Genomic DNA, 144,179 nt, shown 5'->3' on the forward strand with positions numbered 1-144,179 from the left:
CACTGGCTCTACCTGTTCTCAGGGCCTAGACTTGCAGGATGACAATTGAGAGGTGTTAGGACAAAACCCTCCTCCTGCCTGTGGCAATGACCTCAAAAGTCACTGTGGGCTTTTCTTAGCTGTGTAGTCCATCTTGGTGGTCCGAAGGCTGTTTCCTAGTTTTCTTTCATCATGATGAGAAGGAGGGTAAGAGCAGTTTTTTTTACTGTGGTTGTTCCAGCAAATTCTGTACTTTGTCCCTCTCAGTACCTGTTTCCACCTGCAGAAGAGTACACTCTGGTATCCACTCTGAGTGCTGGAGGGGGGAGACCCAGAATTGTTCCCAGAATCTCTGGTGGAAGCAGAATGGATCTGCCCAAGGCCTCCCGTGTGGCCAGATTGAATACCAAGAGGTTATTCCTCAGTGAGTAGGAAGTGAGGCCACCCCCAGTTACCACATGCCAGTGGAATATTCAGACACTAGAATATTCAGAGTCAAAGATGAATGATGTCAGCAATTGGTCTGTCAATATGAGTAACAATAATTCAGGTTTTGAAAATCTAGTTAAACAGAGGCTTCCGGTTTTCCTTGAGGCACAAGATAAGTTACTAAGGATCTGCTATGTTTTATTTTTTGAAGGACCTTAGTTGTAAGGAATTGGATAAACTGTAGTCCTTGCCCATCAATCTGTGCATGCCTCACTTTTATTTATTTAGTGTGCCAGATGTCTTCCAAATCTATTCTCCCCCTTCTGTGTCCACCCCAGGAGACTGATGTCAATGGTGTCCCTTGTCCCCTGACTTCCAATAGAATTTGGCCTCTCACAGAGCAGAGAGAAAAAGAAAGCAAAGTCAGAGTATTTATTTTCCTGACTTTATTCCTATGGATTTGCCTCAAATTGATAGTACTTACAAGCAACGGTCACAGTCCTCAAGGTGGCTTTTTGACACAAACTTCTGCCTTGGAATTCTAGGACCCACTCACTCCACAGTCCCTCCCCTCTGCACCACGGGATGTGTAACACGTCTGTCACCAGCCCCAACCTATTGCATTATCCCTTGTGGCTTGCTTTCCCTTTATAAGTCCTCCTTGAGTTATTCTTGTTTGAATATGGTTCCTCTATTTACCCATCTGATTCCTGGAAACCTGGGTGGTATAGCTGGTTATTTACTTAGTAATATTGAGAAAAAGAAAACCTGGTGTTCATATCAGGGAGTCACAAAAAGCTGAAAATGCAGCCAGAAAAATAAAAGCAAATCCCATAGGCTGTCCCTCTGCTCTGTTAGGGGTGGACACAGAGGAGAAGCTGAACGTGAGTAGAAAGGCAAATGTGATCATAGTATAAATATGATTTTATTCATGTCAAAGAAGGATAAGTTCCCAGCCTTCTTTAAAAGAGTGTGGGTTTATAATGAACTGGAACCAAAGAAAACAGACATTGGGTTATAGTTAAAAAACAGAAAAATTAGTTATATTCAACTGCATCCTCATCAGCAATTACCAAGCATTTATTTTATGCCAAATGCTTTTTATAGATTTCACTTAATTCAGGAAAGCCCTCATCTGAGAACAATTCAGATTTGCCAAAGGTCAATCAAAACTATGGTGAAGACATCAGCATTAAATTGAAGAAGAGGAAAGTAGCTCAGTGACTTGATCATCTTTGTCACTCTGTCGAACTATCAGCCTGTAGCAACCTGTAGGCTGCTGTGGTTGCAGAACAGCACATCTGCTGATTAGATGGCAACTGTGTGAAGGTCCCTGTGGGGCAGAGATGAGGAAGACCAGAGTAGTCGAAGATCATGCATCTTTCCAAGGCTCTTCTGAAGGCAGCAGCATGGTTTATGATGGTTTGTTGGCGATTTAGGACAGAGGAATCTTCTGGGTCCTTCAACCTTCAGCCACGCAGCTTCTTCCTGTTCAACAATGCAAGTAAAAGGCAGATGCAGAAGGACTCTGGTTTTCATCATGATTTTAAAGGTCATTGTGCATGAGGAGGCTGATCAGGGAAACTCTCTAGCCCAGGGAGGAGACTGGGATCACCCAGTGACCCAAGTCATTCAAATGCAGAACTTAACTTCTATAGAAGCAGTTTCTCTGAGAAGAAAGATTAGGTTAAACATCATAGACATAGAACTTACTCAAGCACCTGTGCTTGTTAACACACTGACCTGTTTACAGTGGTACATCTGAAAGCTCAGGTCTTTAGCTCTTGGCCTTCGCCCTACCAGGATACCAGGACCCAGGTATGAGAGGAAGTGTGCTAAAGACAGAACTCCTCAGACCAAGAGGAATCTCTCTTAAGCACACTTCTGAGGGTTCTTTAAACTGTCTTTAGTGACTGCTCACAGGAGCTTTCTGTGTGTCCCTCACTCAAGTCCTAGACATGAATTTTGTTTTATTTTAATTTTTATAATTAAACTGATTTATATGTTTTCTAACATTGGTTCATTTTCATACAGTGATTTCTCCCCTTAGGTGTAGTACCTGTATTTCTCCTACCACCAGCAGAGTTCTTTGTGCCCTTCCCTCCCCTGTTTTGATTCCTCTCCTTCTCCCTCCCCAATCTTATGCCTCAGATCCATAGTTACCAAAGATCTACAAAGAGTTTATACAACTCAACAAAAACAAAGCCAACAACCCATTTTAAAAATGAGCAGAAGAGCTAAAAAGACACTTCTCTAAAGAAGAAAAGCATCACCAACTGGTGTATGAGAAAATGTTCAACATCATTTATTATCAGGAAAATACAAATTAAAATGACTTGTTTCAATTGCCTTGTCTTCATGCCAGTGCAGTGACCATCCTCAGCAGCAGTTGTCTGTTCTTAGTTCCCTGGTCATCCTCAGGCACCCAGCCCTGCACTCCTACCACCTCCAGATCCTTAGTATGGAAATTAAGGAAAACTTGATTCCAAACTTTTGTGGTATTTCAAACTCTTATCCCTGAATACATTGGCCTTGTAACCTACAAACCTTCCCCTTGCTTAATTCAAGGGTGTTGAACATATAAAAGGCTACGCAATAGATTGCTTTTCAAATAAGAACATGCACAACAATACTGATACCAGTTAAGCCCATGTCACAATGGTTAACCCTTAGTAACATTAGATAACAGTATCTCACATGTTGCTGAGACTGAGAGATTTTTCTTGCATAATCTCAAAATCTTAGCAGAGGTGGCATTAACAGATCTCAGTTTGAAAAGTCTTTCCCACAGATCTCCAAAAATATTATCTAAGAGGAGGGCATGGGGAAGGCACATTTGAACAAACCAAACTTTAATGGGGATAAAACTGGCTTGAAGAATGCAACCCCAAGAAGACTCCTAGGGGGAGGTAGAGCCAGCTTGGGTTGACCAGGGAGAGTGAGGAGGAGGGAGGCTGTGCTTTCTGGAGGGTGGGTGTGCTTCTTTCTTTTCCGCTACTGTTATCAGCCTGGTGAGCACATCCCTTTAGCTGAATGCCCTGGAGAGGAAGCCCAGAGCTTCCTGTTGTCTTACCAGTGCTGCAAAATTCAAGTTAGAAAAAAGGGGGAAGGGGAAAATGGGAAGCTCCTCTGGCTAGGCCAGGGATACCAGCCTCCAGGGGGAAACCTAGCGCTCTTTTCTTGGGGATTTAGAGTAAAAGGCTGCTTTTCAAATCAACCAGGATCCAGAATATAATCTCTCCATATAAAAAAGACATTTTTGAGAAAACATAATAAGCAATAAAGCTGAAGATCTTAAGAGGAAGAAGAAGAAATATATATAGAAAGTATATATACAATAAAATAGCTCTCTCTCTCTCTCTCTCGATATATATATATATGGGTAGGTATATATAGATATATATATGTGCAGATATATATATATATGGGCAGATATGGGCAGATATATATATATATATATCTAGAGAGAGAGAGAGAGAGGGAAGGAGATACTTAACCTCTCCTTACATTTTGTGGAGCTGTACCCCCAAAATTTGCAAGGTCGGAAAAAGTCATTTTAGTATCAGATTCTGTTTTGTTTCGTTGCAAAAAGCAAGTTCGTTATCTATGAGATACTTCATGAGATTTAGCAGAAATAACATCCTGGCACCTGGGGTCTAGTAAACAGGTGGAATTCATGGGTCACTATATATTTATATGTTAACTTATTTATACCAACATAATCAGTACTTAGCTTTAATTGATTTATATCACCATACAATGTACCATTTAGCAAGATAGCCTATTCATGCCTTGCTTTCCCCGGCAACATTTTGTCTTCTTTATTTTTTTTTAAACAATTATTTATTTATCTATTTATTTATTTTTTAAGGAGAGAAAATACATTGAAATTTATTTATTTATTTATTTATATATGCACTGGGTACAGTCAGAAGCGCGGGAGGGTGGGAGGATTCACCAAAGCCAGAGCGGGGAACAGAACAGGCAGAGACCAAAGTACACTGCTGAGGGGAGCAGCAGGCGGCAGGAGAGGTCTGCGCGCCATGTGGGACCCTCCTCCAGTGGCCGGGGAGCAGCCGGGGATCGAACCGGTGCTGCAGAGGCTGCGGGCAACTTCACAACCCAGCGCTCAACCGCTGCGCCACCGGGGAGGCCCTTGTCTTTTGTTTTTTAAAAGAATAATTTTACCGTTATTTAAATTTAGTTTGGTCATATATCTTTCCTACCTCCCCTCTTAGATAAAGTCTTGGAGATCTTTGGGAAAGACTTTTCAAACTGAGGTCTGCTAATGCCACCTCTGCTAAGATTTTTAGATTATGCAAGACACTTAAACTTTTCAGGCCAACCCTGAATTTCTTGAACTAGATTTCTTTAACAGTATTATCTTCCTCTGTTGCCTGTGTATCACATCATAGAACATCCTTCCTCTGAGAGATAAAAGCAACAAAAATTCCACTTTGATCACAATGGTTGATTAGAAAAGGAAACTCCCTCCGATTTTCTAACTTTTCAAAAATGTCATGCTTTCCCCCTGAAAGATGAGTAAATTTTGCATCCCCAACTCCCCACCTTTTTTCCTACGAGGTAAATACTGATGACCTGAGAAGTGGAGACAAAGCAAAGCCACCAGGCATCTCTGCATCGAGCTTCACCTCACATTCTCTTTGTTACAGCCAGCTTAGTCTCTGATGATATTTTTCTACTTCACTCTTTATGTTTCAATGGTATTTAAATTAGCTTCTGTTTCAATGGTATTTAAATTAGCTTCTGGATTTATTTTTATGAAAAGTTGTCAAATATTCAGTCATGTGTATCAGATCCCCCCCAAAAAAGACTGAGATATCTGCAGAGTAGGCAGCTCAGCTTTCCCAGGGAGTGGGAGAATTATGACATGAATTTAAGGTTTTCTTTATACTGTTGAAAAAAAATCTGTAATTAATTACAAAAATGACTACTAAATCTACAAAGGCATCAATCAGAACAAATACAATATGAGTGCTCACTAAGGAAGTAAGGATTGTAAAACTATAACCCAAGAATTGATAACTTAAATGATCATGATATAAAAAGAGATCTAACATCATGTGGATTGGGCAGAAATGAAAATGCAATGTATATGAGGCATGACAAATTGTTGAGCAAAACCAATATATTTAATGGAACTAGAAAACTAATTACCCAAGATAGACATAAGACTTTACCTAAGTTCCAATGACTAAGTTCACATGAACTTTGTCATTTGGATATGTGTATAAGAATAGATAAAAGAAGAAATTATGCATGAAAAAAAAAGAGGGTTGAAAAATGAAAAAAAAAAAGAAAGAGATATCACCATTTTGTAAATACTGAAGGAATGAAAATTGAGTAGTACACTGGAGATTCAAAATGTTCCAAATTATGAAATTATTCAGTAGAGAGGTCAATAGGGCAAATGAATTGCAGGAAAAATTTAAAAGAGGAAGAAAGTAGAAGTATTTGAATTTGTAAAGACAATTTCATTTAGAAATGAGAGAATTGTTTACATAAAAAATGTGTTCACAAATAAGAAATTGGCATTTATGAAACAAGTTCCTGGAATAAAATCCTGAGTGTATGAGAATAAAAGTTTAAAATCTTTTTAAATGTGTTTACTTACCTATGACTGCTGGTACTTTTACTGAGGTTCTCAAGGTGGTGATGGATTCCTGTAATTAGTCACTTTTCTCTGAGGTTTTGTATTTTGGGGGGAGGGGGTCTGTCCTTCCTGGCACACCTCCCCCAGGGGTGGTATACTTTGCTTGACTTTTTCAGTTTATTCATATCAATGCTAAAATCTTTCAGTAACTGGATTTTTTTTTTCTTGATACTTATTAACTTGAATACACTCCCCTTTTTGGCTTTTGAGATGTTATAAATAGGTACAATTTGTTTCTCAGGCTTCTAAGGGGGGAAATAGTTGATGATTTAATTATTTGAAAATCTCAGCCTCTGGTGGTGGCCACTGAATTCTCTTGGGTCATCTTAAAGAGAGCATCTTTTCCCTTCCCTATTTATTTAATCATGTCCTCTCCCTCCCCAGTTTGCACCCACTCATCCCCCTTTTCCTTCATCCTTAGGTGATTTTCTTGGTGTATTTTTGTGTGTTAATAACAAATTTTAGTTCTTTCTCAAAGTCTGGTTTTCCAGTGTTGATTTCTTTACCCCATAAATGTAAGTCTCTGGACCTTTGAAATGTTGAACTTACTGTTTATTTTTGTATTTTGTTTATATCGCTAATCCCTGAATCATTTGGGCAACTTCATTCCTGTTCATGGGAACCAACATTCTAACTGTCGTGGCTTATTTGTTAAGACAACCGGTACCTGAACTTTCATGTCCTTGAGGTTTCTTCATTTTCAGAGGATAATTTGAGTTGCTAGTTGAAACTACTAGGTTCTCATATTACTGAGTTTCAATCCTTCTTATTTTCCGGTGGTGGATGACAGTGCTCATGACCTCCTACAAGATAGTTGAGTGGGGCAAGGGGTTAAGCATAGCACTGTGAAGTTGCCTGCAGCCTCTGCAGCACAAATTCCATCCCTGGCCGGCCAGGGAGCTACAAGCATGGCTCAGCAGACCTCTTCTGTCCTGCCTGCTGCTCCCCTCAGCGCTGTATTTCGGTCAGTCCACCTGTCCTATTCCCCACTCTGTCTCTGGTGGGTCCTCTTACCCTTGCACTACTGGCCTATACCCCAGTTCTTGTATGCATAAACAAAAAACAAACAAACAAACAAATAAATAAGATAGCTGAGTGTAACCTCTTTGGGGACTTGTATCAAATGAGGAAGGATTGTTGTTTGAATGGTCCTGTTAGGCTGTCTGCTAACAATTTGTCTTTCATGGGACATATTCTTCCAAACCACAAGTCACCCTTTTCTAGATATATGATACTTTTTAAACCAATCATTTGATGGTGTTTTTCCACTGTCAGTTCCTGAGCTTTGATAGGTGGGAAGGTATGTTCTGTCTTAGACCTGACTATGAAACTACTGCGAGGTTATTCAGGTTAGAAGAGCAAGACCAGAGTGACAAGGAGCCTTAGTCTGGGAGTTGCAGGTGAGGTGATGGGCCCAGCGTTGCTTCTCAATCAGTGGTGCCTATAAGCCCAGCACTTCCCTCTTAGACTTTGCCTTCCCCACCAAAAATAAGGGGCTGAGTTAGATGATTTCTACAGTGGCTTGAAAATCTAACATTCTGTGATTCTAAGGACCTTTCTGGTTGACTCTCTAGGTGACGTACACAAATATTATTAATAGTTATAAATAAAGTACCAATTGAAAAATAAAATTAGAGGGCCTCCCTGGTGGCGCAGGTGGTTGAGCGCTGTACTATGAAGCTGTCCGCAGCCTCTGCAGCACAGGTTCAATCCCGGCCAGCAGGCAAGAATCCCACATGGTGCAGCAGACCTCTCCTGTCTTGCCCGCTGCTCTCCTCAGCAGTGTATTTCATCAGTCTGCCTGTTCTGTTCCCCGATCTGTCTCTGGTGAATCCTCTCACCCTCCTGCACATCTGGCCTGTACCCTGGTTCTTGCATAAATAAATAAATCTTTTAAAAATAAAATAAAATAAAATTAGAAAAAGTGTTTGGGTTCAGCTTGGTTAAGCAATGAAGCAACATGAACATGTCTGCTTTACTGATGACCCCAAGATGACAATGAAACAGTCCTTCCTTCTGTTGCCTACTTTTATCTTACTGTGTACAACTGTGAGCTTTCAGATTTGTGAGAACCTTTGGATTGTTCATTTGTTTGCTGTCTATGAGGCTTTTGGCCAACTAGTATCCATTTTTGGTCCAGTAACCTTCCAAGACTGGTGTGTCTCAGCTCTACTCTTTTCATCAGCATCCCAGTGTTCACTGAACCTAAGAGATACTGACCAGAACCTTCCTCTGGGTGTCCCCAAATGGCCTGGAATTCCCCTCTGCTACAAACCAACTGACAGCAACTTAGGAGGACAGGACAAGAGGAAGGTTAGAAGTTACTGAGCATGACAAAGGGTGCTCTGCTGGAGAACTGCCCACAGGTTTCTTGGTATCAGTCAACTAGAGATTAAAAAGGAAACGGCTTCATCACTTCACAGGCACACTGTCAAGTCGGATGTCACCAACAGGGAATTGCAGCTCAGTGTCTTCCCTGTGATCTCAACATCATAGTCCTTTTGGGTTTGTTCATTTGTAAGCATATTAATTCACTTGCTGGGGGTGGGGATGTATTTCAAGTTCAAGTGCACAGAAATATCTTACCTCTTGTTCCATGAAAATCAGTGTTCCATAATGAGGGAAGAAGCACAGACTCCCTAAGATATCCATTTATTCAGCAGACATTCATTGAGGCCCTGCTACATGCCAGGTGCTAATTCACTAGTTTTCGTCTCATTGGCTGTTACTTGTAAATTACTTCTCTTTTTTCCTCAGTTCAACTTTTATTACCCTCATCATGAATATGAGGGGTATGTAGAAAATAAGCCTTTTTTTAATCAGCTAACTTTACAAAAAGATAAACATCAGAAATAATTCATGTGATCCACAATGGACAACGGCAAAAAACTAGCTTCCCCTCAAGAAGAAAAATTTCATATCTATGAAAAGGACAGCAATACTAATTTTTTAAAAATGTATTTGCTGAATGTAGAAGCATTCAGAATGTCAAAAAAACAATTGCAATGTTTTCTTTTTGCAATTACAGAGCGGCATATAGAACTAATTTGTGCTGTGCACCAAGACCCTGCTTTAAATTTCCATGACAATTTATAATGTATAGCCCCCATGCTGTACCAGACAAGGTTAGTGACTACTGAAATACTACAAGGACAGAACTCTCTAAAAAACACACTCAGTAGCGTGTTAAATATATATATATTTATATGTTATATATACTTGTATATTATATATTTATATATAAATATATATTATATTTACATATGTTTTATATATTATATAAAAGACATGCAGTTTAAAAAAATCTTGCATAATCTTATATTTCCTTTTTTTTTTTGCTATATAAAAGTGAGTTGTACACAAGGGGGTTAAATGCTTCATAGGCAAAGGGGAAAAAACTGTGTTAGAACCAACTTACTCATCATCCTTGTCATCTTTTTCCTCTTCCTTATCCTCTTCATCTTCCCCCGTTTCTTTTTCTTGCTTTTATCTGCATTGATAATCTCTTTTTGGGCCAAATCAGGCTTTCCTTTAGCTCCGTAGGCAGCAACATCCCTTTCATATTTCTCCTTGAGCTTAGTATACTTCTTTTCACTGGCTGCTTGTCATCTGCGGCAGTGTTAGTTCACATGTCTCCTTTTCTTTGCAACATCACCAACAGGGAAGCCAGGAAGGTCTCCTCTGATTTTTTGGGTGATACTCAGAATGAAACAAGAAAAAGGCCAGAGGAGGCCTCTTGGTACATTGGGATCCTTGAACTTCTTTTTTGTTTCTCCTGGGGCGGGGGGAGCGGGGAGGATAAACATTTTCATTTCTGTTTGTTAAAGGGTCTTATCCGTCTTTACTATGTCTTCAAACTTTCCTTTCTCTTCAGCTGACACCTTCTTCTATCTTTCTGGGGGCTTCTTAGAAACTCTGAGAAGCTGACTGAAGCATCTGGGTGCTTCAGTTTACACAGAAATTTCCTGTGATGACATTTTGCCTTTCTGCCTTCTAGGATCTATCTCCTTTGCCCATATTCAATTATTTTTCCTCAGGGAGGCGCAGTGCCCATCTGGCTCTCCTTGCCCCAGGGCTGTCTCTATAGCACTTGGATGAACTGCAATGGCTGTTATAGATTACTTTTCCATTTTCCAGACCCTCCACTTTCCTTGACTCCTCAGTGTCCTTAAGGAATGATTGCTGATACTCTGGTTAGCAGAAGGTTGAGGCAATCCTTGCTCGATGGGGGCAGTTACTAGAAGTGTGTGGCACACTGTAATATAAGATCTTTCTAATATATAGTTTTCAGGGTTTTTTTTAATTTAATATGCTCCAAGAGAGGAATCAGCTTCTGTTTCTGCATCAGCCATATACTTGCCACATAATACAAACCTACACAATGACTATCTCTATCCTTAGTTCCAAAGCTAAGTGACATGGAACATCAGTTCATCACGGACCCGGTCATCCATGTGACTCTTTAGTCTAGGCTCTGAGGCTCAGAATCTCAAAAAAACTAGAAAAAAAGTAATAAAGGCTTAAGCCCTGGTGCCAATCAATTGCCTATTTGTTTTCAAATCTATTCTTCACTCTTCCTTGCTTCGCTCTTTATCTGTTCATACTAATAAAAAGAAATGATTGAATAGATAAATAGGTGAGGAAAAAGAGATAGATAGTCCTTACAGAAGATTTCCAAATAATGCGGGTGGATACTCCCTACTCCAGGAGATGAAACTTGGTTTTCACCCTACTCCCCTTTGCTTTGGAGAGTAGACTGATCTTAGTGACTCTCTTCCAAAGAATAGGGTATGCAAAGAGAAATAGTCACTTCACAGTGGCGAGATCAGGCAGATAATATCTTAACCCAATGATCATTTCACATCACTGCGTGTGTCATGTGTGCACATCACCTCTGTGGTACTCTGCAAAAACCCACAACCTCAGTGTAATCATAAGAAAGACATAGACAAACTGAATTTGGGGGACATTCTACAAATATCTATCCTGTACTCCTCAAAACTGAAGTTTATGAAGAAGAAAAGACTAAGGAATAAATCACTAAACATATTACAGCATTCTGGGTTAAATCTTGGAAAAGATATGAATGGAGGGCCTCCCCTGATGGCACAGCGGTTGAGCGCTAGGCTGCGAAGCTGCCCGCAGACTCTGCAGCACCAGTTCGATCCCCTGGCGAGATTCCCACATGGCGCAACAGAATTCTCCTGCCATGCCTGCTGCTCCCTGCTGCTCCACTCAGCAGTGTATTTCATCAGTCTGCCTGTTCTGTTTCCCGCTCTGGCTCTGGTGAATTCTCTCATCTTCCTGCACTTCTGACTGTACCCAGTGCTTGTATAAATAAATAAATCTTAAAATATATATATATATATAAAAGACATGAATGGAAAAAAAAAATCTTGTAAAATATGAATGAACTCTGGAGTTTTATTCCACAGTAATGTGCCAATGTTGTTTTCTTAATTTTGACAAATGTATCAGGGGAAAAACTTGGGATAGGGGAGATGGGAACTTTCTGCACTATATTCACAACTTTTCTGTAAATCCAAGATGATGCCAAAATACAAAGTCTGATTTTTTAAATTCTTAGTAAGACTTATCAAGAGGAAAAATGCCAATTATTAACATCAGGAATGAAAACAAGGATATTACTTCAGAACAACAGTAATAAAATGATATAAATAGCTTTGGGCAATAATGTAATAATTTAGATAAAATTAACAATTCCTTGAAAAATGCAAGCCAATAAAACATATACTTAACATGTATACAGTCAGTTGTACGATGAAGGCACCTCTGAAACCCAATGGGAGAAAAAATGGTCTTGTCAGTTAGCACAACTAGAGTGACTGGATATTCTCACAGGGAAAAACAAACAAACCACTTGATCCTTTTTCTCACACCATAGACAATGTTTCATTTGAAATGGATCATAGACCTAAATATTAAAAATAAAACAATAAAATTTCCACAAGAAAATAAGAGCATATATTTATGATTTTGGAGTAGGCAAAGTTTCTTTTGGCAAGGCACACGGCCATACACAAGAGAAATAAAATCGATGTTTTAAATTAATTAAAATTAAGAATGTTTACCAAAGACACTGTTAGAAAGTGAAAATCAAGACTTGTACTGGGGGGCTCCCTGGTGGCGCAAGGGGTTAAGACACAGCCTATGAAACTATCCGCAGCCACTGAAGCACGAGTTCCATCCCCGGCCAGAGAGGAGACACCCATGGTGCAGCAGACCTCTCCTGTCTCGCCCGCTGCTCCATTCAGCAGTGTATTTCAGTCCATCTGCCTGTTCTGTTCCCCACTCTGTCTCTGGTGAATCCTCTCACCCTCCACAACTCTGGCCTGTACCCCAGTTCTTGTATGCAAAAATAAATAAATCTTAAAAAAAAAAAGAGTTGTACTGGGAGAAGATTTTCACAATATGTATAGCCAAACAAATGACTTGTTATTCAGAGTATATGAAGAATTTCTACAAATCAGTAAGAAAAAGATAACCTAGGTTTTTTAAATAGGAAAAAGGTACAGACAAGATTTCACAAAAGAAGATATACAAGTGGGCAAATAAGCATATAAAAACATGCTGAAATGAAGAAAATGCAAATGAAGTCCACAATAATTTGAGAATATATGTGCACATAATGGCTCAAATTGAAAAAAAACTGACAATACCAACTGTTGATGAGTATATGGAACAACTGGATTCTACCCATTGCTGGGTAGAATATAAACTAGTGTAATGTTGGGGAATTATAGAATAGTATTATTAATCTAACTGTATGCCTTTCCTATAACCCAGCAATCCCATTCCTATTGTACATCCAAGGAAAATGAGTCCATCAAAACACATGTACAAGAATATTTCTAGCGTTTTAGTCATAATAGCCAAATGCTGACAGCAAGCTAGAAGTCTACCTGCAGAGGGCTGGATAACTACACTATGATATATTCATGTAACGGAATACCACACAGCAAAATAAAAGAGTGAATTGCTATTTCATGCCTCACTGGGCTAATCCCATCACCCTATGCTAAACAAAGAAAGTGGGTACCAAAGTGTGCATACAGTTTGATTTTATGTTCAAGAAAATATGGAAAGAACCTATAGTGGTAGAAGTCAGAGTAGTTGTTTGTTTTGGGGGGGCTAGGTATTAATGAGGAAGGGGAATAAGGAAGACTTCTGGGGTGCTACAGACACGTACACTGAACTGTATATTTACAACTAATGCAGTCTGCTACCCTTTGATAAAATACAAAGAACGATGGAGCAACAGTAACCAATATAAACAATGACAATAATGTAGGCAACAGTGATGAAAATCTGGACCAAAGCAATGACCGTGGAGATGGATGCCATGGGAAGCAGGAAGGGGAAGCAGGGTGTTTTAATTTCTGAGGTTGGTTCTTGGGGACTCAGTAAAAATCAACAAACATCTCCTTAGAAGGAAAGAAAAGATATGGAAATATAACCATCCATAATGACTAAATAAAATAACTATGGGGGCAATACTTGATGGGGAAGATCTTACTGTTACTTTAATTAAAAGAATAAATAAATTACAAAAATGACTAAATTTATTTTAAATTTTATCTAATATTTTAAGAGATACTATTACTCCCAAAATTTAATATAAAAGTTTTTCAAAAATGAATTGCTAATGTGTTTCAACCCAGCTTAGGTGAACTAAGGGGGTTACTAATTAGCTAACATGAGCTCTGCTCCCCATGAGAAAAAAAAAGGAGCCACAGAAACAGGTCTGGAAATTACAGAAAGGAGGGAAGAATCGTTTCCTCTAACAAGTGGTAACTGGGTAGAGGAAGAATGTAGGTGACAATTCCTTCCCCCTGTACTTTTCCATCATGGAAGGAAGAGATGCAGATACATGTGCTGACAGATTATGTGTCTATGTATGTAGGATATAAACAAAATATTGTGAACCCACCTAAGGTGACTGGGCTGTTCAGAATTACTATGCCTATTTGGTAGGTAACAGATGAGATCCTAGGTTCCTGAACCACAAACTTAATGCAACAATGGGAACAAGTCTTGGCCCAGATTTGGCCACACAATGTTTGTTATCAGGCCATACAGAAGCAGCCTTCAAACTTGTTCTGTGACTTTGATGAAGCCCCAGGTCTCTGTCCTTGTATGTACTCCATTTTACTGGAAATAAATGAATCATCAGCTTCCAGTGATGATCCAGCAACCAGTGTGTTAAAATAAGACCTTTAACTCAATTAGTGGCTGGATGACAGGACCTTCTAGAAGATGAGACGAGAATGCCAGTCTACAGTGTGTGGGCTACTGGCCTGTGACCCTGGACAATCAACGGCTGAAAATTCAGACATCTTGGGACACTAATTTCAGTAGCCTCGTTCCTAACACCCATTATGCTTGTTAACAAACCTCTTGTGTGACAGAAATCGGAAGCATTAGGTAGCAGGCTTTGCTTACCACCACTTGAGGATGTGCTCTGGCTAAGAGCATGTAGCCATTCTGAGCTTACAGATCAAATCTAATTACATACACATCCATATCACAGTGATTCCGCCTACATCTTTAAAGTAAATTATAGACCACAAAACAAGCTGTCACCGAAATGATTTCTTAAATGAGGGACAGAAAGCCAAGTTTAATGGAAGGGAACGAGGCTATCTCTTGGACAATGGGCATAGGGATGAAAGAAGGATGATGAATGATAAAAATTAGGAATAAATAAGAGAAAATAGAATTTTAAGGGAATGGAATGAAATGGCATGGGGATGAAAGAAGAATGATTAATGACAAAAGTAAGAAATAACTGAGAGAAAAAGAAAAAAAAAGAGAAGCTACAGCCCATTACTTAAAGTTTCCTTAATTTATTGCTTTAAATAAAAGAGGGTTGTAAATATTTTAAAAATGTGGACATCATCGGTATAAACTCAAGTGAGCTCTGAAAAGCCTACCTAGCAGATGGATTACTGAAATTAGTGTCCAGATCATTCACTTGATGCTAGGCTGCCTACTATTTACTCCACGGTGTCTTTGTTTCTTAATCTGTGTAATAGGAACAGTAATCCCTCTGTAAAGGAATTCTCTAAAAGGAAACACAAACTTAGCAGGTTAGGACATCTAACATTGGCACACTTCTGTCCCCTAGTGGTGATTTTTAGAACTCTGTGGGCAGGCTTTTAAGTGAAAAAATAAAATGTGCTATACTCTAAAACAAAACCTGATCTGCCTTCCTTGTAATGCACACTAGCTTTTTAATTGTTAATTCTCTTGCCTCCTCAGTGCTTTCTTCCTCCTACTACTATCACATGCTGCAGGAAATTTTATTTATTCTAGAGGAATTGTGGTATATTTTTCATTTCTACTTTTCCTTCTTCAAATGGCACGGATTTGGGGAGTATAGCAATGTTTTTGTGTCATTAATACAACCTTTTAGGAGCTGTGACCATAGAGCAAACAAAGCTATGGGAGAGCTTCAAAAGTCCAGCTGGAGGTCATTTAAATATCTGTAATTGGGCCTCCCTGGTGGCTCAGGGGTTAAAGTCTCAGTGCAATCAAACTATTGCCAGCCACTGAGCGTGAGTTCAATTTTCAGCCAGGGAGCTAACACACATGGTGCAGCAGACCTCTCCTGTCTTGCCAGCTGCTCCCCTCAGAAGTATATTTCAGTCAATATGCCTGTTCTTCTCCCCACTCTCTCTGGTGAATCCTCTCAGCACCATGCCCCCTACCCCTGCACCTCTGGCCCTCACCCTAGCTCCTAGCTGCATAAATCAATAAAATAAATCTTTAAAAAACAAACAAATATCTGTAATTGCATTGACACCAGCAGGTAGAGAGAATATGAAAATAATTTCAGATTGAATGAAGCAGAAAATAGATTGATTAGATTTAGTTAAGGAGCAAAGCAATTGACTTATAGAACTTCACCCATCCTGATTAGGGTAGGGAAAAGTTCAATGCATTAGAGGGTTTGCTTTTTAAAAAATTAATTTGTTAAATGTATTTTTCCTGAAGTAACTTTGAAGATAAGTTTCTATAGTCTCCCTTGCTACAGTGTTATACTTCTACCTCTGTTACAGTCCCCACCAGAAGTCTAGTTTCCATCCACCTCCACACAATCAACTCCCATTGTGACTTTTAATGGACTCAATGCAATTGGTAGGACAAACTTCTTTTAAAAATATCATATATTTCCCCACTTTTCATGACTGTAAGTGTGAGTGGGAGAGGAAAGCAAAAGGAATAGGGAAAGAGTAAGCAAAATGTTTCAGAAATTGGTGGGTGGTGCACGGAAAGAGGAAGGAGAAAAGCCCATACAATCAACTCTTGCTTGGACCCTTGGTTGACTTGATGCCACCTCCAGGGCCCTTCCCCTAACATGTGACCTTGGCACCCTTGTATTACCTCTTAGTTAACTAGGGTCTCTGTTCTAGACATCCCCTTAGTGGGTCCTGGTCAGGACCTCATCACCACTCTTAACATCTGGATCTTTCTCGGCTACACTTTCTTCTGCTGATGTTATCTCAAGCTTGGGCCTGAATCAGATTATAATGTGGCTGAAAATTCTTTCTAATTCAGGAGCCCTGGAAAGAGAATTAGGAGTTTTCAATTTGGTAATTTACCAAGCCACAACCTTTTGGAGCCTCGGTTTTCTCATCTGTGGACTAGGTATATCTGTCTTCCCTTGATCATAGGAGATTACAAAGATCAAATGTGCTTATAACAGGTAAGACTGGTATCACTGAAAAGCAGGGTCATTAATAGCTAGCATGTCATAAGCTGCCGCCGCCCGCCTTCCCCATAAGGACTATGGTGCTCTCAGGCTCTCTCTCCTTCCTGCCTATCTTTTCCCTTCCCCTGTCTCAGCCTGTTCTTTGTCCATAATTGCTGTTTACACCTTAGTATACTTACACATTTATACAATTAAATCCAAGATAGTTATATCTTGTCCAGAGAATTGAATAAATTAATAAATCTGAAACACTTAGCTAATGCTGGCGCTTGGTAAGCATTAGCTAGTATGCTTCCAATTGTCTAAAAAATCCAAACCATTCATAAATTTAATTTAAAAAATTTAAAATTCTGGGCCTCCCCGGTGGCGCAGCGGTTGAGCGCTGGGTTGCAAAGCTGCCCGCAGCCTCTGCGGTGCCGGTTCGATCCCCGGCTGCTCCCCGGCCACCGGAGGAGGGTCCCACAAGGCACGCAGACCTCTCCTGCCGCCCGCTGCTCCCCTCAGCAGTGTACTTCGGTCCTTCTGCCTGCTCTGCTCCCCGCTCTGGCTCTGGTGAATTCTCTCACCTTCCCGCGCTTCTGACTGTACCCAGTGCTTGGATAAATAAATAAATAAATTTAAAAAAAAATAAAAATAAAAATAAAAAATTTAAAATTCTACTCAAGCCCCCCCTTCCTACTTTAACTTCACCCTCTTCTCCATAAGCGACTGTGACGACCTTTCAAGAGTTTTTACTGTTATCTTTTCTGAATCATGGGATTATAATATACTCACTATTTGGCAACCTGTTTTTTTTCCCCCACTTAAACGTGTACTTAGGAGATATTTCCAGACCACTGCGTACTGTTACTTCCTTGTTCCTATGGTTTCCTAGTATGCCACAGCATGTACCCACTCCACAATTTATTTAACCAGTGTCTTATTGATGGACATTTGGGTTGTTTCCAGTTTTCCACTATTATGTTCACTTTTACACATTCTTTTCATTTTGTAATTCAGAACCATCCAGCTGAAGCCCAAGAGGGCTTCCTCATTTTACCACCACAGCTCATTTCCTATTGAGCAAAGCTTCTTCCTCAGGTCGGCTCTTGACACACCCTGCCGAGGTGGGGGCTTTTTCCACAGAAAGAAGAAGTGGAATTATCTTTCCTGGGCCTTAGTGGTAAACACACTTATTCCCCTGATGGCAATGCCCGCACAGCCTCACTGCCCCTGGGCTCCAGACAGCTTCACCTGATACAACAACATCAACATCACATTGCCCCGGTGGGGTTGGTTGCTTTTCGCAAGTTATAACTGCTCTGACAACAGACAGGATACCTTATGATGACATACTTTACCACCTCATTGAAAAGATGAGTATTCCCAGCTGTGTCTGCTTCCTCAGTGTTGTCCCGGTGTATGCCCTTGTTTTCAGGGGTCACTGGATTATGGTTCTCTTGTCAGGAATGCTTTTTCCTTTCTCTTTTCAGTGGACAAATATCCCTTTGAGGGCAAACTGAAAGCTGACCGCATTTTAGAAATTTTCCTAGTTGCTCCAACCTACACTAATTCCCTTCTGAAGGTCTTCAGCAAGATGCCTTCTAAATGCATAGTTCCCAGTGAGGTGAACCCCTGGACTACACACTAATGGCCACAGAGCCAGGGGCTGCAGGAAGGTTTACAATAAAATGCCACAGTATACCTCTATCTTATAGAAATAATGTCATCATGGCGGCGGGGGAACCTCCTGAGTTGGTGAGAAGGCCTTCATCTCCAATGGCTTTCAATTTTTTATTTTAGTAGCAGAGCCTTTAACAAATATCTCAAATGAAACTCACAAATGGGAATAACTTAAAAACATAAGAACTGAACTGCTGTGGTTAAATTAGGGGTGTCGTTCTACCTCCTGTTCTGTCACTCTGAAACAGTTTCCAGTGCCTGTTCCCAGCCCCCTCTGTCAGGTAGACTGACTGAAATACACTGCTGAGGGGGAGCAGCGGTTAGACAGGAGAGGTCTGCTGCGCTATGTCGGTAGCTCCCTGGCTGGGGATCGAACTCGTGTTGCAGTGGATGCGAACCACTTCATAGGTTGCATCCTAACCCCTTGCCACCAGGGAGGTCCCCCAGTTTTTTTCTTAATGTGAGTGATGGACTTTACATTTCTCTCCATCCTTCATCCTGTTTGTTTTAGTCTAATCATGAAAATATCAAATCCCGAGGCTGTGCGTCCATGGACTATTATTTCCCAGTCTTAGTTACCTTGAGTTACAGTACATGTTACCTTTGTACATCTGAAAACCTGCTAACCTTTATGTGGAGCTTAGGAGAGAAGTGAAGGCAAGAGACCTTTCTAAAATGTCCATGTGCTGAACACTTATTCCTTGCCAGGTACAGTACTATGCACTTTTAAATATGCACTTTTAAATATTAAATAGCATATTTAATCTTTTCACTGGCCCAGGTATTAGGGCCCCATTTTAAAGAAAATTTTTTTAATCTTTTTTTTTTAAAGATTTATTTATTTGTTTTAGACAAACACTGGATACAGTCAGAAGAGCCGGAGGGTGAGAGAATTCACCAGAGCCAGAGCCGGGAGCAGAACAGGCAGAAGGACCGAAGTACACTGCTGAGGGGAGCAGCGGGTGGCAGGAGAGGTCTGCGCGCCATGTGGGACCCTCCTCTGGTGGCCGGGGAGCAGCCGGGGATCAAACTGGCGCTGCAGAGGCTGCGGGCAGCTTCGCAACCCAGCACTCAACCGCTGTGCCACCGAGGATAGGGCCCCATTTTATTTATGAGGAAGCTGAGGGGAAGAGTGAAGATAAGGAAGATATCCTGTCCTCTGAGGGATCTTTCTCAGTCATCACCTCAGTGACAGTGGAGCATGCAGATAATGCAACACACACGGGGCCCCTCAATGATACCCCATCGTCCAGGGTAGGCTTGAACTCCTTGTGGCTCAGAGCAAAGGGAGAGAGAGGAGAAAACTGAGTGACATCTCATCAGCTCTTTGAAGGTCATAGAAATGGAATAAAACAAAAACAAATTAAAAACTGAAAACATCTAGAAAAAATAAAGTTGATTAAAAAAATAAAGCTTCTTGGGTATTTAATGTTATAAAATGTGGGTTGGTCATGCAAAGGCTTTAGTGACATGATCTTGGAATTTGCCTATGTGGACTTTGTCCTTTTTCCTTACCATCCATTGTAGATTCTGCAGGAGAAAATGATGAAGTAGTGAAAGATTAAGCCCATATCATCCTACTTAATTCACTGCCCAGCATATATACTCATATAGCTTCCTTATTTACTTATTTCTCTTCATTGAAATGTGAACTCCATGAAAGCCTGGTCTTATTTGCCTTATTCACCTCTAAACTTCTATTATCTAGAATAGTTCATATCAAAGTTCTTAAAACAAATGAATGTCATATCACACAGAAAACTTAGCATTAAAAAAATTATTTGCAAACAATGTAAAGGCTGAACAAAGTTCACCTAGCACTAGCCCTGGCCGTAAGTGTAAACATAGTGCTTAAGTGCTTAAGTTTTAAGAAACTGTTACATCCTTTCAGTGCCACGCCAGATACGTTTTGATAAATGAAAACAAAAATAAATATTGATCTCTGATGATAGTGTTTTTTTCTTTTTATTTTTAGCAGTTTTTAGTAATTTTAGGTGGAACTATGGCTGTGGGTAATAGCTTTAGGATGCATAATGCACTTGTTATATTTCTCAAGTTAATCCTCCTAGTTTCTACCCTGAACCTCAGTCTTTCAACCAGATTGCTTATTTCTGGAGGAGCATGTGTATGAAATTAAAAAAAAAAATCAAACCCTCTTCTATTTTACTTCTATGTAATTGTTCTTTCCCTCTTTCTAAGTATCTACTCATTAATTCTATCCTTTTATATTTTCTCTTTCAAAGTATTAATGCAGTTGCACAAAACCATCTTATATCTACCCAAAGGACTTCAAGGTTTGGTTGATTTTCTTTTCCCCTTTGTCCTTCATCCATGTGCCCAAGACCTTTGAACACTGGAGCTTTTGCTCCACTGCACACTTTAATTTCATAACACTCTATAACTTTCTTGATTTCCTGGACTTCTTTATCAGTCTTGGCTTAGAAAGTTCAGATGCCTGGATCTCATCACTCCCAGGAATTGCTAAACTTTTGAGATCTCTTACCTCAGCATTTCTCTTCTCTGACCCAATTGCTTTATCTGTTTTCGCCCAAGCTGGCCTGTCACAGCTTGCCAGAGCTTCCCTCTGATATCACCCTTTCTGGTATTTTACACTGCGTAGCCCCTCCCATATGATTCAGCTTCCTTCTGGCTCCAGGCAGGCATTTGGCTCCAGGCAGGCATTCCGTCCAGTCCTAGATTCCAAGGTTCACTGCTTTGTTCTGCTATTGCCAGGTCCCTGAGCTTCCTCAGTCCCTATACTTTGCTCTGTCCACTGCATCAATTTCTTCCCAGAGGTCTCTGGGCCTACCCTTGAGAGAGAGATGGTCCATACTGGGACCACGAAGAGGCCAATGAAGGAGGTTGGTTCCTTTGTTAACAGGATTTTTTTTTTTTCCTTTTTGGTAGCAAAAGCAAAAAACAAAAACAAAAACAAAAAAAAACCAACCCAATTATCCACCTCAATAGACTTTTAAAATGGAAAATTTTATTACTTTATGACACTTCAGTACGGCAGACTCAAGGTGTGCTATGCCAGCACTCTGTCTCCTTCTTTCTGTGATTCTCTTTGTTCTGCTCTCATTAACTATCAGCAACATCCTCAGGCTGGCCATAAAATAACTGTGCTTTTTCCAGATATGACATTCATATATGACCATGTCAGGGAGCTTTTCTTTTCTCCAACAAATAGAAGATCCCTTTTTCACAAGGCCTTATAGATCCCTGTTCACATCTCATTGGCTGGAGTTGGGTAACATGCCTATCTCTCAATCAATCATAGACACAGAATGGGATGACTGAGGTTTATTTAGACCAATCAGGATTTGTCTTTGGACCTGAGACTTCTGTGGGATGGGTTATACCCATGCAATATTGAGTCTCTGCAGGCAGTAAAGAAAGGGTAAAGGATGTTGGGAGGTAAACAACAGCATCTGTATAGTGTAAAATGGAGGTCCACTGAAGTAAGGACTTAGAGGCATAAAAACTAAAGTCTTGGGCCTCCCTGATGGCACAAGGAGTTGAGCACCGCACTATGAAGCAATCCTGCAACCTCTGCAGTACAAGTTCCATCCCCGGCAGGCCAGGGAGCAACCCACATGGTGCAGCAGCCCTCTCCTGACTCGCCCGCTGCTCCCCTCAGCAGTGTATTTCAGTCAATCTGCCTGTTCTGTTCCCCACTCGGTCTCTGGTGAATCCTCTCAACCCCTGCACCTCTGGCCTGTACCCCAGCCCTTGTATGCATAAATACATAAATCTTTGAAAAAAAAAAACTAACCACAGGAAGTTCTTTTGTTAGTTTGTTTTTAGGGGAGCTGAGGAAGGGGGAGCTCCTTCTCACTTCTAACTAATGCTAGATTGGATTTCCGTTTGACACCCACAGTCTCCCTCCTCCACCTGTTTGAACACAGCCAACCTCGCCCTCCCTTCTGAGCAAAGGTCCTTCTGCTCTAACTCTACTCTCATTTTCTAACTCTACTCTCCACCCTAGCTTGTCCTTAGTCTCACTATAATCAGATGGCTCTCACCAGGTCCACTAAGGAGAAAACTGAAACCATAAACCTCGCCCACGCCTGGCATCATAACCAGGCTATATCACTCTTCTCTCTGGTTCTTCCCTTTCCTTTAAGACCACTCCTTTATTGGGGACCATCTCAGAGCAAATATTCAAAAGCGAGTGTTTGTAGACTGAATGCATTTATTCTGTCTCTTCTCAAACCTTTTCCAATCACCACCTCTCTGTGAACTCAAAGGGGTTTGAGCCTTTGATCCTTCTTGTTCATTCTTAAAAAAAAAAATGATATGCAGACATCAATTCTATTCCCTTTCCTATTCTTAAAATCATCTTTGAAATATAATTTATGTACCTCAATATACATAAATGAAAATGTAATAAAATTTAACTGTTTTTAAGGGCACAAATCTATGATTTTTAGCAAATTTATGGAATTGTGCAAACATACAATTCAGTTCAGGAGTATTTCCCTCACCCCTGAAACACACTCTCGTGTTTATTGGAAATCAATTTCTATTCCTCAGTCACAGTGCCAGACAACCACTAATCTAATTTCTGTCTCCCCAGAGTTGCCCTTTCTGACTATTTCGTATAAATGGGTTATATGATATGTAATATTTTCTATCAGCTTCTTTCATTTAGCATGTCTTTTTGCTGAATAGTACGCTATTGTACTAACACTATACATTTTATTTCTTCACTTACCAGCTGATGGATAATTGAGTGTTACCATTTTTAGGCTAGTATGAATAATAATGTGATGAATATTCAAATACAAATCTGTGGGTGGATGTATGTTTTAATTTCTTTACACAGAGTCCTAAGGGTGGAATTGCTGGGGGGTATAGTCAGTTTATATGTAACTTTTTAAGAAACTGCCAACTTGTTTCAAGTGACTATACCATTTTACATTTCCACCGGCATTGTAGGAGGGTTCCAGTTTCTCCATATTCTCACTAACACTTATTATCTGTTTTTTTTTTTTTACAGACATCCGAGTAGGTAGAAAGTAGTATCTCATTATAGTTTTAATTTGCATTTCTTTAATAGCTAATGATGTTGAACAACTTTTCATGTGCTTTTTTAATCATTTGCAGAGCTTCCTTGGTGAAATGTCTATGAAAATCTTTTGCTTTTTTCAAGAATGGGTTCTTTCTTTTTTTTAAACTGAGTTGTAAGTGTTCGTATATGTACTGAAAAAGAGTTTATTTTTTCAGATATGCAATCTGAAGACCATTTCTTTGAGTCAGGAATTTTTTTTTATGTTTTCTGTATTATCATTAGACTATAAAATTTTAAAATCAAATATTTTCTTTTATAGATCATGCTTTTGGTGTCCATTTAAGACCTCTTTGCCTAATCCAAGTGTTGTGGGATGATTGTTTGTTTATGTCCTCTCAAAATTCATATGTCAAAACCTTACTTCTAATGAATCAGGAGGTGGGCCTCTGTGAGCTAATTAGGATTAGATGAAATCATAAGGTAGAGCCCCCATGAATGGGATTCGTACCCTTAAAAGAGTTGCAAGGGAACTTGCTTTCTCTGTTCTCTTCCTCACCATGTGAGAATATTACAAAAAGTCAGTGGTCTGCAACCTGGAAGATGTTTTTCACAACACGCTGGCAACCTGACTCACACTTCCAGTGTCCAGAACTGTCAGGAAAAAAAAAAAAAAAAAAACAACTATTGCTTATAAGCCAGTCAGTTTATTTTGTTATAGCAACCTGAGCTGACCAAGACCATAAAGATTTTCTTCTTTATTTTCTTTCAAAAGTTACATAGTTTTAGCTTTTTGATTTAGGTGTATTATCTTCTGTTTCTTTTTCCATATCCTGGAATTTTTATCCTAGTCACTCCCTTCAAGCTTTATTCTTACTCAATTTCATAGACTGGGTATGCATCTCTAGAACTCAACTAGAGCCAAATATGTTCTAAAGGGGGGGTTGAGGGGTGGGGATTAGATGTATCTAACTAAATGAGCTAAAAAGAGAGAATGAGCCAGGAGAGAATGAAGCTGAAATGAGAAAGGCAGAGAGAACAGAAAATTGATGAAGGAAGGTCAGTGAGGAAGAGCCCAGAGTACCCTGTGGAAGCGAGTCTCTTTGCAGAGTAGGAACTGAGAGTATAAAGCGAGAGGAGAATTTCCTATTTCAACTTCCACACTCTGATAGAGAAAAATGTCAAAGAACTCAAGAGAGGAATTAGCTCTGGACAAGATACATGGAGGAAAAAAAAACCTCCCAACTGCTCAGATGACAAGATTTCTCCCTTTTGCTCTATAATCAGTAATTCCATCTCATATATACTAGTTTTGTTGATTTGGCTAAATTATGCTAATATCTGAAGGCAAAAAATATGGCATGTTGTCTTCCTATAGCTTTTAACTTAGTGAACAGATGAAATGTTCTCAACAAGCATCAGAGAAACATTAATTGGGAAGTCTGCTGCAGAAGCATCAACATAATCAAAAGATAACTATTTTCAACCATATAGGAACCTAGTGTATGACAAAGGATGCATCTCAAATAAATGAGGAAAATATAGATAATTCAATAGATAATTGTTCTGGGAAAAGTGGATGGGCATCTAGAAAAAAGATGTGTTGGATTCATGTCTCACATCTTACACCAAAATTAATTCCTACATAGAATAACATCAGAGGATTAAAAAAAATCTTGGAGTGAATTAAGTCTTGCTATATATGACACAAAATATTGAAGCATAGAGAAAAATACTGACCTAACTTGAGAAAAATCTGCCTGGAAAAAGCTTTATAAACAAAACCACAAACAACCAAATAATAAGGTGGAAATATCTGCAACTACTGTCATAGATAAGGACTTAGCAATGAACTTTAAAAAAAAAAAAAAAGAAAAAAAAATAGTAACCGAATAGAAAAATAAACAAAGCACTTAAGTTATTTTATAAAAAATGGCCCTTAATTCTATGAAGATACTTAGTCCCACTCATAATAAAAGGAATGTAAATTGAAACTATAAGAACCATTTAAAAATTATAAAATTGAGGCCCCGGGTTCTCCCGCTCACAGGTGCCTGCACATCCGGGCTTCGGAGCCCGCCCCGCCCAGCTCCCCGTCTCAGGGGAGCGCGTCTCCAGTCCCGTCCCTGTCACCGCCCCCCACCTCAGGGCCACTCTTCAGCCGAGCTGTACCTTCAATAAAGTTTCCCTAAGGCCACAAAAATAAAATAAAATAAAATAGAAAGTCAAAAGAAAAAAATTTTAAATTGTAGTATTGGCAAAGAATAAAAAGTTTGATTACACTTTAATGATAGTATGTGGGGAAAAGGGGTGTGCTTATGTCTTTGCTGATAAAGGTTTAAGTTGGCATAATCTTCATAGTAAGTACTATGCATTGGTAAAACACATTGCAACCTTAGCTCCTACCAGTTTTTCTCTTGTTCAGTCTGAAATAACCACATTGACCTCCTTGTGCTCTTCCTCAAATATATTAAGCACACTCCAACACCAGGGATCTATGTACTTACCTTTACCTACTACCACGGAAATACATATCAACTTTTTCCTTACCTTCTTCGGCTTTGGCTTAAATGTCGCCTCTTCAGTGAGGTCTTTTATGATCACTCTACAGATAATACTGTCTCCCATCCCCTCCATCTTCTGTTCATTGCCTCTTTTTATTTATTTATTTTTTGTTTGTTTGTTTGTTTTTGTTCATACATGCACTGGGTACAGTCAGAAGCGCGGGAGGATGAGAGGATTCACCAGAGACAGAGCAGGGAGCAGAGCAGGGAGCAGAGCAGGCAGAAGGACCCAAGTACACTGCTGAGGGGAGCAGCGGGCGGCAGGAGAGGTCTGCGCGCCATGTGGGACCCTCCTCCGTTGGCCGGGGAGCAGCCAGGGATCGAACTGGTGCTGCAGTGGCTGCAGGCAGCATCTCAACCCAGCGCTCAACCGCTGCGCCACCGGGGAGGTCCCATTGCCTCTTTTTAAAGCCAAGCACTTGTATGACATTAGTCTATGTATTTGTTTATTGTCTCTCCCCTCCAACTAAACCATAAGCCTTGTAAAACAAGGACTATATTGTGTGTAGTGCTGCCTCCCCAGTCTACAAGCTTCGCATGTAGTATGTACTCATAAAGTATATATATTGAATGAATGAACAAGCCTCTTTCTAGGACAACTTAGCAATATCTATTAAAATTTAGAGCGCAGGCCTCCCTGGTGGCCTAGGAGTTAAGTCTCAGTGCTATCTCTATGACTGCCTGAGTTAGATCTCTGGCTGGGAAGCTGACCCACACATGGTGCAGTAGACCTTTCCTGTCTCACCCACTGCTCCCCTCAGTTAAAATAGGTGATATCACAAATGAGGAGTCCTTTCCAAGAGCAAAAATTTGGGCTAAAGAACTTCAGAGGCAGGGGCCTAAACCTGATGGCACTAGGGGTTAAGTTTCAGTACTACGAAACTATGGGCAGCCACTTCATCATGAGTTTGACCCACAGGCCAGGAAGCTAAGTAACCCACATGGCACAGCAGGCCCCTCCTGTCTTGCCTGCTGCTCCCCTCAGCAGTGTATTTCAGTCAATCTGCCTGTTCTGCTCCCTACTCTGTCTCTGGTGAATCCTCTCAACCCCTGCACATCTGGCCTACACCCCAGCTCTTCTATGCAAAAATAAAAAAAATTAATTAAAAAAATAATTTAGAATATACATACCCAGCAATTCCCCTCTAGGTATTATTCATAGTCATGCATTCATGCAAAATAGAGGATGTACAAGTTTATTTGCAATAGCAGTTTGTAATAGTGAAAGGGGAAAACCACCTAAGGTCAACTTTTAAAATACATCATCTATATCTACATAATAGAACACTTATGTAGAGATGAAGGGATCTCAAATTCTAAAAATTCCTTTGCTACCTTGGCAAATATACATGTGAAACATGAGCATCTTAGTATATGTGCTGCCGAAGCGAGCACGAAACATGAGCATCTTAAATCCCTGGTAATATCACTATAATAATAACCCCTTTAATAGAACTTTTAATTATAAAGAGTAAAGATAGGCAGAAAGTAATTATTTTTGCAGTTTCATTTATTTTTTTTTAAAGATTTATTTATTTGTTTGTTTGTTTGTTTGTTTATTTATACAAGCACTGGGTACAGTCAGAAGCGCAGGAGGGTGAGAGAATTCACCAGAGCCAGAGCGGGGAGCAGAGCAGGCAGAAGGACCGAAGTATACTGCTGAGGGGAGCAGCGGGCGGCAGGAGAGGTCTGCGCGTCATGTGGGACCCTCCTCTGGTGGCCGGGGAGCAGCCGGGGATCGAACCTGAGCCGCAAAGGCCGCGGGCAGCTTCGCAACCCAGCGCTCAACCGCTGCGCCACCGGGGAGGCCCTGCAGTTTCATTTAATCAGTATTTATTTCCTTTTAGAAAACACAGGATTTCTACCAAGTAAATAATATTCTAACAAGACAAAAGAGGCATTTGTACACACACAACTTTTTTCAACAATGACCTTCTCTTTGTAGATCTAAACTCATGAATAGGCCTAAACTGGCAGTAACTATTGTTCATATATTATGGATAGATTTCCGATTTTACAAATCAATTTCTTATATATAGGAAGAGGGTCAGGATTTCAGAATATCTTTAGTATATATTTCCTGATACCAGAAAGACAAATTCCCTTGCTGTCCATCGAATGGCACTCATTTGCAGCTCCAGAACATTCTGCAAGAGTATTCTGCTACTCCAGAATTAAATACATATTAAACAGAGTTAAATACATATAAAGACATAATGCAAATAGGATAATCCCTGGTTACAATCTTGTCAAACTACAATTTGCTTACTGTTCCTTAAATAAAAACTTCTACTTCCTATCTCTTCATTAATTCTCCCCATACCTCCCTTTACCCTTCTTTTTCCTATATTGGGTTTCTATCCAATACAGGCAAAGTCCCACCTCTTTACTAAAGGATTGCTTTCCCTGACTTTTCTACCCTACAGCAATCTAGAGACTGACTCTATTTAGTCTTCATCAGTCACTTGGTCCTCATGTTTTGATGGCCTAATACTGTTAATTAACTTTTCACAAGTTTTTTACTTATCTTTCAGTTAGATTATAACTCTTTAAAGGCAGATCACTATATTCTGTATTTCCTCTATTCCTCATGCACCTACATAGCAGATGCTCTAAATGTGTCATTCAGAAAAGTACCAGTCAATCCAACCATGACCCAATACCTACATATTAGTGTTCTTCATAGATTTTGCTAGAAACAATCTACATTCTTTATATAAACACGGATTTTCTGTAGCCTAATAAATTCTTTTAGGTTTAATATTAGAATTCATCAGCTGACTCTGTGTCCCAGCCACAGGACTGCAGCTGTTCATCCTGTGGAAACTCAACTTCTATGTCATAAACAAAATTTGGGTCATCTTTCTTCTTCTGATTTTTCTCAAAAAGTTCATCCATGATGCTCTTCCGTTTGGCAAGTTCCTTGTCATCTAGTTTGTTCAGGTCTTCCTCAGGATCAATGGTTGTTTCCCGTTTAATCTGTTCCATTGTTTCTGCCAAACTCTGCCCCCACAAGTAACCACGCAAAAAACCAAATAACTTCTCTAGCTGCCGTAGAGATACTTGTTCCAGGTAACTCTTGTGCCTGGGGTTATTCTTTAATTGTTCTGCAGCTCTGTTGCAATCTAGAAAAGAGAAACAAAACTATATATCACATACAACAAACTACTGATACACTACAAGCTACTCAAAGTATTATCTGCTTTTACAGCCAAGTAGATAAATGGCATTTTTGGAATGGTTTATTTTACAGAGCTATTCCTTTATATCAAGCTCTGAGTGTGGCCTAAAAAATCATTTTGAGGAGTCATTAACACTTTCAACTGGAGAAACTCTCTGAAAACAAACAGAGGTATTTATACCTCTTTGATATTATTACTAGTTCTAAAAAATTATCGAGACTACAAGTAAAAATCACACTTGGAGGGAGAGAAGGGAATTAATATTGTTAAATAATACTATTTCATTTAACCCACCCTATCATTCTGAAAGGATGGGATTAGTAATTTCCTCTAAAATTAGCCAATTGAAGCTCACTGAGAGTAAATAATTCAGCCAGAGTCATATGGCCTATAGAGCTATGATTTGAACCGAGGTCTGCTTAACTCTGAAGACCATGCCACTCCAATAAATGAGACTCAAATTATTTTTATTAAGTAGTTTACAGAATATCTAAGATATGAGGCAAGATAAAACATAAAGTACCTGAATACTTTGAAAAATTGCGGACTGGCATGATGCGCTGGCGACTTTTCCCCTTGGTTTCATGCTCATAGATTAAGATAATAGCTGGAGGCTGGAATCTAATTCCACATTTTTTAGCAGTGCACATCATTCTCACATACACTTCAGGGTAAATCAGAGGAAATCTGATGAAAATGTGTTAGTCATATAATGACTTCCTGCTAAAGGGGGAAAAGAATTAAGTGTTGAATAAATCATACTCCTCACTATTCTTCTTTCCCAGCAGATCTGGCTCCAGTCCAGTTCTAGAGATGCAGGCTTAGCCTGTCAAGTTCAACATTTCAAGAGTAACCATGAAAGTTCAGTTTGGCCCTGGGTTATTCTTAACCTGTTGGATCCCTGGTTACTTGAAGGATTTGTTCAAACATGAGCCTGCAAATGCTGTTCAGTTTGGATCTCTTAGTGTACTGTATTCAAAGATTGTATATGAAACCCTGAGTTGGTCCAAGATGTTCTAGAGTGGTTTTAATTTATTAAACAAGTTTATGTATAAGTACTCTGTGTCAAGGTCCAAGAGTCTTTTAACCTTAAACATTATGTTTTGACAGACCTGACCAGTCTCCTTTATACTTTTCCAATCATTTCACTTGAGGTTTTTAATAATTATTTATTTAATCTTTACCTTCCCTTCTGTATGTTCCATGAGGGCAGGGAACACATCCATTATTTACCACAATATCCCAACGCAATACCTGAAACATACCAGGCATTCCATACACACACACTAGTATAATTCAAAGTATTAATACTGTGTTGTCAGAAAAGTCATGATGCATTTTTGTTTGAAAAACAGAAAAAATACGTCATGACTTTTCCAACAACCCACTATTAAGCTATAACCTCTGTACATCCTCTAGGTGCATATAATCTAGAAACCTGATTTTAAAAAAAAGCAGACTGGCTGCAGAATCAGCCTCTACATATAAATGACAATAATGCTTACATGGCCTTGATTTCAACTTATTTGTCTTACTGTATGACATATATATTTTTTCAGTTATAAGAAGCACACTATTTTGCAGGTTAATATTTTCCATTCCCTCTTCCTTGGTTTGACCACAATGCCCAAACACAATGACAGGGACTGCTTTAGATGTGACTACGAACCTGGAGGTAAAGTAACATAGGGGGATAATTTTATAAACTCAGTTTTCTTAGAGTCTCACTATAGTGACATAGTTATTTAATACATGTTCATTGAAGAAAGAAAACTGAGGGGTATAATTAAGGAGGGGGGTGAAGGATATATAAAGCAATCATCCTTGATTCCTTCGAGTCTTCATTCTAGGTATATAGTATGATGAATGCAATTGACACTCAATAATGTAGCTTTCTTTTTCTACTACAGACTCTTTTTAAAATAAAATTTTTATAGCTTATTAAGGTGTGTGTGTTTTATATGCTATGTAAGCATGGGGGAAAGGACATTAGGCATATGCTAAGTTGTTATTACTAGCTATGTGATGGGCAGTGGGTTATGTGGGGAAAGGAAGATAATAGACAATACAATCTGCAATAAGAAACCCCCCCAAAATACAAAATATAAAATAACTATGAGGCTTATAACAAAAACCTGTTATCTTCTCTACAGGTAACCAGTTTCCATTATTTTAAGTGTTTCTTCTAAAACCCCTCATTTCTTTCCAAATTTCCTAATAGCGAGTATATACTAGTATTTTCAGTTTTAGAGAGCATCTTCTGACATCTTTCCTCTTTGAGGTATCTGTCCTGGGTCCCTCTGTTCTGCTGTAGCCAGCACTGAACGCTCTCTAGGCTTACTTATAAATTCAAGTCATGAAGCTAGACAGCACATTTAACTCTTTTTATTAGACACTGATACTTTTCTCCCTAGATAGCAGTGAATGTCATCATCTTGTCACTCATCCTCCACAATACCAAAAAGTGTTCGTATTTTGTCTACAGCAGACAATCCTTCCCTTACTCACACCCCCACTTGTGCAAGGCTGACTTTCTTACCCTTAGAAAAGCACTGAAAGTGCATCTTCTGCAGGCCAACGTCTAAAACTGCTGTGAGGGGGTTGTTTCCATCCAACTGCGATGCACGCAGGAGCACGACATTCGACTCAGAGGCCGGGCGGAGCCTGGCGATGCAGGAAAAGGCGACGGCTACGGCCCGGCAGACGTCACTGCTGGGTGACCTCCCCGGCAGGAGGTCGGAATCCGCAAATACCTGCAAGCGTGGAGGCGGAGGCCCAGAGCAAACAGCCTGCTCGACTCCCTGGACAGCGCGCGGGTCAGATCCTAGCTGGCGGGGGTGGGCGGAGCCTAAGGAGACGTTCCCACAGCAACAGCCCAGGCGCAAGTCACGGCGCTTGCGCGGCTCCGCGCCCCGCCCCGCCCCGAGTGCAGGGGGCGGGGCAGCGAGGGGCGTGACCGGGGGCGTGACCGAGGGGGCGGGCCGGGCCGCGGAACCTGCGCGGCGGGGGCCTGGCGAGCGGGGGAGCTGCGGACGCCCGGCGTGCGCGCACCGCGACTTCCGCCCTGCTGCGGTCCCCCGGAGCCGGGAGAGGCGTGCGCAGGCTTCGCGTCCGCGTGTCGTCCCCGCGCGTCCTCTCGGGCGCCCGCTCCCCGGCGTCCTGGCAGCTCGCGCCGTGACCGCCCAGGCTGGGGCCTGGCTGCTTCTCTGGGCGACGGGTGGGCTGGCCTGCACCCCCGCCTCGGCCTTTACCTCCGCCCGCCCCGACGCTGGTAAAGGAAGCGATGGGGCTGCGGGAGTACGCGCGCGGTTTGAGGACCACGAGGGTGGGGAGCAGTTCTGGGCCTCGGCGAGCGACCCTAGAACTGTAGGGTGAACCGGAGGAGGCCGACAACAAAGGCCGCGTGCACCTTCCATCTCTCTTCTCTCCCCGCTCCGCACCGCCTCCCCAAGCTCATTGCTATGCGGCTGCACCTGGGTGCCTGGAGAGACAAGTTTTGGCGTTTCAAGGCGGGACTGGCGGCACTGTTGCTAAAATAGCACAGTCGTGAAATACCTTGGGATGCTTTGGGATGCGCACGAAGTCTCTGACCACCAAGGGACCAGCAAGGCCTCAGTGCTCTGTGAGGTTTGAGAATCCGAGTTCAGAATAGAGACTGGGGGAGGGGGTGAGGGGCGCGGGTGGAGGGGTGGCTGTGGAAAGGAAAGGGCTGAATTTGTTTTCAGAACATTTTTGAACATTTTTTGGGCTGGGGTTTTAGGACTGACCGGGCAAGCGAATAGATTTATTTCTTTGAACCCAAGTCGGGGCTAGAGTGCTCTCTGGGTGCTGTGATCCACTTGTATAATAGCTTTTGGTAGGGGAAGGAAAGTCAGTACAGATCAAGTGAGTTCTCTGCCTGCCAAATGAGAATATTAGGCTAGTGTCTGTGCACTTATTTCGTGTTTAAGTGTTAAATTTCCAAATGTATTGAAAGAAAGGATAATGGAGCCAAAAATAATTTTTAACAATTGGATTTGGTGATCTCGTAAGAGTCTTCCAGCTGTGGAAGTGTTCGTTTTTCAGAACCAGTTTATGCCACAATCACCTTATAAAGTTACATTTAAGAGAAAAAATCTTGAAGGTGACTTAGGAGCAGCGAATTCATTTTGAAAATGGTACTTTTGCCCTAAAATCATGACCAATCTAGTATTTATGATAATGTTTGTAAATCACTTGTGCTCTTTATTTTAGTGTTCTTTCTGTATACTTCTAGCCTTTATAATGGGATAAAGTTCTGTAGCAAGGTGCCTGACATAGTTGGTGATTATTAGTAACTGAAATTTTAATTTTGTGATGCTGCCATTGAACAATAGTTTTAATTTCTGAATTCTGCATGGAGTCAATATGAGATTTCTGATTATTCTGACTTCTAAAGGAAACCGTTTGAACCTTTAAAAATCCTCCAGTTTTTTGAATCCCACCCAACATCTTCAAAAGCCATCTCTTTTGCAGAATATATCAATATAAATGCCAGTGTATTTCTAAAACATAATTTTAATGAAATGGGATTAGAACTGAGATCTCCTGGATCTTAAGCCATTCTGTTCTTTTTGGTGTCCTGGGATCACATGAATAAAGTGTTAGTAATGTTAGTAATAGAAACAATAGAGAACTTACTATGTGGTAGTCCCTGTTTTAAGAACTTCATCTATTAAGTTTGCATGGCAGCTAGTAGAGAAGTAACCTGTCTTGTCCACAGCCACACAGCTATTGAATATATTAAGTCACACTAGGCCATCTAATTCCAAAATCAGTGTTCTTAACCACTATGCTATGTTTGAAGTATATGTATGTGTAGTTCAAATTGCTTAAGTTTCTAGAGTTTTGTTTTTAGGTTTGTTAGATTTCTTCAGGGCAAGTAAAGCCTATTCATACAATTATTTTCTAATTATTTAAATATTCTTTCATTGAGTGCTTATTTTATAAAAAGAAAAAATATCTTGATTCTTGTAGGCATAAGGTCCACTTGTTCTGAAATTACATTGAGGCAAGATGTTTTGAAAGATGGTTTCCACAGGTAAGTTTCCCATACTTCCATCAAAATACTGTTTCATATAATTTAGAACAAAAAATCAATAATTGAAAAATGTGTGAACTGAAAAATCAGTTGCTTTATCAGTGACGTATTTCTCATGTGGCTCACAGTGTGAAATAGTGGTTAAGATAACTGGTGAAGAGAAGAAAACAATTATTTACCATGCTTACATATTTACATATTACCAGAATCTGTGTATACAATATTAAATTTACAAAGGTTGTGAGATAGATGATACTTTAGTTGTTTTTCAGGTGCAGGAACTAGGGTTCAGAGAATTTGAATAATTTGGTACAGGTTAGGATGGCATAAGAGGTTAAGACAGCACTATGAAGCTACCAGTATCCACTGCAGTACAAGTTAAATTCTGGCCAGGGAGGTGACCCACATGGTGCAGCAGACCTCTCCTGCCTCGCCGGCTGCTACCCTCAGCAGGGTATTTCAGTCAGTCTGCCTGTTCTGATCCCCACTCTGTCTCTGGTGAATCCGCTCACCTACCGCATCTCTTACCTGCACTCCAGTTCTTGTATGCATAAATAAATAATTTTTTTTTTTTTTTTAAAAAAGTCCCTTCAGCTAGAAAGCTCAGGCAATTATAATGAAATTATAATTAATTTCAAATTAATTTTGTGTCTGGTATAAGGTGAAGCCAGAGTTCACTTTTTTCTATATAGCTATCTAGTAGTTTCAGTAGCATTTACTGAAAAGACTTCTTTTTCCCATCATATACTATTGGCACCTTTACTAAAAATATGTATCTGTTTTTGGATTCTGTTCCTTTCCATTGATCTTTCATTATTTTCACACTAATACTATTGCTTATGGCATGTGAATTTATGAAAGATCTAATGGTTGATCCTGACTTCTTATATTTAACTGGACATTATAACCTTTTGAAAAACTAAGTTGAAATAGTTTTTCCATAATTTGAATATAATGTTGTGCTATCTCATCTGATGAGCAAAGAGATTTACTTTAAATATACTTGTCTTACAGAGATCTTGTAATAAAAGTGAAATTTGGAGAAAGTATTGAGGACTTACAGACTTGCCGACTCTTAATTAAACAGCTCATCCCAACAGGACTTTTTGTGGATCCATATGAGTTGGCTTCCTTGCAAGAGAGAAACATAACAGAGGTACCCTATTAGAGGATTTTTTTTTTTAAAGAAATTCTTTTAGGGAGTATTCTTTAAGAAGTGAGTGATACTGGGCCTCCCCGGTGGCGCAGCGGTTGAGCGCTGGGTTGCGAAGCTGCCCACAGCCTCAGCGGTACCGGTTCAATCCCCGGCTGCTCCCCGGCCACCGAAGGAGGGTCCCACATGGCGCGCAGACCTCTCCTGCCGCCCGCTGCTCCCCTCAGCAGTGTACTTCGGTCCTTCTGCCTGTTCTGCTCCCCGCTCTGGCTCTGGTGAATTCTCTCACCCTCCCGCGCTTCTGACTGTACCCAGTGCTTGTATGTATAAATAAATAAATAAAATCTTTAAAAAAAAAAATAAAAAAAAAAAAAAAAAAAAAAAAAAAAAAGAAGTGAGTGATACTTGTCATACTTTTCAGTAATAAGCTAACTGAATTGAACACGTTAAATGCTTTTAGGAAGAATGTGTCATAGTTTAGCAACTAAGAAAATTATATATGTCTTGAGAAGGTTAATGATTAATAATTAATGCGTCAGCAGCAACTTTGTTAAATTTGAGGGACAGCTATCCCAATATCCATGTAATTTGGATATGGGAGTGAAGGAAACTAATATTTATTGGATATCTATATGCCAGAGAGCTTCTTTTTTATTTTAAAGGAAGCAAGATAAAATTAAATTTTGAAGAACTGGCCCATACTCTTTATGTAGATCAATCCTTTTAACAACTCTGGTGATATTATCTACATTTTGTCTGTAAGGAAACAGGTACAAAGAAGCTGAGTAAATTTTTCAGGATTGCATAAACTGTGGAGTCAAGAAATGAAGGGTTGGCTAATTGCAAAGTTGGTGCTCTTTCCAGACATGGAAAGGGTTAAGGGTTTATCTGACTTTGGTTAAAGTTTCCCTAACTTTGATCATTGTCTCCTGGGAACTCTTAATTTAGTACGTTTATATTGGGCACGGATTGCTTCATAGGTTGCGTCTTAACCCCTATGTTGGACCCAAAAGCCTGTTTTTAATGATTCAGATGAGTCCTATTAAGAAATTTGGGCAAGTGTTATCTTAGTTCACAAGATTATAATTTATATATGGATGAAAAAAGGCAAAATAAATAACCTGTAATTAATTATGATGGTAGTTTATTTGTAACTGGTTTAGGCCAATTCTTTCACCTATTTGAATTATTTTAATTACTTTTTAAAGATTTATTTTATTTATACAAGAACTGGGGTACAGGCCAGATGTGTAGGGGTGAGAGGATTCCTCAGAGACAGGGCCGGGAGCAGAACAGGCAGAAGGACTGAAAACACTGCTGAGGGGAGCAGTGGGGAGACAAGTGTTTTGGTAAACATTTAGCCAGACAAATCATAAAAAGAGATTAGAATTAATATCCCAATATTAGAAAAGTATTACACACTTCATTTTCACAAGGTTTTACATTTTTAGATTGTTGTTCAAAGGTATCTTTACTGTCTTAATTGGTGGATTTTTTTTTTTTTTAAGATTTTATTTATTTATTTATACAAGCACCAGGTACAGTCAGAAGCGCGGGAGGGCGAGAGAATTCACCAGAGCCAGAGCAGGGAACAGAATAGGCGTGGCAGGAGAGGTCTGCGCGCCATGTGGGACCCTTGCTGGCAGCCGGGGATTGAACCGGTGCTGCAGAGGCTGCGGGCAGCTTCGCAACCGCTGCGCCACTGGGGAGGCCCTGGTGAATTTTTTTTTTTTGAAGGAGCACTAGTTCATGAAAAAAAGACTTGGTAAATGTTATACATGCAGTACAATTTTATAATAGCTTAATTAATTTTACTTTGCTATGGTTATTTGTAACATGTAGTTGAGTGTTATGAAAAAATGTGGACCCTTAAAAAAAAAAGGGGGGCCCTTGTCTGTTACAGTCCAAGTTTAAGATTAATTTTTGATGCATAATTTAAATTTCTTAATAACATGCTATTATTCTATCTGTGGTGAAGATGAAATAATGAATTATGATTTTTGCAGATCAGCCACCTTACTTGCTGAAATGGGAAGAAGTTAATGCTGTTTTTTTCTCTGAGATATGTCAGGGATTTGCACAGAGAATCTGCATTGCTTGTAGAAAGCATGTTCATACACAAATATTTATATGTGTGTATGTATGTGTTTATATATGTATATATAGATACTTTGTGTGCATCTATGTATTTATACATTAATGTGTATGTCATATATCAATGTGTACAATATACACACACATGTAATTTGGAACTAATTTGTACATTTTTACTTTTGGTGTAGAATACTGCTTTTTAAATGATTTTTAGCATATTTAAAAAAATTTTAACATTTTAAAATTTTTTGCCATTTTTTTCTGTTAACTTTTTGTACCCAACAGAGTGTGCACCTTCGCTCTGACTTCCTGACTGTCTTACTGTCTTACTCACTATGATCTTACTGTCTTACTCACTATGATCTTTCTTACTCCTGAAGGGCAGGGAATTACCAGAGTAAAACTGGCCATTTTAACCCAATCCAGAAATAACTGTTTTTATCATTGTTTTCATTCTTTCTGAATAATGCTACAGAATTTCTCTCAGTACCTGTTTTGTCACTTAATCAAAGACAGATAAGGAAATTACATAGAAATAATTTTTATTGTGGGGAAATTTAGCATCTTGAGTATAATTTCATCAATTTTCTTTTAGTAAATATATTTTCAGTAAATCAGCTCACATCTTGTGTTTTCAACTTAAAATTGAACATGGAAGGGGAATGGATATTATGTATAACAGGTAAATTTTGCATTTCTCTCCATCTGTATAACAATCTTCTGGTTTTATTTTTGTTTTTGAATCTGGATTAATATTTGTTTTCTGACAGGCAGTAATGGTGTCAGAAGACTTTAATATAGAAGCTCCCAACTATTTATCCAAGGAATCTGAAGTTCTCATTTATGCTAGACAAGATTCACAGTGTATTGATTGTTTCCAAGCTTTTTTGCCTGTGCATTACCGCTATCATCGCCCACATAGTAAAGATGGAGAAACTTTTATTGTAGTCAAGAAACCTGATTTATTGATGTATTGTGACCAAGGTGAGTATTGCAAGTCTTTTCTGAGGATTGAAAATAAAAATAATGATATTATGGCAAGTCTGAAGGCAAGGACAGGGATGAGAAAAGAGATCTTTTTCTTTCTTTTTAACTTTTGATTGCAAAATAAAGTACAAATTGAGAAAAACTTCACAAATACATAGTGAGTGAGTTATAAGGCAAATACTACCATCCAAATTGAGAAATAGAACTTTGTCAGTTACCTAAGCCTCAGTTGATCAGTGTATCCTGTCCCAATCATAACCACCTTCTTTCCTGTAGGACTAACACACTGTCCTGACTTTTAATCACTTCCTTAAGTTTTCTTTATACTTATATCACCTACGTAGGCATTCTTAGACACTACAGCTTAAAATGGTATTGCCCATTAAAAAATTTTATTTCCATGAAGTCTCTTAATTTACAAGAATCTCATCTATTTATCTTTTTTAAAAAAAATTTATCTGTTAAGGAATTTGGCTCATTTGACCTGTTTCTCATAGTTGGGGTTTTGATGACTGTGCTCATGGTGCAGTTCATCTGACCTTTTTATTTCCTGGAAATTGGTAGCTGCCCCAGAGGTGTTATGAGATTCAAGGGTCTTTTTTCTTTTTTTGACAAGCGTGTAGATGGTCCTGTGCTCTTTTATGAGTAGTCATATAATTTCTGGTGGTTTTTTTTGCTACCATTGATCCTCATCCCTTTGCTTCTGTCTCTTTCTTCATGCTGATATTGTAGGACTTACACTACATATATTTTGGTGTTTACGCCAACTTAATATATATTACATATATGTAAAGGCTCTGCAGCTTTCCCCCTTCAGATGACACTTTATCACCTAGTTTGTTGTTAAGTGTTGTCCATGAGGTTTTGGTGTTGAGTGTAATTGCTATTTCTGTGCTTGTGTGTTGATTTGAGTAAATTAAAATAACTGATTTCACCATTTTCAGACTACTTAGTAACAAGCCCTTTTTAAATTTAACCCCTTTCTGATTTTGGTTATACTTTTTTCCAAATTTGGACTGATGAGAATGTTTACAGAAGTCAGTACCACTGTTATGAAAGACTGGCATATAGGGAGGTTTAAGTCATATACTTGTTGCTATCATACATTTCATGTTGAGAAAATAAAGTGTTCAGCTACATTAGTTTTGTTCATCTAACCTAATTTTCTGTTTCTGGTGCCTTTTACTTACTCTAAATAATTTCTGAAAAAGTGTCTCTTCCAACAGAAAATTTTGCAGTTTTTTGTTTCAAGTGCTCTTGATATGGGTGTGTTTGTTCTGTGGAGATGTAACGAGTTGTATAATTAGGATCTGTCCACTTTCTGAGTATATGTTATACTTCAAAAAAATTTAAATTTTTTTTTTAAAGATTTATTTATTTATTTATACAAGCATTGGGTACAGTCAGAAGCGGGGGAGGGTGAGAGAATTCACCAGAGCCAGAGCGGGGAGCAGAGCAGGCAGAAGGACCGAAGTACACTGCTGAGGGGAGCAGCGGGCGGCAGGAGAGGTCTGCGCGCCATGTGGGACCCTCCTCCGGTGGCCGGGGAGCAGCCGGGGATTGAACCGATGCTGCAGAGGCTGCGGGCAGCTTCGCAACCCAGCCAGCGCTCAACCGCTGCGCCACCTGGGAGGCCCTATTTTTTTTTTTTTTTTAAATTTAAATTTTAAAAAGAGTAGTCTCAAAATGTAATGGGATTTGTTTTGAATTCATGCTCAACTTCAGCAGTCTTTATTATAACTTTATAGGCCTTCACTAAGCAGGCTGCTAAAGTAAAACATCATGTGACAGATAGGTCCAAATCATATACATTGTATATGAAAATATTTGAATATTAAAATCCCAACAGGAATGACCCCATTTAGCCTCTGCTCTACTCTACAGGTTTTCTGATTGGTGTTCTACCTTTTTTCCTCAGAGTTTCCAATTTTGAAATGCTGGTCTCAGTCAGAGGTGGCAGCTCCTTGTGCTTTGAAGAGTAAGGATATCTGCCAGTGGAACAATATGAAATATAAATCAGTAAGTTAATATTTTATCTTGCTTTTAGATCATGCAGCCAATTTTAAAAATCTGGTATTTTGCTACATCAGGGGTAGCATTTTATGTTCTACTATAGAAAGCTGTGTTTGGTTTTGGTGTTGTTTCTTCACTGTGGATGGCAACAATGGTTGGTTCCTCATTTGTATAGTGTCAGAGAATCATTTTTGGAGCTAGAGATTTGGGGTTAGTCCCAGAGCTTAAGTATAGTTGATGTACTTTATGAAGTATGGAATGGCAAAGAAAAACAGTAGCATATGAATTAAAATTTATTTTAAAATTTTTAATTTTTGGTAAAGTGGATTAGTTGACTTAAATACATTACACAGAACAAATGACAAAAGAAAAACAAAACTCAACATAGTTACTATTTAAACTGTGATTTATAGGTGGTTACATTGTTATTATGTAATCTAAATCCAGGTTGTTTCAGGCCATTTTTATTGTTTTACTTCCAACTTGTTTTTAGTGATTAAATTAGGTAGAGTATCAATATTTCTGTAATACTGACTTTGTCTAAGGATGCTACAGTTTTCTTCTTAACTTCTTCAGTTAGCATAATCTACTTTCTTTTCTTCAGAGTGGTAAGTCTTTGTACAGTACATCTTTCCTCTTATTTTCCTACCCTCTGTTCTTTTATGAGTTGCCTCTTAACTGATGCTTGTATTATCTGTCTTTCTCTTTGTTCCTAATTCTCTCTAAGATCTGCTTTCTTGGTTAAATGGCACAATCTGTGTCATTATTTTACAATTTACTTTTTTTTCTTTTAAAGATTTATTTATTCATTTACCCAAGAACTGGGGTACAGGCTAAATGCACGGGAGGGTGAGAGGATTCACCAGAGACAGACCCTCGCCAGCCGGCCTGGATCGAAGCAGCGCTGCAGAGGCTGCAGACAGCTTCACAGCGAGGCACTCAACTGCTTGTGCCACCAGGGGAGGCCCACAATTTACTTTTTAAAGGGAGTCAAATGAGGGGCCTCCTTGCGGTGCAAAGGGTTAAGTCTCAGCGCAATGAAGCTGTCCACAGCCACTTCAGCACCAGTTCGATCCCCAGGCAGGGAGCTGACCCACATGGCACAGCAGACCTCACCTATCTTGCCCCTTCCCCTGTTCCCCTCAGCAGTGTATTTCAGTCAATCCGCCTGTTCTGCTCCCCACTTCTGAATAAATAAATGAAAATCTAAAAATAAAAAAATAAAAGGAGTCAAATGAATTTATAGCAAAAGTAACTAACTCTAAAATAAACTTAAATTTTAAACCAGTAGGCGGGCCTCCCGGTGGCGCAGCAGTTGAGCACTGGGTTGCGAAGCTGCCCGCAGCCTCTGCAGCGCCGGTTCGATGCCCGGCTGCTTCCGGCCACCGGAGGAGGGTCCCACATGGCGCGCAGAATACTTCGGTCCTTCTGCCTGCTCTGCTCCCAGCTCTGGCTCTGGTGAATTCTCTCACCCTCCCGCGCTTCTGACTGTACCCAGTGCTTATATAAATAAATAAAAATAAATCTTTTAAAAAATAAATAAATAAACCAGTAGGCAACATATTTTTCACTCAGATAAGTATAAAGCATATTTTTTCATAGATTGTGGATATATTTTTTTATTATTTTTTTAATATTTATGCATACAAGCACTGGGGTGTAGGCCAGAGGTGTGGGGGGGTGCGAGAGGATTCACCAGAGACACAGTGGGGAGCAGAACAGGTGGATTGACTGAAATACGCTACTGAGGGGAGCAGTAGGGGAGACAGGCGAGGTCTGCTGCACCATGTGGGTTAGCTCCCTGGCCAGGGATCCAACTGGTGCTGCAGTGGCTGCAGATAGGGCTGAAACTTAACCCCTTGCACCATCAGGGAGGCCCAGAGTAACAAACTTTTAAAAGCTACTTGGGGAGAGAAACAGCAAAACAGGAATGATACCTTTAGTTTAGTTGTTGCTTTAATGTTTTTCCTCTAGGGCTTCAACTGCATTCTAGTAATGTAGAAGAAGAGGTAAATATTTATATAGATTACAGAGGTGACATTGGGATATAATCACTTTTTTTTTTTAAGAACATACTCTGAAAAGTAGAAAAAAATCAGCACCATTAGAATTTAAGATTTGTGGGAATTGAATATGAATCTATTAATAAAATGTTGAATCCAAAAGAATTATTCAATCAGTAATACTATATGTGTTATTGCACTGGCTAAAACATATTTAAGAGAAAAGAATTAAAAATGAAAGAAATGGTGGTCTAACTTTGGGATATTCTTTTTAAATGTCTCTATTCTGCTTTCTTCATAGGTATATAAGAATGTGATTCTACATGTTCCAGTGGGACTAACTATACATACCTCTTTAGTATGTTCTGTAACTCTGCTTGTTACCATCCTGTGTTCCACTTTGATCCTTGTAGCTGTTTTCAAATATGGTCATTTTTCCCTATAAGTTTTATGCTATTAAATGCATTCCATAAACCTATGTAAGATCTAGTCATTTGTGACTAAAGGTGTTTTTCTAGAACTGTGGCATTGTTTGTCATTTGCATTCATTTATGTCTAAAATTATGTTTACCAGAGGAAATTTTGGATCCTTCTCAACTAATTCCAAAGTTCAATTCTTTGTTGGGTAGACTTTTGAAAATCCTCAAGCATCAAGGGCCAGTAGAGGGGGAAAAAAAAGAGAGAGAGTCAGTAGAGGAAATGTAATTCTGTTAACTTAATAATTTACTTTGCAAAAGCAACTTTTTTCATTTGGGTTAGAAAAATAAGTTCTTTATGTAGTAGAGACAAATTATTCTCATTTTGTAGATAGAAACATACCTGTTTAAGCTAAAAATTGAGGAAATCATTATAAATAAGTATAAAATAATTTAAATTAATAAGAGGTTTATTTAAACATTAAATTCATGAGAATATTACATCACTTATCCAGAGTTTCTTTTTTGTGTGTGAAGAAGTAATGGGGTGTAGGCCAGAGGTGTGGGGGGTGAGAAGAGTCACCAGAGACAGTGGGGAGCAAAACAGGCAAATTTTCTGAAGTACGCTGCTAAGGGGAGCCAGTGGGCAAGACAGGAGAGGTCTGCTCTGCCATATGTGGATTAGCTGACTGGGGATTGAACTCAGGCCTTAGGAGTGATAGCTCTGAGATGTAACCCCTAGGTCCTTATCCAGAGTTTCAAAAAAAAAGCCTGAAAGCTACGAAATTATTAATAAAAATTGATTATTCCTTTAAGAATTTCTATCTTTTATGTTTTTTTTTTTTTTAAGATTTATTTATTTATACAAGAACTGGGGTACAGGCCAGAGGCATGGGAAGGTGAGAGAATTCACCCAAGACAGCGAGGAGCAGAACAGGCAGATGGACTGAGGACACTGCTGAGGGGAGCAGCGGGCGAAGCAAGAGAGGTCTGCCATGCCATGTGGGATGCTCCCTGGCAGGCCGGGAATCAAACCCGTGCTGCAGAGGCTGTGGACAGCTTCATAGCGCGGCGCTCAATTCACTGCGCCACTGGGGAGGCCCCTATCTTTTATGTTTTATAATTTCTTTTTACTATCTGAATTGACAAAAGGGCTTGGTGAAGCTAAGTACTAAGATTTAGTTCTGATTTAGTACTGAGTTTGCTAGAAAAAACAAATCACATTGTCACTTTAAAGGATAAATTTTGTTCAGTAGTACATTTGCCAGAAAAATCTTTTTGTATCTCCAGATAATTGTTTTTAAGCAAAAGGTCCTGGTTTAATGTTATACTTCAAAAAAAATAGAAAATAAAGTGTCACAAGCTAATTAAAAAAATAAAAGGGCTAACATGCCCTCTGTTCATTGAGAACAAACATATTCCACAGCAGAAACCAAAAGTCCAGAGTATGTTGGCATTGTTTTCTATAGAGTAATGTGATGTGATATTTATATATGCTATGACTGCTAAATTTCCTAAAACATCATATCCATGGGAATATATCTTTTATAATATGACATGTTTGGCTTGACTAGTCATAACATTTCCTTTTTGGAGGAATTTTTGAGACTTGAATATTGAAAAAGGCAACCCAATGCTATAAAGCAAAATTATTAGAGGTCCTTAAAATGATTAAAATTTCAACCCTGTCTAGTTTCATATATGTGCAGTGCAGTGTTTTCTTATAAGAATTCCATGTTTTAAAAGCATTTCTTTCACTATGGTATTAATAAGATGACATTGAAATACAGTTATTCATAAGTTAACATTGAGTAATTTCAACAGAAAACATTTCGGAATATAGTTAAACAGGTTGGGGGAACATGATGCTATTTAATCTCAAATGTATGTAGGGTATGTGTGCGTGCACTTGTGTTGATCTATATCCTTTTTCACAGCAAAGCCAACTTTCATCTCTATTTAAACAAATTTTCAAGTTAATATTTGAGATTGCTTTGGACTGTGAGTCAACCATTTACTCCTTTTTTATAGCTATCTAGAAGCATAATAAAAATGTGAATGTGAATAAAAATTCTTTGATACTATTCTTGCAGTGGTTGCAGATGATACCACTTTTGATGTAATTTCTGAACTCTGTTATCTTCTTTGGATACTTAGAAAATGAGTAGGCTTTTTATCTTTTTAATCAGTCTTGTAATTCTGTGTATAGTTTTTAAGGCCAGGAAAATGGGGACTGTGTTCTTGGTAATTATGTGCCAATATTTGGTTCCAGTTGTACAGTTTATTTTTCATAAAGTATTGTGTCATATTCTTTAGGATGCAAGTGACTAAGACACAGATTACCTGTTACAATGGTGGTAATGGGGTAGAGGGGTGATGTCTGTGTGCCTGTGTGTCACAACTACTCTACCAGAAACTTATTTAGCTAGATTTCATGATACATAGTTTGGGAACTGGTAAGATCTATTGCAACTCTGCTTGTCTTCCTGGACTGGTAGAAAGGATTATTTTCCACCCAGTTTGCTTCTGTAGGATATATAGCCCTTGGAATTTCTAGTCTTATGCAGGTCACAGTCTCAACTCTTTATTCAGACCCCAAACCTAGTCTTTGGTCATTTGTCTCCTATACAGCAGTAAACCCATAGAGACTTCTGAGATAAGCAAATGCCCTCAACCAACCCTGGGTTCACTGCCCTGCTTACTCCTCTGGTTTACTGTCCCTCTTCGGATTGAGTGTGGAGTTTGGGAGACAATCAGAGTTACTCCCCTTTCTATCTTGAAAGCTTAGTTATGCCTTTGAAAAGATGACCTATTATAGCTAACATTTCTTTGTGTGTTTTAATGGGACTGTTTTGCATGATATTTAATAGTGTGCCATATAGCTCCTTGATTCCTCTGCCTTGTACCCTCCATATTTATTGAGTTTTTTGCTCTACATCTACTAGCTAAGCACCATCTGACTTCCTTTTCCTATTTCCACTAATATCTCCCTAATATCAGTCATGATTATTACCTGCGTAATTCATTTCCCTTCTATTCTTGCATGTCTTTACTCCATTCTTCACATAGAAAACTAGTGACCTGAAAGTGTAAACCAGACAATATCATTTTCTTGCTTAAAGCTCTAATAATTTCTTGGAATTAAATCTAAACTCCTCACTATGACACTCAAGATCCTTCATGACATGCATCTTGTCTATGCTAGTATTTTTTCATATTATGCTACCCTTACAGTAAGCTCCAGCTTCACAGCGTTTGCTTCCTCCTTCTGCCTCTAATGCTTTCCCCTGGGTGCTTCTCCCGGCTTTCTTTAAAAAAAAAAAAAAAAATTATTTATGCATACAAGAATTGTGGTACAGGCCAGAGGTATGGGGAATGAGAGAATTCACCAAAGACAGAGAAGAGAACAGGACAGGCAGATTGACTAAAAAACAGTGTTGAGGGGAGCAGCGGGTGAGACAGGAAAGGTCTGCTGAACCATGTGGGTAGCTCCCTGGCCAAGGATTGAACTTGCAGAAAGCTTCATAGGTTGCATCTTAACCCCTTGCACTACCAGGGAGCCCCTGTCCTGGCTCTTTCTATTCTTAGTTTAAATGTCACTTTTGTGGGTAGGAGCCCAGTGGTGTAACAAGAAGGGATATGGGTATTCTGGGATGGGTAGGCTGTAGTGATGCACTTCTGGGGAGGTGTGAACCTATTCCTCTGAATCATACAGTGTTGTCAGGCAGTATTACCTCTAATAATTAAAAAAATAAACGTTACTTTAAAAACGCATTCTCTGGCTACCCAATCTAAAATAATCGCCCCAGTTTTTCCTTCATACCAGATAACACTGTCTTTAATGTTTGTCTTCATATTTGTAAGCGTCACAAAGGCAAATGATTCGTGTTCACCCTCGCCTAACTGATGCCTAACAGTGCCTCAAATACTTGTAGAATTAGTTAATACGTTGATGAACTCCTCTATAGATAGAACGTGGAGGCACTAATTGGCGAGGTGGGACTTAATTTAGCTGCACAATATAGTTAGACTTTTAGGTGAAAAGCAAACTGGATAATGGATGAATTTCCAGGAGCGAACATCCTGGAGCAAATTCATGTAACAGAATCCTCTGTCGTCATCTTAATGCGGGCATAGCCCTGCCTGGAGACTCAGCAGAATTAAACGAGGGACTGGCGGGCTGGCCCGCCCTACGCCTCTCCGGAAACTACAGCTCCCAGCAGCCCCCGCGCGAGCGCGCCCATTGAGGGGCCGTCCCGTCCCCGCCCCGTGGAACTCGGGGCCGCGAGGGGCGGCGTTGGCCCCACCCCTCGCCGCTCCCCGCCTCCGCCCTCCCCCAGGGTTGTGGCCACGCGCAGCAGCGGCGGTTTTCCGCTTCCCCTCCGGCCCGGGCCGTCGCCATTGCCGAAGGCTCCCAGCCCGCCCCTCCCGGCGCCCTGGGGCTCGGCTGCCGCTCGGCCTAGCGGTAGCTGCCGCTGCGCTCCCGGCGGCCCCGCTTCCCGCCCCGCTTCCGCGTCCTTCCCTCCCTCCCCGCCCCGCGCCGCGCGCTCGCCCGGGGCGGCGCCGGAGCCCGCCGGCCGGGAGCTCGGACCGAGGCGCCTCGCTGGGGCGGGGACCTTCCCTCGCCTGGGGTAAGTGTTCCGGGCGCCGGCCGCGCTCCCTCCTCCGCCGCCGCCGCGGCCTCGCCGGCGCGAGCGGCCGGGGGCAGCCGCCACCTGCGTCCCTGGACCGCGGCTCCTGGGCGGCGGCTCATTGTCTGCGCCCCGGGGCCGTCTTCTCGGTGCTCGGCCCGAACCGGGAAGCCGGGGCCGGCGCGGCGGACTCTTCCTGGACCCAGCCCTGCCCCGAACGCTCGCGCCCGGGCGCTGCCGCTCCGCGCCCGACTCCCTTCTCTTTCGTTTCAGTTTCTTCCTTTCCTGTTACTTCACAGTGAGCCCCAAAGCCTCGGGTTTGACTCCGGGGCTTTTCCTTCTCGCTGAGCCCTCGCCCCTCCTCGCTCCATCTCCCGGTTCACCCCAGCTTTATGGCTCGGGCATATTGTGACGAGTCCCTTTATTCCTCCCGGGCTGCGCCCTGGGGCCTCGTCCATGTTCCGCACTGGTGAGGACGTACCTGGTTTCCAGGCGTCTGCGGGCCGCCGCTTAAGAGCAGAACTTTGAGATCTTGTCGGGATTCTCGTTTGATCTTCAGCCAGGAGGTGAATATTTGCGTCTTTAGGTGATGAACACCTTTTCACCGCTTTTGGCTTGCTTTATGTAAAACACACTCTCAGCGACGTTGCCACACATTCCTCGGTCGACTCAACCTGGTGCTACTTTAAAGTCGACCACGAACCGAGGTGTGAAAAGTACCGGCCATGGTCAGCTGGCGTGGGGTTTGATTGCTGCGGTCCCTGGGTCCTGCCTTACTGGGGCTGCTCTCTAGGGAACGAGAGCGTGATGTGTTTCTCCCCGTGTAAATAATGCCAGTTCTCATTGCTGAACTTAGCTCAGTTCTACTTTACGAGTGATGTATAGTTTCTGTTTTCTTTTTCAACCTCTGTAAAAAGACAATAAAAATGGTCAGGCCTAAAATTAGACTGAGAAGAACTGTGTTTTGGATCAAGGTTGTGCACGTCACTTTTTTTCCCTGGCTCTGTTTGAGTCTTCCGCTCTTATAAGTAGGCAGGATATTGAAATGTACAAGAATTTGCTCTGGGGGTTTTGTTTTTGTAGGGTTATCCAAAAGAATAACATTAAATAAAGTTAGATTGAGATGAAGGCAGTGACTAGTAATTTTTAAAGCAAGTTAGAACTTGTCAACTTTGCCTGAAGCTCTGTGGCATTTGCAAAGCACATTCATACTCATTTCTATATATTTTATATGTATGTGAAAAAAAAATGAATGAAAAGCTTTGTTCAAGTTCTCCTATTAAAGTTATTGATTTAAGGCAACTCTTTCATCCTTGACTTTTAAATCTTTCTAGCTGTTAATTAGTCAAGAACATTGATTTACATCCACCTTATGAAAAATGAAGTTCAAAATGTTTTGGACCATTATATATGTAAATCTTGAACTCACTTCCCGATTTTGGTGAAGAGATACAACTAAATTCATTGAATTTCATGTTTTCACTAAATGGTTCCTTTTCACCTAAATGACTTTAGAACCAAGCTTCAAAATTACTGTCATCATGTGGTGGTATCAGTTTTCTTTAACTTATGGGAGGTCTTATTGTCCTCAGGGTCTATGGTGTAGGACTGTTGTAGTGTGAAAACCTTGGTCTCTTGATGTCATTTTTTCTGCCAATTCTTTCTATAAGCAAATAGTTTTACTAAGGAAGAGTTTCTAGATAGTCCATTCCTTTGGGGCCTTGATTCCTGATTTACCATTATTGAGAAAAAGAGTTACTCTTCTGCACTTTGTGTCATTTAATACTAACAAACCCAAATTCATAAAACAGCAGTAGGTTTATAGTTAGAGTATATCTACTGAACAATTAAATAGAGGTTTCTGTGTTTCTCTCATCTTTATAATTGTCAAGTTTCCTTATAGACTTGGTTAACAATAGTTTATATTTCTTTTCAATTATCCCTTTTTATTTTTTTAAAGATTGATTTATTTATGCATACAAGAACTGGGGTACAGCCCAGAGGTGTTGGGATGTGTGTGTGAGAGGATTCACCAGAGACAGAGTGGGGAGAAGAAGGAGAACAGGCAGATGGATTGAAATACACTGCTGAGGGGAGCAGCGGGCTAGTCAGGAGAGGTCTGCTTCGCTATGTGGGATGCTCCCTGGCCAGCAGGGGATCGAACTTATGCTGCAGTGGCTGTGGATAGCTTCATTGTGCCACCAGGGAGGCGCTCAGTTATCCCTTTTTTTTTTTTTTTTAAGTTTTTTTTTTTTAACATTTTTTTTTTAAAGATTTATTTTTATTTATTTATACAAGCACTGGGTACAGTCAGAAGCGCGGGAGGGTGAGAGAATTCACCAGAGCCAGAGCAGGGAGCAGAGCAGGCAGAAGGACTGAAGTACACTGCTGAGGGGAGCAGCGGGCCGCAGGAGAGGTCTGCGCGCCATGTAGGACCCTCCTCTGGTGGCCGGGAGCAGCCGGGGATGAACCGGCTGCAGAGGCTGTGGGCAGCTTCGCAACCCAGCGCTCAACCGCTGCGCCACCGGGGAGGCCCAGTTATCCCTTTTTAAAGAGAAAACAGAAAAACAGAACTTGTTCAGGTAGCTAAGGATAAACTTTCAGTCATACTTTTTTAAAAAGGAACTTGTCTAGACAACTAAGGATGAAATAAGTAGGGGCTGTTAAATTCTTCCTACCTTTGTCCATACTGATTAGTCTAATATTCTAGTAGAATATTCTTTTCACATACTTAATTTTCTACTTTTGATAAAACCTGAAACGGAGCCATTTTCGAGTCCTTAAGCTTTCAGGGTTCTGATCATTTTGTTTCCAGAAGCTCTTCTAGTTAGAGAACTAATTCCAGACTACGCAGAAGGAGGTGTTATGTTACAGTTCTGAGTTGTTCCTGTTAGCCTCCTTACACCTTGATGGAAGCAGAAATGGAAGGGAATAAATAGCCCTCATTGCTTTTACATAAGATTGATTGTTATCTTCTGATCAGAGTTGGGTTTCACTACTACTTCACTTCAAGATCACTAACTTAAGAGTCTTCCATCTCTAGTGGTGAATTAATATAGTACACACAGATGTTGATTTATTGTATAATGATGCACACCTGAAACTTCTGTAATGTTATAATGCAATGTTACTTAAATAAATTTTTGGTTTTTTAAAGCGTAGTCAGCCTGAACATTCCTTCAGGATTTTAGACTTCCAACCTTTTGCCTCTGAGGTACATTAATACTTATTCCATGTATCTCAAGTGGTTAGGAGGTGGGGACTTGGATTTGAATCCTGGTGTTCACTTCACCCTGGGCAAGATAGTTATTATTTTTAAGATTTTATTTTTTTCACCTGTAAAATGGGAATTACTACCAGCATAATGCTAATTTCAGGAGGCTATTTAGATCGAATGAGATAATGGGTGTAGACTACTTAACATGCATTACCTAAGTGCTTAATTAACATTAGTTAATATTCCATTCTAAATAGGTTTTAATTTCATTGTTTCTACAGCAAATGTGATACCTCTGAACTTAGATTTAACATTAGTTTCTGAAGGAGGTTATAATCACAGAACCAAGTTTCTTAGATTGTAACTTACATTCAAATTTTGGAGGAGGGGGAGAATTTAAAATAGTTTCACCACTGAAATAGAATGTAGGTTTTTGGAAATAAGTCACTTAGATTTAAAAGATATGCATTTTTCTCAAAGTATTTGGAAAGTAGTGAAAATTAACAGAACCAAAATCACTTTGGTGTCAACCCTCAGAGATAACCATCATACCAGACTGCAATAGTGTTTTCCCCTTATTTTAAGGTAAATTCCAAAAACAGTACATGCTTGTTATAAAAGGTTGAAGCAAGCCAATTACTTAGAATAAAAAGTGAAAATTGTTCTTTCCTCGCTTTTTAGCCCTTGCCTTGGAGGTGTACACACTGTTAACAATTTTGCTTTACTTATGCAGTTAGAAACAAGCAATGTGTGTGTATAGTTTTTAACACTGATTTTTTTAATGGAAAAAAATCTGATCATTGCATATTTTCCAATGAATGCGTATAGCTATAGCTCATCTTTTTAAGAGTCATGAGATACTCCATTATATGGTTGTACTTTATTTAACTACTTATGGGCATGTTGTGAGCAAATGAGCAACTCAACAGAGCCTTAATGAACTTCCTTATATCTTTGTGCAGATGCAAGTATTTCCATAAAAAGGATTCTTAAATGTGCATTTCAGTTTTCAGTAGATGCCAAATTGCCTCGTAATAGGCTGTCCAAGTCTGTACTTAATTATCTGTACTTCCTTAGTGAATCATAAAAGCTCTTTATACATAATAGGTATGTATAAAGATTTCAGGGTTCTTTGCCTTCTGTTTATGAAGATTTTTCCCTACATCATCTTGATCAAAAAACGTATTTCTGGTATGTTTAAAAGTTGTTGCATTTTAATCTTAATCCTTCTGGAGTGTGTGTGTGTGTGTGTGTGTGTGTGTGTGTGTGTGTGTGTACGAGAGAGAGTTTTAAAAATATAAAATAGGGCTTCCCCGGTGGCGCAGCGGTTGAGCGCTGGGTTGCCCGCAGCCTCTGCAGTGCTGGTTCGATCCCCGGCTGCTCCCCGGCCACCAGAGGAGGGTCCCACATGGCGCGGAGCTGCTCCCCTCAGCAGTGTACTTCAGTCCTTCTGCCTGCTCTGCTCCCTGCTCTGGCTCTGGTGAATTCTCTCACCCTCCTGCACTTCTGACTGTACCCAGTGTTTGTATAAATAAATAAATAAATAAATCTTTAAAATACGTGTATATATAAAAAATAGTTTTGCTACTGAAATAAAAGTACAGGTCGTAAAAGTATTTTAGGAATTTGAGGGTGATGTGAAAGTCTCAAGAATTCAGAGAGATATATTTTAATGGTTTTATGATAACCATTACATCTAAAAGGAAAAAAAAGAATGCTCCTCTTTGATCTCCACCTCATCATCTACCTATTCATTCTCATCCTTCAAATACCAGCTTTTTAGAGTAGCTTTCTTTGAGAGTTTTCCTGATACCTACTATGATTTAGATATATTTACTGTTCTTTTGTATTTTCTTTACGTGTTTATCCATAACCTTTTTTTTTTGCACTGTGCTGAAAGCATAAACTATTCATCTGGATATGAGAACTGTTTCTCAATTTTTGTCAGTTGAAACTAATCAAAGAGGGAGGTGTAATGGAGAACTTAGTAATGTGGGTTAAAAGTGATACATATTTTTGTAAGGCTACAGAGGTATTCCTTACATCTTTGTAATCTGTCCCATTGGTAATATTTTTTTCATATAAAGGAGAAGATTTATTCTCTATTTTGGCATTTATTTTATGAGAATGAAGTGTAGGGCCTCCTAGTGGCGCAGCAGTTGAGCGCTGGGTTGCGAAGCAGCCTGCAGCCTCTGCAGTGCCAGTTCGATCCCCGGCCACTGGTGAGGGTCCCACATGGGGTGCAGACCTCTCCTGCCGCCCGCTGCTCCCCTCAGCAGTGTACTTCGTCAGTCTGCCTGTTCTGCTCTCCACTCTGGCTCTGGTGAATTTTCTCGCCCTCCCGCGCTTCTGACTGTACCCCAGTGCTTGTATAAATAAATAAATCTTCAAAAAAGAAAAAAAAGAATGAAGTGTATTTTAAGATATAATCTCAGTTTTTGATAAGTTAATTTCTGTTTTAATTTTGAGATCATTTAGTGATTTACAGGCTTATGAATGAATCAAAATTTTATATAATAAATGAGTAGTAATGTTGGGGTAAATCATTTAGAAACTTTTAGACACTGAAGAGCAGATTTTTAAAGATATAAAAATTACTTTGGCGGATAATCTCAGTGGAAATACAGCCAGTTGTCTGATAATATCTTTGCTATAAATTCTTCCTGAGCGTTTTTCACCTAACTGATTAAATATTTGAAAGGGATCAAAAAAATTTTAAATACCCCTATTCCATTAGCTATAGGTAACTATTGTTGATATTTTGGTTTGTCTTCTACCATTTATTACTTTGTATGTTTGTGTACATGGTTTACTTTTACACATTTGGAATCCTATTCTGTACAATTTGCTGTCTTTTTTAACTTACCATTAAATCTTGAAAGGTTGTTAAAAATTCTCTTTAAAAAGCTTTTTTTTAAATGCTTGCCGCACAGTCATTACCTTGTAGACCTGTGCCTTATTTTCACTGTTTTCCTATTGCTGAATCTGTAGCTTATTTCCAGCACTTTACGTAAATAGTGGTGTAGTGAGTATCTTTCTGTTCATCTCTGATTGTTACTTTGGAAATTCCTAGAAATGGAATTGTTGGAACTGGGTGTAAGTATTTAAAATTCTTAAATTACTCTTTTTTTTTTTTTAAATAAATGTTTTTTTTTGTTTTGTTTTGTTTTGTTTTGTTTATACATGCACTGGGTACAGTCAGAAGCGCGGGAGGGTGAGAGAATTCACCAGAGCCAGAGCGGGGAGCAGAGCAGGCAGAAGGACCGAAGTACACTGCTGAGGGGAGCAGCGGGCGGCAGGAGAGGTCTGCGCGCCATGCGGGACCCTCCTCCGGTGGCCGGGGAGCAGCCGGGGATCGAACCGGCGCCGCAGAGGCTGCGAGCAGCTTCGCAACCCAGCGCTCAACCACTGCGCCACCGGGGAGGCCCTCTTAAATTACTCTTCAGAAAGGTTTGATGATATGTACTATCACTAGCAGTTTATTTATTTTTTTTAAAAAAGATTATTTATTTATACAAGAACTGGGTACAGTCAGAAACGCGGGAGAGTGAGAGAATTCACCAGAGCCAGAGTGGGGAGCAGAACAGGCAGACTGACGAAGTACACTGCTGAGGGGAGCAGCTGGCGGCAAGAGAGGTCTGTGCTCCACGTGGGACCCTCACCCAGGGCAGTGCCACAGAGGCTGCGGGCAGCTTCGCAGCCCAGTGCTCAACCTCTGCACCACCAGGGAGGCCCATCACCAGCAGTTTAAATTCCTTTTTATCTAACTTTCCTTATTGAAACAATGATTATTCTTAACGAAATTAATAAAATTTGCTAGTCAGATAAAACAGAAAGACTACAGTTTAATTTGTATTTCTAATTTTAAGTTATTACTCATTTTTTGTTAATTTGATTTATTTCCATTGTATCTGATAAGTACAGAATCTGATGACTAGCTTTTTGTATTCACTAATTATTATCTTACTAGACATCTTGCTAAAATTTTATTAACTTTAGTTTTCCAGGTTTATTGTCTTTTGGGGTTTTTTACAGGTTCATTATTTTATAAATACTAAGTTGTATCCTTTCTAATAGTCACAGTATTTATTTCTATTTTAGGTCTATATTACATTGGTCAAAATCTGCCAGAAACAGTTAAATCAGGGAGGTGATAATTGCCTCAGTATTTCTTTGGCATTTTTACAGTTAAGTATTCTGGCAACTGTTGGTTTTAGAGATTGTTATTTTATTTTGTCCTACTTTACAAAAAATAGAAATGGATTCAGGTATTTATCAGATGTTTTTTGTAACACTTATTTAGGTAATGATAAGCTTTCTATTAATATTGATAAGACTAAAAAATTTTCGAATAATAAAAGGAATCCTGAGACATATTACTAGGCACCCAAAGCTTTATTTATGGTAGTCAAACACACAAGAACTGGGGTGCAGGCCAGAGGTGCGAGGGGTGAGAGGATTCACCAGAGAGAGTGGGAAGCAGAACAGGCAGATCTACTGAAATATACTGCTGAGGAGAGCAAAGGGCAAGACGGGAGAGATCTGCTAGGCCATGTGGGTTAGCTCCCTGGCCGGATATCAAACTCCAGCGTCTGGTGATAGCTTGATAGCACTGTGTCTTTAACCCTGTACTACCTGGGAGGCCCCAAATACACAGAATTTATTAAAACAAAAAAATAGAATAAAATCTCAGAAATTTAGTAAGATTATGGTAGCTTTTATAGTTCTGTGGTCTATTAAGGAATCCTTATTCATGAGTCAGTTTTGAAAATTTATATTTTCCCAGATTAAATGTATATTTAAAGTTTTTCAAATATAGTTTATATAAGATGTAATGTTTTATTACAATTAAAATCTTCTCGTAATTTCATTGTTTTTCTTGATTTGCCAAATGTTTGTCTCTACTAAGTAGTTTTTAATAACCGGCTCTGAAATTTAATCTCTGGTTTTCTGATTCCCTGGTTTCTACTTTTTTCTTTATTTTGCTCATGCTCTTTTTTTTTTTTTTTTTTTTTTTTTGCTATAATTTTTCCTAACTCAAATTCCTAATTCCTCTTTTTTTAAATAGTTTAATGCTCTTACATTGCCTCTGAGTACAGCTTTGGCTATGTTCTGTAATTCACATGAATTATATTCATTATTTTCCACTAAGTTGGTTGTTCCTTGTTTGATTTTTTCTGACTCAGGAGGTATTTAGGACATTTCTATTTACTCTGTTTCCTTTCATTTTTGTCTATGATTATGATGTATTAAAATATCTTTAAAATTTATTGAGGGTTTCTTATGACTTAAAACATAATTTGGTAAATGTTCTGTGGGCACTTAACATTTTTTTTTTAATTAAAGATTTATTTATGCATACAAGAACTAGGGCGTAGGCCAGAGGTGCAGGGAATGAGAGGATTCAACAGAGAGAGTAGGGAGCAGAACAGGCTGATTTACTGAAATGAGACAGGAGAGGTCTGCTGCACCATATGGGTTAACTCCCTGACCAGTGATGGAACTCTTGCTGCAGTGGCTGTGGATAGCTTCATAGTGCTGAGTCTTAACCCCTTGTGCCACCAGGGAGGCTCTGACTTAACATTTTTTATTTGCAGGGCACAGTTTTGTATGTGTATCTGTCAGTTGAATTTTAATTACTCAAGTTACCTAATTTATTAATAGTTCTTATTTATTGTAAGATTTAGTCCTTACTTTACTAATCTGTCAAAGACTAAGCGGTAGCACTGTTATGGGGAAACTTGTTTTCACATCAGGACCTTTGCATTTCTGTTTCTTCCACCTGAATACTATCTTCCCCTCAGTAGTCCCTGTTTTGAAGAGATTTTCCCTGATCAGCCATCCCTCTACCCATCTGCTTGGTATTTAACACCCTTTTGTGTGTTTTTCTTTGTAGCACTTTTATTTGAATATACATTTTTAATTCCCTTGTTTGGGTTTCTTTTGCATTGTTTTATTCAGAACTTAGAACTAAGAAGTAGATAATCAGTATGTGTTGGTTGGGTAAAAATGTGTTGGTTTCTTTTTTTTTTTTTTTTTTTTAATAGAGGCATGCTTTATTTATTTGTTTGCTGGTTTGTTTGTTTTGTTTTTGTTTATACATGCACTGGGTACAGTCAGAAGCGCGGGAGGGTGAGAGAATTCACCAGAGCCAGAGCGGGGAGCAGAGCAGGCAGAAGGACCGAAGTACACTGCTGAGGGGAGCAGCGGGCGGCAGGAGAGGTCCGCGCGCCATGTGGGACCCTCCTCCGGTGGCCGGGGAACAGCCGGGGATCGAACCGGCGTCGCAGAGGCCGCAGGCAGCTTCGCAACCCAGCGCTCAACCGCTGCGCCACCGGGGAGGCCCGGTTTCTTTTATTTCTAATAATTTTTAATTTTTTTAAAGATTTATTTATTTATGCATACAAGAGCTGGGGTACAGGCCAGAGTTGTGGGGGGTGAGAGGATTCACCAGAGACAGAGTGGGGAACAGAACAGGCAGACTGACTGAAATACACTGCTGAGGGGAGCAGCAGGCAAGACAGGAGAGGTCTGCCTCGCCATGTGGGTTGCTCCCTGGCTGACTGGGGATTGAACCCGTGCTACAGAGGCTGTGGATTGCTTCATAGTGCAGTGCTTAACCCCTTGCGCCACCAGGGAGGCCCAATTTTTAAATTTTTTTTTTATTTATTTGTTTGTTTGTTTGTTTTGTTTTGTTTATACATGCACTGGGTACAGTCAGAAGCGCGGGACAGTGAGAGAATTCACCAGAGCCAGAGCGGGGAGCAGAGCAGGCAGAAGGACCGAAGTACACTGCTGAGGGGAGCAGCGGGCGGCAGGAGAGGTCTGCGCGCCATGCGGGACCCTCCTCCAGTGGCCGGGGAGCAGCCAGGGATCGAACCGGGATCGAACCGGCGCCGCAGAGGCTGCGTGCAGCTTCGCAACCCAGCGCTCAACCGCTGCGCCACAGGGGAGGCCCCCAATTTTTAATTTTTAAATAGATTTTATTTTGTACAGCTATTGTAGGTTCTCAGCAAAATTGAGCAAAAAGTACAGAGACTTCTCACATGCCCATACTCCCCCTCTCTTTCCAGCTCCTCCACCATCAGTATCCTGGAGCATCTGGTATTTTGTTAGAATCAGTGAACTAGTACTGATACATTATCAACCAAAAACCATAGTTTACATTGGGGTCACACTTTGCATTGCACATTCAATGAATTTTGACAAATGTAGACTGACATCCACCATTATGGTATGTATCATCCAGAGTAGTTTCCATAATCCTAAAAATCCTTTATCTGCCACCTAATCCCTCTTCTCTAATTTCTGACAACCCCTTAAGCTTTTGTTGCCTCCCCAGTTTGCCTTTTCCAGAATGTCATATGGTTGGAATCATAAAGTGTGTAATCTTTTCAACTTCTTTCACCTATCAATATGCATTTAAGTTTCCTCCTCATCTTTTCATCACTTAATAGCTCATTTTAACACTGAATTATATCCCATTGTCTCGATGGACCACAGTTTGTTTATCCATTCACCTACCAAAGGATATTTTGGTTGATTCTACACTTGGCAGTTATAAATAAAACTGCTCTAAGCATTTTTGTTTAGGTTTTGTGTGGATATAAGTTTTCAGCAGACTTGGATAAATACCAAGGAGCGCAATTGCTGAATTAAATGTTAAGAGTGTATTTAGTTTGGTAAGAAAATGCTAAACTGTCTTTCAAAGTGACTATTTTACTTTTCCATCAACACAGAATGAGAGTTCCTGTTGTTCCACATGCTCATCAGTATTTGATGTCAGTGTTTGGGATTATAACCATTTAGTAAGTGTATAATGTTAACTAAGTGTTTCCTTTTTTTTCTTTAAAGATTTATTTATTTATTTATTTATGCAAGCACTGGGTATAGTCAGAAGCGCGGGAGGGTGAGAGAATTCACCAGAGCCAGAGCAGGGAGCAGAGCAGGCAGAAGAACCGAAGTACACTGCTGAGGGGAGCAGCGGGCCGCAGGAGAGTTCTGCGCACCATGCGGGACCCTCCTCCTGTGGCCCGGGAGCAGCCGGGGATCGAACCGGCACCGCAAGAGGCCGTGGGCAGGAGCAGCGGGCCGCAGGAGAGGTCTGCGCGCCATGTGGGACCCTCCTCTGGTGGCGAGGGAGCAGCCGGGGATGGAACCAGCACGGCATAGGCCGCGGGCAGCTTCGCAAGGCATAGGCCATGGGCAGCTTAGCAACCCAGAGCTCAACCGCTGAGCCACCTGGGAGGCCCCACATTAGTATATTTTTAATGCAAAGTGAGTGCTTAAAACTTTTATTGTCATAATGAATTCTGTTGTGTGTGTCATTTAATGCTTTTTTACTAATTCTTTACCACTGCTTTATGTTGTAAAATATAACATAAAATTGCCATTTTAACCATTTTAAAGCATACAGTTCTTTGACTTGAAGTACATTTATATTGTACAATCATCACCAGTCCATTTCCAGAACTTTTTCATCTTCTTCAAGTGAATCAGTATACTCATTAAACACTAGTTCCTCCCTCCTTCCTCCCTCCTTTGTCCTTAGCAACCTATCACTAATCTGCTTTTATGATTTAGCCCATTTGATGATTCATTTAAGTGAAATCATGTAATATTTGTTCTTTGGTGTGTGACTTATTTCACAAAGTATAATGTTTTCAAGGTCCAAGCATGTTGTAGCATGGATCAGAACTCATTTCTTTCCAAGACTGAATAATTTTGTGTGTGTGTGTGTGTGTGTGTGTGTATACACACCACATTTTACTTATCTAGTTATCTGATGTTTTCTGTTTTTGCTTTGTAAATTATGTTTATTTTGCTTTTATTTCATATATTTGGAGTGAACACACCCGGTTATAAAGTTCACTAATTTTTTCTATTAATTTATGCATACAAGAGCTGGGGGGTGTAGACCAGAGATGTGGTTGGGTGAGAGAATTCACCAGAGGCAGAGTGGGGAGCAGAACAAATGGATTGAATGAAATACACTGCTGAGGGAAGCAGTGGGTGAGACGGGAGAGGTTTGCTGCACCATATGAGTAGTTCTCTGGCCAGGGATTGAATTTGTGCTACAGTGGCTGCAGATAGCTTCATAGTGCTGAGACTTACCCCTTGCACCACCAGGGAGGCCCTAATTTTTTTTCTTAATTACACTCTAACTTTATCTCCTTTTCCTTCCTGGTGAGTTTGGCCTCAGGCTAGTGTTAGTATATTTTTTGTATGTTTTAATTTCATCTTTCAAGACTTTTATGTTGGCAATTACATTTTATATTAACACAGATTATTTAAACTTATTTAAATGGGTTCAGTGGTCATTGCCACTTTTCTCCATCTTACATTTAAATTGATTTATTATGTATATGTATGTCAGCTAGCATAGTTTTAGCTAATATATTTAGTAAGGATAACTGGAAAGCATATTTAATAGTTACTAGATTTTAATGTCCTCTGAAATTTTGTGGCTATCAGTTTGTGTTGTCTTGCATTAATCATTTTGTTTCAGTGCTGCTTGTGCCTGTTGAAATATTTTGACAGTTTCTATATTAGCTCCTTACAGTCTTCATATTTGGTTCTTTTTCCAATTCAAGAAATATTTTTGGTTCTGTTTTCTTCCTTGAAAGGAACTTTGATAGTTATGTTGGCTTAACATATGTTGGCTTAACACCTGTGAACTCCTCATATGTTTGTCCTATCTCTTAACAATTTTCCTTTATCATTTTCATTAGGCTTTATTTCTTCTATTGAAATTTTGGTTTCTTTGCATCTCTTAAAAATTTACTTCACTCCCTTTTCTTCTTAATTTCATTTCATCTTGTTCTTTTCTCTGTATATACCTGTTTCACGGTTTGCCAGACCGTGTTTGAAAATTAGTGCTGTGTCCTGAAGTAATTGTATGCCACTTGTGTATACAGTACAATATTTTACTTGTATGACTATCTCTCAGGAAAGTGTGTGCCAATCCAGGTTTTCCGGTGCCTTTTACATCTCCACTTGAACCTTGCACACACAGACAGAAGTTGATTGTTTTTTCTGGAATTTGCATGATAGTCTTCTCAGAGTTATGTGAAAGATCAAAAGATAAGAAACTGTGGTTGCCTCAAAAACTGCTTGTGCATTATAAGGATTAAATGGCTTAGTAAGGGTAACTGACTAGTTTGTTTTGGCTTTGATTAATTGTCTTAGCTTTGTAGAATAGAGATCATAAAGAAGACCTGGGTATATAAATAAACAGTTGGCCAGGAGGGACCGTCTTCATATATTCTTCTAGGCAGATAGTTTCATGAAGCAGAGCATGGCTAGGTTATAAATAACTTCTGAGTTTATTTGAGTGACCCTGTAGCTAGTGGAAATCCTTAGAAGTTTAGATATAAACTCTCTTTATGGAAATTTGGGCGAGACTACATGAGCAACTGATACAATGTTTTGCTATCCATAATCAGTTCCAGTTTTTTAAGACTTATATAAAATGACTTCAGTAATAAAGTAATCAGTCTGCTGTATCTTTCAGTACAATGTCTTAGATTGATCATTAATTATAACTTTGCTAGGAAAATGGCATCTTGTTCAGTTTGCATCTCTTTGACTGGTGAAGTTGGATGTGTTTCAAATATGTATTATATGTATTGCCCCACTGTGCTTTTTTTCATTTTGAATTTGTCACCAAACTTGGGGAAAGCTGGACTTTATACTGTCAAACTTTTTTTTTTTTTTACTATTGCTTTTAAGTAATCTTTGTTTTGTTCCTTACCTCCCCTTTTTCTATTTTGCAGAGAGTTTTGAAGCATTTTTTGAGTTTCATCCCTTTCTTTCATTCTTGGTTATTTTTCACTTTTTTTAGTCTGGTGACTGGGTGAAAGTGAAGGAAGAAAAATAAGAAGAGCATGTTTAGATCACAATGTTGTTGTTTTTTTTAAGATTTATTTATTTATGCATTCAAGAACTGTGGTGTAAGCCAGAGGTGCAGGGGCGAGGGGTGGGGTGAGAGGATTCACCAGAGAGAGAGAGGCAGATCTAGTGAAATGGACTGCTGAGGGGAGCAGCGGGTGAAGCAAGAGAGGTCTGCTGCATGGGTTGTTCCCTGGCTGGGGATCAAACTCTATGCCTCAGTGGCTGGTGATAGCTTGCTAGTGCTGTCTTTAACCCCTGTGCCACCAGGGAGGTCCCACAATGTTTCTTTATGCACATTGCTTCCTCTAGAATACATAGATGTTCCTCTTCCATTGCCTGGCAAATTCCTCCTTATTCTTCAAAAGCCAATTCTGATTTCCTTGCCAAATTACTCATATAGGAACTCTAGGCTCTCTTTTCTATTCCACTTATCCCTATCAGCTTATCTCATTTCAGACTAGTCATCTGTTGCTATTTTTCCACTCATAGTAATGTCAAAACTGGGACTAAATCTTAGTTATCTTTGTTTTCTAACATCTGACCCATTGTGGCACTCTATAAGTATTTGAATTTACAAGGGACATTTTAAGCCCCCCCCCCATATTATTTCTTTGCAGTAGAATTATGGGTATTTTTCTTTAGATTAAAAAAAAAATTAAGGATTTTTTTTTTTAAGATTTATTTATTTATACAAGCACTGGGGTGCAGGCCAGAGGTGGAGGGTGAGAGAATCCACCAGAGACAGCGGGGAGCAGAACAGACAGCAGGACCAAAATACACTGCTGAAGGGAGCAGTGGGTGAGACAGAGGTCTGCCGTGCCATGTGGGAATCATGTGCCAGGAATGGAACTGGTGCCGTGGAGGCTGCGGACAGCTTCACAGTGCTGCGCTCAACCCGCTGTGCCACCGGGGAGGCCCTAGATTTTTTTTTTCAATGATCTTGTACTGTTTTTAATTATGAGGGGGAAAAAAACACTTAAAACCAAAACTTTGAGGTGTTCTCCCCTTTGCCCAGCACCTACGATTTTTCTGGTCCTGAATCACTCAGCAGACTTACTTCCCACTACTTGCTACCATTTTCCCACTTCTCTCCTTCCTGTCTCATGAACTAGATCATGTTTATTATTCCTTTGCCTAGAATTCCATATTTTGGGAGCTGTTGTAAACTGAGGCATGTAATTGTAGTGGGAATTATATTGAGAATTTGTTATACTCTGGTCTTGCATGGTGGTTCAGGTGAGGGTTACTGGGCCAGTTTTATCAGTTGTAAACATCAAAAATAAGGGAGCATTCACTTGTCTTAGCTTTCTAGAGCAGAGACCTTAACCAAGATAGAATAGAAAATCTATCTTTAAATTTTCCTGGGTTTCCCTAGCATAAAAGATAAAAAACCTTTGACTCTAATGCCATCACAGATAAACCTTTCATTGATTGATTTCTTTATTCAGCAAATAATTACTCATCTCCTAAACACAACTACTTTATAAACTAGACATAGTACTAGGTGTTAATGATATAATGGTCAACAAAGTAGTCACTGGATCCATGGTTTTGTAGTTATAATATAGTTGGGGAAGAAAGACTTTTTTTTTTTTTTTTTAAATATCCACTGTGATAAATGTTGAGACAAGGAATACACCAATGTGCTTGAGATGGAAGTGAGATGATACTTGAAGTAGGTGTTTGATAGATGGAGGTGATAGTGACAGAAAGAGGGTGATCACTCAATCCTACTTTGCCCAGGGCTTTCCTGGATTTAGCACTGAAAATCCTGTGTCTATGGAATACTGTCTAAGGCAAACAGGATCATTGGTTACTGAATAGAAAACCTTCCAGGAAGGTTATATATGGAGGCATAAGGTGGATGTTAGAGAAACTGAAAAAATGGATAAAACTTATTTGCTTACTTACTTACAAGCACTGGGTACAGTCAGAAGCGCGGGAGGGTGAGAGAATTCACCAGAGCCAGAGCAGGGAGCAGAGCAGGCAGAAGGACCGAAGTACACTGCTGAGGGGAGCAGTGGGCCGCAGGAGAGGTCTGCGCACCATGCGGGACCCTTCTCTGGTGGCCAGGGAGCAGCCTGGGATCGAACCGGCGCTGCAGAGGCTGCGGGCAGCTTCGCAACCCAGTGCTCAACCGCTGCGCCACCCGGGAGGCCCAAGAATAGACTTTAGAGAGGGACTGTGTGAGTAGATGGAGGTTACTAATAATGATGCGATATGGCTGTGGTGACTTACAGTTGTTTTTTTTTTTTTAAGATTTATTTTTAAGCATACAAGAGCTGTGGTACAGGCCAGAGATGCAGGGGGTGAGAGGCTCCACTGGAGAGAGTGAGGAACAGAACAGGCAGACCAACTGAAATACACTGCTAAGGGGAGACAGGAGAGGTCTGCTGTGCCATGTGGGTTTCTCCCTGGCCGGCCGGGGATCGAACTCATGCTGCAGAGGCTGCAGACTGCCTCATAGTGTGGTGCTTAATCCCCTGCGCCACCAGGGAGGCCCGACTTACAGTTTTGAGGAAGCTTTTGGGAGCTGTGGGTAGTTTGGGGAATTGTGATATTATGAAAGAAATGTGAAAACTTGAAACAAATGGGGTTCTTTCATTGTTTTCCTCCAGAATGTTAATTTCCTAAAAATGGAACCACCAGATCATTTTTTGCAGCAATATTTTTCTGTTTGCAGTTAGAGAATTTACTAGCAGAATAAATTATCCAGACAGCAGCTCTTTTTTAAAAAGGAAAGTTTTCCAGCCTTTTCCAGATATGAAGAATAGCAGCATGGAATGTAAGAGGAATGGTGGTCAAATCATACAGGTGATTCTTTTCCTGAATACAGCAAAAAACTATTTTAGTTTTCATTACCTTCAAAGTAGTCCCATTGAAAGGGTATTATTCCTGTGATTCTTCCAAATCATTTTTTAAGGTGTTCTCTTGGCATTACCTTACGAGACTGCAGGATATTCTTTAGAGTGTTTTCTGCATCAGAGGCAAACCCTCCATCCTTACCTCTGCGTCTGTTTCAACAGTCCCTCTTGCTCTTTCCATTTATCTCTGTCCCACTATGGTCTCCTTTTGCCTCCCCCCAAATTAAAATAAAATTCATGATAAAATTCACATTTTAAAAGGTATACAGGGCCTCCCCTGATGGCACAGCAGTTGAGCACTGGGCTGCGAAGCTGCCCACAGCCTCTGCAGCGCTGGTTCAATCCCCGGCTGCCAGTGAGGGTCCCACATGGCACGCAGACCTCTCCTGCTGCGCCCGCTGCTCCCCTCGACAGTGTATTTCGTCAGCCTGTCTGTTCTGTTACCTGCTCTGGCTCTGGTGAATTCTCTCACCCTCCCATACTTCTTACTGTACCCAGTGCTTGTATAAATAAATAAAATAAATCTTAAAAAAATAAAAATAATAAAAAGTATGCAGTTAAGTGTGTACAACTTTGTGGAGTTATTTTTGTTGTTGTTTTACTATTTTTGTAAATACACCTAATGGTCACCCCAGGAAACCATTAATCTGTTTTTCTGTATGAATTTATCTAACTCTGGACACTTAAGTGGATTCATATATGTGGTCTTTGTGACTGACATTCACTTAGCACAGTGTTTTCAAGATTCATCTATATTGTAGCATGTGTAATTCATTCCTTTTAGTGGCTCAGTAATATTCCTTTGTGTGGATATACCACATTTTAATTTAGCCATTTATTAGCTAATGGAAGTTTGGATTACTTTCACTTTTTGACTATTGTGAGTACTTCTGTGAACATTTGTGAATGGATTTTTGTCTGGACATACTTTTTTGGGGGGAGGGTACCTACATAGTAGTGGAATTACTGTCATGTGGTAATTCCATGTTTAATCTTTTGAGGAACTACCAGACTTGTCTAAAGATATTGTATCCTTTTTGCAATCTCACCAGCAGTATGTTAGGTTTTTCCACATCCTCATCAGCAGTGGTTATCTTCTGTATTTTTGATGGTAGCCGTGGTCTGTGGTATTTCACTGGGATTTTAATTTGCATTTCCATGGCAGCTAGTGTCTTTTTGTGTGCTTACTGGCCATTTGTATATCTTTGGAGAAATGTGTATTTATATCCTTTTGGGAAAGTTCGGGATTGAGTGTTTGGGCGAATTAGTGCTTCTCAGAAACTTTCTGTAATGAACTAAAGACTTTTGTCTAAGACCATAAAATGAAAATAAAAGAAAAACTAAAAAGACAAAATACAAGCCCAATTATTTATTATTGTTGTCAAATTGCTCTTAAAGTTGTAGATATGTTCTCTCCCGTTTCATATTTCATGGAATGCTGTGGTAGCCAGTTCACACACACTTTGTGTGGCAATTTAGACTTACTGAAAGGCATTTGAAAAGTTGTACAACTTTTTCCATGTTTGAAATCAAGGCAGTTTCCTAATGCTTGTATTCTCTGCACTTTCAGCTGTCACTCCCAGTTGTAATTTGCCACTCAGGTATTCCCAACTAGGGTTGACTTTTGAGGCTTGATGAAAACGGTTATTTCATGTAGATTTATACTAACTAGTTAAAATTATTGGCATAAACTACAGGGCACAGATTCAGCAAAAGATAACAAGGCAAACTAGATGCTAGAACAGTGAGTGTAGCCTTCTAAACCTTTCCCAGTTTTCCTCAGAGGAGGTACCATCATTGTTGAGGATATTGGACTTGTTGAAGAGGGTTTTCTGCTAGGTTTCAGAACCATGGTGTGGAGACTAACCATAAATTAGCCTTTTAAACTTCCAACTACGTTACCGTGGAACTCCAGTATAATCAGCTTGCTTTGTAAATAAAGTTTGTCATTTGGCTGTAATGTCTTTGTTCCTAGCGTGACATCGTTATTCACTTATACACAGAAATAAGCATTATCCATGCTTTTGACCCTGTGGCCATGAACATTGTGTATGAGCAATGTATTAATTACCTCCTGTCTTATAAGGTCTAGGAGGTTTAAACATGCATACTGTCCTGACCTGGAAACCTGATTGTCTCGGGACACTGAGAAATGCATTCTATGCTACCCTAATTATTTATGCTTTTGGTGGTGAAATTCCTGGAATAAAGTAGGTCTTTAGAAAGTGTGTTACTTGTTTAAAGAGGCCTTAAACTAATGAAGTTGTATAGTACAGCAGGTCCTCAAATAACATCCTTTCATTCAACATCATTTTGTTCTAATCATTGAGGGAAAAAATAATCCAGCTGATGTTGAACAAAACATCATTCAAGGATCTGGTTTCATGGGATGTTGTTTGCTTAAGGTCACAATTTCTAAGAACTATTGAGGACTTTAAGTGAGGGCTTAACCGTATTTGTGAATCATCTGAAATGTGAATTTAATTAAACATGTTAGCACCTCTTTGTTAAAAGGATCATGTTAGTGTCAGGTAGATACAGGAAAGTATGAAAGTGTTTCTCACCAGCAGGAATTTGTAATCTTTTAGAGAGAGGAAAAGTTAGAAGCTAGGTAACTGAAGTTCAAGCAGTGTGATTCATATTAATGGATGGGATTGTATCATTTTGAGTCTGATGAGAGAAACCATAAATTTGAAAAGGAAAGAATTAACTATGCTAGGAGACTAATGAGGGACTAGCTAGTATGAAGTAAATAGAACACTAAAGAACACAGAAATAGGAGTATCAGAAATAAGGAGCAGCTACTACCCCTAGAGTTGAGAGACAACAACTAGCAAGAGTCTTCCGCTCTTCCTCCCCTCCTATGCCCCCTTCTCCCCTTTAAGTTGAAATCCAGACCTTGTTAAGACATGACTGGCTCACTGAATGAGTTAGGTGGTTAAGATGCTGTCAGAGGTACTTGCTGGACATCTGGATGCCAGGAAAAGCTGCTCACTGAGAGTTGTTGACTCTACTACAAAACCTCTAAAGTAGGGGAGAGGAGGCTGCTGGTTAGGTGTTCTGCTGTCCACATTACCTTATAAAAAGTGGAGGAACCTGGTGAGCCAGCACAGCGGAACCAAGAAGCAAAACTTTCCCCTGCAGGGCCTCCCCGGTGGCGCAGTGGTTGAGCGCTGGGATGTGAAGCTGCCCGCAGCCTCTGCAGCTCTGGTTCCATCCCCGGCCTCCGGCTAGGGTCCAACATGGCGCGACAGACCTCTCCTGCCATGCCCGCTGCTCCCCCTCAGCAGTGTACTTCGTCAGTCTGCCTGTTCTGTTCCCTGCTCTGGCTCTGGTGAATTCTCTCACCCTCCCGCCCTTCTGAATGTACCCAGTGCTTGTATAAAAAAATGAATAAATCTTTAAAAAAAAGAAAAAGAAAAAGAAAACTTCCCCCTGCAGTGTCTCTCCAGTGCCCTCTACTGATGAAGCTCAACATTGTGCTCTCTGGCAAAGGAAAAATGCTTAAAAGTCCCAGATCCACACGCTCAGTTAGTTGACAGTCTTGGGAATGGTGTTACTCCTGTAGGAGCTTAGAGGAGGAGTAGAAGTCGTATCAGGCTATAATAAAGAAGTCTCTCTCTCTTTTTAAAAAGAGCTCTTGTAAAATGAGTTTTTTAAATTAATTGAAGATCACCTTTTCATTAAAAGAACATGGACTAGTATACAAGTATTTTTGTCTATTGTCTATATTCTAGAAAGAAAGGAGATTTTGTTTGCATTTTGTAGGCATCATTTACAATTTATCACACTTGTTTCTTCTAGTATAGCAAAATATTGAAGAAAAAAATTAAGTGATGATAATATAGTCCACTATATTTTCAAAGCACTTTTTACATCCTTTGGTCTTCTGTCCCTGCTTACTCTGAAATTAGGTAATACAGATGTTACTCCATTTTATAGGTATTGAATCAGTGAGCTATTTAGGTTAGTGATTTGGCTTTCAGTATACAACTTGATTAGTGGTAGTAGTTTATTTGTCTAAACTGGTTAGCACAGTTTATTTGAAAAACACATGTTGAGTTTCTATCATGTATATAGCACTTTGCTAGATACTGTTGAGGAAAATAATACTGTTAGAGAATAAAAAAGATATAAAATTAGTTTCTTCTCACATAAAGGAGAGGGCAATAGAGGAAATATAGACAATAATAGAGGCAGTGTCATAATCTGGTTCATAAGCACTTGCTAAATGTATAATACATGTAATAATGCAGAAAGTTTCCTAAAGATGTAAGAACAGAAGGAAAATACTACCGCCAATTAACTTTTAATTTTGTTCACTATTTGGTCTTTGTTTAGTTATAGTGAAAAATACAAGTAAGTTTTCAGTGAGCGGTGGATTGTTCCATGGTATCTGTTTTAAGCAGTGTTACTCATTTCACTTTTACTGCTGAATTTTATAGTTACAAAGTTCCAAAATCAAACATATAAATCAAGTTATATTCAGAGAAGTCTAACTTTCCTCAGTCCCCTTCCTCTAACTTATCTCCCTCCCCCAAACTAATCATTAAAAAAACAATAAGGGCCTCCCTGGTGACGCAGCGCATTAAAACACAACCTATGGTGTATTTGCAGCCACTGCAGCACGAGTTCGATCCCCAGCCAGGGAGCTGCCTACGTGGCACAGCAGACCTCTCCTGGCTCTCCTGCTGCTCCCCTCAGCAGTGTATTTCAGTAGATCTACCTGTTCTGTTCCCCAGTCTGTCTCTGGTGAATCCTCTCACCCCCGTGCCTCTGACCTGTGCCCCAGTTCTTGTGTGCACAGATGGGTATATCTGGTTTTTGTTTTTTTTTTAAGATTTATTCATTTATTCATACAAGCACTGGGTACAGTTAGAAGCGCAGGAGGGTGAGAGAATTCACCAGAGCCAGAGCAGGGAGCAGAACAGGCAGAAGGACCGAAGTACACTGCTGAGGGGAGCAGCGGGCAGCAGGAGAGATCTGTGCGCCATGTGGGACCCTCGCCGGCAGCTGGGGATCAAACCAGCGCTGCAGAGGCTGCGGGCAGCTTCGCAACCCAGCGCTCAACTGCTGCGCCACCAGGGGAGACCCAGATGGGTATATCTTTAAAAATAATAATGATAGGGCCTCTCCTGGTGGCGCTGCAGTTGAGCGCTGGGCTGCGAAGCTGCCCGTAGAGACCCGCTGCCTCTGCAGTGCTGGTTCCATCCCCGGCCGCCGGCTAGGGTCCCACATGGCACGCAGACCTCTCCTGCCGTGCCCGCTGCTCCCCTCAGCAGTGTATTTTGTCAGTCTGCCTGTTCTATTCCCCGCTCTGGCTCTGGTGAATTCTCTCACCCTCCTGCACTTCTGACTGTACCCAGTGCTTGTATAAATAAATAAATCGTTAAAAAAATAATAGTAAAAGTGTGTATATTGATAATACCCTCCCTTAGATAAATTGTAACATACAATACATATTGTTAGTCCCCATTTTGCATTTTATTAGTTGTGTATCCTGGAAAGAATCCCATGGCAATATATATAGAGTGATTTCATTCATTTTTACAATTCCACATTACTTACACCATAGTTGATTCAATTAGTTCCCTTTTTACCACAATTCCAGCCTTTTACTGTTACAGATAATACTACAGTAAAAGCCTAATATATATGTCTTTTTATGTTCTTGCCAGTGTGTTAGGATAGAGTACTAGAAATTAGATATCTATGTCTGCACTCTTGGCATAACACTATGTGATACAAGTTTTCTATTAAATAAAAATTTTCTTTTTCAGGGAAAATCAATATAATGCCCTAACTCAATTCCCTAAATTTTTTTTTTTTGGGGGGGGCAGTAAGCATTTAATATAGTGAGAAAACTAAAAGGGAAATATGTACTTCCACTCAAAGTGAGTATGAAGGGATCAGAGGCCCGCAGGTAGGCCACAGTGTCGTCTGGTGCATTTATACTATCATTGATGACACAATCAGCACATTATTCTTAGTGACATGACTTTCTAGATGGTAAACAAACTTACTGGTAAAACTGAGCAAAATGAAGTATAAGCTTGTTTTGGCTTCATAGTGGTTGCATATCTGGAAAATTGAGTATGTGCCAAAACTTTTAAAAAAAATCCTTTGTATGTAAAATAGAACTGTGCGGTAGATTCAGATAATTATATGTATATCTTTTTAATTATAAATCTGCATGTGAGACATTCGAGAGTTCTGAGGGACTTGCTGGCACATTGCAGAGAACTTTGGTATCCAAGACCTTTACTCACTAAATACCAGTAGAACACCTTTGCATTCCTATTAGTGTGTGTGTGTGTGTGTGTGTGTGTGTGTGTGCTCTCTGTTTCTTGTTTAATTTTGCTGATTTTATTAGATTTGTCTTTCCCAACATAGTTTTATTGATCTTCTCTGTTGAATAATAGCCTATTCACAATTTCTGTTTTTATCTTAATTGTTTCCTTCCTACACTCTTAGAATTGATTTTGCTGGGGCTTTGGTGTTTCTTTTGTTTTGCCTCTTAAGTTGGATGCTTACCTTATTAATTTTTAGTTCCTTATTAAAGTAAAATTTCAGAGCTTATTAAGTATTCTTAAGTGCTTTAATCACTCTCTGAGTTTTTTTAATTGTGGTAAAATATTCATAACAAACTTTATTACTTGAGCCATTTTTAGGTGTGTAATTCATTGGGATGAAGTATATTCTCACTGTTGAGCAACTATTACTGTTACCCATTTCTAAAATGTTTTCATAGTCCTAAACAAGTTCTGTACCTGTTGAACAATAACCTCTCCTCCCTCCCCCCCCCTGCCCTCGTAACAATTTTTCTATTTTATTGATGTGAATTGGACCACTTGAGCACTTTAGATACCTCATATGATTGAAATTATATGGTATTTGTCCTTTTGTTTCTGACTTAATGTTTTCAGAGTTTATCCTTGTTTATCCTTGATTTCATTTTTTTAAACTATTGTATCTGTATACCACATTTCAAACCCAATTTTATAGTTTTTGAGTTTTTCATTCTCATTCAAATTTAAGTATTTTCTGATTTCCATTCTGTTATCTTTTCTTAACTATGGTATTTCAAAGATGTTACAAGATTTCCAAGTTGTGGAGTATCCTAGTTGCCTTTTTGTTACTAGTTTCCTACTTAATTGGTTTTGATTAATATATAGAGTGATTCCAATCTTTTGAAATTTTCTTTGCCTCAAAATGGTTTTATTTTGACCTTTTTTCATGAAGATTATTTTGTTGAAGTTGCAATTTATGTTGGCAACTATTTCTCTCAACACACTGAGGGTATTCCAGTGTCTCTTGCGTTGCTGGTATCAAGAAGTAAACTATAAATACAACTTTGTTTCTCTGTTTTGTCCTCTTTATTCTTTTGCCAATTGTAAGATAATCTTTGATCTTTGATAGTTTTAATTTCACAGTGATACATCTTCAGCCTGATATGAGTAGATTACTTTTTATCCTGCTTTGATTCACTTGGTTTCTTCAACTTAAGTATTTGTGTCCTTCAGTTCTAGAGACCTGCGTGTTACTAATTTATCTGGTGAACCATTCCCTTATTCCCTTGTCTCCTTCTAAAGTTCTCAAATCTTGTATCGTAGATCATCCTACCTACTTATCTTACTTCTTTTTAGTATTTTCTAACACTTAGTCTCTCCATTGCATTGTAATTATTTTGTCTGATATATCTTCCACTTCACTAATTCTCTGTTGAGTGTGTGTTTTTACTTCAAATGTTGAGTTTTAATTTTCAGGTATTAGTTTTTTCTTACTGAAAGTTCTGTGTGGTTGTTTTTCAGATTTTCTTTTTTTCTGTTTTCTTTTGATTTTCAAGCTTCATATACATATTTTGTGTCAGATAATTTCATCTGTTTTATCAGTCTGCTTTGGCTAGTTTTCAAAAAAGGTTTCTTGTTTCCCAAATTTATACTGTGAAGTATTCCTTTTTCTTAGAATTTTATATTTGGATATTATTTTGAGACCCATGTTGAAGTTTATTTTTTTCCCAGAGAACCTCTATATTTGCTTTTGTGTTCACTTGGTCACTAACATTAGCTACCACATTCTATCAAACCTATTTGGGAATTTGGGGGACTTTATTGGTGGGATGACTTCACACCATAAATGTGCCCCTTTTTTGGTTAGGATTTCTTAGGTGCCCTTTTACCCCCTCCTGCATTATCAGACTCAAAATTCTTAAAATTTTCTTATTCCCTTCTTCCCAGAGGGATTTTTTCTGGCTTACTCATATGTATCATATCCTTGAAGGTACTAACCTTATGTGGGAGAGACTCCTATTAGGTTTTTCAATTTAGGCAGACTGGGTTTTTATCACCTGCCCCCTGTGACAGTCATCAGAGTGGAAGTTTAAGGTGTGCAAGGTTTAGTCAGAAATCGCTCCAGATCCACTGGATTACTCTTTCTTCTTTTTTCACTTTGCTTTGGGGCTCTGTAGAAACATCCCTTTCACTTTAGCTAGCTTATCCATGTATTTTTAGAGATTTGGTAGGTTGCCCAGTCCTTTAGTCATTTGTTTGAAGCAGAACTTCTTTTCCTTTTCTTTCTTTACTCATTACTAGTCCCCCTGTTGTGTTCTACATCTCTTTACACCTTTTCCCTTTTTCCTTTCCAGCTTGCTAATAGACCTGATGTTATTCCCATCACCACCAAATGAAAACACACCTTTCTTTCCAATTTGTGAACTTCCCATTCATAGTTTGTTTTGTCCACTAAGGTGATTTGGGATATTTTCATTGGTACTTTTGTTCTCAGAGCACTTGATGCTTTTTGGAGAAGAGGAGGAAAGAAGCGCCAGTATGTAGTTCTTATACTGTATTGAGAGATTGTCTCAGTATCTTATCAAATAGTGTTGTATCATTACATTCATAATGTACTGAAAATTAAAGTTCACTTGTTATTCATATAAAATGCAATAAAAATATAAAGCAAAACAGGACTTTTAAAAGTAATGGTTTTTAAGCTGTGGTTTGTACTTGGTGTACCATCGTTACTCGGAGTAGATTGTAATAAGTTTAGTGATTTCTACTGGTTGGACTGACTGGTTCCAGACACCACTCCTTTTTTCATTTTTGTCGTATATTTAGCTACCCCTAGTCTCCTTCAGTAGACAATTGCGGAATTGTTTGTGTTTGAGTCCTGTCACAGTTAAACAATGAGCCTGTTAAAAGAGTACAGTGTGTTTTGGGCATGCTTTTGTTTTGCCTACTTGTTTTCCACAGAAAAGTAGCAAAAAATATTTGAACAGATTTGGAGAGAGGTATTTTTTATCATTTGGTCTTTACTTATAAAAATATTTTTAAGTTGAGCAAAGCAGGTAAATCTGTATTTTATCGTGAGTTGTTTTCATATTCTTTACTGTTTATGGCTAAAATATAAGATGTAAAGAATCACGTGTCACATTCTCAAGTGGCACTTTTTATGCATTTAATACTATCCATGGTGCAATATACCCAAAAATTACACCATTTTACGGAAAAGACCACGGTCATGAATCTTTTTATAGGGGAAAAGTATAAATCTTTCCAAAGATATTCATTCTTGTTGTTATATTGTAGAGTTAATGTGTTGTCTAGAGAAATGCTGTTTGATAAAAGAACTAATAAATTCAAGAAGAATACTGATTTCATCTGGGAACACAGATAATGGTATCATAAATCAGTAAGCATTACTATCACATGTAAGAATCTGTGTTAAATATTATACAGATAGTAGATACAGTAGAAGTAATAGTATAATGTCTGAGTTGCTTCAAGTCTTAGGAAGGATACTTAAAATAATAATTAATGATGCACAGTTATAATTCGTTGCCAAAAATGGCCTAATATGTTAACATACTAAGAAAAAAGAGCATAAGTTATCATTAGTTCTGTTAGTCATTAGATATTTGTGACTTTGACCAAACTACTTATTAGTGAGTCATTTCTTTCACATATATATAAGATAAGATGGATCAGATGAATTCTGATCCTTTCTAACTTTAATACTCTCTGGATTTATTTTCCTGCATAACTCACATCAGATGATGTAAGGGGTCATTTTGAGTGGGGAATAGGCAGGAATGACCTTACATAGGAATACTTTTTTGGTTGAATAAAGAAAATTTAAGAATGGAGAAATATATACACAAAGATGATAATAGTCCAGGAAAATCTTTGGTATATTTGAGGATTATGAAGCATAGGATTTGTGCTGTGCATTCATTTACGATCTAATTGATTCAATAGTACATGGCCCTAAATACCAGAGTTTAGTCCTCAGTCTATGAGTTATGGGTAGCTGCTGAACAAGGCATAACCAGGAAAAGCAATAATGTATTACTTTAGTTGATTTTGTTACTAATAATTACAGTAAACTTGATCAATTATGGCTTAGAGAATTTCTCTAAGCAAAAAAATGAGTGAATGCGTAGATACTCTTCAGGAAGCTAACTAGATCTTTTAACCAGTTCCCCTGAATAGCAGCTGAAGACATAGAGCCTAGTTAGAGAAATGAGATGAAGTACTAAGTCCTCAGTTAAGCTGGTGGCAGTCATCAGTGTTATATTAAGGGGCATGCTTATATTTTCTAAGATCTAATCACTTGCTAGACAGATTTCTTAGACTTGTTGCTGTCATATTTGTCATCTTGATTAATTTCATTAGGGACATCTGTTCTCATGTTTAATATTAAATTTGGGTCTTGTGTAGGCATGTGTTGCCTGTAGGGTTTGTCTTGTTAATTGGGATTTCCTTGAAACACAGCTAATTCAACATTATAATATGCAATCACCAAGAAGAAAGGACTGAAACAATCTATTAGCTCCTTTTTAGTTCTGTGGGACTGAATTTGTGCAGAAAATAAAAAGTACTGGACAGTATATTAAAATAGAGCAGTAAAGCAACTCTTTAGAATAACCAAAGTATAAGGAAAGACTATTCTAAAAGTTACTATGTAATGTCATTTGCTTAGAATTTGGTGGTGTTTTTTCATATTTATGGCAATTTCTCTGACTGACCCACAAAAGCCTACTGATCTTTTTTGTTTTTGTTATTAAAAAACAATATAGTAAATACCATTGCATGTATAGATTTCAACCATGTTAAAGATTTCATTGGGTTTTTGTGTTTTACCTCGCTTGGAAATCTAACCACTGATTATTTTTTCCTATGTTAAAATGTGTTCAGTAGAGTATAGGATGAAATAAAAACCTTTTGCTCCCTCAGTACAATATCAGAGAGAATTAGGGGGGTGGGTATGAGGACAAAGTGTAGAGCTGGGGTACACTTGAAAGCAGCAATTCTCAAAGTGTGGTTTCTCGTACACTTGAGACCTGTGAAGTCAAAAATTTATTTTCATAGTTAATACTAAGGTATTGTTTGCTTCTTGCATTGTGTTGGCATTTGCACTGATGACGCAAAAGCTATGTCAGAGAAAGGTAACACAGATTACGGCAATGGCTACACACTTGTAGTAGCTGTCACTTAAGAATTTACCTGATGAGGGCCTCCCTGGTAGTTCAGGGTTAAAGATAGCACTATCAAGCTATGGCCAGCCGCTGCAGCACAAGTTGGATCCCCAGCCAGAGAGCTGACCCACAATGGCGCAGCAGACCTCTTCTGACTCGCCTGCTGCTCCCCTCAGCAGTGTGTATTAGTCAGTCTGCCTGTTCTGTTCCCCACTTTGTCTCTGGTGAATTCTCTCACCCCCCCCCCCCACCTCTGTCCTGTACCCCAGTTCTTGTATGCATAAATAAATAAATCTTTTAAAAAAATTACTTTAAAAAATTTTGTCTTGATATAACAGTTCATAAAATGATCTTTAAAATACTGTCACAAAGCCTTATCTTCTTCCCATTTCTACAGAAGATAAATCCCCTTTGCTAAAACATATCTCATAGCTCACACTTAAGAAAAGCCAGGTGCATACTGCTTATATCCCACCTCCCAAACAATACAATGCCCACATGGTGTGAAAAATATCTGGCTGATGTCTGCATCACCTTAGATCATACTTTCATACTGCCATTTGACCACCAGCTTAATTTTACTTCAGGCAGTCTTTAGTACATGACATATAAATCTTCTACTCCCACTCTGCCTTCTTCTCTTTCTTCCTCAGTATAATAATAGGCACAATATTCTCTTCATCCCTCAATCCTCAAATTATAACTACTTTAAAATTTTATTTTTAAGTACAGTGAGCATTCTTGTTACTTTGTATATACATATATACTGTCTATACACAGACACATACACGAAGTCTTATTCACTTAGATGTATTAAATAACTTTATAATCAAATAAGGATGTTATTACCAGTCAAAATCTTATTTAGTGGGGAAGTATGTCTTTCCTAACATATATACTTTTGTATCAGAACTTTTCTGTAAGTTAAGAATCCCTCTGCTTTACTGCTGAATTTAAATGTGTGTAACCCACTTTTTAAAGAAAGCATATGCATACAAATATATAAAAATAATGTTGAAAATTTTGTTGAATCAGCTTAGTGGACAAGAAGGGTTACTTGACTGCCTGAACAGGGTATGAAAGGATAACAGAACTTTGGTATGCGGTCTTTTTTTTTTTTTAAGATTTATTTATTTATTTATTTATATAAGCACTGGGTACAGTCAGAAGCGTGGGAGGGTGAGAGAATTCACCAGAGCGAGAGCGGGGAGCAGAGCAGGCAGACTGAAGTACACTGCTGAGGGAGCAGCGGGCGGCAGGAGAGGTCTGTGCGCCATGTGGGACCCTCCTCTGGTGGCCGGGGAGCAGCCGGGAATCGAACAGGCGCTGCAGAGGCTGTGGGCAGCTTCGCAACCCAGCGCTCAACTGCCGCGCCACTGGGAAGGCCCTGGTATGTGGTCTTAATATGTGTAATTTTCAACCTGATTCTGGATTTACTTTTGTCAGTGTCCGCAGATGGGTCAAGTTCAATGAGACTATCTGCATAACTTGACTTGAGAATATCAAATTTTCAGAGAGATCTTCGGTGGCACATTTCATCCTTTAGCAAAGTTTATGTGAAGCTGGGGCCTCCCTCGTGGCACAGTGGTTTGAGCCCTGCGCTGTGAAGCTGTCCGCAGCCTCTGCAGTGCAGGTTCAATTCCTGGCTGGCCAGGGAGAAAGCAGATGACGTGGTAGACCTCTCCTGCCTCGCCCACTGCTCCCCTCAGCAGTGTCTTCTGTCCGTCTGCCTATTCTGCTCCCGCTCTCTCTGGTGAATTCTCTCACCCTTCGGTGCCTCTGACCTGTACCCCAGTACTTGTATAAATAAATAAACCTTTAAAAAAAAGTAAAAGTTTATGTGAAGCCTCTGTTGTGAGCATGAAATCAGACTGGGGGGTTTGGTTGATAATACTTTATTAGCAGGCTTCCACTCTGCTCTAGAAATGAGTCTGTCAGAGACATATCCTTTTGGTTGGCTGGTCAAGATATTCTTTGTGATTCTCTTTTAAGACTTCATGTTGTCTTTTTACTGGGGCTTTCACTCTTAGAATCAATTGATATATTGAATTTCTTTTGATATGGTAATATAATTGTGCTTACTATAAACTACATAATTCTCTTAACTGGTCATGAATTTTCAAGCATTTTCTAGCCATTTACTGTCTTTGTTAGAGGTGATAAGTTATATTGGTAACCATTGTCATGTCTTACTCATTGAGTTTTCAAAATCTTGCTAATTATACTCTAAATAGATGATGTATTTTCTAATTCACAGTTGGAAAAGGGATTATTTCTATTTTGTACATATCATTACTGTTTGTTATTAACTTTTTTTTTTTTCCTATCTATTTCAGGCATTGTCATAATTCTGAAACATGTCTGATAACGGAGAACTGGAAGACAAGCCTCCAGCACCTCCTGTGCGAATGAGCAGTACCATTTTTAGCACCGGAGGCAAAGACCCTTTGTCAGCCAATCACAGTTTGAAACCTTTGCCCTCTGTTCCAGAGGAAAAAAAGCCCAGGAATAAAATCATCTCTATATTCTCTAGCACAGAGAAAGGTAAATAGCTACTGTTGTTTCAAGAGTCTATTATTTTATATTACCCATTTGACATCTTTTTAATTACAGTATAATAAATTGACACTTTTTTAATAGTGAAAACAAGAAACAGATCCAAGAAAAACAATTCATGGTGCTATACAGAGACTGTTAGAAAGGTATTTTAAATGGTGATGGAAAAGAATAAAACTCAAGTTGTTTTTCATGCTACTTGTTATATTCAGTGAGTTTCTTTATCTCCATTTTCTATGTCGTGGACCATCGTTTATGGATTCCTAACATTAATTATATTTGTGATATTTGAGAAAGAAAACTATCATAAGAATGCTGATACAGAGTCTACAATCCCTTGTATGAAATCCTGGTGGCCAACTGTTATGAAATGGAGATTTTTTTGATTTTTGAGTAGTAATGCTCACACACACACACACACACACACAAACATTTTACATGTATACGGACATGTAAAATATATATTAAATATATAATGTATACCTATAAAATATATATTAAATATTATATATTTATATATATCTCATATTCTATAATTCCTTCAGAAGCATCTGAGGCAGCACTCAGTAACCATCATGTTAATGTATCTTCTGCAAACATGAATCTAGTACAGGTTTGTAATGACCTTAGTACTATTGACGTTTTGGGGTGAAATAATCCTTTCTTTGAAGGTATCTGTCCTGTGATTTATAAGCCGTTTCACACCACTGCTAGCTTTTACCTTCTAAATGTCAGGAGCACCTGTCACCTAGTTAGTGTAACTAAAGGAAATGTCTTTGGGCATTGCCAGATGTTCCCCATGGTTCAGAATTGCTCCTAGTTAAGAATCACTGGTCTAGTCACACAAAATGGAATAAAGACTATAAGTAATCTCATGTAAGTTTAGGCCACAAAATTTGTTTTAGGTCTAAATCTAAGGAAAGAACTTGTGGTTATCAAAACTTTTTTGGGTTTTAGAACTCAGTAAGGGTTCATGGACTCTAATAGGTTTTAGAATAAGGTTTAGGGTTTTTTTTTATTTAAACATTAAGCTTAGCAGTATGGTCCATAGCTAGTAATAGATGCAAATGGAGATATATCTGAATTTCATAGGTAGGTAAACCCAAGCGGAAGAAGCTGGTGCTTTGTATATTGCATATCTCTTATTTATAATTTTGCTTCTACTTCCAAGATTTCATGTGAGATTGTAATTAAAAAGCCTCATGGCATGTGGGAGAATGAAAAATATATTTAGACTAGATTCATTAAAGAATGAAGGAGAAAATTAGGGAATGAACTAAAAATGATGTGTGGGAAGAAGACAAAGAAATGTATTTGTGTTGGTGAACACTAAATCTTCATTCTCCTTAGCAGTAAGTCAGTATTTATTTAAAGCAGGAAAACCTGAAAATGACATTGGAAACATGATATTTAAAATTATGGAAATTATTTTAAAAATTATGGAAGTTAATACTTCAAGAAGAATGCATTGTTACTTCAATTTAAAAAGAATCATGCCCCAGCCCAAAAAAACAATACCTAAGGGAATTGCTGAGTTAAAATTACTTTTGCGAAATGCAAATGAAGAAGGGGAATGCTCAAGATAGGGTAAAACATACTTAGGGACAGCCATGGAGAGCAAAGGAAGAATACAAAAATGAAACAGAAGGAAAGAGAAAATGTGGACAATTCTGAACTTTGGGTATGGGTAGGGCTTGTTAGCAAATTGCATATGCATTATTTACCTAAATACAAAAGAGCATGCCCATCTCTTTGATCAATTTGAGAATCTTCCAGTTTTACTCTTTATTACTTCCCTTTTCCTTCTTTTATCTCTGAATTACCAACTGCAACTTGAAATTGCACTGATAAAATGAGATTAAGGGTACTGGTGCCCTAATAGTGACTCTGATTGCACTTATATTTACCCACTCCTGTGATTTGTAATTAATGTTCATTAATTTTTTTTGTGATTTCTAAAGTTTTTGTTTTATTTTGTTATATTCAAAATCTAAGATCTTTTTTGCACTAGTTTTATAACTTAACAAGCTCTTTTTAATAAAAGTTTGTCTTATCCAATTCCTTTTATTCTTTCTCTTTAAAATATTTGTTATAGAAAATGACATATACAAAATACAGTGTGCTGAATCCTGTCACCAGCTTCAGCAGTTATCACTCTGCTTCCACATTCTGTCCCAAACAATCTAATCCTTCCACTGCCTTCATGCAACTGTTGTCTAACTTTTCGTGTCCAGTTTAACCTGTTTAACAACTTTATATAAATAGAATTGTGCTTTAATTCTTTAGTTTTGTGATGACATGATAAACACAAAATTATAAAAGTTTTAATAACATACCCTTGTCTCCACCCCTCAGCCTGGAATTTTAATGGTATCTCTATCCCCATCTGCCATGCTCTATCCTGTTGCTCTCCTCCTCAATAGTCATCATCCTGAGTTTTGTATTTTTCATTCCTTTGTAATATAATTTTATGACTTAACATCTCCAACTAATATATGGTTTAGGCTTGCCTATTTGGGAGTCTTTTACAAATGGAATCATATTCAGGACTTCTATTTGTGACCCACCTTTATGTTTTTGAGATTCATATTGATACACATACCATTATGATTATTCATTTTCACTGCTGATATTGACATATGTAGCTATAGTTTGTTCGTTTTCACTGCTATGTACTAGTACATTGTATAGCTATATGGCAATTTATTTAACCCATCTATTAATACACATTTGGGTTGTTTTCATTAATAATGTTTGCTTTGAGTAACCTTGAACATAATTGTTGCTAGATGTGTGCAATATTTATTATCCAGGGCAATACTTCAAGAATTAGGCAACCCTTTCATTTAGTTCTCATGATTTTAATTGCTTGTTAGAATTATTTAATAAGCTTAAAATAATAAATCTGTGTCCAGTCTGCATCCTAAACCAACTGAATCCGTTTTTAGGGACTTAACCTGGGCATCAGTTTTGTTTTGGTTTTAGTTTTTTAAAATGCTGCCTATGATTCTGATGTTAAAAAAACACTGTATTAATAGACTATGAAATTTATTTAGTGGCTAACACTAAATGGAGTGCAATAGAAATAAACAGAACATAGAAAGAGAACAGAACAATGCAAGAGTTGTTTCACTGAAACCTGTTTCAGTTATGTGGATATTGGGTCAGGATGTAAAACGTATCAGGGTGTGTCCTGTTCAAAGATTTAAAGGTTGCTTAGCTGTGTTTATTTAGGAGTAGCATCCCTGAGTTGCAGAATATTCCTATGTTTGATTTAACTAAACTTTTTTTACGTTCATTCTCACACGCAAAAGATGAATGTTCCCATTTCTGAACATCCTTGCCAATTATTGTATTACAGTACTTTAATTTTTGCTGACTTGGGAGTCATGAAATGGTCTTATTGTGGTTTTAGATTGCATTTCCCTGTTGACTGGGGAAAATGAGCATCTTTTCATATGTTAATTTGTCATTCACTTGAGTTTTTCTTTAACATCTATTCTTTAATCCATTTTCTACTGTTTTTCCTTAATAAATACTACTTGTAGTCTATATACTAATTCTTTGATAGTTATGTTGTTAAATATAGTTTTCTAGAGTGTGATTTGCCTTTTCACCCTTTTAGTGGTATCTTTTGATGAATAGGAGTTACAATTTTTGGTGTAGTTGAACTAATTCCTTTTTGGTTTGACTAGGGATCAAAGATACTTTGTTATTTCTACAAGTTTCACAATTTGCCTTTTACATTTTTTTTTTAAAGATTTATCTATTTATGCAAGCACTGGGGTACAGGCCAGAGGCGCGGGAGGGCGAGAGAATTCACCAGAGACAGAGCAGGGAAAAGAACAGGCAGAAGGACCAAAGACACTGCTGAGGGGAGCAGCGGGCAAGACAGGAGAGGTCTGCCATGCCATGTGGGAATCTCCCTGGCCTGCCTGGAATCGAACCCATGCTGCAGAGGCTGGGGACAGCTTCACAGCGCTGCGCTCAACCTGCTGTGCCACTGGCGAGGCCTTGCCTTTTACATTTTTAATCTTTGAACTATCTTGGGGGGGGGGGGTGTATGTACCTGTAAAGCAGGATCTATTTTCACTTTTGTTTTTTAAATGGAGCTGGACAGACTCCAAGATTGTTCATTGAAACTTTTATCATTTCCCCCACATGCCTGCGATTCTAGCTGTTATTTTATCAGCTGTTATTTTATCAGGCTTTGTGTATGCCAGGCTCTGTTTCTGTGTTTTCTGCTTTGTTATGTTAACTTATTTTTCTGTACCCAAACTATCAGCATGTTGCCTTAATTACTTTAGCTATGATTCTTTTTTTTTTTTTTAAATAGAGGCATGTTTTTATTTATTTGTTTGTTTGTTTGTTTGCTTGTTTATACATGCACTGGGTACAGTCAGAAGCGTGGGAGGGCGAGAGAATTCACCAGAGCCAGAGCGGGGAGCAGAGCAGGCAGAAGGACCGAAGTACACTGCTGAGGGGAGCAGCGGGCGGCAGGAGAGGTCTGCACGCCATGTGGGACCCTCCTCCAGTGGCCAGGGAGCAGCCGGGGATCGAACCGGCGCCGCAGAGGCCGCGGGCAGCCTCGCAACCCAGCGCTCAACCGCTGCGCCACCAGGGAGACCCACTTTAGCTATGATTCTTAATACAAAATAGAGCAAATCTGATCTTTTTCAGGATCTTCTGACCCTTTGGTCTTCTGTAAATTTTAGAATCTGCTTATCATGTACTTTTTTAATAGCCTGTTGATATTTTGATTAAAATTGATTGAATTTTTTGGGCAGGTTAGGGAGAATCACATTCAACTTTGTAAGCGAGAGAGAGAGAATGAGAATAATAGTGTTTAGAGGGTAGGGTGTATCTTGATTCCTTTTATTTCCTTGGACTCTTCACTTCCTTTCCAACCCAACCTCCCACACTTAATATTCCTTCCTTTTGATATAAAGGGCTAGAATAAGAGAGAGAGAACCCTGTGTGTATGAATGTTTATTCATGTTTATATAAGTGTAGAAATCAATCTGCTTGGCCACTTTCACTATATTATTCCATTTGTTGCCCTGGTGATTGTCCCTGGCCACCCCACTTCCACCCCCCACCATCCCTATTTCTAATACCTATAATCCCCAATATTTCTTTGGTAGCATCCTTCTTCCTACATGCTAAACTGCTATTTCCTTCTTCAGTCTTATCATAATTTATTTTCCTCATTGGGTATTTCTTATAGATTTTACTCCATGATAAACAAGAGACTTGGTATAGAAGAGGGCCACAGAATATGCTTAGTCTCTCATCTTAAAACAGGAAGTCTAGAGAGAAAAAAACAAGTACTTTAATTTTAATAATCAAATGACAATGAGCCTAAGATTTTTACCATCTCTAATGTAAAGTCTAATCTAGAGATATTTTGTTTTACTCAGATATACCTCCCTTATTTTGTACTTATCAAATAACTAATACTTTCATAAAGGAAAAATATGACTGGATTATTTTAATTATTACTAGGTTTTTTTAAAAAGATTTATTTATGCATACAAGAACTAGGGTACAAGCCAGAGGTGCAGGGGTGGGGGGTGAGAGTATTCACCAGAGACAGAGTAGGGAACAGAACAGGCAGACTGACTGAAATACCCTGCTGAGGGGAGCAGTGGAGACAGGAGAGTTCTGCTGTGCCATGTAGGTAGCTCCCTGGCCGGCCGGGGATTGAACTCATGCTGCAGGAAGCTGCAGATTACTTCATAGTGCTGTGCTTAACCCTTGTGCCACCAGGGAGGTCCTTAATTATTATTAGTTTTGATCATTGTTACTGAGTAAAGAAAATCCAAAATTATACCTTTTATGACTTGATTGAACAATCTTTTCTTGCAAACCTGCTAATGTGCATCATATGTACATTGTAAGAGTCATCAGAGGTACAGTAAGCAAAGCAGATGGTGTCCCTGCCCTGTGGCACTAATAAACTATACAGCATATACTTACAAACTGTGCAGTGTGATAATAGGTATAGTGTAAGGCTTCTTTTGTATCTGAGAAGGCTTTTTAAAGAAAAGACAGTAAAACTGAAGACTAAAGGAAGAGTACATGCCTAGAAAAGAGTTAGTTTCTGGAGCCCAGCCACAGAAGGGATCACAGCTACATTCAAGAAGCTGAGTGCAGCCCAGTGTGATTTGAGAGCAGAGAGGTAGAGAATAATAATTGCATGACATATGAAGGAAACTATACGCAGCAGAAGAGGCCAAAGAGATAGGCAGGGAGCAGGTTACAAAGGGCCTTGTAGTCCATGCTACAAAGCTCAGTTTTTACTCTGTTTCCTGGGGAACCATTATGGAATTTTAAAACAGGGGAAAGACCTAGTCACATTTCTATTTAAATAGGAGAGAGTGGTAGCTGTATAGAAAATAGATTTTGTTGGAGGTTTAAAACTGAAGTTGGAAACTAATTAGGAGAATTTTTTTTTTTTTTTTTTGTGGGACCCTCACCTGTGGCCGGAGAATGAACCGGCGCTGCAGAGGCTGCAGGCAGCCTCGTGGCCCAGCGCTCAACCACTGCGCCACCAGGGGAGGCCCTAGTTAGGAGCATTTTGCAGTAGTCTAGGTGAGAAATGGCATAACAAGTCTAGTCACTTTGATAATGAAAGTTTCAATGAGTCATTGTCTTTGCTCATTTTTAAAAACTCTATTCAGATAGTTAGGGTTGAGTGGTATAGTATTTATGTATTCATTAACTAAGCCATTTTCACTTTAAATTATTGAACCTATATGTTCCCTTCTGACTGGTTTTGAAGATGATAGACTTAGAACTGTAAATATTTATGTTGGTCTAAAAATCTTAATCTGTGATTAATGATAATAGCCCATAATTCTTCCCTTTTTCCTTGAGAATACCCTTTATGTTTAGTTCCACCATCTTCAAGCTGTTCTAGGTCAAAACAGCAAAGGAGTAATCACTGACTCTGTTAGACTAGAAAAAGAGATGAGGGCTTGAGGATTTTTGTGTTTTTTGTTAGCCTTAGGTTATCATTAAATGTAGAGTGAAAGGTTGTGGCTTTAAAGGATGTGGCAGTGATATACTTAGGATTCCTTTAAGTACCTGTTGTGCTACACATGACTCTAGCCTCACACTTTCATTGAAGGTTGCTGCCTGCCTGCTTGTATTATTTTCTAATGCAGTTGGAAAATAACTGTTAAGATTTTTTTCCCCCGGTGCACTAATAAGTTGTGTATTTTATTAAAGTAAGTGTTCTTTCCTGCTCTGTTACTCCCAAGTAAGTGATCCAGTGGCCTAGTAGACATTCTGTAGATAGGTAATTGAGGGGTTTGTTGTTGCTATTTGTGCTTGTAGTCTTGGTTTCCAGAGTAATAAAGCAGTGATACTGTTTATAGAGCAATATCCTTCCAGCACATTGTTCAGTTTAAGATACGCTGCAATATCTTTTTTTTTTTTAGATATGTTTATAATATCCCTTTCCCCTCCTAATAGGACTACTAAAATACAGGGATTATTTATGCATATGTGTTGTATTATATAAAAACAAAAGGAATTAAATAGATTTTTAGGATGTTGTGTCATTTTCTTTAAGTAAACTTATTAATGTACATAAATGTGTCTCATGTTATATTTAATCTATTAACTTTTAATTTTCTACCCTTAAGATACATGAGATGTTCTTTAGTGGGTCTCTAAACTCTTAACATCCAAATTGAAAAATATGGCTGTGCCTTAGACAACAAGAAGCACGAATTCTCTTGTTAAATGTCTTGTCTTTTACCTTTCTATATACCTGTTCATATTTTTATTATTTCTGACTAGATTTATTATCTTTGTGTTAGTAAATACAGTCCCTAATAATTCCTATGTTTTATTTCTTATAACTTCATTCACTGGTGAGAGACTGATTCTCAGGGTGCCAGGGCTGGCGTAGTTTAATTATTCAGCTTTGACCAGTCTAGTTGGCTAGGAGCGTATGGGAAACTGGCTGAAGTGGCTTATTTTACAGGCTTATCTAAGAAAAAAAGCATCTTTTCCAACCATATGCATCTCAGAAATGGAATGCCAAGCACATTTTTTTAAAGAAAAATAAAAAACAGTATTTTTATAGTTTATAAAATTAAGTTTTTCTGTCAGCAGTTCAGAGCACTGTAAAATGTAAACTATTAGCTCATACTTAATTAAATACTCCTATAAGCAAGATACCAAGGTAGAAGTCAGGGGACAAAGAGAAACAAAGGGCATGAGCTCAGATTACTGAGAGTCTATTGGGAGATGAGAAATTATTACCGATGTAATGTGTATCTCAGTAAAGATAGCAAAAGTTACATTTGGCTTAACCTTTGCATTTCCCTCTGGTCCTTTCCATGACCAGTATGACCAGCTCTCCCATCGTAAGCACATATCTTATAAATAAATATTCTGTGTGCCCAGGAGTCCTAGAGAGGAGACAGACGTTTGAACACAACTCTTTCATCATTAGTTTAAAAACTAATCGTATGTTTCTTCTAATGGTGGGTCAGTAACACCTTTGTAAAAAAAAAAATAGTGTATAGTAATATTTCCAAGTTTATATATACAAACCTATTAAACATGAGTTTTTACATTAGAATCATCTAGTGAAACATAATAGATATACTGTTAATATTTAATATATTTAATATATCTAATATATCTATTAACAGTATAATAGTTTATACTGTTTATTCTCCTCCCAAGACCCAACTGAATGACAGTTAAAAAAATTTTTTTTGTATCACAAAGGCATTGGAGAGAAGAGTAAAATGCAAGACGTGTCAATACATATTTGAAATGAAGAAGTTGTGATGAAGTCACAACTGATTAAACAAAACAAGATCTCTAGGGTGTGAAAAGAGGACATAGCTTATGTATTTATAGTGACTATCTGTGAGAAGCGGACCATTTTCCCTTGTAAAAATCCAGGGCAGAATTTAAAAGATAAGTGAATTTGAAGACCAGGACAGTAGAAATTATGTGAAATGAAACATAAAGATAAAACACTGAAACAAATGTGAACATTTGTTCCCACAGCTGTGAGGCACTTTAGACAAAGTATAATTGAAGTCTCTAAAGCAGGAGAAAGAGAAACGAAACTTTTTTTTAAATGACTGAAATTTTCCCAAATTTAATGGCAACTGAAAACCCACAGATTCAAGAAGTACAAAGAATTCCAAGCACAGGAAACATGAAAACTATATACTGTAAAACCTGTGATAAAGAAAAAAATCTTACAAACTTCCAGACCTTCAGCTCAGTTTTCTATGAATCTTGATTATTCCACTAAAAAATAAAGTCTACTAAAAAAGAATATTACACTATCAGAATGAACACATTACATATAAAGGAACAAAATATGACAGTATATTTTATGTGAGCAGCAACATAAACCAGAAGACAAGGAACAATATATTTAACGTACTGGGAGAGGGAAAAATTCTGTCATCTTAGATTTCTATGTATCTTGTGAAAATATCTTTTAAAAAGGAAGAGGATACAAATACTTTTTTTAGAGGTGTAAAGGCTGAAAGATTTTATCACCTAAAGATCTGCACTATAAGAAATGGTAAACCAAAATCCTTGAGGTAGGGCCTCCCCGATGGCGCAGCGGTTGAGCGCTGGGTTGTGAAGCTGCCCGCAGCCTCTGCAGCGCCAGTTCGATCCCTGGCTGCTCCCCAGCCACCAGAGGAGGGTCCCACATGGCTTGCAGACCTCACTCCTGCCGCCCGCTGCTCCCCTCAGCAGTGTACTTCCCTCCTTCTGCCTGCTCTGCTCCCCGCTCTGGCTCTGGTGTATTCTCTCACCCTCCTGTGCTTCTGACTGTACCCAGTGCTTGTATGTAAGTATGTATATATGTATGTATAAATAAATAAATAAATCTTAGGTAAATAAATAAATCTTGAATGAATCTTAAGTAAATAAATAAATAGAAACAAAATCCTTGAGGTAGAAGGAAACTGTCAGATGGAAATATGGATCTGTATAAGAGAATAAAAATCACTACAGATGGTAAATGTTTTTTCTTGTCTAAATCTCTTTAAAAGTAATTGAGTTTTAAGAAGTGAAATAGTGATGCATGCTTATTACATGGATAAAACTCTAAAGCTAAACTAAGAAGGTAAAGAAGCCATTTAAAGAGATCACGTGTTGTATAATCCCATGCATATGAAACAGCCAGAATAGGCAAATATGTGAAGACAGAAAATGAGTATGGTTGCCTAGAACTTGGGGAGGGGATAAAGGATCAATGGGGTGTGATTGCTAATGAGTACAAGTTTCTTTGGAGGGTGATGAAAATATACCAGTGTTAGATTGTGGTGGTTACACAACTCTAAAATATACTATGGTATATAAAAATTTATAACTGGAAAATCTGCCAAGAAAGTAAAAAGGAATTATAGAAAATATTTAATCCAAAAGAGGGAAATAGAAACAAGAAAGAGATACCATTAGAAAGTAATGGAATGGAGGGTTTAAACCCGGCTATCTCAGTAATCACATTATATGTGAATGATCTAGATACTCCAGTTAAAAGGCAGAGATGATCGGATTGCTAAAGCAGACATACAAAAAAAAATCCACTAAAAATACTGGGTTGTCGGAAAAGTCGTGATGGTTGTTTTCTTTTTCAGCAAAAATGCATCATGACTTCCAACAACCCAATATAAAGTCATAAAATTTTAACCAATTTAAAGAATTTCTAAAGGTATGCTAATAATAAAAAGAAAACTGGACTGGATACCTGTTGATGTCAAGGTAGCTTTTAGAATAAAAATACTGCTGTAAATATTTAAGGGATAAAGAATACATTATTTCATAATTATAAATTCATCAAGGTGATATAACAACTAAGTGTTTGTATACCTGTTAACAGAATTTTGTAATACATGAAGCAAAATTGGATAGAGTTTCAAGGAGAAGTAGAGAAATCCAGTTTTAGTTGAAGATTCCAGTACACATACTTTTAAGTGTATTTAAGAACTTAGAGCATTTACCAAGATAGATCATATTCTAGGGCCATTTTTAAAAGTATCAATAATTTTAGAAGAATTCTAATCAAATGTACATTCTGGGCCTCCCCGGTGGCGCAGCGGTTGAGCGCTGGGTTGCGAAGCTGCCCGCGGCCTCTGCGGCGCCGGTTCGATCCCTGGCTGCTCCCCGGCCACCGGAGGAGGGTCCCACATGGCGCGCAGACCTCTCCTGCCGCCCGCTGCTCCCCTCAGCGGTGTACTTCGGTCCTTCTTCCTGTTCTGCTCCCCGCTCTGGCTCTGGTGAATTCTCTCACCCTCCCGCGCTTCTGACTGTACCCAGTGCTTGTATAAATAAAAAAAAATAATAATAAATAAATAAATAAAACATGCCTCTATTAAAAAAAAAAATGTAGTACATTCTGTGACTACATTTATTAAATTAGAAACCAGTAACAAACAGAATGATCTTTGGAAATATTTGGAAAGTAAATGAAATAAATGAAGAAATCAAAAAGATATTTAGAAACTATATTAAGCTAAATGAAAATTCAAAACATCATTGTTTGTATGATGGGGCTAAAGCAACACTTAGAAGAAAATTTACAGCATTAAACACCCATATTAGAAAAAAATTTCAAATTGGTGACTTCAGATCAATTGACTGGAAGGGAAGAACAGGTAAGATCCAAATAAGTAGGAGAAAAGAAATAATAAAAATCAAAGTAGAAACCAATGAAATAGGGGGAAAAAAAAAAAAAACCAGAAAAATGAATGATCTCAAAAGCTGATTTGTTTAGAATATCAATAAAATAGATAAACCTGTAGCCAGACTTATAGGAGATGGGGGAGACACAAATTACCAACGTAGAGAATGAGAGAGATGGCACCTTTACAGATATTAAAAAGGTACGGTAATAGTAGAAAGACAAAAATTTCTAAAGCTCACTCAAAAAATAGATAACCTGGGCCTCCCTGGTGGCGCAGCGGTTGAGCGCTGGGTTGCGAAGCCGCCCGCAGCCTCTGCAGCACCAGTTCGATCCCCGGCTGCTCCCCGGTCACCGGAGGAGGGTCCCACATGGTGCGCAGACCTCCCCTGCCGCCCGCTGCTCCCCTCAGCAGTGTACTTCATCACTCTGCCTGCTCTGCTCCCCACTCTGGCTCTGGTGAATTCTCTCACCCTCCCGCGCTTTTGACTGTACCCAGTGCTTGTATGTATGTATTTATGTATGTATGTATGTATGTATGTATGTATGTATGTATGTATGTATGTATAAATAAGTAAGTAAATAAATAAATAAATAACTTTAAAAAAATAGATAACCTGGGAAATTTAATTTATTCATTTATCATCCTTCCCACCAAGAAAATGTCAGATCCAGATGACTCCAATGATGAAAGTCTACCAGTTAAGAAAGAAATGTCATTGATACTACACAAACTTCCAGAAAATTGAAAAGAAAGGAATATTTCTCAGTTTGTTAGGTGAAAGCAGCACTACCCTGATACCTCAACCAAAGACATTATAAGAAAAGAAAGCTACACACCTATATCCTCATGAACAGATACAGAATTGTAGCAACAGTTTAACATTAGAATCCAATTGTATGTGAAAAAGGTAATACGTCATTACCAAGTAAATTTCATTTCCGAATGCAAGGTTGATTTAACACTTGGAAATAAATGATAATGCATTACATTAACAGAATCAAAAGGATAAACTATATGTTCATCTCAGTAAACATAGAAAAGCACGTTATAAAATCCAGTGTTCATTTCTGATAAAAAGCATCCATCGAATATTTAGAATAAAAAATATTCTTAATCTGATAAAGGACATCTTTGAATGGCATCAAATTTAGTGGTTAAAAAAAAAATCACTGTTTCCTCAGTGATCAAGGAAACAAAGATTTCCCTTTTTAAGCCTTGTATTCAACAGTGTGCTAGCAGTTCTAACCAGTGAAGTAAGTAAGAAAAGAAATCCAACCTGGGAGGGAAGAAGTAAACCTGTTGTTATTCAGACATCATTAAACTTTTATAAAAAATACTGTGATGGCTACAGAAATTCTACTGGATTTAGAAGGTTAAGTATATTAAGGTTTCACGGTATAAGATGGGATTCAAGAACCAGCTGTGTTTCTATAAGACAGTGAACAATTGAAAGTCAAAATTTAAAAAACTACCATTTGCAGTAGGATCAGAAATTTTGGAACAGTGAGGCAAAAAGCTGGCAAGCAGTGAGAAATCTCTACACTGGTAACTAAAACAGCTGAAACAAACATAAATAAAACATAGCTGAGAAATTAAAGAAGACCTAAATAAATGAAATATTTGGAAGCTGTTGAATGTTCAAGGATAGCCAATAAAATTTTAATATGTTTAAAATTAGGGAGAATAGGGCCTCCCTGGTGGCACAAGGGCATAAGTCTCAGCACCATCAAGCTATTGGCAGCCACTGCAGCACGAGTTTGATTCCTGGCCAGGGAGGTGACCCACATGGCACAGCAGACCTTTCCTGTCTTGCCCTCCATTCCCCTCAGGAGTGTATTTCAGTCAATCTGCCTGTTCTGCTCCCCACTCTGTCTCTGGTGAATCCTCTCACCCCTCCCCCACACCCCTGGCCTATACCCCAGCTCTTGTATGCATAAATGAATAAAATAAATCTTTTTAAAAATTTTTAAAAAAATAAAATGAGGGAGACTAAATAAAGGATTCCCTGGTGTTCCCATGGTCCAGCCCACATCTAGGCCTGGACATCACATAGACTCCTCACCAGAGACTCGGATTCAGTCAAAAGAAATAAAAATAAAATAGGGCCTCCCCGGTGGCGCAGCGGTTGAGCGCTGGGTTGCGAAACTGCGCACGGCCTCTGCGGCACCGGTTCGATCCCCGGCTGCTCCCCGGCCACCGGAGGAGGGTCCCACATGGCGTGCAGACCTCTCCTGCCGCCCGCTGCTCCCCTCAGCAGTGTACTTCGGTCCTTCTGCCTGCTCTGCTCTCCGCTCTGGCTCTGGTGAATTCTCTCACCCTCCCGCGCTTCTGACTGTACCCAGTGCATGTATAAACAAAAACAAACAAACCAGCAAACAAATAAATAAAGCATGCCTCTATTAAAAAAAAAAAAAAAAATTAAAAAAAAAATCCTTAAAAAAAAAAAAAAGAAATAAAAATAAAATAATACAGTCATTGTTTTCAAGGATTAGAAGACTCAATATTTTTGAGTTCACCCCAAATTTATCTTTATATTTAATGCATAAAAATATAAGCCACCCAATAAAAATCCAAGCCACTATTTTTTAAATTATTAAACTCATTCTAAAATTCATATGAAAATGCAATGGATTTAGAGTAGCCAGGCAGCTTTGGCAAAGAAAAAAGTTGTAAGACTTATACTCTGTAATTACAATCTTTATTATAAACTACAAAAACCAAAGCAGTCTGGTATTTGCATTAAGATAAAGAGTTCATTGCAACTGAATAGAGCATCAGAAATAAACTCATGCATTTATGGACAGTTGATTTTCAAAATAAAAATAAAGTGGCATTGGCCTTCTAAATAGCAACTCTGGAAATTAGAAGGTCTGAGGTGAGAGAAACATTTCCAATGTAAATATCTATTAATCAAAAACTATAATTTATAGCAGCATATTTCAACCTGCCTCTTCTGTTCCCCACTCTGTCTCTGGTGAATCCTCTCACCCATTAGCCCCACACCTCTGGCCTGTACCCCAGTTCTTGTATGCATAAATAAAAACATTTTTTAAAAAACCCAAGACTATAATTTAAAACAATGGAGTGAACCAAGAAGAAAGGATAATATCCAGAGAGTAGATTCAAGCATGGGGTAAAAGAGAAGTAATGCCTGAAGAGTACACTGAACCTAGTTGTAAACTACTTTGGATTCAGGCAAGAAGATCTAAAAGTGAGATGGCCAGCAGGAAAAAAGGAACTGATTTGTTTGAATTGACAGAGTATTAGTGATAGTGTATAGTAGAAAAATAGCAAAAATAATTGGTGGAACAACGTAAAAAATTGACACAATTTAAAATGTAACTTTTATTAACTCCAATAGAAAGGGTTATATAATTGCACAAGAAAGGAGAGGTAACTTTTGTGAACTACTTATCTATATAGTGTGCACTCTCTCCATAGTCACAGTAATGTAGATTGCATAGTCTGCATGAATATATCTGCATGGAAATAGGATTTAGTAGACTGTTTTCCAAATTGCTCAATACCTGAGGAAGCCCTTTATGAGAGAATGAGTGTTCTAAAGAGGCTGTCTGTTCTGCCCTGTGCCCTTTTATTCAGGTCCGATACTGGGTTAGTCTGTTTTTATCAGGACACTATCTGGTTGGTTCCCTTTTCCCTATCTCTCCTACTTGATTATAGGTTATTATACTTACTGTACTTCACTTATCAACTTATCAGCCAGTGTTTCTAGGGGGAATCTCTTTTCTAAAATAACTTTGTTCCTAATTTGTTTTGGGAAAAATACAAACATGATTATGAGTACCATTATTAATCTTATGTAAACAAGCTAGTTCATTTTTTTTTTAATGCCCTCTAGGAAGTAAGAAGAAAGAGAAGGAACGGCCAGAAATCTCTCCTCCATCGGATTTTGAGCATACCATCCATGTTGGTTTTGATGCTGTTACTGGAGAATTCACTGTAAGTTTACCTAGTTATGACGGTTTCTATATCAACATTCAAACCTTTCCCTTCAGTATTAAGTTTGAAATTTCTGTCTATAGGTTAACTGAATTCTTAGTACTTTTCTTTTCCTTTTTTTTTTTAAGATTTTTTTTCTTTTAAGATTTATTTATTTATTTATTTATACAAGCACTGGGTACAGTCAGAAGTGCAGGAGGGTGAGAGAATTCACCAGAGTCAGAGTGGAGAGCAGAGCAGGCAGACTGATGAAGTACACTGCTGAGGGGAGCAGTGGGCATGGCAGGAGAGGTCTGCGCGCCATGTGGGACTCTAGCCAGCGGCCAGGGATCAAACCCGCGCTGCAGAGGCTGTGGGCAGCTTCACAGCCCAGCGCTCAACTGCTGCACCACCAGGGGAGGCCCCTTAGTACTTTTTTTATGCTTGTGTTTCGGTTTTTCCTAGGGAGCTCAGCCTGTTAATTATAATTAACAATAGAAATAGCCTTTAGAAAACTAGACCGTTGAGAATTTAGGTGTCTAAGTATATATTGAATAATTGTTTTGTATTGTGTATTTTGTCATTTACTTCTGGAAATAGATTTTATTATTAGAGTAATTCAAAACAACTAATTTCTGAATGTCTTTTTGTTAGGGCATGCCAGAACAGTGGGCTCGCTTATTACAGACTTCCAATATCACCAAATTAGAGCAAAAGAAGAATCCTCAGGCTGTGTTGGATGTCTTAAAGTTCTATGATTCCAACACAGTGAAGCAGAAATACCTGAGCTTTACACCTCCTGGTAAGACATCAGACAATTGTAAAAGACTGATTCAAATAGGATTGTAGAGTTGTGAAGCACTTCTAGATAAAAAGATTATTGCTGCTGGAAAATAAAAAGCTCAACTACGGTTCTTGTTTCTACTGCCCACCCCCCCCACCCCCCCATAAATCTGCTTTTGTAGACTGATTGGCGCAACTCTTACATACAATTTGGGATCTGGGGATTCTATTAATCTTTTCAGTTTTTTTTTAAATGAAGTTGATGAATGTTTTGACCTTTTGTTTGTTTGGTTTTTTTGTCTTTGCTGCTTTTGAACAACCTTCAGCAATAGAAGGATAAGATACTGATTTATAAACTAAACATGTTTGTACCAGTTAAATATTACTGGACAGGAGAAGGATTGTCTTACTGTATATACATGTACATACTTTGAACTAAAAAGTGTTCAAGTTTAGACAAAAATTAAAGCTTATCAAATAAAGAGTGAGCTTAAAATAAACATGAAAACCAAAAGAATTTATACTTCAAATTAAGGTATCATAAGGTAAATTAGAAAATAGTGGATTTAAAATATAGCTTGTTTGTTTACATCAGACTCAAAATAAATTCCATCCATTATAGTTGATTGCTTTATCATTTAACTCTTGCTATTTAGGCTTCCCCTACCTCACACTGGTTCTCATGCCCTTTTCCTTGTAGTTCATTTATTAAAGAAACTGGATTATTTGTCTTACATCTCTCAGTGTGGACTTTGCTAGTTACATCATCAGGGTGTCATTTGAAATGTTTCACTGTCCCCCAAAGTGATGTTATTATCCATGTAGCTTTTAATATACTTGAATCAAAATCATACATGTAGTTTTAAGTAATTTAATTTTGTGCAAATTTAATCAAATTGTAATTTGATAGCATCCTCACAGAAATAAGGGCTATGCTCAAAGAAGAAATAGAGATTCCCCCAATAAATGATCTTCATCTTTTTTACTTTAGTCTGGTACATCCTTAGCAAAAAGTCAGACTTGTCCCTAGAAATTTTGTGTCAGCTAGTAAGTCTGTAAGTTAATTTTTTACCCCAGTGTTTGACCAAAACATGATACAGTCTTTCTCATTACACACACACACACACACACACATACACACTCACTCACTCACTCACGCACGCGCGTACATATGCACAGTCCTTTTATTCTCTGGGCATTTTACATTTGGTGACAGACAGATGAGGTAGTAGCTGTCTGATTTTTTTTTTTTTTAAGATTTATTTATGCATATAAGAACTGGGGTACAGGTCAGAGATGTGGGGTGTAAGAGGAATCACCAGAGACAGAGTGGGAAACAAAACAGACAGATCTACTGTGCCATCAGAGGCTTGCTGTGCCATGTGGGTAGCTCTCTGGCAGGGGATCGAATTCGTGCTCTCTGGGCATTTTAAAACATAAAACAGAATAAAACTTGCTCTTCTAAACTCCAGAATGAATATTTTAGCTCTTAGTCTTTGTGAATTGTGTTTTATCTCTAGGGATTAGCTTTCATATTGATCAAAATTTTTGTCAAGAATTTTCCTTTGCACAATTGCCAATATCTTAATAGTTGCTTCAAGTTTCAATAGATAATTTTCTGGAGAAAGTATTGTTATGACTAAACTTCTGATTTATGTTAATAAGAACAGATTTAACATGGTTTCAAAGAAATTTTTTTCCAATAAAAAAAACTTCAAAATTTAGTTTTTTTTTTTTCTTTAAACTTTTATTTATTTATTTTTTTTAATAATAAATTTTATTGTTATATTCCCCATACAATTGCAGCCCCCCCATTCTGACCCCAATCCCTCCCCTCCCGCCCCCGCCCCCCTAAAAGTGTCTCTGGTTCATAGTTTTTTGTTGATTTTGATTTTCACTTTCTTATAGTTATTCATTTTCCTGGTCCCTTATTTAAGTTTTCTAGATTCCTGCTATGAGTGAGACCATCCGGTATTTTTCTTTTTTTTTTTGGCTTATTTCGCTGAGCATGATCCCTTCCAGCGCCATCCATGTTGCTGCAAATTGCATGTGTTTATCTTTTTTGAATGCTGAGTAATATTCCATGGTATATATGGACCACATCTTCTTGATCCAGTCATCTATTTTTGGGCATTTGGGTTGTTTCCAAAGCTTAGCTATTGTAAACAGTGCTGCTATAAACATAGGGGTGCAGGTGTTCTTTGGAATTGATGTTTCTGTGTCCTTTGGGTAAATACCTAGGAGTGGAATTGCTGGATCATATGGAAGCTCTATGTTTAGTAGGTCCAGAAATCTCCACACAGCTTTCCACAGTGGTTGGAGGTATAATTTACATACTGTGAAATTCATCCACTTTAAATATATAATTCAAGTTTTCATAAATTTACTGCATTCCATTAAGATTTGAGATTCACTAACAATTATGTATAAATTCTTGTTTAAAAACTGATTTTACTACTATTTTTCTCAAGACTTAATTCAACTTAATATGAAATTATCTAAGAACATTTTACTTGTTCTGTTTTTTTATTTTTTTCCTTTGATTACATAGGAGTTGTTTTATTTTTTGAATTGTTAACTTAGCATTATTTTCTGTTTCATATTCAGAGAAAGATGGCTTCCCTTCTGGAACACCAGGAGTAAGTTTATGTTATTTCTTACAGCGTCTTCTAATTTAAGTTACCCCAACCAAATCTGATTTGTTTTGCTTTTTAAAATATTTGACAACTATTAGAAATAAGTACTTAATATATTTTTAGGTGACCATTTAATTAGTTGAGAGAGCTATATTAAATTGAATTTCCTTGATATAATACTTAAAGGCTATAAAGATTAAATATAACAACTTGTAAAGTACCTATATAGCATCCTCTTAGCATATAATGAATTGTGGTAAAGTTAATGCCTTCTTTTGCTTCATTAGCCACCCATTTTTCTGGTGACTTTTTTTTTTAAGATTTATTTATTTATGCATACAAGAATTGGGGTACAGGCTGGAGTTGTGGGAGGGTGAGAGGATTCACCAAGACAGAATGGGGAGTAGAACATGCGGATCTACTGAAATACACGGCTGAGGGGAAGCAGTGGATGAGACAGGAGAGGACTGCTATGGCATGTGGGTTAGCTGGCGGGGATTGAACTCATGCTTCAGTGGCCAGCGATAGCTTGATAGTGCTGAGTGAGTCTTTAACCCCTGCACCACTAGGGAGCCCCCGGATCTTTGTTTTTTATCTTAATAAAGTGGTTATTAACTTGTAGGGCTTGGTTTGAAGGCAATAAAATTCTCTCTATGAAGGGTGTGAATTCTCTTGTTACATTTATTTTATAAGTTTACTCTTCTATAAATTACAGAATAACCATTACATTTTAAATAGAACAGTGAAGCTTTATCATTTTGAAATTAATTTATTAAAGAAATGTGTTTTTTCAAGTGTGTCAAAAGTGTCATATTTTAAGGTATTGTTATATTTGACTTGTCTTCCTTGCTTTATTTATCTAACAATTACAGCTCAGTAGCAAGGGATCGGAAACATCAGCAGTAGTAACAGAGGAAGATGATGATGATGAAGAGGCTGCTCCTCCTGTTATTGCCCCACGACCAGATCATACAAAATCAGTGAGTGTCTGCTAAGCGAATTCAACTGTGTATGTCTGCCTGAGTGGTTTTAAAAACAGCAATCTGTATTTGACTTCTAAGGATTATTTTTAAAATGTCTTCAAAATATTTTAGCATGGAAAAATTTGACTAGATCTTTACTTAAACACCAACATCAAAAAGCTAGTTTTCTGAAAGTTAAAATGAGACGGCTTATTTTTTTTGTTTATTTATATATTTTTTTCCATCATTGTTCATTTTTTACAATTTATCCTTAGCTTCCCCCTTTCATGTACACACATGTATTCCCACCACCAGTTTACCAGTGAACCAACACCATAGTCCCTTGTGCTCTTCTTTCCCATTTTGATCCCTCTGCCTCCCTCTCCCTTGCAGAATGTCTCTGATTTATAGTTGCCTGTTAATTCTGGTTTTTTTTTAATTTATTGTTATTTTTTTTTTCCCTAATCCCTTATTTGCTTCCTCTGTATTCTTCCTATGCGTGAAACCATCTGATAATTTTCTTTTTCCTTCTGGCTTATTTTGCTGAGCATAATTCCTTCTAGCTCTCTCCATGGTGCTGCAAATGGCATTAGTTTATCTTTTTGATTGCTGAATAGTATTCCATTGTGTATATATACCACATCTTCTTGATCCAGTCATCTGTTTTTGGGCATTTGGGTTGTTCCCACATCCTACCTATTGTTGATAGTGCTGCAGTAAACATAGGGGTACAGATATCCTTTTGAATTAATGTTTTTGTGTCCTTTGGGTAGATTCCTAAGAGTGGAATTGCTGGGTCAGATGGTAGCTCCATTGTTAGTAGTTTGAGTAACCTCCACACAGCTTTCCATAGTGGTTGGGCCAGTTTACATTCTCACCAGCAGTGTAACAGGGTTCCTTTTTCCCCACATCCTTGCCAACATTTGTGGTTGCTTGTTTTCTTAGTGTGTGCCATTCTCATTGATGTAAGGTAGAATCTCACTGTGGTTTTGATTTGCATTTCCCTGATGATAAGTGAGTTGAATATTTTTTCATACACCTGTTGGCCATTTCCTCTTTGGAAGAGTGTCTTTTTAGCTCTTCTGCCCATCAAATGGCTTCTTTAAAAGTCAAAATAAAAAAAAAAAAATACTTTGCTCATTTTTTTTATTCTCTATTACATCTTCTCTTTCAGAGAATTTATCTATTTCTGTTTATCTCTGCACCTAACTACTGTATCTAAAACTTAGATCTTAACCATTTACACAAATTATATATCTTGTCTCCTGTTTTATATTTCTCTTAACGCTTTACTATCATTCAAAGAGGCTGGTGAGAATGAAAAATTCATAACCAGATATGAGGAAATTCATAACCAGATAGGGACATATAATATAATGTATGGGGAAAGTACTATGCAGTGGAGTGTAGGGGGTGGTGGCACAATTGCTGGTAAAGCTCTGAGGACTGCCCTTGGATCCTGATGTAATGATAGAAGTCTCTGTTTTCTTTATCTCTTAGATCTAGTGTTTGAAATTATATTTGTATAAAAAAAGTGTGATAATAGGGCCTCCCCTGTTGGCGCAGCGGTTGAACGCTGGGCTGCAAGGCTGCCCACAGCCTCTGTAGCACCGGTTCGTTCCCCAGCCGCTGGCAAGGGTCCCACCCAAAAAAAAAAAAAAGTGATGATAATAATAATTTCAACAATAGTTATTTTGCTCTTGAATTTTTTTTGCAGTAAAAAACATGATTTTTAAACTTGTGATTTTTGCTTCATTGTTAGCATATCATAGATTTCATTAAACCTCCATTCATGGATCTGCTGTTTTGCTAGAAAGATTTTTTAGGTATATGCCTGCTGTGCCAAAGAAAAATGTTGCACATTTAATTCTTCTTAAGTATAAATCTTTTTATAAGGCAATTCTAAAAATACTGTTATCATTTTTCAGAACAGTGAAGGCAACTGAGTTTTGGTTAAAGTCAAATAATGAACAGTGTGCCAGTGTGACTACCTAAAAAATAATTTTTCATCAGATGTCAGTAATGACTTTTCTCTCTGCAGATTTATACACGATCTGTAATTGACCCTATTCCTGCACCAGTTGGTGATTCTAATGTTGATAGTGGTGCCAAGTCTTCAGACAAACAGAAAAAGAAGACCAAAATGACAGATGAAGAAATAATGGAGAAATTAAGTATGTTACTTAAACATTATATTATTCTTTTTTTTTTTTTATAGAGGCATGTTTATTTATTTATTTGTTTGTTTGTTTGTTTGTTTGGTTTTTGTTTATACATGCACTGGGTACAGTCAGAAGCGCGGGAGGGTGAGAGAATTCACCAGAGCAAGAGCGGGGAGCAGAGCAGGCAGAAGGACCGAAGTACACTGCTGAGGGGAGCAGCGGGCCGCAGGAGAGGTCTGCGGGCCATGTGGGACCCTCCTCCGGCGGCCGGGGAGCAGCCGGGGAGGCCCCACATTATATTATTCTTAAGCTGTTAACAGCTCTTGAAACATAACCAAATGGATTTTAATTTATAACTTAACATTTTGACTTAAGACATAGGAATAAATTTTCCTCTAGGAATACTTGCTCAATTATAATCTAATGAAACCAAAATAATACTCTTTACTTGTTTATTATGTGTTTACTTGGGAGTAAAATCTTTCCTGAAAAGCCAACTCTCAGGCTTATAGTTGGAAAAGCTATCAAAGGAAACTTACATATAGTTATGCTCTCATAACTTTTTAGTATGAGAAAAATGTCCCTAAATAACTAAATAAAATAACCTTCCCATTAGACATATGTGTAGCTTTTTCTCCCCTTCCTTTTCTTCCATCAGCTATTATTGGCATGGTTCACACATTGGAAATACCATACACCGTGCCAGGGAGATGGTAGCAATAATGTCTAATTACATATCTGTAGCAACTACAGTTATAAAAAATGACCTTGAGGGAACAAGAAAAAAATACTATAACCAGAGTGGCTGTAGGCTTGAAATTGGGTACCTACATAAAACTGGATTATTTTTATGAGTTTCCATGATAATCCCTATCTCCTTTAACCTTGAACAAGTGTGAAAGTTTAATGTGATTTTCTCATGCATTGACTTAGCAGTAAAAAGAACATAAATTACAGCTCTTATGTAATTTATGCTTCCTAATTTTGAAACTTTTTCAGTTGTAACTTTGTGAACTTTTCTAAAATAGCTACACGATTAGTTCATATTAGAGCAGAGTAATTTTTTTAGTAGTAAGTGATTTCCTAAATATATTGAAAGGTTGAAGGAAGATGCATGGGAGTCAGAAAATTCATTTATGATTATTCACTTGAATGTCATTTACATATTATTTCTGATAGTAAATCCTTTCATTACTAATCACTGGTATAATTGAGAGGAATATGAAAGGTAGGATGATCAATTTGTCCTTTCCCCAGAAATTGGGCCCAGTTTTGAGGTTGAACATCCCCTATCCTAACATCTCCTCACTGAATCTTAGTCATAGTAGTACAGTTGGATATTCTAAAAGCATGATCAGTTTTCAAGAAGTGACAGGATGATGAGACATTGCTTAAGAGATCGAACATAATGGCAATAATACATCTTTTAGCTTCTGATAATTTTTAATTTTTTATACTTTTCTTTCTTTCATGTTTTGTGTTTCAAACATTACATTGTTTTTGAAACTCAGTCTTATGTTTGAAAATCACTGTTTTGACTTTACTGAAAGGAATAATGATATAATAATTTATAATTTTATAATACTTGACTAGTCTTCCAATTTTTGGTTGTTTTTGTTTAAAATAGGAACTATTGTCAGCATAGGTGACCCTAAGAAAAAATACACAAGATATGAAAAAATTGGGCAAGGGTAAGTATTTGTGACTGTATTAATACAATATTCACTACTTCTAGGTGTGCACCATGATACTCTTTTGCCTGCTGACATTGAGCACTTAAAATTCTATGAGTGGTACCCTTGGTTTTGTGTTTTTTTTCTAGATGCTATTAAAAAGCTATCCTATTTAGTAGATTATGCATTGTTTCTTCTTACATGTTACTTGCCATTCATGTTAAGAGAGTAGATGAGTGGGAAAATTGCCCATCAAGTATATTTTAAAGATAATAACATTTATTGCAAGATTATAAGCAATAAAAATGTGTTTTAATCATATTGTTGAATATTGATCTTTGAGTACACTGATCTTTTTCCAATAATATGTGTTTTTAAACTGTACCAACTTTTTTGTGCTTGGGAGCAAATGAGTATCTTGAGTTTGGCTATAAGGATAGCCTTTATTCTCCCACTTTTACTCATTTTTAAGATGTTAAGTCTTAAATGATCTTTAATTTTTTTTCAGTTGTTCATAGTGTAAAATCTTTGGAGAAAATAATGAATCAAAATAAAACTACAAACAGGGAAAAAGTGATAGTGATTTAGAATCTTAAATCTGTTTGTTTTTTTTTTCCTCCCTAGGGCTTCTGGTACAGTTTTCACTGCTACTGATGTGGCACTGGGACAGGAGGTAGCTACTCTTTTCATACCTTTGGCTATTACCATTAACTTTTAGTATAGAAGGAAACTTGATAAAACTGCAAATAATAAATAGGAATCTATTTTTCAGTTGAAAAAAATGCTTTTTTTTTTTTTTTTTAAGTTTATTTATTTGTTTATACAAGCACTGGGTATAGTCAAAAGTGCGGGAGGGTGAGAGAATTCACCAGAGCCAGAGCTGGGAACAGAACAGACAGACCGACGAAATACACTGTTGAGGGGAACAGCAGGTGCGGGAGGAGAGGTCTGCGCGCCATGTGGGACCCTTGCCCGGTGGCTGGGAAGAGGATTGAACTGGTGCTGCAGAGGCTGCGGGCAGCTTCGCTACCCAGCGCTCAACCACTGTGCCACCAGGGGAGGCCCGAAAAAATTACTCTTATAGCACTTTTCTTATTGGGGGGGATAAAGAAGGAATTCTGTATTTAGTTTCTTAAGTAAGCAAATATCTTAAAAAATTATTTTCCCAACTCGGAGTGAAGAGGATTAATTAGTGTATCTGGGCTTATTTTAGGTTGTTTAATTATCTTCAAGAGAAACCTAAAAGTGTTTAAGACTGTCATATAGTTCTGTGCATATGTATCATGGGAATAAATAACTTGAGGAAGTTATAAAGTTAAGTTACCTTGAGTAAATTATAACCTCATTGTACAATTTGATATATAATAAATTATCAATCGGTGTAATTTTCTAAAGAAATTAGGAAACTGTTGTGATTGATTTTTTTAAAAATTATTTCCATCATAGGTTGCTATCAAACAGATTAATCTACAGAAACAGCCAAAGAAGGAATTGATTATTAATGAGATTCTGGTGATGAAAGAATTAAAGAATCCCAACATAGTTAACTTTTTGGACAGGTAAAAATAAGTCTTTCTTAAATATTGGAACAAAAATATAGAAATTTTAAGGCTCATGATTAGACCTAGACTTAGAATGTCAATATTGAAAAGTAAGCTTGAAGGAGGTGGAGGGGTTAAAATAATACTCTGCAATGTAGAAGGTCCTTTTTCTTGTAGATAGTACTTGACAAGTCAAAGAAGGTAGTTAGATGAAAGGTATTAGTGATGTTCATATTCATTGCAAATGACCAGAAGTAGGAACAATAAAGAAAGTTGGTGATTTATGTTGACTGACTGAGGTGACTGGTCACACAGTTTTTAAACTTTGAGATCAATTTTTATTTCACATGCTGTCTTTTATGGGCAAATTGTATATGTCTGTCAAAGCCTCATTTAATTTAGGAATTGAAGTTAAAAAGAAAAAAATTACATAGTCAAAAAATAAAAGAAAATTTTAATAATATATTAGAAATAGAAGATGGCACATGATTTTCTTATTTCCATATTTTCAATTTATTTAAAATGGGGAAAAGATACATTTTTTAGGTTTCCTCCCTAGTTTGGGGTCCATATTCTTAGAAATAAACTTTCCAGATACATTTACTTGCTTTTTAAAATAGTATTTCAAGGCCACATAGGATTTGATTAAGATAAGCCATACACTTTGGGATCAGTTATATTTAGCTTCAGATTCTGTTTCTTAACAGCTTTGAGATATTTAATGAGTTACTTAACCTCTCCAAGCCTTGTTTCTTTATCTGGAAAAAAAAGGGCAAATAATTCCTACCTTACAGAGTTATTTTAATGGAAATAATCCATATACCCATTCAAGTTAAAATTGTGGGCAAATTTTAGAGTGATTCAAGAAAATCATGATGACCCTCAGTTATTTTTCTATAGCGTTGCATAGCAGCTTTTGGTTTGTTATCAGAATGCCTAACATAGAGTGTCGTGTTTTTAGAAAAGTAAAAATGTGAGTTTGCTTTGTGTGTGTATTTATTAGTTTTTGGTTTTGTAGTTTTTGGGTTATTTTGGTTTTGTTTTGTTTTTAGTTACCTGGTGGGAGATGAATTGTTTGTGGTAATGGAGTACCTTGCTGGGGGATCACTCACTGATGTTGTAACAGAAACTTGCATGGATGAAGCACAGATTGCTGCTGTATGCAGAGAGGTAAGTTTGCTTCACTTTTGATAACTTAGGGTGATAATTGTGCCTAGTAGGAGGTGAAAGGGGGTAATGTTTTTGGCCTAGATGATTTTATTATATAAGATACTTTCTATGTACACATTCTCTACAAGTTATTTCCACACCATGAGTGGAGAGTTCCAATCCCTTCTTTAATGTATAAGATAATTGTGGGATGAAGTGTGGACATTTGAACAGCCCAACTTATAGGTAAATTACAGTGGGGTGATCATTGTAATTTTTCATGCAAATGGGATACTTTGATGTTTCATATACAGCTCAACAGCAGAAACAAGAACTATCTCAGACATGTTTGCCTTAAATAAGTCCACTTCTTATTCCAATTATCTTATTGAAGGTGAAGAAACTGGCTTTCTTGCTAATAATTGGAGAATTTCTTGATATTCATTAAGTAGTACTGTTTGCTCAAGTGAGTAGAATTCTGCCAAATTATCTAAGTATAAGCCAAAATAGAAACCTTCCTTCTCCCATCTGATCTTTTACTACAACTCAGATTTAGGTTAATGGTTTGCTTTATGTCATTGAAACTGTGATACTACTTCTAATATCCTAGGAATCATTGTCACAATGGATAACATTATTAACGTTCATAAGACCATTGTGTTTTCTATGGTTTGATTTTCAGCTTTTCTAGGGTAATAGGTAATTGGATTGGAAACACTGTTTACCTAAGAATGATACAGTATTTTCCTTTTCAGCTTTTATTAAAGTATTAAAAGAAGTGTTCTTTTAAAATTGTAATTCCGAATTAAGTATGCTCTACCCCTTTTGTTGTTTCAGGAGGGAAGGAAATATCTCTAATAATTATGAATATGATATCCCTAAACACATAATACTTGGCCACTTAAAAGCAGATTGAAACCTTTACAAGAATGTACTTTATTCTTAGTTTTTCTAATAATTTTTTTCACAATGACAAAATATTTTAGGAGTATCTCTAATTGTCATAAGTTTGTTTTTTTTTTTTATCTGTACAGGTGTTTTTCTGGGAATTGGTTCTTTCAGTACTCTATTTAAATTCTTGGTAAATGTAGTAAGATAATACACAGCTTATCTTTTGTTCTTGAATAAATAATAGACTATTTTGATGGGTTTTTATTATTAATGATGTAGAGACTGTTAATCTCTTGATGGGAGTGAGGCATAAAAACACAGTTTTTTCCTAGTTTACAACTTGCACTCTCAGTTTATGTTTAAAATCACCGGGGCAAGCAAATATTTTAATATCTGATCTTGTTCTTATATTTAAGGAAATGGGAGTTTTGCCTCACTTTTTAGTCAGTGTTTTCTGTAACATGGCATATGAAGTTATATTTAGGTTGTGGCTGTGAGTTCATGTAAAGTCTACCATAGTAAGTGAAGAAACAATTTACATGACAGTGATGGTACCAGAGCATCCAGGATCTTATCCACTTTTCAGTGACTTGCATTGACTAGTTCTGAAAATTTCAGATTCAAGTAGGTATAGTCACAAATTTATCTTTTACTCTTCAAATGATTTCTAAAGAGCCTTGCATATGTTCATCAAGTGCTGTATACCTAGCATTCCAACTTGGAAAGGCCTAGAAATTATATAGACCCACCCATCAATTTTATAAATGAAAACATTAAAACTAAGTGGTATTTTTAGGGTTTTAAATAATCAGTGGCAGAGATAGGACTAAATAAATAGTAATTGTCTCTGGGTAACACCAGAGGAGGGAGGAAGAGGAGCTAATTAGTTAAGGCATCTTTATATTTCACACGTAAGAGGATGCCTTTTTCTTTACAAACGTAAGTATTGTAGGGTCTTCTGCTGGAAACTAGAAGTAGTGTTGAAGCCATAACTGCTATGTGAACCTCTGGTAGACTTTAGAAGTCCTTGCATTGACAGATTTTTTTCTTCTGTTCAGTGTTTACAGGCATTGGAGTTTTTACATGCTAATCAAGTGATCCACAGAGACATCAAAAGTGACAATGTGCTTTTGGGAATGGAAGGATCAGTTAAACTTAGTGAGTAACAAATAAATACTCTTTGTTTACTGTAATCTTCTGCCTTTTTTTAAAAGTGAAAAAATGCTATTAATGTTTTTATAACTTAGTGTATGAAGGAGAGGGATAATGATAAAAAATACACTCTCAACAGGTCAGCTACTACTTGCTGAATCACGGATTTCAAGAGGGTAGAGGTGGGACATGTAAGCCTCTTTTACCTAATTATCTTCTATATCAGATGTGGTTGAGTCATGGAAAATATTCTAAAGATCCCTTTCCTACTGGCTATAATCTCTCAGTTCCAACCATGCCCTCTTGAGGACAATAAATACAAAGTTGTGCTCTGCAACATTGTAAGAGAAATTTTTTTTAAACAAAAATATCTTAAATATCAAACAGTAGGGAGACTGATAATTTATGATATTTTTATATTCAATAATAATCTGTGGTTAAGGTAATGAGATAGGGAAATGTGCTAGTATAAAAAGCTCTTTAAAAATGAATTTTAAACAACAGCTTACCAGATAATTATGTAAAATAAACCAAGTAGTTCATAGATCTTATTTGTACATATATAACTGCATAACAAAAATTCTCAAGTTTACAAACATAAATGTTGACAGTATTTACAAATGGGGTAAAATGGGTTTAACACTGGAGAGGAGGAAAAAATTCTAGATTCTAACCCTGACTTTCCCGCTAAATAACACTGTTAAACTCTGTTTCTCACTTATAAAATAAGGTGGTTGGAATAGAATAATGCTGATAAGAACCTTCTTGATACAGTTGAATTAACTGTGTTCTTTTTCTAGGCTCTCTACCAAGTTGGATACTTAGTAATTCTAGCTTCTGCCTCTTCTCTTCAAAATAGTTACCACTTCTTCACCTTTGTCTGATTTACTACATGTAGTCACCTTTGGTGATTTTTTCTTTTAGCCCTTTTTCAACTATATCTTAAAAAAATTTAGGGTAGGGGCCTCCCCGGTGGTGCAGCGGTTAAGCGCTGGGTTGCGAAGCTGCCCACAGCCTCTGCAGTGCTGGTTCGATCCCCGGCTGCTCCCCGGCCCCGGAGGAGGGTCCCACATGGCACGCAGACCTCTCCTGTCGCCCGCTGCTCCCCTCAGCAGTGTGCTTCGGTCCTTCTGCCTGTTCTGCTCCCCGCTCTGGCTCTGGTGAATTCTCTCACCCTCCTGCGCTTCTGACTGTACCCAGTGCTTGTATAAATAAATTTAAAAAAAAAAAAATCAAAAAAAAAATTTGGGGTAGAATTATTTAGAAGAAAAGATCTTGATAATTTACCCTTTATGCCCACTTATGAGCATTAGAAGTAAACAAATGAGAGTATGTAACATTAGCAAAATATTTGTTAATTCATTTCACTGGTTTACTTACTAATGCAATTTTTTTTGTTTTTTTTGTTTTTTAGAGGCATGTTTATTTATTTGTTTGTTTGTTTGTTTGTTTATACATGCACTGGGTACAGTCAGAAGCGCGGGAGGGTGAGAGAATTCACCAGAGCCAGAGCAGGGAGCAGAGCAGGCAGAAGGACAGAAGCACACTGCTGAGGGGAGCAGTGGGCCACAGGAGAGGTCTGTGTGCCATGTGGGACCCTCCTCTGGTGACCGGGGAGCAGCCAGGGATCGAACCGGCACCGCAGAGGCCCTGGGCAGCTTCACAACCCAGCGCTCAACCACTGCGCCACCGGGGAGGCCCCTACTAATACAATCTTAAAAAAATAAGAGGCTGACTAGTCAAATGTAATTAAGTGATCTAAAGTGAACTTTTGATAAAACTATCCATGGGCAATATTAACTCTTGATGTTCCCTTTTATTTTATAGCCGACTTTGGTTTCTGTGCCCAGATCACTCCTGAGCAGAGCAAACGAAGTACCATGGTTGGAACACCATACTGGATGGCACCAGAGGTGGTTACACGGAAAGCTTATGGCCCTAAAGTGGACATATGGTCTCTGGGTATAATGGCTATTGAGATGGTAGAAGGAGAGCCTCCATACCTCAATGAAAATCCCTTGAGGGTAAGACCAATTAAACCAACCTTATTTTACGTAAAATACTTTTCTTTAAAACATATAATTAGAATCTGCTTGTGCCAGGTGCTGGCCCAGAATTTAGGATGCAAAATTGATAAAATCTAGTCTCTGGCCTTACTCTGCAAATAAAAACCATTTGCTTCTAAGTTATTAAGTTGAATGTCTTAGTTAAAATGTTAGTAGATTTTCAGCAAGCTATATGGTTTCGTATGTTGTTATAACAGTGACCATAAATGATCACACTTATATAATTTTACACATAAGTAAGAATTTGCTCATTTCCTATAAAGTTTAGTGTCCCTAGATATATACCCTCAGGTTATCAACTTTGGACCTTGGCCTCCATAGCTCCAGTCACAGAAAAGAGGAAAACAATAGACCTATGAAAAAAACTGTGTAGGTGGTGATGTTAAAGCCCATATGCAAACAAGAGTGAGGGTCCTGAGATACAAGTGAGATCAGTAGACTGTAAACAATTATATATTCCAGTACTTGAAGTAAAGAGTTTGGGTGTCCTTCCTTCCCCCTTTTTTTCCTACTCTTAAATTACCATATATGGCTCAGCATCAGTAGTTATTAAGGAAATACAAATCTAAACCCCAGCAAGATACCACTTTATACCTACAAGAACAACTATAATCAAAAAGAAAGATAGTAACAAGTGTTGATGAGAATGTGGAGAAATTGGAGGCTTCAGACATGACTAGTGGAAATGTAAAATGGTGTGTATTTTCGAAAACATTTGACAGTTCCTCTGAAATTTAACATTCCCTTTCACCACTAGCATTTCCACTGGTAGATATACACACAAGAGAATTTAAAACTTACATTTGCACAAAAACGTAAACACAAATGTTCATAGCAGCTTTGTTCATAATAGTACAGGTGGAAACAACCCAAATAATAAACAAAAGTGGTATGCCTATGCATTTTAATACTGTTTGACCATATAAAAGGAATGAAATGCAAAAACACTGTAACATTAAATCTTAAAGCATTATGCTAAGTTAAAGAAGTCATACTCAACAGATCATACGTTATATGATTCCATTTAAGGTGAATTCTTAAGTTAACAAATACTGAACCACTGCTTCTTGGTGAAATACAGGGTTGGTTTTCTGTGAGCCTCTCTTGACACATTTTATCAACTGATAAATGCATAACCTTATATTTAGTGTTTCTGTTTAAGGACACCTAATTTAATACGTTGTTTGATTCAGTACTTAGTTATAACACCACCAGCGTTATAACTCATGCCTGAATGAAACTTATCAAACACCTGTGTTTTCTCAATAAGACATGTTCCAGCCTTCTTGCACTTAGGAATACTTACACTATGCTTTTCACCTCTCTGCAAGTATCCGTCAATAATTACAAAAACAGGGCCTCCCCTGGTGGCGCAGGCGCTTGAGCACAGTGCTGGGAAGCTGTCTGCAGCCTCTGCACCACAGGTTTCATACGGGCCAGCCAGCGAGATACCCACATGGTGTGGCAGACCTCTCCTGCCTCGCCCACTGCTCCCCTCAGCCGTGTACTTTGGTCAGTCTGCCTGTTCTGTTTCCCGCTCTGTCTCTGGTGAATCCTCTCATGCTCCCACACATCTGGCCTGTACCCCGGTTCTTGTATACATGAAAAAATAAATCTTTAAAAATATATATTACAAAAACATCAAGAGTATTGATTTTGGGGTTACAAATAAATTTTAGCACGTAGCTGAATTCACATGTGTGGAATCTGCAAATAATGAGGATAAGCTATATATGAAAGCTCTAGAACAGATAAACCCATAGAGATAGCAGATTTGTGGTTTCCAGCAACTGAGAAAAGGAGGGAATAGGGAGTGACAGTAATGTCCATGGGAGTTCTTTATGGCAGGATAGAAGTATTCTGAAGTTAGTAATGATGTTTGAACCTTCCAGTGAATATGTTAGAAATACTGAATTGTACACTTTAAAAAAGTAATTTTCATAGTATTATTTTTAAAAGTTTTAAATTATCATATGTACTACAAACTTATTGCCAGAAAAATTAAAAAAACTTTCCCAAAATAAATTGGACATGCTATTAATAGGTGTCAAAAGTAATGTGTATGTGTAGGTGTTGCCCTGGCTTGATGGCATCAGATCATAAAGATCTTCTTCCTGAGTGTTTTTCATCCCATTGCAGAGACTCCAGTTCAAGTGAGCAATTAAAGTACTTTTATAGATTATTACTTTTAGAATATTTTTCAGAAGAATTTTTAAACCCTCTAATTCTACTCATTTGTTAAACAATGATTTGAGTACCTAAGTCTTTGTCACAGGCACTGTTCAAAGTGCTAGCTACAACGACCAAGAAAAATTCCTCTTCATAGAAGGAGTAGTGAGACAATAGGCAAAATAAATAAGAATATATAATAAAGTGATATGTGGGGCCTCCCTGGTGGCATAGGGGTTGTCTCAGTGCTATTACTGCAATGACCTGAATTTGATCTCCGTCCAGGGAGTTAACCCATATGGTACAGCAGACCTCTCCTTTCTCACCTGCTCCTCCCCTTAGCAGTGTATTTCAGTAAATCTGCCTGTCTCTGGTAAATCCTTTCACCCTACACTACACTTCACCAAAAAAAAAAATGTATTAAATGATGCGCTTTTAAGTACTAGGGACAGGAAGGGAGAATTCAGTGTCTGATTTTGAAAAAAATACTAGGGGAAAACTTCACTGAGTGACATTTGAACAGAAGAGGTAAGATAGTGATACTCAGCTACCTAAGAGAAGGATGTTCCAATCAGAAGGAACAGCAACATGCAAAAGCAGGAATATTCCTGATGAAGTCAAAGATCTTGAAGGATTCCAGCATTGCTAACATGCAGTGAGCAACATAGCAGAACAAAAGGTAGATCAGAGAAGAAATGAAGCCAAACTGTTTATACCTTAGTAGGTTTTTGTAAGGATTCTGCTTCTATCCTAGATAAGGTGAGAAAATCATTAGAGTTTTGAGAAGGATTATTCTGACTGCTTTGTTAAGAAAAAATTCCTTGAGATAAAAGCTGAAGGAGAAAGATGAGTTAGGAGGCCCTTATAATAATTCAGGCAAGAAATCTTGGTATCTCAGACCAGAATGATATCAGGGGAAAAGTACATGGATTCTGGATATAGTTTTAAAGGAGAACCTACATAAGAGAGTGAGAAATGACCCCAAGAGTTTGACCAAAGCACCTAGAATAATAAAATTGAGGTTTGCCTTCACTGAAATGGGGAAGGTTGCAAAGAATCTAGAGCATTGGGCATGGCAGCTGGGAGATCAAAAGGTGAGTTTTAACATGTTTTAGGCATGTTACATTTGAGATGCCTATTCAGACATCTAAATGGATGAATTGGCTGTTGGGTATGCACATCTGAGATCCAGACTAGCGATAAAATTGGGACTTGTTTAGCTATAGAAATCCTTTAAATGAGACTCAGCAAGACTACCAGTTCAAGTAGGCCTAGATAGATAGTAGGAAACAATCAGCTTACACTCTGAGGCATTCCATAGGTAAGAGTTGGTATGACAGACCAGTAAAGGAGACTGAGAAGGAATGACCAGAAAAGTAGATAAAGCCAAATAAACACAGGCCCTGGATTCTGCATGCAGAAAAATGAGTTAGAAATTAGCTTGTCAGAAGGAGCAAAGAATATGCATTGGAGCAAAGAAGGTTTGTTCAATAAATGGTGCTGGGAAAAGTGGGTCGCTACATGCAAAAGAATGAAGCTTGACCACTACCTCATACCAGACACAAAAATCAACTCAAAATGGATTAAAGAACTAGACATAAATCCTGAAACCTTAAAATACATAGAAGGAAATATAGGCGAAACACTACGTGATATGCACATCAAAGACATCTTTACAGACACATCACCCAAAGCAGTGATAGTGAAGGCTAAGATAAACAGCTGGGACTACATCAAATTAAAGAGCTTCTGCACAGCAAAAGAGACAATAACAAAAACAAAGAGAAACCCCACCGACTGGGAGAACATTTTTGTACCCAACACTAATGATAAAGGACTGATCACAAAAATCTGCAAAGAGCTGATGAGACTCAACAACAACAAAGAAAATAATCCTGTCAAAAATGGGCAGAAGAGCTAAAAAGAAACTTCTCTGAAGAGGAAATCAAATGGCCAACAGGCATATGAAAAAATGTTCAACATCACTTGTCATCAGGGAAATGCAAATCCAAATTACCATGAGATACCATCTCACACCAGTAAGAATGGCACATATTAAAAAAACTAGCAACAACAAATGTTGGCGAGGATGTGGAGAAAAAGGAACTCTCCTGCACTGTTGGTGGGAGTGCAAACTGGTCCAACCACTATGGAGATCTGTGTGGAGATTTCTGGACCTACTAAACATAGAGCTTCCATATGATCCAGCAATTCCGCTCCTAGGTGTTTACCCAAAGGACACAGAAACATCAATTCCAAAGAGCACCTGCACCCCTATGTTTATAGCAGCACTGTTTACAATAGCTAAGCTTTGGAAACAACCCAAATGCCCAAAAATAGATGACTGGATCAAGAAGATGTGGTACATATACACCGTGGAATATTACTCAGCATTCAAAAAAGATAAACACATGCAATTTGCAGCAACATGGATGGCGCTGGAAGGGATCATGCTCAGCGAAATAAGCCAGAAAGAAAAAGAAAAATACCGGATGGTCTCACTCATAGCAGGAATCTAGAAAATTTAAATAAAGGACTAGGAAAATGAATAACTATAAGAAAGTGAAAATCAAAATCAACAAAAAACTATGAACCAGAGACACTCTATGGGGGGTGGGGGGCGGGGAGGGGAAGGATTGTGGTCAAAATAAGGGGGTTGCAATTGTATGGGGAATATAAAAATAAAATTTATTGAAAATAATTAATTAAAAAGAAATTAGCTTGTCAGAAACTAGTTATGTCAAGTAAGATGAGAAGTTGATTATTGGAATTGGCAAACTGAATTGTAGAAAACTTGATGTACAGAAACTTTTGCTTCCTATGAAGATGGAATAACAGGAACCAGATTAATCCTCCTTGCCTGAAATAACAGCAAAATTGAAAGGAATTTACAGAAATTTCCCATATAGCCCCTCTCCCACACATGTATAACCTCAATTATCGACATTCCTTACTAGAGGTTATATTTCATAGTCAGTGAACCTACATTGACAATATTGTTATCACCCAGAGTCTGATTTATATTAGCATTCACTCATGGTGTTGTAAATTCTATAGATTTGGACAAATATAATGAATAGCATGCATTCATCCTAGTATCATATAGAATATTTTTGCTGCCCTAAAAGTCCTCTGTGTTCTGCTTATATAGCTATAGCTGTATCAATATAGCTAAGCTAATGTAGTTGACTAGCAAAAACCTTGAGAAAGGTAAAATACAATGTATTGATTGTGTGATTGTGGTCATTTATCTCTATACCCTTATGTATTACATATAGTTCATTTACCAATATGTATCATATGTATAATCCACAAAAAAGAGATGAAGCTAATTTTTGCAAAAGAACTTAGGAGAATGTAAAATATAAAAATAAAAGAAAAATATCTAATCAAAATAGGTTTAGGTAATAACCTAACTTTAGCATGATTGCCTTTAAAGAAGTAAAAACGGAGGGGGAGAGAGGATGAGTAATAAATAAAGACCTATAGACTTTGTAAAATACCACCTCACTTTTTGAACTACTGTATGTCTAAGATATTCTTTCATTTTTAGGCTTTATACCTGATAGCAACTAACGGAACCCCAGAACTTCAGAATCCAGAGAAACTTTCCCCAATATTTCGGGATTTCTTGAATCGATGTTTGGAGATGGATGTGGAGAAAAGGGGTTCAGCCAAAGAATTATTACAGGTGAATTTGGAAATTAAACAGTTTCTAGAAAAGGTTTCTTTTTTGAGTAAACAACAGGGAGTTTACACAGGATTAACAATGACATTTCACAGCAGCATGGCAACTGCTGCAGTTTAAGGTTTCATCTGCTGGGAATAAAATACCCATAATACTATAACAGATAAAAGAGTCTTTCATATTATCAATTCTTAGACCAGTTCATTGATGACATAGGTATCTCTGTCATTTAACTGAGATTTCATAGGAGAAAAACTAAAAGGCTATATTGCAAACTATTGATAATATTGTTTTATGCATATATTTTTTAAGTAAATTACAATCCATAAATTAGTCTTTGAAGCTTAGTTAAAAGGAAAAATTTGTTTCTGAACTAATGGCATTTATATATTTGTTTACCTCTTTCTGGCAGCATCCCTTCCTGAAATTGGCCAAACCATTATCTAGCTTGACACCACTCATCATGGCAGCTAAAGAAGCAATGAAGAGTAACCGTTAACATCCTTGTCGTGGCCTCATATTCTTTTTTCCATTTTCTAAAAAGTATTTTAATATATGAAAGTTATTACTCTTTTGGGAGGTTATAGAGAAAAGGTCTGGATACAAGGAAGAAAAAAACAAACTACTTCCTGAAGACAACCAAGAGAAAATTGCAAAATAGAATGACAGCTTTCTATCAAATCCCTTCTTTAGGGTCCAAAAGGAATTGTGGACTGAATCACTAGCCTTTTTTCGGCAACAGCCCATTAGGGTCATTTATCGTGCTTGAGAATTGTATTTTATTTTGCTGACTGCATTGTAATAGATCCCATTCATTGTCCCTCTTGGGGTATTTTTAATACTTGAATGGCAGATTCGATTTTTTTCAAATTATTTGATTCATCTGCTAGTCTTCTTTAAGCTCTTCATAGCTTTTTTTCCCCTTGACATGCTCCTTTTGAGTTGCTTTGAGAAAGTTTTCTTAATCCTAAATTCAAGGCAAGTGTGATAGAAATTATGTAGCTCTTTATATTGGCAGAGGAGCTTGATATGGTTTAACTTTATATAGAAGTTAGGACCAGCTGTTGTTACATGTAATATTTCAGTTCAGAACCTGAACTGAAGGAAGGGAAGAAAAGTATGTGATTTTTAACCTTTTAACCTAATGTGAAAAGTCAGTTTTAGAAATTTCATGGTAGTGAGTTTGGCATTTGTTACATGTATAGAGAGACGACTAATAATCTATATTTATAACTAAATCATTGAGTCAGAAAATGAATTCCCATGGACTATATATCTTTACAGTTTTATTTTCCTTTCTGACTATATTCTCTTCAGATTTGGCTTCAGGAACCAAAGTGATTTGTTCTGGTTCCAACTTGGGCTCTTTGTCTTCGGTTGGCGCCACTCTTTTTCCTCCTTTTTTCCCCACCTCCCATTTATTCTTTCATTTTTGAAATGTTTCTGTATATGTTGTAATGTTAGTTAGTTTGTGTTTTAATTAACCCTCTCTTACCCTGTTCTTCCCTTCTTCCCCCCATGGTAAATAATATAATAACCATTGAATTTTTAGAAGTTCAAAGTTAAGTTTTTCCATTAAAAGGCAAAACATACTTGGGACTGGTAGAGACAAAGTGAGGGTCTTGAATCTTGGTGAGCTCTAAAATAATTAGATGAGATTATATCCATGAAAGAAATGTCAGTTATATAAAGACACAGCTTCTAACCAGTAAACTATAGAGATTTGTTGTAAGTTACATTGTTCCCAACCCATTACCAACAGGTTACTGTCTATGAGAACTTAAGTAACAAATTATTGATACATTTAATGATCATTTGAGATGTTGAGTTACTTTTTTCAAATAAATAATATGTAAAAAAAGAAATAGAGAAAGGAAGAAAAATGTGTTTATTGATAGTAATACTTTTTTTTTTAAAGATGAAAAGGTCTGTGACCAATAGCATTATTAGAGGATCTCTCTTTTCCCTTCCTCTCTCCTCTGTCCTTGTTTGCCATTGGGGACAGTATTGTCCCATCTAAGAGGCCAAGAGCCACATACAAGAGAAAAATTTGTGGTTTAATTCTGACATTTTTCCACCATCCCTTCCTAATTAATTTCACACCTTACCATCCTGCACTCATACAAATCATGAATAAAAGTGATTTTAATGTTTTAGCTTTGCATTAGGGAAACAGGGGTATGTTTACTGTCATTCCCAGCATGTCTGTGTGAAAAATATACACATAAGGATAAGAAATGGGGTTTTGTTTAAATTGATAATGCAGAAGGATTTTCAGAAGAAATGATAAGATATTTCGTGAAACTTATCTAGAGCACTTAATGGTCTCTTCAACTTGATTCTTTGATTTTTGTCTGGATTATATTGATCTTGAGCTATTACTAAATTTACAATAACAGGCTTGTTTATTACAGTGCCTCTTGAATTCCAGATTTGAACATTTTTTGTAAATAGTTGTCTGAATGGATTCTGATAAAGAAGATTCTACCAATAACATAGAACAACTAGATAAGACTGATCATTATGACCACTCTGGAAGGCACTGCCATGCATAAGTCATAAAGATCATACTGATTGAATACAGTGCCAATGCCACATTTTTATGCCTATGACCTCAACAAAGGTCTTTTCAGTTTATAGAAGCAGTTTGGGATTTGTATTTACAACTTCTTTGATAGTTACCTGTATGTCCATTGCTGGCAACGGACTTTGTCATTAAAACCTGACTCCCAGATTAAGGGAGCGACACTGTGGTTTTAGTCTTTACTTAATTCAGATAAACTAACTTGTTATAGAAATATACTTTGGTTAATTCTAAAATGTGTCATTTTAAAACAAAATAATCATAAGCAATATGGAATTGTGATTTATTAGCTCATTTTAAATTAAAATGTTCAGAATCTGTTGAAAGAAAAATTTTATCAATCAAGATTCATGTTTCTTTTTTAAATAATTGTCTTTTATATTCACTTTGTCATCACCTTAGAATGAAAATTCCCATTTAAATCTAAATGTTTACCTTAATTGTCCTCTTTAGTCCTCTTGTGTAATTAGAACAATATTACTATAGTACTTATTTATTATATTTCAGACTTTGTCAGTCTTAAAGTTTCTTTCTCCTGTAGTTCCTTTTGCTGCTTTAAGGGACAGTTAAAACTGGGAAACCATGAAAATATTGAATATTTTATCCTACCTAGTATAATAGTTGCGTGGATTGATTGAGATAGCATAAGAAACCAAGGCTGACACAACTCTGTCTTCATGTGTTGAATGCCTGGCACATTATATAAATTCTCTTCCCTTCAACATAGAAATATTAAGCTGCTTAAAATGTATTTAATTACCACCAATCCTAAACAAACCTGTGCCTTTAACAAGCAATTTAAAACTACCTAATGAGTATTTCTTTGTAGGGCTCATATAAATACATGTTTTTATATACTGTATCCTAGTCAGAATAATTTAGATCTGATCAGGCAATATCTAATGAGAACAAATGGGTGCTTAAAGAATTTGCATTGGTTTTTTTAAACTAATTTTTATAAAACATACTGAGATCCATATCCAGTGAAATATAAAAAAAATCATTATAGACTATAACTTAAAACCAAATTAATACTTATTTGGAGGTTTTTGACAATGGAATTTCATAGTAATGTCAAATGCAGATTGTCTTCCTTTCCACCACTGCTCCCACAATAGATATTTCAACAGGTAAAATCCAGTTTCCCGTGTGTGTGTGTAACTGTGTAAAAGAAAGTGTGTGTACACACACACACAATACACTTTTCCCTCTCAACACATTCATCAACCACTGTGGTGAAGACAGTGTGGTAGATGTGAGAATCCCAAAGGAGAATCAAGCACTGGCCTTACCTTGAGAGAGCTGAAGACTTTCTCATTTACCATTCTAGAATGTTGCCAAATGAAGAGGGGGAAATGTATAATTCTGTCAAGCAAATTTTCATTCTCAAGTATAGCCAATAATTGGAATTAAACATCTTTGGTAGGAATATGTTGCTTTTTCTTTTTCCCTTTGATATGTAGAAATGGAATTAAGTGAAAATAGTTTGGGTTTTTTTTCTGTTTTGTCCTCAAATTTTATATTGCCTTTTATTTTTAATTTAATCCCATTCAATTATTTAATTGTTACCTTGACTTTAACTGCTGTATTTGATGACTGTTCAATAATTTTGTTCTTTCAGGGCTAGAAATAAACTTTTTTTTTAATGTTCAGTTTTCCCTTCCTAAACTTTCTTTTCCTTAGGCCAGAAAAACTTAAGTATGGTAGGTTTTCAAAGAGCATTCTAATATTTTTAAGGAAAAGTGCGTTTTAAACATGTGATGACACCATTTTGAATATATTACAAAGCTCCAAATGAAGTCCTAATTTCTTCATGTAAATTTAATTTGGGATGTTGCATACCCTGAAATGGATAGCAGCTGCAATACAGGGAGTTTACTGTCACAAAGCAAAATGATGTATTTTTTAGTCTAGAAAATGTATAGGCGATTGCTGCTTAAAATATATTTGTTACACTATAAATTGTTCAATATTATTGTAACATTTGTATTTCCTCAAAACATTTGCCTGAGAAAAGTTCAAAAAATACCTGGATGATTGATTTCAGAAGCACTACATATAAAACCCTTTCTACTACTATGATATTTGTAGCTTTTTTAAAATCAGGGAATTGTTTTTTATGCTGTTATATAACCGGTTTTATCTTTCAAGGACAAAGGAGTAAAGCAATGAAAAGGAAGGAAAATGTCTTTTTAGACCTTTGTTTCAGGCTTTCAACAAAGTAATATACATAGATTAAAATTTCAAATAATCTTTAATAAAATTATTATGAGTAGTGCCAGCCCCCAGCATTATGCCTCCCCAATGCTGAGTCCTGCTCCACAGAGGTATCCTCTTTGAACTCTCTTTTCACTGTACATTAATCTTGACATTTCTAACAATTACTGTAATAACTTTCTATTATGCCAGTTGAGAATTTGTGTATACTGCCATACATCCCATTCTCCCATTTTCACTTCCTCTAGTCTGAAGTGAGAGAGTTAGCAATTTTTTGATTAGTAGTCAGTTTTTAGCCTATGTGGAACTGTTTCCTTGACTCAAGTAAATAATTGGCTATTGCTATTTGCTTTTCCCGTTGTTAATTTTCTCTGTTTTCTTTGAAAGCACCTCCCTATCAATTTTCCCAAACTCACCACAAAATTACAAATGCCCTTTGAAGACTGACTACTCTCTATCCAATTTATTGTCTCAGATAAAGACTTCATTTTTCTCCCCTGGAATTAATTGGGGCTCCAGTTTGAACTGCTGCTCTCCAGGCCATCTGCCCCTGAGGCGCCCGAAACTCAATTGTACTTTGCTCCTGGATTAGGTCCTGTGTATCCTGAACACCAGTCTTTTTGCTTTATTTATTCCGTAATTTTTTTTTTTTTTTTACGATTTATTTATTTATACAAGCACTGGGGTACAGGCCAGAGGTGTGGGAGGGTGAGCGAATTCACCAGAGATACAGCAGGGAGCACAACAGGCAGACAGACCGAAATACTCTGCTGAGGGGAGGAGTGGGTGAGACAGGAGAGGTCTGCCTCGCCATGTGGGATTCTTCCTGGCCGGCCAGGAATCGAACCGGCATTGCAGAGGCTGCGGACAGTGTCACAGCGCTGCGTTCAACCCGCTGCGCCACCAGGGAGGCCCCTGTTAAGTAATTTGTAGATGGACATCTTTTAGTAACTTTTTGTGAAAAGGATACATAGAGGTGAGATTTTCATAAATTTATATGCCTGAGAACGTCTTGCATTTAATTGATAGCACAGGATTTTAGGTTAGAAAACGCCTTCCTTGAGAGTTTTGAAGTCACTGCTTAATAGTCTTGAACGTGTTGTTTCTGTAACGCCTATTTCTTTCCACCTCGAGCTTTTGTTCTGAAACTTCATGAAGTGCCTAGCCGAGAGGGTATGTATTTTCATTGGCTTTGGGCATTTCGCAGGCCCTCTTGGTAACAGACTCATTTCTTTCAGTTCTGGAAAAATTTTGCATTGTTTAAAATAATTGCTGCTCGTTTCTGTTACTTTCTGAAATTCCAGCATTAATCTTCCATTTTTCCTATCTTCCTATTTCTTTGTCTTTTGTTTTTAACTTTCTGGGATAATTTCCTTGATTTTATCTCTGACTTTTGTATGTATATCAATTATCATGTTTTTAATTTCTAAAAGTTCATTTTTATTTTTCTTATCTCCCTTCTCCAGAATTAAGAACAGCTTTCTGTTCTTACTCTATAAATCCAGTATCTTTCCTGGGGTTTTAATTATAAAGGCTTCGGGCCTCCCTGGTGGCGCAGCGGTAGAGCGCTGGGTTGCGAAGCTGCCTGCGGCCTCTGCGGTGCCGGTTCAATCCCCTGCTGCTCCCCGGCCACCAGAGGAGGGTCCCACATGGCGCGCAGACCTCTCCTGCCGCCCACTGCTCCCCTCAGCAGTGTACTTCAGTCCTTCTGCCTGTTCTGCTCCCTGCTCTGGCTCTGGTGAATTCTCTCACCCTCCCGCGCTTCTGACTGTACCCAGTGCATGTATAAACAAAACAAACAAACAAATAAATAAAAACATGCCTCTATTAAAAAAAAATTAATTATAAAGGCTTCTTCTTAGTTCAAGGTGCCATCACAAATCACCATAGACTCAACGAATTTAGCAACAGAAATTTATTTCTCACAATTCCAGAGACTGGGAAGCCCAAGATCAAGGTTTCAACAAGGTGGGTTTCATTTTTACAGTCCACCCCCATCTTGCTATATATTCACATGACCCTTTTTCTGTATGCACGTGGAGACAGTGAAACCACTGGTGTTTATTATAAGCACAGTAATCCATCATGAGCTCCCACTCTGTTCCTGTGACATCTTCTACCCCTACTTACTTCTTGAAGTCCCATCTCCAAATACTAACATAGTGGACTTCTGGCTTAAACATAATGCTTTGACAGGGAGGAAGGAGGCACAAATATTAAGTCATAATAGGTCTTTTTTTTCAAGGTTTTTAAATCTGGATTGTGTATTTTTTCCTGGATTCTTTTTAACTATCTTTTCACAAAGATTTTAATAGATGTCTGGTTAATGCTGTTTGTTTCTGTAATTGTAGAACACTATTCTGGCACTGCACTAAACAAATATTTATTCATTTACACATTCATTTTTCTTAATTCCCAGCTAGGTCCTCCCCTAGCACCTTGTTTTCTCCAGAGCTATCTCTTGACTGCCAACCCCCTTATCCCACTATTTCAACATTCTCTTCTACCCTGCTGCCAGAATTTTTGGGTTTCTGTCTTTGCCTTTTCAGTGGAAAATGTTCTTCCTCTCCATAGCAAATCCCACCAAGAAAGAACCTGTTCTCCATATTCTGCCTCCTCCCAAGTCCTGTAGACATGGACTTATTTTGGCTTTCCTGTATCTGTAACCTGTCCCTCTGACTTTCAGCAGACAAGTGTGTTCATATATCTTCATTTTAAAATAAATTTCCTTGTGACTTGTCTGCCCTCAAAATATTGAGATTCTTGCCAGTATCACCAGTGATTGCTGAATTTCCTGGAGATTCTCAAAATATCAAAAAGATGACTCAACTGTTGGCTCACGTGGTTATTGAGAATTCAGACAACCAGTTCTCTTATTGCCAGACTTCCTAGCTGTAAAAGAGGGCTTTTATTCCTCACTTTTAAATGCTATGGCCAGACTTGTACTTTTGGGCTAAGGTGCAGAATATTATGTGGGTATGAATTTATTCAGCTTTCAATAAGAGTAGTTTCCCCATTTCATGAATATATAGTAAGCAAGCATCTCTTGACGAGCTTGGCAATTGGAAGGATGCAGTGGTGAGGATAAAAAAGCAAAGTCTTGAAAATTTCTTCACAATTTAGGATGTACATTATCCCAATAACAGATTTGCCTTACTGATAATTTCATCTATTCTTAAGATGTGTTTTTGTTCTCTGAGCACACGAATGTGAACATTCAGAGAGGTTTATTGAAGAATGTACTAAGTGGCAGGAGAAAGCCAACCCAGTCTTAAAAGCCAGTTATAGATTCTAGGTTAGTAATTGAGTTGATATGCCTTTGTATTTAGTAAAGAGACTTTATAAAGGTATTTTCATAACCTCAATAATTCTGATTATAATTTTACCTACATACCTTAGTTTTTCAGTGAGTAGTGGTGGGGTTTATAAGTTTGTAATGCAAAAATTGATTATTTTGAAAGAAAACACTCTGGATATATCATTTTTGGCATACTTGTTAAAAGATACATGTCACATTACCTTATATCTACTGCCCGCAGTTTGTGTTCAGTAGCAAGTCAACATCTCACCCTAGTCATGCTGTCTTTTTTTTTTTCTTTATCAAAATGGTATAACAGTGTCACAAACTATCTGTCATTCTTAGATCTTTAAGTATGCACAGCATCATGAATGCATTGCCAAAACTTTTCTACTTCATTGTGAATTACTTCACTTTAACTTTTATATTTAAAGGCAGAAATGGGGCCTCCCCGGTGGCACAGCAGTTGAGCTCTGGGCTGCGAAGCTGCCTGCAGCTTCTGCAGCACCGGTTCGTTCCCCGGCTGGCCAGGGTACCACATGGCGTGCAGACCTCTCCTGCCGTGCCCGCTGCTCCCCTCAGCAGTGTACTTCATCAGGCTGCCTGTTCTGTTCCCTGCTCTGGCTCTGGTGAATTCTCTCACCCTCCCACGCTTCTGACTACCCAGTGCTTGTATAAATAAATAAATAAATATTTTAAAAAATAAGGGCAGAAATGCACCATTTTCAAAAACTATTTCATTTGCACCATAAAATTAAGACTTGTCTAATAGAACAGTCTGATTTGTATATTGTCATTAAATTCTTTAATGGATTTTACAGTTTAGAAGACCTGGCCTTCCCTGGTGGCACCAGGGATTAAGTCAGCACTATGAGGGCCTCCCTGGTGGCGCAGCGGTTGAGCGCTGGGTTGCGAAGCTGCCCGGAGCCTCTGCGGCGCCGGTTCCATCCCTGGCTGCTCCCCGGCCACCAGAGGAGGGTCCCACATGGCGCGCAGACCTCTCCTGCCGCCCGCTGCTCCCCTCAGCAGTGTACTTCGGTCCTTCTGCCTGCTCTGCTCCCCACTCTGGCTCTGGTGAATTCTCTCACCCTCCCGCGCTTCTGACTGTACCCAGTGCATGTATAAACAAACAAAGAAACAAACAAACAAACAAATAAATAAAACATGCCTCTATAAAAAAAAAATTAAAAAAAAAAATCACTATGAAGCTACCCACAGCCACACAGTTCAATCTCTGGCCTGGGAGCTAACCCACATGATGCAGCAGACCTCTCCTGGCTTGCCCGCTGCTCCCCTCAGCAGTGTATTTAAGTAGATCCATCTGTTCTGTTCCCCACTCTGCTCTCTGGTGAGTCCTCCCACATCCCAACCCCCAACCCCACACCTCTGGCCTATACCTATTCTTGGATGCATAAATAAATCTCTTTAAAAAAAATAAACTAGAAGACCTTAATCACATTCAGTATTCTTTATACTTTTAAGATACTTTTGAGTTTTGCTGCTAGTAATTTTGTTGAAGGACTTTATTTTTCAATAAACTATAACAAGAACCTTAACCATTTGAGTTTTTACTACATTGTCACTATCTTGTTTACATTCATCTTGATGATATGATAAATGTTTAAATATTCAACTGTTTATTTTGTTTGCCTACACATTTTTTGGAGTAAGTTCAAGGTCATGGCATCATTGGAAAGTCAATCTAGGCCATGGACTGTTGAGTATATGGATCAGCCACCTTCATATAACTTGAGTTGTCTGCAAAGCAAATACTTTCCACTTCCTTTCATATTTTATTACTAATACACTTGGTGCCAGCCCTCTCCATATATATATATATATATATATATATATATATATATATATATATATTTAAAACCAGGTTTATTAGGAAAAGGGTTAGAAAAGCAAAATACACTTGCATAGACACAAGCGGGCAGGAAGAGCCACCCCAGAAGGGACAGGTTGCAGGCAGGCAGCCTTGGCAGGTCACTGGCAGGCAGGAAGCTGCTTCCCTGCAGGAGAGAGTTGGTGAAAAGAGGCACCTGCATAGTCACAGTCCTCTCCTGTTTTATATAGTATTTGTTTCTTTTTTTCCAATGACAGCACAGCTGACCAAAAATATTATCTACCAGAAGTCTGAGTAAATTAGTCCTTCTTGCTGTACATTTCTTCATCCATTGCTGAGCAGCACTGTGAGATAACTTTATTAAAGCACATTCTTGCTTTGTTTCATATGTTTGGGAGTTTCTTCTAAATAAAAATAAAGTATAATGTAAAGCTTTGCTGCTGGTGGGAACACCAGTTATGCTTTTACTAACATACGATTCTAATAGGATGTATACTAAAAACTATTACTGTGAATTTGTTGGGTTTTATTCTTTTTAAATTTGTGCTGGGGGATACTGGAAGTGTCTACATCATAGAGCTTTTATATGGTTAAATAAGTTAATTTCACAAAATATTTAGAGCATAGTACACAGTAAGCTTTGAGAAATGTGATCTTTTTTCTATAAATGTGATTTTTCTTCTTTTATACTATATTGGACGGTCCTTTATGAAAATGCGATAGCAGATGGAGAAATAATGAACTGAGAATGCTGCACGGAGCTTTTTGCCCTTTCCCCCTACTTCTCATCTTTTAAAAAAATATGCATAATATTTCTCAAGGAATTATAATGCTGTTATACAGAGAAGGTCCCAATATACCCATGTTTGGTATTTGAACTTGTCTTTTATTTCACAGTATCATTCACAACTTGCAATATAAGATGCATTAAAACTTGGGTAATGACTTCATAAAGGGGATTTTTAAAATGTACTTTGGGAATTGGTTTATGTATTTATTACTAATAATTTTTAGGGGCCTCCCTCATGGTGCAGGGGTTAAAGTCTCAGCACTATCAAGTTATCGCCAGCCACTGCGGCATGAGTTCGATCCCCAGGCAAGGAGTTAACCCTCATGGCGCAGCAGACCTCTCCATCACTTTCCACTGATGGCTGAGTTATGTGCAACACTGCAGCAGCATTTAGTTTGCACTGATGTTTTAATAATCTATGTAGACATTTGCATTCCTTCAAAATCATTTCTACAGCTGATGGTTGGCCTAGAAAGCTGAATTGCTCAGTTTACTCAGAGGAAATGATAGGTAGAGGAGCTGAAGACTGCTCCCTTCAGCAGTGTATTTCAGTAGATCCATCTGTTCTGCTCCCCACTCTGTCTCTGGTAAATCCTCTCACCCCACACATCTCCAGCCTACACCCTAGTTCTTGTATGCATAAATAAATAAATAAATATATATATATATATATATATAGGCAAATTTGATATCTGGTGAAGACCTACTGCTTGCTCATTGACAGCCATCTCACTGTGTCTTCACATGATGGAAGGGCAAAGAAACTCTCTGGGATCTCTTTATAAAGGCGCCCTCATGACCTAATTACCTCCTAAAGACCCTGTATCTTGGGGATTAGCTTTTCAACTTATGGATGTGGGAAAACACAAACTGTGTGGCATCCCCTATTACTAATATTTCTACAAGGCACTTTCAAATCCTGTCTCCTTTGATACTGCAGAGCATAGAGGGGTTAATTATGCTCATCCTGTGAGGAAGAGGACCAAAAAAGCAACTTCTCCGTTATTACCTAACTAAAATTACAGCCTTCAGCTCCTCTACCTATCAGTTCCTCTGAGTAAACTGAACAATTCAGCTTTCTAGGCCAACCATCAGCTGTAGAAATGATTTTGAAGGAATGCAAATGTCTACATAGATTATTAAAACATCAGTGCAAATTAAATACAGTTGCAGTGTTGCACATAACTCAGCCATCAGTGGAAAGTGATCATAGTATCTGCTATAATTTTTTTATATTTGTTTTATGCATAAAAGAACTGGGGTGCAGGCCAGAGGTGTGGAGGGTGAGGATTCAACAGAGACAGAGTGGGGAACAGAACAGGCAGATCCACTGAAATACACTGCTGAGGGAAGCAGTGGGCGATAGGTCTGCTGTGCCATGTGGGTAGCTCCCTGGCTGGCCAGGATCGAACTCATACTTCAGAGGCTGTGGATAGCTTCACAGTGCTGTGCTTAACCCCTTGTGCCATCAGGGAGGCCCTGCTATAAATTATTGATGGAGTGACTTATTTAGTAGGAGCAATGATGACACACTTGCCAGACCTAATGGTCTTTCATGACTTTTCCTAAATTTCCTGTAGGGGGGGCACTGCTGCCACTGACAATCTCGATACATCCTGCCCAATGTGAAAAATACCCAATTTGTGCCACTTATCTGCTATGCTCCACCATTCTGGAAAAATTTGGATGTACCAATCTGTTTAGAAACATAGGCCACTTGGTTTTCAATCAAGCTTGCTATCAGGAAAGGCACATTCTCACAGGAAAAAAAGTCTAGATATCTCCCCCAACTTCCCAGTGCCCCAGAAATTGCATCTCCCTGTAATCATTTTTGTCCTTCAAAAAAGCTTAGGTGTGCAGTAATACTGGAATCTGAGTATAAACTGGCTACATCTCTGACTGACCATACTACAAATGCACTCAGGAGCCCTAAGTATAAGCACAAAATGGCAGGCAGGAATGGGGGTGGGGAGAGGAATTGGGTATAATCCTAGCCTGACCAAAAAAAAAAAAAAAAAACTGATCCTGGCAAGATTCATGAATTTGCTCTACTTTAGCCTGAGTTTGTTACCCAACCCACGCACAGCTCAAGGGGCAAAAAGTGAAGACATTAATCATTGGAAGTGTCATGTGATGGGACTTGAGACTGACAACAATGAGAAATTAAAAAATGTGCCCCCTAAATAATCTATTACCTCTCAGCTCCAAATCTACCCTTTCATAAGTACTTTGCAATACTGAGATTGGACTCAAAATTTCTCTTGCCAGCTGGTATATTTTAGGCTTTGTCAATAGAGAGGGTGTTGGAAGAACACTGGTGATACCAGGGTGGGCTTTTCTTCCTAGATCCTGTCTTTCTTTTTCTTCCTATGGTGTGGCTGTCAGAAGCATTCACAGTTCACTAACTAACTCTAGTGAACTTCTCTGGTATCCCTGTGGACCATCCACTGTGGACCAGTTTGGGCTCACCAGTACCAAGTGAAATTTTCTGCCACCCGACAAACTACTTCCTATGTTCCATCTGTGGCTATCAACACTCTCCGAAGAAATTCCTGGCCATAGGTGCTTCCTGTGGACCGCCTCCAGCTCTCCTAAAGCCTATAGTGAATTTCTTGTCAATTCAGCTGGTTGTTCCTACAGACCAAATGCAAGCCACACCTGGCAAGTTCCTTCAGCACTGTAAACAAACAGGTAGACTGTTACTCCTCTGGCATCCCTGTGCTCTCTGATGTGCTCAGCATCTCGTCCTTAAGGAGAGATTCCTTTTTCAAAACATAGGTCCTTCCTCATTTATTCTTCCTAACACCTAGAGTTAGTAGCTGTTTCTATATTTTCTTTTTCTCTATCTTTTAGTGTTCTCTTTATTGCCTTTTAATAAGCATCCTTACTAGTTAATAATTCCTTGCATTAAAATTTCCTGTTCACTACAAAACACTGTTAAAAGAAAGAATGCCTAAATAAATGGAAAGACAGCCTATATTCATGAATCTTAGTATTAAGATGTCATTACTCTTCAAACTGATCTATGGATTCAACATAATCCCTGTCACTGAGCATCAGAAAGATTTCACTGGCAGCCCCAGAATCTGGACTTTCTTGGAGCGATAGTTCTGATATTGCAGAAAATCAAACATGAAGTTTAATTGTATGCATTGTAGAACTACAGCATCAGTGCATTCACAACCTCACTAAGTTTGTTTTTTTTTTTTTAAGATTTATTTTATTTATACAAGTGCTGGGGTACAGGCCAGATGTGCGGGAGGGTGAGAGGATTCACCAGAGACAGAGTAGGGAACAGAACAGGCAGACTGATGAAACACACTGCTGAGGGGAGCAGCGGGTGAGACAGGAGAGGTCTGCCGCGCCATGTGGGATTCTCGCCGGCGGGCCAGGATTGAACCCGTGCTGCAGAGGCTGCGAACAGCTTCACAGTGCGGCGCTCAACCGCCTGCGCCACCAGGGAGGCCCAAGTTTCTTATGTGAAAGTTGTCATATTAACTAGAAAAGAGTGGGGTCTTCAAATTTGGGATGGGAAAATTTGGTTGGATACTTTCCTCCCATGAGCCTCCCTTACCAGTTTCTCTTTTATGTCTGAGGAGACGAGCCCTCCTTTGCTTGAAAAATCTTGTGATAATCTCACCTTGCAAATGCTAGAAAAATGTTTATTTTCCTCAAGATCTGCTACAACCATTCCTTGTTGCCATTTGACGCATAATTAGAATCAAATGTCATCATGCTCCAGGTACACAGTATGATTCAGGAGAAAATACCTTATGTGCCAAGGGGTTGAAATATTTTGCGAATATATACCAGAAAAAACCTTGGGGAATGTGTGTGGGTGTAGACCTCAAGAATTTTCGAAGGAGGAAATAACACTAGATTAGGCTCAAGTAATGGATGTGAGTGCACTTCTAAAATATCCCAGATAAAATGTTTCAGATACTAGAAAAGGAGCCAACTAAACCCAAAGCAAGCAGAGGAGAGAGAAATAAACTTAGAATATCTGTCTAGAACGGCCACCAGGCACCTCCTAGTTTCCCCTAGCTGGGTCATATCCCGGACACTCTTTCCAGGCAGTAAACTTCAGCATTTGAGGGGCTCACCCTATTCATTTTCCAACTCTCAAGATCACCATTCTTCTTTTTCGTATGTGGAATGTTGGGTCCATTGAAATAATTACTGCTGTGAAATAAATACAAAGTTTATTGTTTTTGTTTTTTACTTTTGTGTAGAGGAACTGGGGCGTAGGCCGGAGGTGTCGGGGGGTGGCGAGAGGATTCACTAGAAGCAAAATGGGGAGCAAAATAGACAGATTTTACTGAAATACACTGCTAAGGGGAGCAGGGGGCAAGACAGGAGAGGACTGCTGTGCCATAAGTGGGTTAGTTCCCTGAGAGGGTGGGGGGTCTTGGGGTGATAGCATTGAGATTTATCCCCTAGGCCACCAGGGAGGCCCAATACAAAGTTTAAAAGGGAATTTTATTTAAAAGGTTATTCAGGCAAGAGGCTATGGCTGGAGCTAGAGAGGGCTCCACACTAGATGTTCTTGCAAGGGAAGCAGTGGCCTAAACTGGCCAGAGTGAAAGATCGTGAGGCAGCCCAGGGCCTTGCTGCCTTGCACCATGCCTTGCAGTCATGCCTTGAGTGCAACCAGCTCTGTGACTCTACTCCCTGGAGGAGGTGTTCCTGCACCTAAATTCCTTCATGTCCTGAGAGCACTTTGAGCTGGTGGGCGTGGCTCACCTTGGAGACACTGTTGGCCACAGAAGCAGCTTTAGGCACAGGTCTCTACCAAACCATAGTGTAGGAGAGCCAGTATCAGTGCCTGGAGCACAGACAGCTGTTGATGTCACCCAGCCGGCACCTGGTACACCAGGAGCCATACCTGAAGATGACAGCACACCAGGAGGCATTGCCATCTGAGGCGCCACAACCCAACACACCCACCCTGAGCTCTAGCATCATCCACTCCAAGTGTATGGATTGGAAGTCTCCTCACCAGCAACATCCCTGGCTGAAACACTGGTAGGCACACTTCTAGGCCACTTCCACCAAGCCTTCCACACAAACTGTTCTGGGCTCCCCCCTCATCCTAGGGTTACTCAGGGCTAGACCCAGGTCTGTGGAACACTTATACTATAAGGCAGTGGAGGCGAGGGGCAGCTGTTCCCTCTGCTGCTGCCAGCTGACTGCCTGAGCACGGGGTCACCGACTTCCAGAGTCTCAAGAGCCTACCTTGTAGCAGGAGACCCTGACACCACCACCCCTAGGGGTGCCTGCACCACAGCCTGATATTCTGCCATCCTCGGACCACAGTTATAAGCTGCGTGAAAGTGACGCCATTGGGTGTGATCACCTGGGGCTCAAAGCCTGAAGGAACAATACTGGAGGGCCAGGTGGGCAGCAGCCCAGGGCCACTTTGTTGTTTTTTTTTTTAATTTAATTTTATTATTTTTTTTAATAGAGGCATGTTTTATTTATTTGTTTGTTTGTTTGTTTGTTTTGTTTATACAAGCACTGGGTACAGTCAGAAGCGCGGGAGGGTGAGAGAATTCACCAGAGCCAGAGCGGGGAGCAGAGCAGGCAGAAGGACCGAAGTACACTGCTGAGGGGAGCAGCAGGGCGGCAGGGGAGGTTTGCGCGCCATGCGGGACCCTCCTCCGGTGGCCGGGGAGCAGCCGGGGATCAAACCAGCGCCGTAGAGGCCACGGGCAGCTTCGCAACCCAGAGCTCAACCGCTGTGCCACGGGGAGGCCCCGTTGTTTTTTTTTTGTTTTTTTTTAAAGATTTATTTATTTATGCATACAAGAACTGGGGTAAGGCCAGAGGTGCGGGGGGATGAGAGGTTTCACCAGAGACAGGGTGGGGAACAAGACAGGAGGACTGACTGAAATATACTGCTGTGCCATGTGGATAGCTTCATAGTGCTGAAACTTAACCCCTTGTGAGTCCATGGCCTCTTGTACTCATCCCAGCAGCACCAGGGTCAGGAGGGCATCTTTAAGTTGCCCTGAGCTGTCATAAATTCCCCAGCAATTCCAGTCTCCACCAGCACCTTGGAGACCACAGCAGCAAGTCTCACTTCCTTTGTTTGGATTGTGGACTATGGCCTGGCCTTCAGCACAGAGGCCTTCCACCTAGCCCACTGGCAAGCTCATGCCTTTACATTCCTGCCCATGTGGAAAGAACTTTGCTAACCTCATCAAGATCTTTTATCACAAGCATACCTACAGAGTAGGGGTGTCCCTCTGCCCATAACACCAGTCCCATCTGGGGAGCCTGTCATTTATTTCCCTGAGCCAGCCCAGCTTTCCAGAGTCTGGAAAGCCAGCATTCTCAGAGGACCCCTCCTCCACCAAACTCCTAATCTGGTGTCCCAGGAGAGCTCAGCAAGCCCTGCTGCCCTTGCACTTACAGCTACCTCCTGTGCAGCATGAATTTGGCAAGTGCTGTAGCTGACCGGGCACCAGAGTTTTGTGCATTACTTGGAATGGCTCCATAAGCATAGTGGCAAGATGTTCAAGAAGCATCATGTGCCCAACCACCCATGGGCACATGCACGGGAAAGCAGTCTAGACCCTTCAACTAGTCTGTCAATCTGTCCTGCCACCAACACACTGGGCAGTGGCCACACCGGTGTGGGACTGTGGCAAGGCTTTCATACCCATTTTACACCGAAGCAACTCAGCCTGGTGCCTGCTCAGCATGTCCCCTTCCACTGCCAGGAATTCGGTTTTCATTGCCCCTAAAGCCTGCTCCTGTACCTTTACCACTACCACACAGGGGTGAATGCCCCTCCAAGTAACAAGAGTTGCTACAGGCTGCTGGAGGTGCACCAGCTGGCAGCCCAGGCTGAGCCCCAGCTCCACTGCTATGCATTGGGAGCTCTGCCTTCCTGTCTTCACTGTGGCTCCTGAGCACTGCTGTGTAGCTGCTACCACCCACGCCCTGAGGTGTTTGACTGTGACACCTCTGGCAAGAAAGTACCCACTTGTAGGTGCATGAAGGGACCCATGTGGCTAAGGCGCCAGCCCCACAACTACTCATATTTACCTGTCACCCCTTCCCCAGGGCCCTTGGTGGCATGCCCTCTGCACGCCCCCCCCCCCCCATCTCTGCAGTCCCTACCCAATGATGAGGCTTGGAGTGCAGGGAATGCAAGAAGTTGTTCAGCACAGAAGTCATCGGCAGATACCAGTGCATCCAACCACCTGAGCTGCCATACCAGCAAGATGCCGTATTGAGACTGTGGCAAGGCAGTCAGTCAGAGTGCCCACTTAGAGGACCATGGCAACTGCACATAGATGAAAGGCCTTCACCTGTGAAATGTGCAGTAAAGCCTTTGCCGTCTTCATACTCTTGGTGGAATATGGCTCTAGTCATACCGGCCAATAGCCCTACTCCTGCCCCAACTGTAGCAAGAGCCATGGGTCCTCCATCCTCTGCAAGCACCGTAAGACCCACTGGCATCAGCATCAGCCAGCTGTGTGGTAACAGCTGGGGGTCAGCCTGGCCACAGTGGAGGCTGCAGTGGAGGGGCTGCTGGTGGTGGAGGCCATTGTTGGGATCTACCCTCCAGAAGAGGTCAAGAAAATCCCCATCAATGGTGGGCTGCCCCATTTTCCTCTTTAGCACTAGCGCACCCTCTTGCTAAAAATTACCTCCTCCAATATCCTCTTAAATTTCTACATATTCTGTGCTCTTTCCTTCAACCCTCCCAATTGTCTGGGGTCCTTGGTATGCATAAAGGCCCTCCCCCAAACCCACCTTCCATGTGCTAGCACTGGTGGCCCCAAGTCAACAAACAATGAGTTGGAGAAAGGAAGTAAAGAAAGGAAGAAAAGAAGGAAGGAGGTTGGGAAGCAGCAAGGGATTATCCAGAGCCAAACTGAGAACCCAAGCCTTGGGAACAGTCAAAAGATTTCTCTGAGTGATTGACCCACCTTCACAGGTTTGGTAAATTACATGCATAGAAAGAATACATAATTGTTCTTTTTTTTTTTTAAGATTTATTTATTTATTTATACAAGCACTGGATACAGTCAGAAGCACGGGAGGATGAGAGAATTCACCAGAGCAAGAGTGGGGAAGAGAACAAGCAGACTGACGAAATACACTGCTGAGGGGAGCGAGCGGGAGCGGCAGGAGAGGTCTGCTGCGCCATGTGGGACCCTCACCAGTGGCCGGGGATCAAACCGGCGCTGCAGGGGCTGCGGGCAGCTTCGCAGCCCAGTGCTCAACCACTGCGCCACCGGGGAGGCCCTACATAACATCTAGTTAATTTATAGTATTTGCAGTTAACTAAAAGAGGTTAGTTTCAATAGCTTTAGTTAATAATAAAAAATAAATGTTATTTATAACTTCAAAATGATCCCCTGGCTTTATAAAATCAACTCAGCCAGAGCTATCTGTATAGGGGAAGATATAAAAATCAACTTTGAATTGCTTATCCTAACAGGTACCCCTATAGACTTGCAGGTGTAATCAGGTGATTATTATTTTTTTTGAAGATTTATTTATTTATTTATACAAGCACTGGGTACAGTCAGAAGCACAGGAGGGCGAGAGAATTCACCAGAGCCAGAGCGGGGAACAGAACAGGCAGACCAACGAAATACACTGCTGAGGGGAGCAGCGGGCGCTGCAGGAGAGGTCTGCGTGCCATGTGGGACCCTCGCCAGCGGCCGGGGATCGAACTGGTGCTACAGAGGCTGTGGGCAGCCTCGCAGCCCAGCACTTTACTGCTACGCCACCAGGGGAGGCCCAATCAGGTGATTATTGATGGAAGCTAAGAGTAGAAAATTTAGGAAGGTGGTGTCACAAATCCTGAAACCGGAGGTGAGTAGAAATGGTTAACATAGTTGTTAAGCCAGCTATCAAAATGAAAAATCCTTAGGCCACAACTGCTGTAGCAGGTATGACTGCTATAAAGGTATCAGAGGCATAGACCAGAGGTGGGAATATGGAGACTGAGGGCCATTGTAGAGAAATCACCAGTGCTAACAAATCACCTCCTCACACCCTAGAAGTAATTAACTATAAAAAATAATTCCACAAAGGAATGAACCCCTTCCCAAAAGAACACTATATTAGTACATTTTCTGCCACTGGAAAATACAGCTCTCCTCCCAAGATTGCCCACCTGTGTCTATACAAGCATCTCTTTTAACAAGCCTGTCCCTTTCAAAGGCAGCACTCCTGCCAGCCTGTATTTATGCAGGCATCTCTTTCTTAGATCTACCCTTTTCAAAAAGGCTGCTCTTTCTGCCTGCTTGTGTCTGTGCAAGCGTCCTTTTCTTACCTTTTATAAAAATATAATAAACCCGCCCTTTTGGATATAACTAAACTTCTCTGACTTGAGAGGCTGTAACTGTGCTATCCATAGAAAGGGGAGGCTCTAGGTTCCCTGCCCACCAAGGAAGAGTGGAGCTAGCCTGGGAGGAGAAGAAAGAAAAGACTGGGAGAAGGGCTTGGGAAGAAGAGAAAAGATTTGGAGGAGGTATATGGAGCAGAGACATGTCAAGAAGCTGTGCTTGCTTCTCAGACTTGGACTTGTATCAGGGACTTGGGGGACATGGATGGAGACACTTGAAAGAGACATGGGTAAGAGACCTCTGGGGAGGCTGACAATGACAGCCTTTGTCTTGACTTGTATTTTGATTTTGCTCTATTCCTTCCAAACTTGCCTGCCCCCTTCTGCCTTTTTTCACTGGTTCCCCACCAGAAGGAACCTTAAATTTGTGGCCAGCTCCTGGCCTCTGCAGCCCTGCTTTGGGCCAACCCTGTTTAACTGGGAGATGGGTAACTTTGGGTGTTTCTTGGGGAAACTTTCATTAAAGTCCTGTTCCACTGAAGGTCTTATGTATTATGTTTATCTTTACACAGTGTATGGCAGAACCCATTTAGAACAGGCAGGTTTTGGGATCCCAGTTGCCCCTCATTATGCCTGCTAATAGGGTAACTCACCATGAGCTGCTGAAAGGGGGTACTTTGGTGAAACTTTTTTCAGAGGTAACCCAAGGACCCTGTTCTCTAAACGCAACACCACTCTAAATTAACATCAATTACCTCATGCTTCTTCTTTGAGCAGCTCATAACATAACAGGCAGACTTAGACTGTGGACTTTCTAGATTTTGCCACAGGATTTTCATTACAGCAAAGCCATTGTCTTGCTGACTTCAGCCTCTGAGGTGGTCCTGTTAGGGCTGAAGAGACATATCCAACAGCTATTTCCCTTTCTTTGGTCATAGTTCATATTTTTGGCCTGGTTTTTCAGTTGTCAAGATCCCTGTAACTCTATCTTGGCTGGAACAGGAAGTCTCAAAAGATTTATTTATACACTAGGAAATATGCCAAATCTGAAGCTAATACATATATTGCTAAAGTGCAGTAGTAACTATAGCACTTGTTTAGAACTATGACAAAGGACTGTCTTGGTTTGGACAGCAGTACTTTATCATTGACATTGTTGAGAATTTACTGATACATGCAATAATTAAAAGCAAACCACTTTGTAGTAGGTTTCAATGTTGTTTTTATGCTCTCGACAGTCAATAACCGTCCTGTCACCTGCACCTTGGGCACACGGCTGTAGACCCCCACTCTTGGTATTCCATTGCATAAATCTCCACTTTATTCCCAATCAAATTAGTTAATTAGTTAATTAGTTAATTCAATCCAAAATTGAATTAACTTTCCACTGTAAATCTGCTATTATTCTATTTTCTACCTGTTAGGATATTGTATTATAATGATCTGTTTATGACTCTTTCCCCACAGTTAGACTGAGGGCTTTCAAGAGAAAGACTTGTTCATGTTCACATTGAGCAGATGTTTGTTGAATGAATAGTGTTCCAACATGTCAGACTGAAGTATCTTCTTCGCTCACCAGAAGAATAACAGACACACTGCAGTTCCTAAGCACTTGCAGCTCAACCACGATTTGGAGCAGGGGCTACAATGATGGACAGAGAAGACCGGGCTCTACTCTGCAGGGAAGGTGTTCTTAGTTGAAGAAGGGCAGCGAGCACAGATAAAGAGGCAAATTACAACACGAGGGAGGTAAGATCACCTAGGGGAAACCTGAGAAGAAAAACCTGGGCCAGGCCTCGAAGTGCGCTGATAGCAGGAACGTGGTCTTTCGCCGCGGGCAAAAGGGAGCAGCGATTCGTGGCGGGAGGGGTCCTGGGAAGCCCGTGATCTCCCTCAGCCCTTTGCGGGTAAAAACTTGAGGGGACCACAAAACGCCTCAAACGCGTCCTAGGGGGGCTACAATGTCTGGATCCCCGTTTCCACAATCCTTCACGTGCCGGAAGGGAGGCGCCGGGTCGGGCGCGGAACGCGAGCGTCCGCGGGGAGGCGCGCCGGGCGGGCGGGCGCCCCGGGGGTCCGCGAGCGCGCGCCGCAGGAAGCGGAGGGGGGCGGAGCCAAGCCCCCTGCGCGGGGCCTCGCGTCGCGGGCGGGGCCGAGGCGGAAGGGCACGGAAGGAGGTGACGATGTAAGTGAGCGCCCGCGTCGCGGCCGCGGCTCCGAAGGCAGCTCGGTGGCCGTGGCCGCTGGGAGCAGGCCGGACACCTCCTCGCTGACGGGGCTTTCCCTGGAGCTGGCGCCGGCGGGGCCGCAGTCCGAGCTGCCGCAGTGGCTGGACCCGCGGCGGGGCAGGTGCCGGCGGCGAGGGACGTAGGTAAGCGGGAGTCGGGGTGGCCAATCCGCCGAATGACTTACGGTTCAGGCTGGCTGGCTCTTCCCGCGCCAGTGCGCGCCAGCTCAGCACCGGGCCCGGAGGCCTCGAGCGCTGCTCTCTCCCCTCGGGCAAGCCCGAGGCACCAGCTCTCTCCCCCCGCGCTGCTCAGCTTTCGGAGGTGGGGGAAGCTTGTCCCGGGGGACCACGTCCTCTCCTCTTTCTCTCCAGTCCAAGCTGTACGACGCAGAAGCAAAGAAAGCTAGCCTCCTGGCCACTCCTCCTGAAGCTGGTGAAATCTGGGGAAAGCTTTGAGAGGAAGAGCTGCTGTTAGAGGTCCTCCAGCTCCTGTCCAGGGTTTTTATTTGTTCGGACAGTTCCGCTTCCTTCCTGTCTTTGGGTCCTTCTCCCCACACTCCTGGCATACTGTTCTAGTAAAAGGACATGGCACAGTTGAATCCAGCGGTGGGAAGCCTGGCTCTCTGTTGTATGTATGGAGATAGTATCATCCCCCGTTCCACCTGGGTTGAAGGGAGTGTAGTTGAGTTGAAAGCCTAGCTTGCCATTTGGTTGTGGTTTTAATGTTCAGAGAGACTCTGGCTTTTCTTATATCCCTATACATTGGTTGGGAGAATTAAATGACATGAAGAAAGCAGAACATTAGTCATGAAATGTTTTGGGTATCTACTTGAACTCGGTTTAAGAATATCCAGGACACTTAATGGTAGGTTCCTAATTATGTCTTTTACCCAGAATAAGCTGGGTATGGAGAAGGATGCCAGCGGAGACAGCAGGATTTTGTGTGGTTAGAATCTAATTGCAGCCTCTGCTTTGGTTGGGCAGCATTAGGAAGAAATCAGACCCCTCTAGTCACCTAAATGCCTCATGCTTGCTGATAAAATATTGGTTTGTGAGGAATGACCCAAATCAGTTTTGCTCCTTACTCAAGATAGCTTCGCCCAATGGGCCCTTTCTAGGTGAAAAGCAGGGAGGAGCTTCATTTACACCTTGGCCCAATTTAGAAGAAATTCTCTGCACGTATTTCTGAGAATCCCTCACTCTACCACTAAAACATTGCGTGTTAGTTGAAACTGTGCAGAGAATAAATACAGGAACTATAAAATCCTTTGAGTGCCTAGACATTATAGTTGTAAGTTAATCTGAGATGGCTTTCTTTACAATGGAGAGAGAGGAATATTCACCACTGCCAATTTTAGTAGACCCTGAATTAGGGGGAAGTTTTAGGGGGAGGAGAGAAAGAGATTCAGTGACTTGAGTATTACCTTTTCTTGCAGTTGCTTGGTCAGACAAATTAAGGATACTTTCCTCAGTGGAGCATGGTGATGTCTGCTGTGCATCTTGTATGTAGCCAAGTGCAATCTCCAGTTCCTTTTACAGAGACTTGTCAATTTGGAATTTTAAGTCGTGGATACAGAAGTAACCTTAAGGATCATCTAATCCAGTGATTTCAGTACCTGACTGGATGTTAAAAACAGTTGGGGAATTAAAATAAAATGAAATCCCGCATGCCTGGAACCCTACGTTAAGATCTGAAGTTGGACCTGGATATTTGTGGTTTTTAAAAAACTTCTCAGATGATATTCATGGTTTGAAAACAGCGGTAGATCAGGTTTCATAATTTAGTTTATGAACAGACTCAGTGATGAAGTGTTATGTCCAATTAGACTATTGTCTTCTTAATTTTTTCCCCTCTTCCTTAACAAAATAACATTGCTTTAATCAGTAGTACCACTTCAGGTTTTGTAGTGCCTTCAGCCCAGAAAAAAAAAAAAGTCCTTCAAGTTAGTAGCTATGTATAATTGTATTTTTATAGTTTCCTATGCAGTTAGGTTCCTTAATGCTGTTTGACAAAAATATTAGATTTTACGTTAAAAATTACTACAATTTGTCACTTAGGTTTGTTGTCAGAAAGATTTTAAAATTTTGCCATTTTATAAATCAGTTTTTTTCAGGAGGCTTTTATGTCACACTTTCATTAACCATGAAAAATTCCATTTTAGAATATTTTGCTTTTGTTCTGGCTTATCATAAACTGAGCGTGCTATAAATAGTCTCTCCTACCTTCTCCATCCTGGTGTGCATGACCATTTGCTTTGTGTCACTAGCCAGCTTCCTCCAGAAGTCAATTTGAGACCTGGGTTCTATACTTCTCTGATTGTCTTACAAACATCTGATTTAATTAGAGGGGCATTTGCTTTAAAGCTAGTTTTCAAATTTTCAATCCCTTTGTTCTTTTCTTGGTTGAGTTATTTTGTGCCACTGATTTGAAGAATTTGATGGATGCCTAAAAAGGATCAACTGATAGGACAGTAACAATGGTACACATATATGTTTCTTACCCATTTTAGAGAAAACCTTCTAACTTTTAGGTAATGTTTTCAGAATCATTAAGGTAATAGGCCATCAGGAAGAGTTGAACATTCTCTTTATATTCATTCTCAAATTATTTGATAGCCTTCTCATTGCTTCAACAATTTCTATTCTGTATTATTTACAGAACCAGAAATGGACCCTACATCACTGATCCGCTAAAGGAAGATGATGAATTATTTTCTTTCTAAAAATGAACCTGTTTATAGCATGTTAACTTCCTATAATCAGATGACAAAGGGCATACTAAATATGCTATTTAAAAAAAACTGTGTTAACAGGCAGGTAGTCTGAATCCAGACTGTAGAGAGACATCTGGTATGTGTCTGAGATGAAACCCAAGTCACGGTGTCTCTAAATTTAGTTTTTGTGTCTGAAATACCTTATTTTTGAAGTTTTAAATATTGTTGAATTTCAGATTCTGTTGGAGCAAACTTTTCAAGTAGTAATGTTTAAAAAGGATAAGTATGAACTCAGGATCACAATTTTAATTTAAATTGATGTTACAGATTTAACATAGAAGTATAGGCAGAGGTTGGGGTAGTAACAAATTGAAGATCCAGCAAAAAATGTACTTTAGAAGTCCCTTGCTGGTCCTTTCTGTGTTTGTAAGGACTTCAGAGCAGAGTCGTATACTTAATCCACTTTATATCTGGTGACTGAATGTGATGAAATTACCACAAGTAGGTACCATAAATGTGCAAGGCTCCAGTTCTCTGTCTTGATCTACTTAATGGTTCCTTGATGCCCTATGGATGTCATTGAGCATTTTTTGTTTGTTTTGTTTTAAATCTTGTTTGTTACTGTTTCTGTTTGGCTTCATTTTTCTGAGTTGGGTAACCCACCTGTTTGTTTAGTACACAACAGCTATCCTCAATATTGTCTTACTATCTCTATGAGAAAAAGCTTGTTTATAGTTATGCCTGAGTTAACCAGTACAGTGACTGTACTGCAAACTTTTTTTTTTTTTTAAGATTTATTTATTTATGCATATAAGAGCAGGGGTGTAGGCCAGAGGTGTGGGGCAGGAGGATGAGAGGCTTCACCAGAGACAGAGTGGGGAGCAGAACATGCAGGTTGACTGAAATACACTGCTGAGGGGAGCAGCAGGCAACACAGGAGAGGTCTGCTGTGACATGTGGGTAATCTCCCTGGCTGGGGCTCGAACTTGTGCTGGAGTGGCTGCCAGTAGCTAGATAGTGCTGAGACTTAACCCCTTGAGCCACCAGGGAGGCCCTGCAATACAAACTTTCAACCAGATATTATCCCCTCTTAGGGATTATTCCTACTCTGGGCTATCCTAGGGTCAGTATCTAATCAGAGTTGAAAGCTTACTTTTGTTTCCCTTATAGGTGTGTTTTATCTTTGAAGGAATGTTGGTATTTGGTGAACATGAACACACAAGAACAAGGCCGAGAATATGAGGGCAGAAATGTAAAGGGACCCCATATGGAGGTAACTTTTAATTACATGTGCTCTGAGTACATGTTGTGATTTGTTTATTTGAGGGCATACTGACTGGACTCTTCATTGGAAAATCTGCAATATCAGTGTCTTTGTATTTTCTCTTGTGTCAGTTAAGAGTCCCCAGAGAAGAATCTAGGAATCTTCAAATCTTCTACTTGGATTTTATAAGCTGGGCTGCCAGTAATCTGATAGCTAAATTGGGGGAAAGAGTAGAGGTCTTAGCATTCAGTATGTAAACGCTCTCTTCTGTTCATTGAACTCAACTATATTCAATATGATACTCTCATTCTCAACTGGACCAGATGTATTCCTGTCAAGAAATCTTTGTTTTACTTTCTAGAACTGTGCTATCCATTGTGATAGCCACTGACTGTGAATAGCAACTGAAATCTAAATTAAATTTAAATAAAATTAAAGATTTACTTCTTCACTTTCATTGGACACATTTAAACTGGTCAATAATCACATGAGCCCAAAAGCTACCATATTTGACAGGGCAAATAGAGACTATTTCTGCCATTGCAGAAATTTTATTATGCAGTGCTGTTTAGTCTAGAAAAGAATGCACTAAGCATTTGCAAGGATGGGTGGGGGGCACTTGGCTGGTTTTGTCAGATGTAAGATGGTATCTTAATGATTTAACCAGCCCTCTTGTTTTTAGCACCATGTTTATCCCCCTCTTAAAGAACTTGCTGCTGTCAAATCTTGAACCATTCTGAGGCACAGTGGTATAAATTGGATTGCTTTTCTCATTGCAAGCTTGAGATTTAACTTCCTTAGGTCTTTTAAGTCAATCTGCAGTCCAACTTCCAAAATGATTTTGCTGTTGTCCTCTCTTTGTTTTGTGTACATATGCTTAAAAATAACCCACAAAAATCCTTTAGATCTATGCCTTTGACGCTATGTAAATTAAATCTTAAAAAGATACAATTTTTTAAAAAAAGTTTTCTCATCTTAATAGGGTTTTAGGAGGGAGTGAGAGTAAAATACGTGTTTTAGTCTCCTGTCTTTATCCTTTAGTATACTATCAGCATTTTTTTGGTAAAGATTTATTTATTTATGCATACAAGAGCTGGGGTGTAGGCCAGAGGTGTGTGTGTGGGGGAGGGGGGGTAGGATTCACCAGAGACAGATTGGAGAGCAGAACAGGCGACTCTACTGAAATACACTGCTGAGGAGAACAGCAGGCGACACAGGAGAGGTCTGCTGCACCATGTGGGTTAAGTCATGGGCAGGCTGGGCATTGAACTCATGCTATAGTGGCTGGCAATAGCTTGGTAGCACTGTGTCTTTAACCCCTGCGCCACCAGGGAGGCTCCGCTATCAACATTTAAACATGTATAAATGTCTCCTTAAAAAGAAAGTCTTCCCCGTCTCTTGTATTTCCTCAGGCTTCTTGAGCACTTTTATATATTGCCCTCTTTGTTCTACTTGTGCCCTCCATTCTACTAAGAATTCTCTTGCAGATGTCATGAGACTCCAGTGGACATGTTTAATCTTTACCCTATTTGACTTCTCAACAGCCTTTGGCCATTTCTCTTCTAGAAACTTTCCTGGCAACACACTCACTTAATTTTCACCTTTTTTGGGCCTCCCCGGTGGCGCAGCGGTTGAGCGCTGGGTTGCGAAGCTGCCCGCGGCCTCTGCGGCGCCGGTTCGATCCCCGGCTGCTCCCCGGCCACCGGAGGAGGGTCCCACATGGCGCGCAGACCTCTCCTGCCGCCCGCTGCTCCCCTCAGCAGTGTACTTCGGTCCTTCTGCCTGCTCTGCTCCCCGCTCTGGCTCTGGTGAATTCTCTCACCCTCCCGCGCTTCTGACTGTACCCAGTGCATGTGTAAACAGAACAAACAAACAAACAAATAAATAAATAAATAAAAAACCATGCCTCTATAAAAAAAAAAATAAAAAAAAATTTTTTTTACCTTTTTTTCTCTGTTCATTCCTTCTCACTTTTCTTTGCTAATCTGTATTCTTCCATAAGCTCACTTTTTTTTTTTTAAGATTTATTTATTTATGCATACAAGAACTGGGGTACAGGCCAGAGGTGCGGGGGAAGGGGTGGTGGTGAGAGGATTCACCAGAGACAGAGTGGGGAGCAGAACAGGCAGATTGACTGAAACACACTGCTGAGGGGAGCAGCAGGCGAGGCAGGAGAGGTCTGCTGTGCCATGTGGGTTGCTCCCTGCCTGGGAATCGAACTCGTGCTGCAGTGGCTGTGGATAGCTTCATATTGCTGTGTCTTAATGCTTTGTGCCACCAGGGAGGCCCACATAAGCTCACTCTTAATCTCAAATTCCTTAGGACACTGTCCTAGGGTGCATTCTCTTCTCTTTTGGATACTATAAGCTGGTAATGTAAAATGGAATTCTTAGGGTATCCTCAGAATTCCTGGCCTATGTACCCAACAGTAGGTGTCCACTTGAGTTTGCTACAGTCACTTCCAGTCTAACATATCTTAAACAAATGGCCTAGCAAGTTTAACCTTTCTTCATTTGGTTTATGTTGATTATACTACTACCTAGGTACTACTCATTAGAAATCTTACCCCCCATGTATAGGTTTCCCCCATTCATGTTAGTTCTGTCCTGAAAAAATCTCAAGATCAATTTACTTTGATATAGTCTGCCAGTTTTCCTTGAACCTAAGCGGTTTTCACACCTTGCCTACCTATACCTACAACAGCCTCCTCATAGATTTCCTTTGCTATTCTTTTTTTTTTTTAAAGATTTATTTATTTATGCATGTAACAGCTGGGGTACAGTCCAGAGATGCGGAGGGTGAGAGGATCACCAGAGACAGTGTGGGAAAC

The 144,179-nt window shown here is 39.0% G+C and overlaps 3 protein-coding genes across 3 annotated transcripts; 2 read left to right on the forward strand and 1 right to left on the reverse strand.

Annotated features, from left to right (window-relative positions):
- Positions 1-28,817: 28,817 nt before the first annotated feature.
- On the reverse strand, positions 28,818-29,889 carry CEP19 (centrosomal protein 19; the record flags this gene model as incomplete). Its single annotated transcript, XM_084231198.1, has 2 exons — positions 28,818-29,179; positions 29,760-29,889. The coding sequence occupies 2 exons, from the start codon at positions 29,887-29,889 to the stop codon at positions 28,818-28,820; spliced, it is 492 nt and encodes a 163-aa protein (XP_084087324.1).
- A 2,017-nt stretch (positions 29,890-31,906) lies between these two features.
- Positions 31,907-42,990, forward strand: PIGX (phosphatidylinositol glycan anchor biosynthesis class X; the record flags this gene model as incomplete). Its single annotated transcript, XM_084232692.1, has 6 exons — positions 31,907-32,507; positions 34,232-34,295; positions 35,310-35,451; positions 38,313-38,526; positions 40,448-40,548; positions 42,847-42,990. The coding sequence occupies 6 exons, from the start codon at positions 31,907-31,909 to the stop codon at positions 42,988-42,990; spliced, it is 1,266 nt and encodes a 421-aa protein (XP_084088818.1).
- Positions 42,991-78,193: 35,203 nt separating this feature from the next.
- On the forward strand, positions 78,194-115,592 carry PAK2 (p21 (RAC1) activated kinase 2; the record flags this gene model as incomplete). The annotated part of the gene is made up of 14 exons (XM_084231720.1): positions 78,194-78,586; positions 94,142-94,242; positions 94,876-95,023; positions 97,612-97,643; positions 98,513-98,620; positions 100,644-100,776; positions 102,392-102,455; positions 103,062-103,110; positions 103,884-103,996; positions 105,031-105,148; positions 107,077-107,176; positions 108,998-109,194; positions 114,959-115,096; positions 115,506-115,592. The coding sequence occupies exons 1-14, from the start codon at positions 78,400-78,402 to the stop codon at positions 115,590-115,592; spliced, it is 1,575 nt and encodes a 524-aa protein (XP_084087846.1). The 5' UTR covers positions 78,194-78,399.
- Between the last annotated feature and the right edge of the window lie 28,587 nt (positions 115,593-144,179).

The sequence above is a fragment of the Talpa europaea genome, assembly GCF_964194135.1.
Source record: "Talpa europaea genome assembly, chromosome: 4".
Classification (NCBI taxonomy): Eukaryota; Metazoa; Chordata; class Mammalia; order Eulipotyphla; family Talpidae; genus Talpa; species Talpa europaea.